A 110,896-nucleotide genomic window follows, 5' to 3' on the forward strand; every position below is an offset into this window, starting at 1 on the left:
GCATGGAGGAGGAAGGATGCTTGACCAAGCGCAACCACCACGTTGGAGCGTCTACTCCGGGCCAGGCGCTGTGCCGTCACTGGATTCGGTCCTGACAGGACACTGGGAGGCAGGTGCCATTCACAGCGTCCCCTGACCGGTGAGGGACGTGAGGCTGAATGCCCGTGTTCCTGTTGCCTCCTGTGAGCGACTGGCCCCGGAAAACCCGAAGCTGACATTGGTACGTGCAGCTAGGGTCCTCGAGGACCGCGGGACGGAGCGCACGGCCAGAGTGGAGAAGGGGGTGTGGCCTGTGGGGGCGGAGCGCTGGGCTCCACCCCTCCCCCACCCCCAGCACCCAGCTCAGCTACTGAACAGATGGCCCGTGAGCCCTGCGCTCCTAGTGGTGGGAGACACAAACCAGTAAGTTCTTAAGACAACAAAGAACAAGTCAGGCCGGACTCCATTCTTTTCTGTGGCTTCGCCCTTTGGAGGGTTTGGGGGAGGGGCGGGGATCTCGGGGTGAACCGGAGGGGCTCAGTGACCACAGAGGACGTCACCATGACGTGCTGCGGGGAAAACAAGCAGCCTCCCATCCCGGATCTCGGGGAGGAAGCCAATAGCCCGGGGCTGGCTGAGTTCAGTGACGAGGCCCACGGCTGACACATTCCTGGACGTCCACGCCAGGCCGGGCCCAGCCCGTCTACACGGACTCACTCAATACCTCCAGAACCAGGCCTGACGTTCTCCAGACTCTACAGCTGCGGGGACTCTAGCAGAGGACGGGGTCCCGTTTGGTGCCGGGAGTCCCCCTGCCGTGGGGAAAGGCAGCTGCTGGTGTGTGCGTGCAGGAGACGACCCCCCTGTGCCCGCAGGCGCCCATCTGTCCGCCACGCTCGGGACACGGAGTCTGTCAGACCCCAAATGGGATGTTGAGAGAGCCCGTGGGATGTTCCATCCCGGCTGGGTTCGGGTGGCCGGGGAGGCGATCCTGGTCACAGCCTCGCTGGCCTCCCGCGTTCTCCAGCCCCAAGAGGCAAGAAGTGCGTGAAGTCTTTTCAAGTTTCTAGTTGTGCACGTGGGTCGCTCTCTTGTCCCGTGGAAGCACAGACTTTCGTGCTTGCTGCTGAGTGAAAGGCCACATCCCGTGTGACTCCAGCCAGGTGACTGTCCCAGAAGCAAAGCCACGGGACAGTAAAAGGTCAGTGGCAGCCACGGGTTGGAGGGGACGAGGGACGAGCAGGCGAGCACTCTGTGTGATGCCGTCACCTCACCGTACCGTTGTCCACACCCGGGGAATGCGCGTCTCCAACGGTAAGCCCGGCACTCCAGGTAATAATCCGGGAACCCCCGCTTTCCGGAAGCTCACGCTCTGCATTAGCACCAACCGCTTTTTTCATAAAAGCAAAACCCCCTCTGGATCCCCTTCAGTTAGTGAAACGGCGGGAGCAGGTCCTTCGTGAAAGCCAAGCGGCCGAACGCGAACTTTTGGAAAGCAGGGGACACTCTTCGACTGTTGCCGCTTCGGCTCAAAAAAGTTTCAGATGGGGGGCGGGGACCTGCAACGCGTCAACGTGGGCTCGTCCGTTGTCACAAGCAAACTCCGGGTGGAAATAACGGGAGGAGGGGTGTGGGGTGTGGGGCTCTGTACTTTCCGCTCGATTCTCCCGTAACTCAAGCTCTTCTGAAGAATACGGTCTGTTGAGAAGCTAGAAAGGTCCGTGCACACGAGCCTAACCAGGGACAGGGCTGCCGTGCGCCTGACACCGCGGCTTCCTCCCAGTGTGGAGACGGTGCCCTGCTGGCCACAGCTGTTAAACACTGCTGTGCCGATGCCGCTCATTCTAAGTCAAGTTTTATGATTTCAAGGCCACTGTGCCCGGGACCCACCCTCCCCGACAACCGACCGCTCTCTCCAGGGCCCTGTTCTGTCTGCCAGACCAGGCCTCTTTATTGTGGGGTCTCTCCCCTTTATCACCCGGGAACGTACGGGCATTAACTTTTATGCTTTCAATCCAAGACAGGCTATAAAATTAGGGAAGCAGGGCTGCTGTGTAGCTGATCTGGGCCCTTCAGAGTCCCCGGGAGACTCCTGAGGGCGTCCTGCCCTCCGTGAGCAGAAGCTTCTGGAACGTTCAGAGGATGGGACACGTTCCTCTGCACAGAGAGCTCAGGGAGGGGAGAGGCCAGGGGAATGGGCCTCACGCTCCCGCCCGTCTGCTGGGGGCGGCAGGGGCCCAAGGCAGGTGGAAGGTGCCCGGAAATCATCCACATGACCCCTCGCACACGCTCGGCCACAGGGGAGAACAGCCACCGTTTGTCAACGCCTACTGGGCGCTGCGTGTGTGTCTGCGTTTGCTATCCTGCCCACCACAGGCCAGCGAGGAAGGCCGAGGGGGCCGGCTCTCATTTCCCCATGAGGAGACGGACGCTCCAGGCGCAACCCCTCGTCCAAACACACAGCCCGCTGGTGGCGGAGGCAGGATCTGAGGCCAGGTGGTGGCTGCGGCAAAGCCGTGCTCTCCCGTGTCACTGCGCGGTCCCCGCAGGGACACCAGGCACCAGGCCCTGGGGCACGGAGAGGGGAGGCACGGGGACAGGAGGTGCATCCGGACCCAGCAGAAGCCTATGGCCTGAGAGCCTCGGACTCCTCCTGGGCCCGCGGTCTCGTGCGGCTACCGGGACTGGGGCAGGGAGGTGGAGAGGGCTCTGAAGCGCCTCAGGGCACCGACCTGACTGCCGACCACTGCCCAGGGCAGCACCAGGACCCAGAGGGGCTGCCGGGACCTTCGAACAGAGAGAGAACAGGATTGAGATGTGCTGGGGCCATCACGAGCATCCTTTTCTGCCACACAGGCTCACTATAGAAACAATCACGGGGAAGAGCATTTGTGGGTGAGACGCTGACGTGACCAGAAACCAGAGGGACCGAGGGGGTCCAGGGGACTCATTTAGACTCTAATGCGGAGAAGCAGCACCTCCTTCCAAGAGGCCGCGATGCTGAGAACACTGCTGCCGCTAACACCTGGGTGTCCGTGGCACCTGCGGGACCGGCCTCCCAGGTGCAGGGCTGGAGCGGCACCCCTGCACGTGGCTCACCGGTGAGAGGGCTGCTCTCTACTTTGGGAGGGAGAACACTTTCCGGGGCCCTTCCCAGCCGTCCCGCAGGAAAGGAGGCACTTAGCCAGAGGTCTCTAACATGCTCTCCGCTTGGGGCCTGGGAGGGAGGACAGGTTCAGGCCTGGGGAACACCTGGGGAGCACCTGGCCTGACCGGGCTCCCGGGATGGCTGCCTGGAGGAGGCGGCCCACGCTGGATCCTCAGCGGCCCCTCAGCCGCCCCTGCCCCCTGCCTCTTGGCAGGCCAGGTGGCATTTAAGCAGAAACACTGATGAAAATTCAGCTCCTTCCCTGCGGCTCGTGATACAAAGTTGTGCCAAACGAGGTCTAGCGAGTCAACACCGCTCCCCACACGCCCGGCGCTCGCTGTCCCGGGGGTTCTCGGGCCCCTCCCAGCCGCCGCCCTCAGCCCCGTCCCTGAGGTCACTGATCCTCCCCTGTCCGCCCGGCCCCACCCCGATATTAAAGTCACACTTCAAACTGTCACTTTGTTTTTAATTTTTACTCAGTCTGCGTCCGGATAAACCAGGATTTGACCAAGCTCCCAGCTCTCTCCGCTCCAACCACGTAGCAATTTTATGGATCAGAGTTTTGTTTCTATTTGTCTAAAGCCCAGAGGAAGAAAGAAATCAAGTCCACAGATGAACATGTATTTGAAGAGACATTTCAGGACTTGGGAGACTTCTTCATCCATCAGTTTCTTAGGAACAGCACCCAACGGGCCCGGGGGAGGCCTGCACAGCAGGTGCACAGGTAGGTGGGCGGCCGCAGGCCCCTGGAGGGAGGGGACAGCCGTCTGGGCTGGGCGGCCCGTCTGCTTTGCAGACAAAATAGAAAGAAAAACTCCAACTTCATTCATACTTTATTTGGAGGAAGAACACGTGTACAGAAAATCTCTGTTTTGGAAAATAAACTGTATGGCTGTTGGGGGCGACGCTGTAACGGGTAATGAGGGGGCTCGCGGCTCTTGAGACATGTGGTCACGCGAGTCCTTAAACCGCTGAACGAAACGTTACCTTGTAACTTTCCCTGCCAGGCCCCGTGTCTGAGCACATCCGACCATCCCCAAAGTCACCAGACTCACCCAACGCGCCGTCTGCGCGCCAGTCCGTGGACAGACGCTCATCACGCTTCACCAAAGGACGGCCTGGAGGGCAGAAACTCCGCTTCTGGACAGGCTTCCAGAAAGCAGAGTCCGCCCTCGTCTTTTCCTTCCTCCCTCGCTGGGATTGCTGCGCCCGCTCTGAGTACAGTGTCGGGTCAAGGAGGTTGCCCCAACCCCCCCCCCCCGGGAGCCTTCCCCAGGGGCCTCCCGCGGGAAGCACAGCCCCCAGACGGAGCCTGCGTCGAGCACGGCAGACCTCGGGGCGAATCGGTGAGGGACATGCTGACAGAGGAGGCAGGCAGCGCCCACAGCACAAGTCACGGGATTGCTCCGCAGCAGGGACACGTTGGACACCTTCTCCAGGACCGCCCGGGCCCCCTGCTACCCTCCACTGTCGTGAAAACCGCCGCCAGCCTACCAGCCGCAGAGTCGAGTCCGCGATGGATGATGTGAGTCACGGCCCCCAAAGCTGGAACCCCCCAGCGCCCCGGAGCTCTGTCCCCCTGAGGCCTCACCCCAGGGCGCACAGTTCACATCCCCGAGGGGCAGGAAGATGGTCGGACCTCTGCTGGTCAGGCATCTTCTTCCATCAGAGGGATCTCTGTAAAAAGAGAGCCCGTTACCAGCTTAGCTGCAGGGATCTGGGAACAAAAACTTGATTGAAGTGTCTGTAATTCCCGGTGTCAGAAGAAAACGCCAAGTTCCGCGTAAACTGACCACATAAAGCACTCATTACGGCATCTTTGCTGGAAAATCTCACACCAGCTCACGCAAAATAAAGTGCTGAGACCTTAACCCCGTGTCCTAGCGGTCAGACCCGCCAGAGGGCGAGATGCTGTGCAGAGGCAGTGGGCGGGCAGGAAGGAGGCCCATCTCTGGGCCACCTCGGCCATCACGGCCACCACACGCCCGGACTGGGGCCCTCGCGTGCCCCGCGGTCCTCTGCGTCCCCCGGGAGACCCTGGTTGCCCCCACTTCTCTGAGAGCTACACTGGCCTTTCCTTGTGCTGGGCGCGTGTGCCCGTTTCTTCATCCCGGCGAGAGGCCTGTGTGCACACGGCTTCTCGGGGCCGCCCCACAGGCGCCCTGGTCTCCCGTGTGCGTGCGTGCATGCTGACCCCGGCACCAAGCTCTTCCAAGCCCTGCCTAGCGGACGGAGCGGGCAGAGAGCTCCCTGGCTCGCCCAGACGCCATGAAACCACCGCGGGCTTCCTGCTCTGACGGCTTGGGGCCTCCTGAAACCTGCACCCATCACGTGGGAGAGGACGGCCTCGCTCCAGGCCTCACGCAGGGAGAACAATGAGCGGCAGGAGAGGCCAGGGGCGGGCGCGGGGCGGACACTCACCGTCGGCGATGTCGATGCCTGGGCTGCTGGACGCCGTCTCCCGCGCCGAGCCGGCCCCCGTGTCAGCGCTGTCGGGGCGGGGGCCCCCCGGGCACGCGGAAGGTGAATACAGACTCTGGAGCGGCTCGGAGGAGCCTGAGACGCCGTCACAGGGCTCTGAGCCCCCTGGGCCCGTGTCCGTGTCCCCTGAGCCGGGGTATGCCGGGGGGCTCTGGTCGTCCACAGGCAAGGGGCAGCCTGGGCCCACGGGGCCCAGGTACCCAGGGCCTGAGGCCCTCAAGCTGCCGCTCACGGCCTCGTCATAGGACGGAAGCATGACGGGAACCCCGTCCACCACCACGAAGTCCGGGTCGCTGCTGGAGCTCCGGGGAGGCCCCCTGTGCCGAGGAGAGTGGCGCCGACAGGTCAGAGTGGCGTGCCCCCCAGGACGGAGGCCCCCAGCAACCCCCAGGATGGAGGCCCTCCCACCCTGTGCAGCGGAGGCCCCCCAAGACCGAGGCCCCCCACCCTGTGCAGCGAAGGCCCCCCCAAGACCGAGGACCCCCACCCTGTGCAGCGGAGGCCCCACAAGACTGAGGACCCCCACCCTGTGCAGCAGAGGCCCCCCAGGACTGAGTCCCCCCCCGTGCAGCGGAGGCCTCCCCAAGACCGAGGACCCCCACCCTGTGCAGCGGAGGCCCCCCCAAGACCGAGGACCCCCACCCTGTGCAGTGGAGGCCCAAGACTGAGGCCCCCCAAGACCGAGGACCCCCACCCTGTGCAGCAGAGGCCCCCCAGGACTGAGTCCCCCCTGTGCAGCGGAGGCCCCCCAAGACTGAGGCCCCCCACCCTGTGCAGCGGAGGCCCCCCCAAGACTGAGGACCCCTACCCTGTGCAGCAGAGGCCCCCCCAAGACCAAGGCCCCCCACCCTGTGCAGCGGAGGCTCCCCAACACTGAGGACCCCCACCCTGTGCAGCAGAGGCCCCCCAAGACCGAGGACCCCCACCCTGTGCAGTGGAGGCCCAAGACTGAGGCCCCCCAAGACCGAGGACCCCCACCCTGTGCAGCAGAGGCCCCCCAGGACTGAGTCCCCCCCGTGCAGTGGAGGCCTCCCCAAGACCGAGGACCCCCACCCTGTGCAGCAGAGGCCCCCCAGGACTGAGTCCCCCCCGTGCAGCGGAGGCCCCCCAAGACCGAGGCCCCCCACCCTGTGCAGCGGAGGCTCCCCAACACTGAGGACCCCCACCCTGTGCAGCGGAGGCCCCCCAAGACCAAGGACCCCCACCCTCTGCAGCGAAGGCCCCCCAAGACCGAGGACCCCCACCCTGTGCAGTGGAGGCCCAAGACTGAGGCCCCCCAAGACCGAGGACCCCCACCCTGTGCAGCAGAGGCCCCCCAAAACCGAGGACCCCCCAAGACCGAGCCCCCCCCAGGACTGAAGGCCCCCCAAGGCTTGTGATGGCAGCGGAGCCCATGTTGAGCCTCTTCCGGGGCTCTGTCTGGCAGATGGTGGCACTGAGGGCCACGGCCACACTGGGACAGCAGCGTCCCCCTTTGTCTGGGCCCCACTGGCCCCTCAGGCTTCCTCCTCCCCAACCTCCGGCCCTGAGCAGGGGACCACGTGGCCCATCCCGCTGTGCCTCCTCAGGGTCGCTCAGGAAGCCCTCTGAAAATAGAGGAGCTCCACGAGCCAACGGGAAACCAGGGGCCCTCAGCGCACGAGGAAACGTTAGACCCTGCGCTTCTTAGACTCCGTTTTTGTTTCCGCTCCAGCGTGAAAGTCACCGATTCCCATCAAGGTAGAAAAGGGAACACCCACGTCGCCACCCTAGTCATTACGCGGCCCCTCCACCCCCCACCCAGCAGCCGCCAAGGGTGGCCGCTGTCTCTGCGGGCCTCGCCCCTGTGCGGCCCGTCGCCCCGACGGCGGTCTGACCACCGCGCTGCGTCTGTCCCCCAGAGGGCCCGAGTGGCTGGTTGACTCGGCTTCCTAGTTCCCTGCTGGGCCCTGGCACTGAGTGACGCAGCCGGAGGATAAATGTCCAGAGGGGAGGACCCAGCCGGCGGGCAGACCTGAGCGCTGACTGCCACCGCCCGGCTCCAAAACCCCGGGAAATGCCACGTGTGGATGCGGGCGCTGGGTGGAGGGGCACAATCCTGGAGACGGAGGGAGGCGGGCAGGGAGGGAAGGCGAGCTGGCCAGGAACGCTCCCCGCTCCCCCCGCGAGAGGCTGCGTGTCCCCATCCCCAGCCTGTGCCCGTCCGTCCTCTGGTCTCACCCGCCGACACCGGGCCGCGGCTCGGCCCCCATGCGCTGCCATTGAGCCCCTCGCTCTCTGGTGTTCCCCGCCCCCGCGTGGCCCGAGAAAAGTCCACTGTGGGCTTGTCCCGAGAAAGCTGTCGTCTGTGTGGCTAACCGAGAATACCCGAGGGTAGAAAAACACCACATGAAAGAGTTCGGGGCACATTTTAAAAACTCCTCGTGCAGTGGATGTTCTGGAAGCTTCTCTCCCAAGCAGACGTGGGGAAATGGCCCCAAGCACCCAACGTGCCACAAATCACGTGTGGGTCAGCCCCCCTCTGCAACCTTAAGTCTTCTGTAGATGCTAGGACTGCTCATGATAGATCCCAGTCCCTTGATTAGTAAGTCAGATGTGAGGCCACAGAGCACAGAAGGTGCCGGCATCTCAGCAGGGGCGTGGCTGGGGCAGCTGCACGGCTCAGCGACACGGGGCCAGCCTGGGGGCCTGAGGGCCGACCAAGCAGCTCCACGGCCTCCCTCAGTCCTCACCTGGCCGGGAGCTTGAGAGACTGGACCTTCCTGGAGGCAAGAGGGGGAAGGGATTCATTCCAGGAGCCTCCCCCACTGTCAACCTGCCTTTCCAGGAAGGCGCGCACAACTCTGGGGGCCACACCGGCCCTGCGGGTGAAAACAAAGCTTCTTCTGGAAGCACGGGGTCCCAAAGGGACTGACACGGGCACGCAGGCCTGAGGACACTCGAGATCCCTCCGGGTGAGGTGGCTGGTGTCGGGGAGGCCTGGCCGGTGATCTGGCCTCTGTTTCCTGAAGGTCACAAACTCGTCCCCCGACAACATCAGCAACGCCTCCCTCCTGGAACGGTGGTCAGCCAGCAGCAGGGGTCAAGGGTCACGCCTAGGTTGTCGGAGAGGCCGGGGCACCGTGTTCCCAGCAAGCTCCTCTTCTGGGATGACCGCCGTGAGGGTGGGGGCACCAGTGTGAGCCCGTGTGTGCGCCAGCCAGGGGAGGGCCAGCGGGTCCTTCCCAACCCCCCACGTCCCGTCCAGAGCCCTGTCTGCTTCCGGAGGCTTCCCTGGCACGTTGGTTTGGAACCTCTGCTGGGTCTCACGCCTTTGCCCGCATCTCCTACTTAGTTCCGCCCTGGGGGTGATGGGAACGGGCCCCGGGGGCCCTGCACGGCCAGAGCCCCGACTCTGTGGGTCCATCTCCACACCCCCCGCGCCTGCCCGGAGCCGTCCACCAGGGGCGCACGAGGACACGGTGGGGAGGAAGGAGTTGAGCCCTGCCCAGCTCCGTGCTCCGAACGCAGACACCCCCTCCCCCCTCCTGCGCCCATCCAGAGCCGTCCACCAGGGGCGCAAGAGGACATAGTTGAGGGGGGGGGGCGGTGGGAAGAGTTGAGCCCTGCCCAGCTCGGTGCTCTGACCCCAGACACCCCCTAACCTGCGCGCCCATCTGCCAGGCCTGACCCAGTGCTCCCACCACCTTCTTTCTCCCGGCTGCTCGAAGGCCACGGCACTGACCTGACGGGGAAATGGGCCTTGAACTTGGTCTGGAACATCCTGGCCAGGATGACGAGCAGCAGCACCAGCAGCACGCTGGTCGCCGTGAACGCCACGACCTTCCACGTGGTCAGGAGGGTCTCGTGAGTGCTGGGCCACGTTTGCTCTGCGGGGAGAGAACAGAGCGGCGCCAGAGGCCGAGCGGGCACGAGTGTGTTTGCTGGATGGATCTGACCTGGGGGGGCTCCGCAGGCAGGCTGGTACTGCCCCAGGTCAGACCCCCCGCACCCCAAAGTCCGTCCCCAGTGTGGCCTCTGTGCGGCTGCCGGCAGGTACGGAGCGCGGACAGCCTGGTGCGCAGTGAGAAACGCACCTGCTTCTCTGGCAGAGAACAGGGGTCACTCTCCCTGGGCACCCGGGGCAGGGGGGTGGGCTGGGACTGTCGGCCGTGCTGGAGAAAGGGACGGGGGGTAAAGGGATGTGTCCTCGGCGGCCTCTCATCCACCTCTGACCGTCAACACGTCTGCCAGGAGGAGAAGGCAGGAGCGGCCCTTCCAGGGGAGTCCCCATCCCTGGGGCCCAGGCCCCCCGTGTGCGCCCACCATCCTCCCTTGGGGCCGCCCCCTCCCCGTGTAACGGGTTCCCATCCAAGGGTCACCAGACGTCCCAGGTTAATAAGCGCTTCCCCCACATACAGCGGCCAGGGGACAGGTGCTGTGGCAGAAAACCCCAGGGCGAGTGGGTGGGACCAGACGGGCGAGAGACCGAGATTGTGGTCACTACCCTGGGCTCCTGGGACCGGTGGTGGGTTTGCTGGCATCTCGCTAGTAACTAGGAGGCCCCCGGGTGTGCAAACGGCCTGCGGTTTTCCAAGTGGGCGCAGGTCTTACCTGCAATTAATTACACCTTCTGTGTTCTACGCGCATCAACTGGAAGAGAAAGGCCGGGCTGGCGCCCAAGGGCCGGGGGCCTCCTCGGAGGGAGGGACGGGGCTGGGGGAGACCCCGTGCGCAGAGGACCGCCCTGCCCCGGGGCGGGGAAGCATCTGGGGCCCCAGCGGGGAGTTTCGGCGACCTGGGTGTCCCTCACGCCGGGGTGGGGAGGGGGCTGTGACCTCACGCTGCTCACCTGACTTGATGCAGTGAACCTGGTAGGAGGGGAACCACTCCCCGTACTGGCAGGTGATGTACTTGTAGTCGCTGGTGAGGCTGTAGCCGGGGTCGCAGTAGAACTCTACCACGGTCCCGTGGTTGTAGCGCTCACAAGGCCGCGGGTGGCAGACGAAATCACCGTGACTCACGGTGGGAGGCAGCGGACACACTGGGGCAGCGGGGAGAAAAACAGCTTCAGGACTGGCTCGGGGATGGCGCCTGGGGCCCGCGGAGCCCCTGCCGCGCCCCGGGCACGTGCGGGCCGCAGGGGCCGTGAGAACCTCGTCAAAGACACGTTCATCCTACGCGGCAGCGCGGGTCTCTTTATCACACAGTACTGACCGCGAGTGTTATAACGCACCCGACAACCCAGTACCTGCAATTAAGAGACTTACAGAGAAACACTCTACCGACGGGAGCCGCCACCCCAAGCCCGTTTCTGCCCGGGGCAGGCGCCTGGCAGGGGAGCACGGCGGGCACAGGGGGGCCACCGAACGCTGTGACCTCGCGCACGCCACACGGCCTCTCCAGGCCCTGCTGTTCTCCCCTGCAAAATGGAAGCCTACCCCACCCACTGTGATTTGGTTTTTCTGACCCTAATACTCTTTGATTTCAGGGGAAGAAAAAAGGCATTTTCAGTTTCCTCTCTGGGCAGAACCGCTGGTGCCCCGTAACCCGTCCCTGCACACAGTCCAGGCACAAACTACCAAGGCAGCTCACGGCCACACGTGGGGGAGTCCCGCACCGCCGGCGCAGACCCCGCACACGCGGGCCGCACGACGGCAAGAGGGGCCACTGCGCACAGTGTCCCGAGGCGGGGGGAGGGGGGCAAGAGGCCCTCTACACTCACTCCTCCGGCCCTGCGAACACCACTGTGGGGTCCTGTGGGCTCCTCGTGGATGGGGAACGGGAGCTCAGAGCTCAGACTCCCTGGCAGCCGCCAGCCCCGGTCTGAGCTCGGGCCCGGCGCCTGGCCAGCCGAGCGACCCCGGCCGGCTGCTTCTCGCCTCTGGGCCTCAGTGTCCTCACCCGTGAAACGGGAGAGTCCGAGGGCTGTTCCGACAGAATGTAGGTGGACGGCCAGGAAGGCCAGGACCTGAGCGTCTGAAGCCAGAGACCCCAGTGACACTGGAGGACGTGGCGGGGTAGGGGCCGGTGGGACTCCAGCCTTCCCCAGGCTGAACGATGCTGTGTGCACCAGCGGGACGGCAGAGGCCAGTGGCGGGGGGCGGGGGGGTCTATGTCTGACAGTGACCTCTGCCCACTCAGGCAGCTGCCTGGGTCCCCCTCCACTACCCCGGAGCCCCCTCAGTCCTGCAGTGCAGAAGGCCCTTTCTGCGCTCAGGGGCACACAGGACAGAGAGGCTCGTCTAGCGCAGGCTCCGCATCAGTCCCAGAGCCACAGGGATCGGGAAACTACCGGAACGTTTCCAAGGCCCAGCGAACAAATGCGCCTCAGCAGCACCCCCTCACTTGCCCTGAAGGACTAAGGACCGGTCACACTGTGGCATTGACCCTGTGGCAAACGGTCCCATATTCTGCTGAGAATGACGAACTGGACGCTGGACAGATCAATCATCTAGGAGGGAATTGGGGGGGCCGCGCGGAACAGAGGGGCAGGGCTCGGATGCCCCCAGATCTGCACGCGACCCCCACTCTGTGCTGATGAGCCAGAGTGCGGGGCTGTTTCCCTTCTGGGGTTTCGCCATCCAAACACTGGGGGACATTGTCCCTAACTTCCGTGCCCTGGGGGACGTGCTACAGCCCCGACTATCCCTGCCACCCCGTGCAGCCAGGACCCCACACGCGCATGTCAAGGCCGCATCTTCTCGATGCCACACGCAAACCACCCACTGCAGAGACTTTGATCCCGTGGCTGCCGCTGCCGCTGGTGAGACACACGAGCCACGAAGTGGGGACGTTTATCTGCACATCTCATGGTGTTTCTACTGCCTGAGCCTGGCCCACCATCGGCTTTGCTGGGAGGGGACCGCCCACCTCGTGTCCTGCTGGCAGCCAGGGTGGGGTGGTCTTTCACTCGCAAGAGACGACGACGGAGACCATAACCATGATCCCGGCAAGCGGCTTTCCAGTAACAACGTGGGAGCCCTCGGGGCTCGGGGGGCGCCCACCCCCAGCCCCTCTCAGAGCCTGGACAGAGTCTGCGGCCCCCTCCCCTGCACCCCTCCCGGAGGGACAGACAGATCTACACAGACAGATGGCACCCCTCACCGGAGGCCCCACACAGGCGAAACTCCGCTCGTGGTTGTGACTCTGACACCGGCTGCTGCCGCGTCCACACAACACCAAACAAGCCCGGGAAAGCCCGCGGGCGGCGGGAACAGACCCCTGGACGCGGGTTTCCTCAACGTCTCTTACAACTCAGAAAATATTAGGTCCAGTCAGGGCTTCTGTGGGCCTTGGGGTCCCGAGGGTGTGCTGGGACTCAGCCAGGACCGGCCCGTAATCCCTGCCCCCTTGTCACTGCCCCGTGTCCTGTCACTGCTCTGTCCCCTGTATCACTTTGTCCCATGTCACCACTCTGTCCTGTGTCACCGCTCTGTGCCCTGTGTCAACACTCTGTCCCCTTGTCACCGCTCTGTCTCCTTGTCACCGCTCTGTGCCCTGCATCACTGATCTGTCCCCTTGTCATCGCTCCATCCTGTGTCAGCGCTCTGTGCCCTGCTGTATGACACAGGGTCACGGCTCCTTCCTGCTTAGCAGTAAGATCTCTACCAACCAAATGTCTGCAAGGCGCACTATTCACGAGAGCTCATCTCCTGTGGGCTGAGGAAGGGGAGTGGGAGACGGGTGCAAAGACACAGGAGCCCCACCCGCTCTCTGCTTCCCCTCTGTCCCCCTCCCCTCCCACGGCCCCGGGCTCCTCTCCCACGGCCCGCGGCACTGCTCGTGATGAGTGTCCACAGTCGGAGTGAAGGAACCTTGCAAACCTTCACAAGGAGCTGGAGGGCCCGTCCCCCTCCCAGGGGAAACCCTCAAGCGTTTCTGGTCCCATGGAAGAGGAAGTTCAGGCGTGATCGTAGTTTTATCGAAGCTTCTCCACCACGTCGACACTGACACCTGCGTGCATTTTAGGGGCCTCAGTGAAGGGGGCCCGGGCCAGCCGGTGCCGCCCTGGGAAACACAGAAACGCAGAGGCCACGTTCCCAATCCGCTTAAAGCAACGCCCTCTGCCCCTTCCCACCATGCACCTCCTGCCACACACTTCCCGCGTGTGCAGCTCCCAGGGCAACAGGGTGCCAGATACAAATGCAGGGTTCGGTGTGGACATGGCGTGTGGCCCGGGGCCGACATCTGCCACAGAGACGCAGCCGCACCCGCGCTGGGTGGGAGAGGCCGGAACTCAACTCCAGCAGCACAGCCGCTCCAAGCTGAGCTGTGACAACGGCCCCCTGCCGAGCGAGGCGGAGGACGAAAGCACACACAGACCCTACTTTTCTGGGTAGAAGAACCCCAAAAGGTTGCCAAGGGGCTGGTGCAGGGGGGCCCCTCCGTATGGGACACGGGTGGCTGCTGTCCAGTGTCGGATAGACGGGGGCCTCGAGGGGCCCGGACACACACCCTTCGGACGCGTCAGGGAAGAAGCCAGGAGAAATCAGGCCCCTTGCTGGGTCTCACACAGCCAGCTGCTCCGCGGGCTCTCACCTGCCCGAGAGACCTCTCCAGCCTCTGCCCGGGCCCACCAGCAGCATCGCCCAGGGTCTGGAAAAACCCCAAGTTCCCTGCGCTTCCAACGCCCCTAGAATCACCCCTTGGGTCTCCCCTTCCCTCACCTGCAGTCCTGGCCCAGGACCGGCCCCTTCCAGGCAGCTGGCAGGTGCCTGGGGGGGCTGGAGGCAGGTGGTCTGTCTGGGCCGAGCTCGGGGAAGCCTCCCTCACTGCAGGGTGGCCACGAGCCGCGGGCTAAAGGGCCCGAATCGGGCACGGGTGCTGCTCTGTTGGGTCTTCCAGGGCGCGGGGCGCTCTCAACCACAGTGTGGGGGGAGGAAAGCATTTGCCAGGGCCCGGGGTCCCCCAAATTCCTCACGGTCCACCCTGGGCCCTGGCGAGAAGCATCCTCCCACTGACCCCGCCTCGTGGGGGGTGAGCCCACAGCGGACTCTCTCCATTCCTCCTCCAGGGAGGAGCCCCCTGGACGCGGCGGTTGTCCTGCTCTGTGGGGTCTGCGACGCTCACATGCCTGATGGACCCTGGCTCGGCAATCCTGGCTGGCTTCTTGTGGGAGGCAGACCACACCAGCCTCTCCATAGACGGGGCTTCCCTACAACACAGCTGACCTGCCTCCCTCGGTCGTGACGGGGCCACGGAGCCTCACCCCGCACACCCGAGTCTGGGCTCCTAAGTCTCCAGCCTCTGAGCATCTCGTGGGGACCCCCGGCTGCTCCTGTGCAGGCTGCTCACTACGTGGGGGGGGGGGGGGAGGGGGCAGTGGGGCGGCCGGACGGGCCCCAGGGTCGGGCAGCAAATGCTGCTTGTGTTTGGGGTGCTAGAAGCGGACGCACATGCTGTCTCCTGCCGGCGTGTGGGACACTGTCATTTGCCAACGGGCAGGCACATCTCAGACGGCCTCTCCCCTGTCCTTCCGTGCGCCTAGGCCCCTTGCCCACCGTCTGGGCTCAGGGAGGCCCAGCTTGTCCTACTGCCCGAAGCAAAATGAAGCTGGAAAGAAAGGCTGATGCATATCTAAGTGGCAAAAGTGATTTCTCACCTGTCTTCCTGTTTTGCGTGCTCAGCACACGGCGCCTGCTCTGGCACAGAGACATGGGACTGATTACCCCGGACAGGCCACATCTCAGGCCTTCTGGAAGGGCCTTCCCACCTCTCGTCTTATGTACTGACTGTGTTCTTTCACCCTCTTTTTAGAGAGAGAAAGAGTGAGCAGAGCAGGGACAGAGAGAGAGAGAGAGAGAGGGAGGGAGAGGGGGAGAGAGAGGCTCACACAGTCAGCAAGGAGCCGGACGCGGGGCTCAATCCCATGAACCGTGAGATCATGAGCTGAGCTGAAATCAAGAGTCGGACGCTCAACCGACCGAGCTCCCCAGGCGCCCCATCTTTCACCCATTTCTTAATTCATTTAACAGACGTGTTTTGAATCGGCGCTGGAACCCGGCACTACGCTGGTCCCCGTCCTCCGGGCTGACTAAAGACGAGGACAAGTAAGTAGACGATGAATATTCACGTGGCTGGTAAGCCCTGTCCGCAGTCCACAGAAGGAAGCATCAGTGCCACCCTCGCACGCACACACGCACTCACACACACTCACACATGAGGTGGGTGAAGTACCAGGCACCCCGCCTCCCGAGGGGCGGAAGGTGCTGGAAACTCCGGGCACAGACGTTGTTTTATAAACAGTAAGATGTGTGCTGGCCCTTGTGGGGGATTCAGGAATGGGGGGTGGGGGGAGGCTTAAAACATGCAGGCCAGGCCAGCTGGCTTCCCCCCACGGGACGGGCCAGAGAACAGCCGCTGTGCACCCCATGATGGAGACACAGAAGACCCCCAGAGAGCAGGTGAGGTCATGGGCCGTGGGCTAGGACCATGGAAGAGGCAGGCTCCAGCGGGACGGCGTTAACCGGGTCAGTGCCAGTGGGGAGCCAGGGACAAGAAAGGAACGGGACAGGCTGTGTGTGGCCCGACCCCCTCAGGAGGGCAGGTCCACGTGGTCCCAGCCCCTGGTGTGGGTGACGCAGGGACCCTGTGATGGCGACACTTACGGGTCACCTTGACTGGGCTGCGGGCGCCCAGACCGCTGGTTAACCATCACTTCTGGCCTGTCCGTGAGGGTGTCTCTTGTCCAGCATTTGAGTCACAGACGGGGCAGATGGCACTTCCCCCTGTGGTGGGCACCATCCAGTCTGCTGAGGACCCGACACAACAGAAACGCAGAGGAGGGGCGAGACTCTCGCTTTGCACAAGCTGGGACTCTCCTCTCCTACCTCCTGGGACCCCAGCACTGGTGCTCGGCCCTCCTGACTCGGGCTGAGTCACACTGCTGGCTCTCCCGGACCTCCAGCTCAGAGAGCACTGCACATCCCGGGGCCTTCCAGCCTCCATGAGCACGCACGCGCACACACACAGGGTACCTGTATGTACACTGTGATTATGTACACACAGAGTATATGCCCTGTGATTATGTGTATATAGTATATACACACAGTGATTACATGTGTATACAGCACATGTAAACTGTGATGAAATATGTATATAGAGAATATTATATGCACTGTGATTGTGTGTATATGTATATATATAGTATGTATTTACACAGTGACTACATATATACACGGTGTACATATACACACATATATAAATATATATACACATATACATATAAGTATATATACACACACACTGTATATATTACATATACATATAGCATGGCATACGTACTGTGATTACATGTTTACATAGCATATATATATATATACACTGTAATGAAATATGTAGATACATTACGTATATATTCACTGTGATTGTGTATATGTGTGTATATATATATATATATACACATATGTGCGTGTGTGTGTGTGTATATACATATATAGTATGTATATATCACACCACTGGCATAGATATATGCAGTGACTATGTATATACAGAGTGTGTACATATATACTGATTATGTTTACACACACACACACGCGTGCGCGTGCGGTATAACATATACATTGTGATTATGTATATATACTTAGTATATACATATATACTGTGGTTATTATACACACACAGTGTGACGTATATACATTGTAATTATATATACGGTACGTGCACACGCACTGTGATCATGTTCATATATGATATGCTGTGAGTCTGTACACATACACACCATGACATATACACTGTGATTTTAAACATACAGAATTACCTGTCGTGTGATTATGTGTAGGACACATATAAACATGATCACGTGGACATACACACAGAAGAGCGTATACACATGCACACTCCTGGCTCTGGTTCTCTCTGGAACCCTGACTGCACGGCTCCCTCACCTGGGCCCTCAACCCCACCCCATCTACAGATTCAACTCACTACTGGAAACGGAGACTCGGGTGTTGTCTCCTGGCAGAGGGCAGAAACGAGGTGCTCCCTCTTGCTCCCGCAAATCACGGGCCGGCCCTGCAGCACCTCCAACAGGGCACACAGGCAGTCAGAGGGCGGGGACGAGTGCCCATCAGCTACAGAACAGACAGCTTCAAGGCGGGAGTCCCACACCACCACCACCGCTGTCTCTGGCACAGTGTTGGTGCCACGAAGGAGCCCAGAGGAGAGGTGCTGACAGTGCGGGGATGAGGGGCCTGGGTGAGGGCAGTGGCAGGCGAGCAGTTCAGGGACGGTCCCCACGGGGGCGGCGTGGCACTTAACCGAGCCCAGAGCCACCTGGCTCACAGCGGGTCCACGCTGATGCTGGCGCACGGGCCGTGTGGGGCGAGTCCCCCCGCCAAACAGAGAAATCCAGCGTAGCCAGTTAGAAACTTTTGTAGCAATCCGACCTTCAACTTGACCTTGCTGCAACATCCATGAGTGTTCTCCACTTCTATCTATTAAAGCGCAATTTTAGTACTGTTGTGTCTCATAATCTAAGGTGGGACTTCTAGGTCTTTGTCTTTTTGGTTTTTTTCTAGAATCCGGTTTTACCATTATACGATTATTGGTCTGTAACGTATTAGAAGACAAACACCAAACAAACCACCGTATCTTCCGGTGCAGGGCGGTGGGGCAGGGGGGCACAATCCGGGTACGCTGGACGCTGTGGGGGGCACAGCCCGGGTGTGCGGGACGCCGTCGGGGGGAAGACATGGATGCCGCTACATGAGACCATCTTTGGGGGGCAGGTGGCCTGGCCCAGTACAGGGGCAGTGACAGCAAGGAACAGATTATGGGACAGACTTGAGTCTGTTTCTCCAACAGGGCTGGTGAGGGTGGCGTTTGGGGGCGGAGAGTGTCTCCCAGATTCCGGATGCTGGCATCTGAGCAGACGGTGGGGTTCCTCCCAGGAAGGGTTCTTGTTGGTTTGCTGGTTCGGGTCGGGGCGGCACCGCTGAGCCTGGGGGCGTCTCCACGTTGGATGCAGTAGCCGTGGAGGGCGTCAGGGGCTTGCCTGGGACTCCAGAGTCATGAGCACAGAGAGAAAGTTCGGAACCACAGGGTGGGGGCAACTCACCTGTGGAGGGAAGGTAGACAGAAAAGAGGAGGGAACCAGTCCAGACACTGGGATCAGTCAGGGCACAAGAACGGCCGGGCAGATGGCTTTCAGGAGGAGGGGTGGTTCCTAGCAGGCGAGAAAGGCAGGAGCAGAGAAGGGACACTCGATTTGGCCGTAGAAAACCTCAGTGACTTGGGCAGAAGGGAGGCCAGTTAGGAGTGAGCTGAGGGGGGGGGTAGGGGCTGGGAGCACACGATGGTGATGGTCGGAGAGGTCTGCTGGAGCCGCGGAGATGCCTCGACCGGGGCTCCGACGCTGTCCCCTATGTGGCAGGAAGCCCAGCAAGGGACGAGGTGGGGGCAGGGCGGGAATGCACCAGAGCCGAGTCCAGGCTGGTGGCCGAGGCTGAGTCCCCGCAGCCGAGTGAGGGGGAGGCCACGTCGGGGACAGTGGCTGGGATGAGAATCTAACTGGCCTCTGTCCTCAGCCACTGACACGTTTGTCCACGTGCAACAGAGGAAAAGGAGTCCACCAACAGCCTGCGCCTCAAGAACGCTCCGAACTCTCTGTGGGGCACTGTGTCGGGAATCCCCGGGGCTGTGACAGGTCCTGTTTCAGTGCCTGTCCTTTGGGAGGGAAGAGCTGGCCCCCGTCTGTGCACCCGGACCACCTGTTGACTCTGTCCCAGGCTCAGAGCCGCCCTGCACCCGGGTCCCTCGTCCCTGAGTTCCAGTCAGCAGACCGTGAGCTGAAGTGACGGACGCCGCGTCCAGGCTGACGCCCAAAACGCTCCGGGTCTCAGGCTGACCACGACAGAGACGACCCCCGGGGGTCCCAGGAGCCGCACCCCGAGGACGGCAGAACCCCCACGGCCCCTGAGTGACAGGTGCAGAAGAACGCCGGCCGGCCCACGCACACAAACACCGCTGCACGGAGACGAGCTGCTATCCTGTTGAGCCATGATACGTTTCTGGGCACCAGTCACAGCAGCGCCCACCCGCCCCGGTGTCAGTGCCGCGTCTCGACAGTGTCTCGGGGACGTACATCAGCAGCTCCCCAACCCTGGCCGCCTGGCTGTTCCGGGTCGGTCCTGGGCACGGCGAGGTCTTCGGGGCCCGAGGTGAGTCTAACAGGGGGTCCAGTTGAGGGCACGGCCTCAGCGGCGGGGCAAAGGCCTCCCTGCCGGGTCGCCAGCTCACAACGTCCGGGGAGCCGGTGTGAGAACCCGGTGGTACCTTCCACCAGGCCCTTGCTTTCAACCCGCAGTCCCCGACCGTCAGCTTTGGGCTCAGCCGCGAGTCTCAGAAATGCACGTGTCAGCGCCAGCCCAGACCTCCTGAGTCGAGCCTTTGTTCGCGCAGAACTCCCGCGTGAGTCAGACAGTCCGGGAAGTGCCACCCCGGGCCGAGTGTGGTGACGCGAGGGAAGGCTGGCTCCTGGGCTGCAGGGGGCAGGGAGGACGGCCGGCGGCTCTGTGGATCGACGAGGGCCCCTCGTCTCCAGACGACCCGGCGTGTTGTCTGAGCGGCTCCCAGAGGAGCCGGGGGCACGGGCCTCGCTCCGCACAAGTACGCGGTCCCCAAGCCTCTGCCGTCAGCGGGCCTGCTGGCCGCTAATAATTAAAGTGGCCAGTGCGCCAGCTGTCCCCAGTCAGGTCCGCGCCTGAGTAATGATTCCAGGAAGCGGGACAAGGCCCCTCTAGGCCAAAGTCACAGCTGTTTCCAAGGTGACGCCTGAAACTTTGCTTTTAGCTCGGGGAAAATCAATCAACGTTACCCGGCACGTTAGATTTTCCACTTTTGCTCGTGGTAACAACACGGAAGGCCGATAAATGTGTCCAGTTCAGGAAGCAAAGGACGATGAGGCCGGAGGGAGCCTGGTGTCTCTGTGCTCAGAGATGTGTGGACAGATCAGCGTTAGGATCAACCCTGCCTGGCTCCCCAAGGGGGGCCCTGGTCTGCTCCGCACCTCGGAGCCGCCCGGTCGGGGTGTCCCTCAAGGGACACGGGATGCATGCAGATTCCGGGCACAGAAACACGGCTCCACAGCAGGAGTCAGGCGGGCCGGGCCTGCAGACACGGAGAAGCCACGGGATAGCACTAGAGCACAGCGCGCTCCCACAGCCCCCGCGGCAGGCCCGGCCCGGCAGGTGTCTCGGGCTCTGACGAGGCTGCTCGCCCCTCTTCGCAGCGACTGGGCGCGGACGGCCAAGTAGGGCGCGGCCTCCGTCACCGCGGGGCAGGAGCAAAGCGGGAGACGAGTGTGCGTCAGCGTCCTCGTGTCGGGGAGCCTCTTCCGAAGGAGAATTCACCGCCCTCCAGTCGGGGTTCCTGCTGGAATCGGCGCATCTTAATGTTTTGAGAGGGGAAGAAATCCGAGGCGCGAGACAAAAAAAGAGACGGCGTGTCACAGTGTTTGCGCAGGAAGCCCAGGGGTCTGGGAGCTCGGGAGCGGGTTCTCTCCACGTCTCTCTCCCGCCACCGGGTCCCGCCTGCGTCCGAGGCTCCGCGGCATCACCGCACGTCTTAATTCTGCTTCCACACTCTGGACACAGCGCTGCAGGGACAGAGCCCGTGTACCGAATTTCTGACTTCAAGGTTCTCTCCCATCAGTTTCGCCTTGGGTTTCTGGTGCTCTCCCACTCTCGTCTGTGAGCAAATGCCGGTGGCTAAGAAGTAGGTCCTGAATAGTCCGTTTGGGACAGCGGGAAGTAACGGTCGTGCTCCGTGCCAAGCTGTGCGCATGCCTGTGTGTGAGCGCGTGTGCAAGTGCGTGCGTGTGCCAAGTGTGCGGGCATGTGTGCAAGCGTGTGTGAGTGTGCATGTGTGTGAGCGTGTGTGTCCATGTGCTTGTGTGAGCGCACGTGTGAGGATGTGCATGTGTGTGAGCACATGTACGTGTGCACACACTGGGCATGGCTCTACGTCCCACACAGAAAATAAACAGCCACGTTTTCCGCCAACAAGACCGCTTCTAAGGTTTGCACAGTGTTTCCTAGAGTTCTGGAAAAACAAACTGCTGTTCCGTGAACCAATCTGAGAATGGGCTTAGAAGCTGCGGGTGTGAGGAAAGAAGAAAGGGGAGGCTGGGGGGAGGGCAGATGAGCAGAGCGCAAGCTGGGGGCTGAGAGGGCATGACCGCCGGGGGTCCCCGGGTGACCCCACAGCAGCTCTACAAAGTGCAAAGCACTCTCTCCTGGGTTCGAATCCCACTCAGCAGATGCACGGCATTTACGTGGCCTGGTTCTGAGCCTAGGTTCCCGTGGCTTGTGAAACAGAAGCCGTAACCCTGTGCAGGCTTCTCCAAATGAGGGATGAGGCCTCCAACCCTGATGAACAGTCAAGGTCATGCTCAGCTACGTGGCGGGCAGGGAAGTGATTACAGCCACAGCCCACGGGGCACCACCGTGGGGGCCACCCACACACTGCACACCTGACCCTAACAACCACTTTGCAAAGCAGGGGTCCCCGTGCAAGTAAGGGAATCCAGCTCAGAGGGGCAAAGTCACTCGCCCGAGGTCACCCAGCCAATAAACTGCCCGGCTGGGGTCTGACCTTAAGTGAGGCCACCCTGAAGCCACACTCCCTCCCGAGTTCTCAGTGGGATCTTGACTGAGTGGGGAAGTGGGGTGCAGACCACCCCAGGGCAGACGTACAAGCAGTGACTTATCTGTTGGGCTGTGTGCGGGCAGGTCGGAGGTCGAAAGAGGCAGAGGGACAGGAGGCGGGGAGCCCCCTGGGCTCAGGGGGCATGGTGGGTGCCGTGCGCTGGCCAGAGGGGACACTAGCCTGGGACAGGGCTATGGACAGAGTCTAGAGGAGGCCGGCCAGCCGGGGCCGGGACGCCTTAAGGAGAGTGAGCCCTTCCAAATCAGAAGCAGGTGGAGGGAAGGCCGAGGGCGTCTGCCTCTTCCTCAGCCAAGGGGAGAGCTTGGGGTGTGGGCCGGACTGTGACACTGGAGTCCTAATGCCGGCTACCCGTGAACGTGACCTCACTCGGAAACTGAGTGTGCGGCAGGTGAAATCAAGTTGAGACGAGGTCCTGCTGCTGGGGAGTCGGCCCTTAACCCACGGGGCTGGTGTCCCTGCAGGAGAGGCACAGAGGGCACACAGCCACGTGTGACAATGAGCAAGGGACGCGGCGGCCTCCCTGGGAGCCAGACCAGGCAAGGAAGGACCGCAGAAGGAAAATGGCCCTGTGGACCCTTGGGTCCTGGGCTTCCAGCCCCCAGAACGACGGGAAAATCTGATCCTGCTGTTGTAATTCACCCTGTATATGGTACCTTGTAGACAGCGGCTCCGGGCCAGGACACAAGCCTGGAGGCGAGGCTGAGCCCCTGGGTCCCCGGCGAAGCAGCCCACCGGACCCAGAGGGTTTCCTGGGTCAGCTGGACCCCGAGATTCCCTCACAGGGACAGTCAACCAGCCACGAGCATCCCTGTGGGCAGGCTGAGACAGGCCACGGCGGGCAGGGGGACAGTGACACAGACCTGAGGCCTGGGAGCCCTGGCGGACATCACCGTCATGCCTCTCCAGGCGGTGCCCACACAGCCAGGCTGGGGACGGTACAGGGTCGCCCGCGGTTAACCAAAGGGCCGGGGTCCCGAAATGTCAGGCGGAGGTGGAGTGAGATCCCACTCACGCTCCTCGCCCCGGCGGCCTACAGAACTCCACAGAATTCCCGGCGGCCGGGCTATCTACATGCACCTTTCTTCTCAGTTCCACTCCCGGTACGAAAACACAGACGGACAAAGGCGCGCTCGTGACCGCCTGCACGGGGGACTAGTTTAAGATCCACGTTCCGATTTAACCGCCTTCTCAGCTACAATTGGGGCGATGGTCCTACCTTCCTGACACCTGCACCTGTCACATCCCTTCCCGCGAGCGGAAGAGACGCTGGGAACCGCGTTCGGTTCCAGCCATCACAACGAGCTGGCCGGCACATGCCGAGTCCTGCGGTGTTTTCAGGGGCCACAGAAGGGGAGCTGTCACTCTGATGGAAATCCAGGCACAATTCATCTTTTTGTAAAAACAAAACCAAGAACAACAAAAACGCTTCCTCCTGCGCCGAGAGAGGAAATGGTTATGAACACAGGAATCACGGTTTCAGGTTCTCCAAAACGAACAATTCGAGACACCAAAACAGGCGTGGAAACGTGTGCAAGGCTTACCTGCCTGTCACGCAAATGTCTAGTTCCTGTGGGAAAGACGCAATTCTGGAGACCACCTGTGAAGACAGGCGGGGGTGGGGGCCGGAGCCGGGGAAGAGTGACCCCAAGCCACCCCGCTGAACGCTCCTGGTGACGTCCTGCCTGGAAGAGGCCGGGACTGACCCGAGGGACCTGTCCCTGTCTGTGGTGCACCTGACTGACCGCAAGAGGCTATGTGACCATGGAGTACAAGTTGCCTGACTTCCCAGAGAGGAAGGAAAGACAGAAATTCTGCCCGGAGCAGCGACGGAGAGGATACTGTGGAGTTTAGGGACAAACAGCGGGATTTTCCCACTTGTCCCGGCCACCTAGTTTCCGAGCACGACAAAGTTGCTCCCGAGGCACGAGCTTGTGGCTCAAACCACGGGCCACCACTGTGCTACCGCTCAGTTCCACGTCCCTTCAGTGACCAACACCTGAACACAAGATGAAAACCTCGGCCGGCTCATCCCTGAGCTTTTCAAAACCAAGAGGAGGCTGGAGGGCAGAGCAAGACGCCGTTGGTGGGAGCCACGGACGGCGAAAGAGAGAGACTGGTCCCCACTCACATCCTAACAACACACCGGGCCTGGGTCGCGAGACCTCCCGTGTCCTGGAAGTGGTGGGGGTCAGGCCAGCTCAGAAGAGCGAGCCCCGGGGGACGCTTGTGTGTGGGGTTCCCTGCCGTGGACACGTGGCCTTGCTGCAGAGAGCTGGCCTCCGGTCACAGCCTCACACGGGCTTCATCAGACCCACAGCGCCGGCTGACCCGGCACTCACCCCCGTCCTGGGCCCTGCATCTGACCACTTCCCATGCAGACGTGACAGCGTGAGGCCCCAGGGCCCCAGGCCCACCACACCCGGTGCCGCCGCCCTGGGGCCAGGATGCCTGCGGGTAGGGCCGAGGGGCGCAGGGCTGGAGTCTAGGGGCCCCCTCTCTGGAGAGGAGTCTGCAGGGGTGGGGGGGGTGTGGCCCTCATTCCCTGACTTGGTGGGAGAAACCAGTCCAGAGCTGACCAGCTCCCATCCTCTGCCAGTCCCTCTGCCTTTGGTGGAAATCCCTCCATTTGAAAGGGGTGGGGAACCAAGGGAGCCCGGGGGCTGATGGCCACGTGTGTCCACGGAGGGAACAGGCAGCAAGGCGCCCAGACAGGGCTGCGAGGGCTCCGGCCGCCAACAGGGACCTGGACAGGGCGAGGAAGCTCGGGGCCACCAGCCCGTGAAGTAGCAGCAGGGGGCCTGAGGGCCCGTTCTGCTCAAACAGGAGCAAGGCCTTTTGGTTTCTGGGGACAGAAAGATCAGGGTTTCTGGATTCCATACAGGAAAAAAGAGGATTAGAAGGATGAAGTTTCTCGATGCCAGAGCACAGCCAGCTCTTGAGCACACGAGATGGGGGTGGGGAGGGCTACGGTGGCAAAAATGCCGCCACAGGCAGACACGGGAGCGCAGCGAAGGCGGGAGATGCCAGTGTTCCTGCGATCGTGCCGCGGCGACGCGGAGCCCTGCGTGGGGACGGTGTGCGGTCGCCTTCCCTCGCGCGTGAACAACGCATTAGGAAGTCTGCACCGTCTAACACGAACCCTGCCGGGTCACGTATAGGCGGCGCCAGCAGAGCTCACAGCCAGGCGCGCGCCCGCGGGGGGGGGGGGGGGGGGGGGGCGGCGGCAGGGCGCGTTCTCGGCCCCAAGCCGCCTCTGCGCCGTTTCCCAGGGGCTCCTGGCCAACGTCACTAACACGGGAGTGGCCGGGGCCCAGGCCAGGACACATGCTTGTCCTCACAGAGCACTGACGACTGTCTTGCTTCTGAGAATAAGATCTAATCTTAGCTGGGCTCCTCACTAGGGCTCGAAATCAGCCGTTTCGCGCAGGCCAGAAGGCTGGGGGCCTGAGGAGGCAGGAGTTTGCATGTGACCCACAGGCCATTTCACTCCCCGGTCTCCAGGTCCTCAGAGGCAGAGCTACAGGAACGGTTTCATGCTTTACGCTGACACGCTCAACCTCCGGTGGAAACACAGGATGTAAACACGTAAAACAGAGTGCCGGTGGGAGTTCAGGAACAGCTAGCTCCAGCCTCCCTGCTCCTCGGGGAGCCCCGCCTCCGGGCCTCCGGGCCTCCGGGCCTCCGGGCCTCCGGGCCTCCGGGCCTCCGGGCCTCCGGGCCTCCGGGCAGGGGTTCAGGGCCCTCTGACCAGGTAGTCCTGGCCCCGGTAAACCTTTTACATTAGGGGGGGGGGGGTGCGGGCAGATAAACAGCTTCCCTCCGTCTTCCCTGAATAGGAGCCCCAGGGCTACACCGAGTTAGGAAGAGGGCATTCGTTGCTCTTCGTGTTCTGATTCAATCTCATACTGAACCCTGAGCGGCAGGGTCGGACGCGCGTCTGCAGGGGGCTTGAGAGCCCAGGCCCGGCCGAGGTGGGGGGTCCGGTGGGTGAGGGTGGCCAGCTGGTCACTGCTCTTCCCACCACCGCAGGCAGGCGCATGTCCGTCCCGGGAAGGAGGGGGGAGGAAGGAACGCCCACGTTGACCCCCTGCATTTGCAGCGCGGCTCGGGCCCAACAAAGAGCGCGTCCTCCCTCCTCGACAACGTTGTCCGATCACGGAGCGTGTCCTCCCTCCTCGATAAGAGAACGTCGTGCGGAGTACGTCGTACGTGACACGTGACGGCAAGCCCGGTGCCCCGAGCACCAGGGGGCGGAGAAGCCGGCACGAGGCCCAGAAGGGGCACCGCCAGGGGAGCTCCGGCCGCCCCGCAGGGCCTGCTCCTTCCGCAAAGGGCCAGCGGCAGGGCCCAGAGCCGTTCCGAGGCTACAGGAGGTGCCTGGTGCAGGACCACCCTGCGCAGCCACGGCTCCCTCCGCGGGGATGGGGCCCTGGGTCCTGCGAGCGGTTGCGGGGGCCTCTCCTCGTGCCCCCTCCCCTCTGCAGCCTCTCTGGGAGCAGAGCGTTCTGGGTAGGAGCAGAGTCGCGGATGTGGCTCCGGGAGGGGCGGGGGGCCCGCATCGAAAAGACGGACCCGCGGAGCCAGGCTTAGAACCCAGACCCTGGCTTCCAGCAGGTGCGCTGGGCCCCGGGAGCCGGGAAGAGCTGCTCCCCCCCACCCCCCCACCCCCCGGGAGCAGGCAACCTTGGGAGAGGGTACACGCCATCCGAGCCTCAGTTTCCTCATCTGCCGGATGGCAGCACATGTGTCGTGACACTCGTCAGGGTGAGGCGCCTCTGGGGGGGGGGGGGGGGGTGTGGGGCGGTGTCCAGGCCCGTGGAATGAATCAAAGGGAGGTCCCCCCGGTGGCCGTTCACCGTGTCATCCCCACGCTGCTTGTAGGAAGGCCAAGTGTGAGTTCTCCCTGTTGGAGAGCGTGGGTGAGGAGGGGGCACAGAGAGGCAGGGAGGGGGTGGGCGCGGGTGCAGACCCAGGGGCTGGCACGCCCTCCCAGGCGGGGACACACCCAGTCAACCTGTTGGTCGCTACTGCTTCATTTCTGCCAAGGAGGCGCAGGGGGGCGTGGGGAGGGGCAGAAAGGGAGGCGGTGTCTAAGGAATTCCAGACGGATGGTCCAAACTCAGCGCCAGGAAATCCCGCTGGGGCTCGGTCCCGCCAAGTTACTTAGAATCCGGTGCAGGAGAGTTTCCGGTTAACCCAGGGATCCGATTCTTCCGTGTCTTTCCGGGGACCCAGGGCAGGAAGGCCGTGGAGACGCCCCTCCCCCTGGCTGGCTGGTCTGCTGACACGGAGGGTCCCGCCTGGTTTGGGGCGGACCCAGCGACACGTGACCTCACAGCCAAGAGATCGCAAGGCACCTTCTTCACAAGGACTCCTGGGGTGCTCCAGCGCTCCTTTAAGACGGGACGGCGCTGGCACGGGGTGGGCGCCCTTGGGTGCATCCTGGACCCCGAGGGGCTCCGGCGGGTCGCATCGAGGAGCCCACACTCCCTGCTGCGTGTCTGCTGTTCCCGGCACAGGGTCGCCTCGCGGTGCCACTGCGCGAGGCCCAGGTTCCTGCAGGGAAATCGCACTGGGGGCTCTGGGACCCCCCAGGTCCTGACTCTGCTCCGCCGTAGCCAGACCTTCACATCCACACTGGCTCTCGGTTTTGATCCTAAACTGGAACCTTTCCAGTTATTTCCCATTTGGCCAAACAGGGTTTTTCAGGTTCTTATTTTTTGCTCTTTCTCTTGCAGAAGGACGTGGACCTGAACGGACCCCTGGGCGCTGGCAGGTTCTCAGGATATCGAGTGCTGCGTTCCTGTAATTTGAGGCTGAAACCGTGGGTTAAACCTGCATCCCTGAGCCTGTGCGCTCTCAAGTGAGCAGAAGGGAAAAATCACTTCCGGCAATTTGAGTGGTGGGACTGGTCGGATTTAGAAACAAACTTTCCCATGTTCAGCTGCTAATGGGGTCAGCTTTGCTTGTTCCGCGGGGGAAATGCCAGCCCGGCGCCTGTTGAAAAGTTCTGCACTGGCAAAGCCACGGCCCGAGTCACCGCAAATGGCACCTTCGTGCCCGCGGATCCTGGGGTGATTTAGTCCCTGTTTGGGAAAAACAAACACAGGCACGACCCCCAGGGCCAGGCTCCCCACCTTCCCGGATGCCCCTGCCCCCCGCCGCCTTCTTCTTCCTCACCGAGGTCCCAGTGACACACAGTATTACATTACTTGTGCAACACACTGATTTGACATTTGCAAACACAGAGAAATGGCCACCGCAGCAAGTCTGGTGACCCGTGTCACCACACACCGTTAATACAACATCGCTGGGTATGTTCCCCACGCTGTTTACAACTGGGAGTTTGTATTTCCTGACCCCTCCCCCCACTGCACCCACCCCACCCCTACCAGCCACCAAATATGTTCTCTCAATCTAGGAGTCTGGGTTTTGTTTTGTTTTTTAGATTCCACACGAGAGTGAAGCCATGCAATATTTGTCTGACATTTTAACATAAAACTCGTCCCTGCCATTGCAAATGGCAAGGTCTGATTGCTGATTTTATGGCTGAGTAATATTCCATTGTGTATAAAAACCACATCTTTCTTACCCATTCATCTACTGATGGACAATTAGGTTGTTTCTATTTCTTGGCTACTGTAAATAATGTTCCAGTAAACACTGGGGTGCACGTATCCCTCTGAATTCGTGTTCTTGTGTTCCTTGGGTAAATACCCAGAAGTGGAATTGCTGGGTCATAGGGTAGATCTATTTCTAATTTTTTTGAGGAAACTCCGTACTGTTCTCCATGGTGGCTGCACCAGTCTGCATTCCCACCAACAGTGCCACGAGGGTTCCCCTCTCTCCGCATCCTCGCCGACACCTGTTGTTTCTTGTGTTGTTGATTCTGGCCATCCTGACAGGTGTGAGGCGACATCTCATCATGGTTTTGATTTGTATTTCCCTGATGAGAAGTGACGTTGAGCATCTTTTCATGGGTCTGTTTGCCATCTGGATGTCTTCTTTGGGAAAATATCTGTCCAGATCTTTTACCCATTTTTAACTCAATGGTTTGGGGGTGTTTGTTGTTATTGAGTTGCATGAGTTCTTTATATATTTTGGATATTAACCTCTCATCGGTCATATGATTAGCAAACATCTTCTCCCATTCAGTAGGCTACCTCTTCATTTTCTCGGTGGTTTCCTTCATGGCAGCATTTTATTTTGATGTAATCCCGCCTGCTTAGTTTTGCTTTGGCTTCCTTTATCTTTGGAGTCAGGGCCAAGAAAACCTCACTGAGGCAGGTGTCAAGGAGCTTACCACCTCTGTTTTCTTCTAGGATTTTTATGGTTTCAGACCTCACACTCAGGTCTTTAATCCATGTTGAGTTTATTTTTGTATATGATGTAAGAAAGTGGTCCAGTTTCATTCTTTTGCATGTAGCTGTCAGGTTCTCCCAGCGCCATTTGTTGAAGAGATTTTCTTTTCCCCATCGTGTATTCTTGCCTTCTTTGTCGTAAGGTAATTGACCATATAATTGTGGGTTTATTTCTGGGATCTCTATTCTGTTCTGTCCATCTACATGTCTATTTTTGTGCCAGGACCACACTGCTCTAACTGCTATAGCTTTGTAATACAGTTTGAAATCAGGGAGTGGGATACCTTTGGCTTTACTCTTCTTTTTCAAGACTCTTTTGGCTATCTAGGGTCTTTTGTGGTTCCACAGAAATTTTAGGATGATTTGTTCTATTTCTGTGAAGAAACGCCATTGGAATTTTGACAGCTTTGAATCCGTAGATTGCCTTGGCTAGCATGGACACTGTAACAAATATGTTCTTCTAACCCATGAGTATGGAATGTCTTTCCATTTGTTTGTGTCACCTTCAGTTTCTTTCATCAAAGTCTTACAGTTTTCAGTGTACCAGTCTTTCACCTCCTTGGTTAGATTTATTCCTAGGTATTTTACTCTTCTTTCATTTCTAATTTTACAGAAAGGCAGACCGCCGCATGCAGCGCCTCACTTGAACGTGTTGACTCTTGGAAGCTTGACTGCCCTACATTCTCCCACAAATGGACTTTGAGAGCTTGTGTGGAGGTCCTAGGAGGTGAACACAGCCACTTGTATGCCTTTGACCGTCCTCCTCTATTGGGGAAGGTCGTCTGCTTCTACTAAGTGTGCAGCTTCGGGAGGGATGCATGTGGAGAGCTGAGGGAGGAAGGGGACACCTGCCCAGCCAGCCAGACCAGCCAAATCAACCTTGGTGATCAATGGGTGACAAATGTCATAGCCAGATCACCCTCTCATCCTATTTGGTTCTTTCTGATGTGATTGTAAATGACACTGTTTTCTTGATTTCTCTTGACGGTTTGCTACTCGTGTATAGAAAAGCAGCAGATATTTGTATATTAATGTTGTGTCCAGCAACTTCTACTAAGTTTATTTATTCTAACAGTTTTTTGGTGGAGTCTTCAGAGTTTTCTATATATAGTGTCATGTCATCTACACACAGTAGCAGTTTTACTTTTTATGTGCCTTTATTTTTTTTCCTTGCCTAATTGCTCTGACTAGCACTTCCAGTACTATGTTGAATGAAAGAGGGAGAAGGGGCATCCTTGTCTTGTCCCTGACGTTAGAGGAAAAGTTTTCAGCTTTTCATTGTTGAGTATATTAGCTCTGAGTTTGTCATATTACGACTTTCATTACCTTGAGGTACATTCCTTCTACACACACTTTGTGGAGAGTTTTTATCATAAAAGGATGTTGAATATTGACAAATGCTTTTCCTGCATCTATTGAAATGACCGCGCGATTTTTACCTTCTGTTTTGTTAATGTGGCATATCACGATGACTGGCTTACAAATGTTGACCACTCTTGCATCCCTGGAATAAATCCCACCTGATCATTGTATGTGATCTTCTAAATATATTGTTGAATTCATTTTGCTAATACCTTGTTGATGATTTTTACATGACTGTTCATCGGGGATACTGGCTTATGATTTTCTTGTGTTGTCATTATCTGGTTTTAGTATCAGGGTAATGCTGGCCTTGTAAAATGACTTTGGAAGCATTTTCTCCTCCTCAGTGTTTTGGAAGAGTTTGAGAAGGATTGCCATTAAATCTTTGAATGTCTGGTAGAATTCACCACTGACACTAACTGGTACTGGACTTTGGTTTCTTGGGAGGTTTTTGATCACTGACTCAATCTTCTTACTAGTGATCAGTCTATTCAGATTTTCTTCATGATTCAGTCTGGGAAGATCATAAGTTTCTAGGAATTTACCCATTTTTTTCTACGTTGTCCGATTTTGTTGGTATAGAATTGTTCCAGTAGCCCCTTTTATCCTCTGTATTTGTGTGCTGTTGGCTGTAATTCTCCTCTTTAATTTCTGATTTTATTTGAGGCCTTTCTCCTTTTTACTGGTGAATCCGGCTACAAGTTTGTCAATTTTGTTTATTTTTTCAAAAAGCTAGCTCTTAGTTTCATTGATCTTTCTATTATCATTTGAGTCTCTATTTCATTTATTTCCTTCCTGATCTTTATTATATCCTTCTTTCTGCTAACTTTGGGTTTTGCTGGTTCTTCTAGTTCCTTTAGGTGTAAATTGTTTATTTGAGATTTTTGTGGTGTCTTTGGGTAGGCTTGTATTGTTACGAACTTTTCCCTTAGAACCATTGTTGCTGTATCCTGTAGATTTCATTATGTCACATTTCTTTTTTTCATTTGTGTCTACGTATTTTTTTTTACTTCTCCTCTGATTTTTTTCTATGACCCAGCACTTGTTCAGTAACATGTTATTTAATCTCCACGTATTTGTTTTCCCAGTTTTTCTTCTTGTAATTGATTTCTAGCTTTATACCACTGTGGTCAGAAAAGATACTTGATAGGATGTCAGTCTTCTTGTGTTTATTACGACTTGCTTTGTGGCTTAACACGTGATGTGTCCTGGACACAGAGTTCCACGTATACTTGAGAAGAATGTGTATTCTGCTGGTTTGGGGTGGAGTACCGTGTATACGTCTGGTAAGCCCATCTGGTATAATGTGTCATTTGAGGTTGATGTTTCCTGATTGATTTTCTGTGTGATGATCTGTCCACTGATGTAAGCGGGTGTTAAAGTCCCTTGGTATCACTGTATTGCTATAAATCTCTTCTTGTAGGTCTGCTAATATTTGCTTTAACTACTTAGGGGCTCCTATGTTGGGTACATATGTATTTATAAATGCTGTACCTTCTTGGTGGATTGACACCTGTATCATCATATAGTGTCGTTCATTGTCCTTTATTACAACCTTTGTTTTAAAGCCTCGAGTCTATTTTTCAACGATGGAGCGACATTGTGGTTCAAGACTATGATTTCAGGTGCTTTGTCCCCTGCCCCCAGCACAGCTACAGGGAACGCGTGCTCCAGGACCTTCCGCTCTCAGTGCGGCAAGTGTCCTGACCTTGGACACATGACCTGGGCCTTCAGCGAAGCTGCTGGAGCTTCTCCTTCCGAAATGTGAGCCCCTCATGAGGCCAGGCATCCATCCTGGGGTCACGGACACCTTGGGGCGGCCATCGGAGCTGGAGAAGCCTGACCTCACCAGGTGCCCTCCAGCCGAGTGAGTCCAAGAGGCACCATGTGGCAGAAGAGCCAGGACCCAGGGGCGGAGGGTCTGGACAGGTCAGGTTGTCCTTCAAGGTGTCAGACCTGGTCTGTGACAGGAGACACTACCCTGGTGGGCTCTCCACCGTGACGGGGAGACGGCAGGTCCTGGGGACAATAGCGAGTGGCCTCCATCTGGCCTCACGTGCCCTGCAGCTAGGATTCCCACAGGACGAATAATGACATAGGAGTCCCTTCCTATGTGTTTTTTCAAAATTTTTTCACTCTTTACAAAATGGCTATAAAAACATCCCGTTATTTCCCTGTTGGACGTTGGAATTTAATTGGATAAAGTGCCCTGGTGATTAGGAACATGAGCTCTGAGGTGACAGAGACCCATGTCTGAGTCCCAGCTCGCCCACTTACTGGTGGTGTGAACTGGTGAGTTTCTGGAACTTTACAAGCCTGGGTCTGCCCATCGGTGAAGTGGGTTAAAACAGCACCTGTCTCACTAGGAAGACTGAGTTACTGTGTCCAACACTGTGACACATAGTAAGCTCTCAAAATTAATGCAAATTGCTGTGGTTCAGGGTTTCTGTCATCTGGGATTCGTCTTATCTGCAGACACCAGAGCAGCGAGAACAGTCACAACGTATGAGCAGAAAAGCTCGGTACTCTGTTCGCACCGCCATGTCCGGACCGGCCTACGTATCTAAATTCTGAGCACAGTGATAACGGCGGCCACTTGGAGGACCACTCACCAACTCCGAACTCGTTACCACGTGGAGCCTCGCAGTCTCGGGAGGAACATACCATCCGCCCCATTTGGCAGGTGCGGAAATGGGGACGGACGAGCCAAGTGACCCACCCTGGGGCAAGGCGATGAAGGGGGAGACCCAGGACGGGAGCCCGCCCGGCGGGTCTGATGGCGGTGCACTCCCTTGCTCAGTGTGCCACCTGCCTCTTGGCCCTCTGTGTGACCCCTTCTCCTGGCCCTTGGCAGGTTTGGAAAAGCTGGGGCTGGGGGAGCTGCAGGACAGGCACACGGACAGCCAACGGGCTGGGGGTCACGGTGAGCCCGGAAAGCGCCACGGCACAGCCGTCCAGACCCGGGCACTCGGGGGCCAGATCGCCCCATATTCAGAAGCCCCTGAGAGCTTCCTGCTTCCCCAGCACCGTGCACAGATTTCCACTGGGCCATCAAGAAAAATCCGATTGTGAGCTCGGAAAGATGGACACCGAGGGGGAAACAGTGGCACGCGCAAGGGGCAGAGCCCTTCAGGACGGTTCACCGACCACGCACGCCCAGTGACTATGCTGTACAAATAGGGCCCTGCCCCCCGCAAACGTGGCACACGATCCCGGCGGAGCTGAAGAAACAGCGACACCGGGGCGACACCGGGGCCCCGCTGGATAACCTGTCGCAAAGTCGCACTTGTTACTTTGACCCATCGTTTAATTCAGCCCCGTTTCTATCAAGTCTTGAGACCAAAAGCCTTCAGGCTGCACCGTGGCTCTGGGTCCAGGACCGTGGCTCTGGGGTCTCCAGCTGGTTAGCAGCGCAACGTCCCGCACCTGGGTCTGGCAGGTGTTGTACGGCACCGCGCGGGGGAATAAAGGTGATCTAAACGCACACGACAAAACTCCAGGAAGGACTCGGCATCTGCAACGCAGGCGGCCCCCTGGGCCACGGCCCTCGCTGGCGGGGGCCGCGGCCCACCTCCCCGTTCAGACCTCCAAGTTTGCCGTACCTGTTCACACCGTGTTCTCCAGGCTCCACAAAAACAAGCGTTCAAAGTTTCAAAACGGAGCTGATCAGAACGCGACCGACTTGAAGAGGTGTGAAAACCGGCATTTTGAACTGACGGGATCCCGCCAATGACTCCCTCCACCGAGTCTCTGTTTCTGGTTGTCTGCGCAGGGAGACGCTTCCGGACCTCAGAGCCCCCTCTCCTGGACCCAGGCTCACCTCAGCCTGCGGTCCAGATGGGGGGGAGGGACACAGGACGCCCCACCCTGAGGTTAGGGTCGCCGGTTTAACGAGTGAGAACACCGCACACTGGGTTATATCAACTTCAAATTTAACAAAGTAATTTTCCACCATGAGTTAAGTCCCATGCCAACGTTCAGGGCACGTTCACAGTAAGAAATAGTTTGCTGCTGGGGCGCCTGGGGGGCTCAGTCGGTTGAGCGTCCGACTTCAGCTCAGTCAGGATCTCACGGTGCGTGGGTTCGAGCCCCGGGTTGGGCTCTGTACTGACAGCTCAGAGCCTGAAGGCTGCTTCGGATTCTTGTCTCCCTCTCTCTCTGCTGCTCCCCTGCTCTGCTCTGTCTCTCTCTCTCTCAAAAATAAATACACATTAAAAACATTTTTTTAAGAAATCATTTGCTGTTTATCTAAAACTCAGATTTAACTGTGCACCCACATCTCTTCTGACATGTCCCCTGGAGGTTGACCCCGGGGGATTTGGGATGGGTGGGCAGTGGGGGCTGGGCTCTGAGGACACCCCTGCCGCTGGTGGTCTGGCAGCCCCTCTCCCCACCTCCCTGCTGACGCTCCACCACCCCCCCAACTCCAAGTCCAAATCCCTGGGGGAGGCGCTTCCCGGAACCCCCAGCCTCTTCCCGCGCCGCACGCACACCCTGGAGAGAACGCCATGTTGTCGTGTCTTGCTTCCCACGAGAGGCCACACAAGCTGTGGACGGGCTCCTGGTGGAGCTCTCGTTGTCTTCTCCCCACCGGGCTCAGACGCCCAGAAGAAAACCGCTGTTTGTTTGATCATAATTTTAAGACCCGCATTAAAGCCAGGGCCGAGCCAGCACGCCCGCCTTTCCTGGCGGAAGCCTGTACGGCTCTACCCCCCAGACATGGGCCTGATCCTGTCACTGGGCGCCCCGTCCCCTCACTGATCAGTGCCCCTTCGTGAACCACACTCTAGAATCATCACAGACATTTAGGGAGGCCACGGAGGAAGGAGCTCTTGGTTTCAGGCTTCCAAGTGTGTGTGCTCCCAGCAAAGCATTTACAGCTAAGCCGTAAAATGCTCGGAAATAGGAAGAAACATCGACACGACGATAAAATGAGGAGTGAGATTAACGATGCCATAATACAATCTGTTTTCATTTAGTGCAGAGAAAATTAATTTTTGAAGACATTTCATTTAACTCCGCAATATTTTGCAGTTTAACCTTTGATGCTTGAAACTTTTCTCTTTTATTCCCTTTAAGCCTAGGACGGGCAGGGGAGGGGAGCCGGTTTTACGATGGTTCTAAGTCCTGCTTCTCGGCCGATAGCCAGGCTCGCTGCCTCAGCTCGGGCCCCGTGTACTCAGGAAACAGAATACTGTGACCATAACGCTCAGCTCTCCTAACGACACGTCCGCTTCAATAACCCAAGATCCAGCTGCGAAACAGGGAGACACGTTACCTTCCAGAGCGAGGCACCGGGGCGGGCTGGACGACCAGATGAGGTTGTGCAAGCATTCAAGATACTCCGACCCCTCCAGCTTAAAGCCAGGAAAGCAGTGATAGGAGATGACGGTCCCCACGGGGAAGGAGGTCTGGAACTCGGAGATGTTCACGTAGCCGTTAGAGGAGGAGAGAGGTCTCAGGCAGCCTGTGAGGGGACAGAAGGGGACAGTCTGGCTTGATCGCCTCTGTGCACCTTCAGATCCTCCCCCGCCCCGGTGGATTCACTCGCTGGAAGCGTGACCTGGCCTCTGGGGACTGAGCGCCTGGGCCAGACCCCTTCATCTGCTCCACTATCCCATTCGTGACTCAGATGTTAGGTTTTACAGCTGCACACGGCAGGTGGGGGGGGGGGTGGAGAGGGGGGGTAGCTGCGGGGCCCTGGCCGGTGGTCGTAGCCCTGAGTGCACCTGAGAATCACCCGAGGAACTTTTGATAAACACCAACGCCTGGTCCCGTGCCCCGGGTCCACAGGCAGCCTGGACACTCTCCAAGTAAGCTGAATGTGCCGCTGGGCTGAGAACCACCGTGGAGGGACCAACACCCTGACTGTTTCAACGGTGTGGGGGTGGGGTTGGGGGGGGGTCTGGGGCGTTCGAGAAGGCTATCACGCAAACCCCCTGCTGCTGTGTGGATTACAGATTGGGTGCCCGCCTGACCCGGTGTGATTCCGCCCAAAGACCCAGCTGTGTTTTATGTGCAGTGGGTAAGGGACCCCGTGGCTCTCAGCCTTGAGAATGACCTGGACAGAGGGCGTCGCAGAGCAGACTGCTGGGTCCTCCCCTGAGCCTCTGGTTCGGGTCTGTGTGGAGCCCAAGGACGGACACTAAGGCTCCGGGTGCTGGTGCAGCTGCGGGGCCCTCTCGGAGGCCCAGTTCTGTGTGCTTTCCGAGTGCAAGTGGGGCTGGGTCCAGCACTGGCACAGGAGCCCATGCAGCCCAGGGGACACTTCCAGTGGGATCTGTGCAGCCCAGTGGGGCATTCCCAGCACACAGACCCACCCGGTGTGGCATCCACTGCAACCATGGGGTCTCTTACTGCCTTCAGTGGTTCCACTGGCGGGAATAATGGCCCTGCCGAGCCGTGCTCTTCCTGGGGAGAACTAACTGTGTGTGAAATAAATAACGTATAATGGAAATCCCTCCTTTCCCTTCCAATCACCGAGTGCAAATTACATCACACCCCCCGCAGCAGGTGACCGGGCCCTCCTTCTAGGCGGCTGTGTTACGTATCAGAAGCATCAGAGGGCTTTGTCTTCGGGAAACTGCTTTGGTCAGCAAACCGGCAGGTGATGTCCGTGTACGAGGGTGAGACCAGGGTGCGGCCAGAGAGGCCCCCCAGCAGGCAGAACTTCGGGAGACACTGACTCTGGGCGGACCCCACACGGCCGTGTGCTGGAGCCACAGAGATCTGCGGACCCAAGAGACCACCCCCCGCACCAGTCAACAACGGTCGGGGTGGACCGTATCTGAGACGCAGCCACATCATCTCTCCACGGCCTTCGATGATTTAACGACGGAGCTGAACGTGGACGGTGTTCGTAACAAAAGTGAAATGTGGGGGGCAGGGGGAGGCTGGGGGTCAGGAACGAACAGAATCAGTAACTGAGAAAACAGAACACGGGTATCGGCACGAACACGTGATGCATCAGAACCGAGCAAGTTCGGAGGCGCTGACACAGGGGACCCTCGCCTCCCGCCGGGGAAGAGTGCAGTTCTGAGCCGCCCACACAGGTAAGTTGGCTTCCGCCAAGGAACAACCAGCTGGCCCACGGCCCACAGCGGGCATCACGCGCTGCTCTCCAATACCCAAAGTTCCCCCGGAAAAGGGGCCTTGGGACAGGGCTCCCTGACCACCCAAAAGCAGACAGAAGGGGTTATGACTCAAGCAGTAAATCAAAGAAAGAGAGAGACGCTGTGTGCCTGGGGACAGCCCGTCCCATCCTAAACACAGCAGTAGAAACCAGACTTTGAGTCAGTAATGTGATTCCTACCTGCACCTCTAGATAATAGAGTGGCTCCTCCTTGGGCTTCAGCCCCCCGGTTCTACAGTGAAAGCCTCAGGGTTATGTCATTCTAAGGGCCAATTATATTCCTCCCAGGGCTCTGAGGAGTCAGGCTGCCTCAGGCAGGGCCCCAGTGGAGGGGAGGGGAGGGGAGGGCAGGGGCCCCATTGGGGGTGCACAGGCAGGGGCTCCAGTGGAGGGGAGGGGAGGGGAGGGGTCCCATGGGGGGGCACAGGTGGGGGCTCCAGTGGAGGGGAGGGGAGGGCAGGGGTGCCATGGCGGGGGGCACAGGCGGGGGCTACAGTGGAGGGGAGGGGAGGGGTCCCATGGGGGGGGCACAGGCGGGGGCTCCAGTGGAGAGGAGGGGAGGGCAGGGGTCCCATGGGGGGGGGCACAGGCGGGGGCTCCAGTGGAGGGGAGGGGAGGGGTCCCATGGGGGGGGCACAGACGGGGGCTCCAGTGGAGAGGAGGGGAGGGCAGGGGTCCCATGGGGGGGGCACAGGCGGGGGCTCCAGTGGAGGGGAGGGGAGGGGTCCCATGGGGGGGCACAGGTGGGGGCTCCAGTGGAGGGGAGGGGAGGGCAGGGGTGCCATGGCGGGGGGCACAGGCGGGGGCTCCAGTGGAGGGCCGGTGGGTGCAGACCAGGCCACTGGAGGAATGAGGCCGGCCTGCAGGGCTGACTGATGAAGCACCAGTCTCCAGCCCGGTGGGTCTGCTCCCTCCTGCCGCGCTGAGACCTGAGTGTGGGGCGGTGGACGGAGGGGCTGGGCGAGCATGGGGAGAGCCGCACCTGAGCCCCTGACAAGGATCCTGCCATTGGGCATTTAAAAAAAATAACTGTGACCGAAAGAGCTGGTGAAGGGGCACGTGGTCCTCACGTGGTGTGAAAGGGAACCTTTAGAAAGTGGGGGAGCAGCCGCGGGGTGAGGGGAGTTTCCGCGGAGAGCCCCGCCGTGTGGTGGGGTGCGTGTCCCCTGTCCTCCAGTCCTGCGCCCATGTTCTCCTGAGGGGCCCCGACTCCAGCCCCCACGGAAGGAAACCACTGATCTGCAACCACGGCTCGCAGAGCGTCAGAGCCTGCCAGCCGGACTCCCACACGCGGGGCCCACGTTGGTCGTCACAGGACCCGGCCCGCCCTCCCCCCAAATGATGAATTATACATGGGTCTCTTGGGCCCTCGGTCCAGGTCCCATGTCAAAAAATAAAATCAGAACTGATGTGAATGGGGGGACTTATTTTCACAAACAGGGTCGACGTCGGCCCAGGCAGATTTTAAAAGTGCAAGGAATACTCACTGTGCGGTTTGGATAAATCTGAATTTGATTATTTTTCTGATCCTTGTGCATTATAAAAAGGGATCGCATTATGAAGATCCTCTGTAATCTTACAGAGGCCTCTGTGAGATTAGCCATAAGTATGTTCTCACCACCACTGAAATGAGTGTAAATACTGTTTTCATTACAATAATTCATCACTGAGCTCACGCCCGGCCGCCAGCCTCCTATCTCCTGAACAATGAGGTATTTCCGCGAATGCTTTTGCAGGGAGGGTGCGGGGACTCCGATCCCAGTGCAGGGGGTGCGGGCCGAGCGCGGTCCCCGCGACCTGTTAGGGACACGTGCTCTGCACCCACCTTGACAGAGGGGCAGATTGTCCCAAGTCCCATCATCGCGACACAGCGAAACCATGTTGTGAAGGTCGGGGTAACGGATCTTGAACCCTTCGTGACAGGTGACGATCAGCTTATCTCCGTGTCTGTAGGTCTTGTTACGGATCTCAGCATCCTCCACCTGAGGGACGCGGCAATCTGCAATTGTGTGAACAGGACACGTTATCGACCTGACTCACACCGCTCGTGGCTCCCAGCTTCACTCCTCTTCCCAGACCCGGCCTCAGGCTCCACTCGGGGCTCAGCTGTGCCCACGGGCAACACAGCCTGCTTCTCAGGGACACAGGAGGGGCACGGGAGGGACACGGGGAGGGACATAGGAAGGGGGATCTGGCCACGAAAGCAACTTCATCTCCTGCCTGTGACACTCGATATCACACAGTGAGCTCTCGGTGATTGTGGCCAAGAGTTGGGGGTTCACGCCGCCACCCACGTGGTGGTCCCCCCACGGCCCACAGCCTCAGCCTGTGGGGCACAGAAGATACGCCTGGTGGAAAAGAGGGGCCGAGGCAGGACTGCACCTGCTAGGACTTCCCACCGACCTCCCCCCATGTGAGGCCACCAGCACTGCCTCCCAAGGGGGCAGCTGGAGCGGTGCGGAGGTCGGGAGGGGACGGGCCGCCCGAACGAGGGCCCGAGGAACAAGGAGTGCACACAGCAGATGATCAAGAGATAAAATAAAGCGAGTGACATCTAACCCTGGGCCTCCAGCGCGGTCTCCTCCCAGCTCAGCGCACAGCCGCCAGCCGGGCTGTGCCTCCGACTCACATGCGCCCGAGTGAGGGGTTTATCCCACTGTCAAGAGTCAGGAGGCCCTGCCTTACAGGGGGTTGCGCTCCAAGCTTCGGAATTTGTTATGACGGTTCTTATTAGACCCCCACACGGCTGGAACAGCGTCAACAGAAACCCGGACCTTCCAGGCCCGCGAAGCTCCGAACTGTCAGCTCTGAGGCCCGAGGCGGCGGAAGGCGGCCCAGAGCTTTGGTGTGGGGCTGGGTGCACAGGGAGCACCAGGAATCTGACCGCAGAAGGTCAGCGCTGGAGAGCCTTGGCCGAGAAGGGCCAGAGGCTCCGAGGGCCGGGGGCTCCCAGAGACGGGGGTTCGAGGGCCCGGGGTTCCGAGGGACGGCCGCCAAAGTCAAGGCTCACCAGCCGGCTCTGCCCTCCTCTCGAGAGCAGGGACTGCGCCACCGGCTTCCTCCCACGTCCACTCTTCTCTTCCAGACTCCCCACACGTCCGGCAGAGAAGAAACGCCCTGGGAAACAGGACCCTGAAGCCCCCGGGGTCCCGCCCACCAGGCCTTCCCTGGGCCTGGGGATCTCAGCAGAGGCCATCTGGCTGGAAACGCTGTCCTGCCTGCAATCTGACCTCTTGGCTTTGAGCTTTGGATGGTGGCAAGGGGTTTCAGCTGCTCACGTTTAAGCAACAGTCTCCCACCAGAACAGCCAAGTCCCCCGGAATCAGTGCCGGAAGAACCCTGAACGGCGTCACGCAGTCAGACCGCTGCTGCCTTCTTAATGGAAAACATGCATCAGTCTTCAGTGTCACGACGCAGGAATCATTCACAGCAGATACAAACACATTCATCGAGGCACCCGCCTATAAAACCTCGCCGTAAATCGACCCTGCGACAGGAATCTACGTGACGGAACAGCCATTTCCACGACTGACTTGGAACTTGTGCTCAGCAGGCAGCCAGCTGCAGGGAGTAAAGTCCACGGGCACCGAGGGCACGCGGACACTGGCCGACCAGGGACAGGAGCCTCACGGTTTCTTGGCGAGGTGGTCGGTAACACAGAGGGCTCTGAACTCCCGCCTACAGGCCCGTGTCCACAGGCAGGGGCCGGGGCACAGACAGGGCATGTGACACACAGGTCACAGGGAACCACAGCCTCCCAGCCTCTGCTCAGAGAGGGGTCACCATGGGGCACGGTAGAGGACCGACTGCTGGGGGACAGGGGCGCCCACCGACCGGAGGGCTGGAGGCTGCAGTCTGAGCTCCCGTAAGCAGGGCTGTGCTGGGACAAAGGACAGAAGTGAAACAGACAAGCTGTAATAAACCCTAAACCACACCTCGACAGGAGCGAATGGCACACAGAGCCATCCTGAATTTTTACCCACAGCGTCTGGCGCCCAGCGTCCCCGCTGAAGAAGTGTGTGTGCCCCAACCAGCCAACTGTACCCATAAATGGCTACGGACAGTATTTCTGTGGAAACAGATAAGCCAGGATCTTTAGTGTCTGAAAATAACGTAATCTTCATCAGTGCTGGTTTCAAATGGAAAAAGCACAGGTTTTCTATAGCACAAATGCATCCAGCAGGCAGCAAGGATTTTTAAAGGCCGCTATAAAAACACCACTGCCAAGGACTGCGAACACAGGTCCATCAGTATTGATTCTGTCGTGCAGAATGGGGTCAACGATCAAACCCTCTGTAGACAGCGCTCAAATGGACACTTCGGGGACGTAACCGAGAGATTATCAAAGGCTTCCCTCCCAGAAATCAACTTCACCCGCCTGCCGTCACCGAGAGTGAGTCCTGCTTTGGGGCAAAGGATTTAATACTGTAAGCAGACGAAGGAGGGGATATTAAGGCGGTGTTTCGCATTTATACCGAAGAACAGGTTAACTGGTCCTAAAGAAGTTAGCACACGGGGGTCCTAAAGCACAGAGCAGAAAAGGAAAAAAGAACGGAGCAGAAAAGGAAAAAAGTCTTAAGAATGCGCACCACACGCTAGACTTACTCCCTTTTTCAGTGTTGAAAACTGATTTGATTCCCTAAAACGCCAACTTCAGACACCAATGCTCGCCAAAAAGTGCTTCCGGGAACTGAGTTGGTAGCACGCCCTCGAGATCCCTAGTTCACGGCTACGCAGCACAGCCTCTGGGAGTCCTGCTGTGCAGGGCTCTGGGTTTGTTTACACCGGCATCTGTACCGTTTATTTACTCGCCCATCTGTCCCATTCGCTGGCTCGCTCACGCACTCAGCAGCGGGCTGCTGAGTCCCGCTCCGGGTGCCGGGCACAGAGAGACAGTCGGGAACAGCACCTCGTGGCAGCTGTGTGCAGAGCGACTGCTAACAAACGAGCAGATGTGTGAGCTAGAGCGTGATGGGCATGATGGTGGCTCTGACGAGCAGGTGCCAAGGTCACACAGACACTGACCAAGGGCCCCCCGGGTTTGGGAAGACAGGACGGGCGCCCTGACATGACATCTGTTAAGTACAGCCCAGCGGCAAGAAGGACTCAGTTGTGCGGATCTGGGAGACGGAGGTTTTGGGCACAGGAACAGCCGGGTGTCGGTGTGTCTGAAACACAGGCAGGCCAGACCACACGGCACCTTGCAGATCAGGGCAGGGATCTGGGGTTGGCTTCGTGCGACGTGCGGCACGGCTGTGGCCCGCACACCGAGGGATTACCCGACCCAAAGACAGGCTTGGTCTTTGCCCTCGGGTCCTGGGTCATGACCTCCCTAGTGCCCTCCCTGAGCCGAGCGTGTCCACCGGGAGCCTCTAGGCCACAGCAGACGCTCTGTGCTGACGGTGTGACTAAGGCTGGGGAGCCTGGGTCCCTGTGGATCCACTCGGCCTCTGGGGAGCTGGAGGCCGAGCCCCGTGAGTGGTCAACCAAGCCTGCGTGGCCGAGCCCCAGGGACAACACTGGGCACCAAGGCTCAGGTGAGCTTCCCTGGTGTTAGCATTCACGCATGTTGTCGCACGACACTGTGGGGAGAAACGGGCACCGTCCACACCACACCACCGCCACGGGACAGCCAGGGAACAGCCGCCAGAGGTGAGGTCAAGAGCATTCGCAGCAGCACGGCGGCGCTCCCCTTGGTGTCCACGTCGGCAAGCAGATGGTCCTCCGCCGGCCACACGCTGCGCCACCTGCCCGTGTCGCTCACGTCACGTGGTCTCCCCACGTGGGCATCTCATCGTCACTGTCCTCACAGAAGAAGGTGAAGGCAGGACAGTAAGACGTTTAGAGACAGAGACCACGTTCACATACGGTTATTATGGTGTGGTGTTATAATTATTCTATTTTTTTAAACGTTTATTTATTTTTGAGACAGAGAGAGACAGAGGGTGAGCAGGGGAGGGGCAGAGAGAGAGGGAGGCACAGAATCGGAATCAGGCTCCAGGCTCTAAGCCGTCAGCACAGAGCCCGACGTGGGGCTCAAACTCACGGACCGCGAGATCGTGACCTGAGCTGAAGTCGGATGCTCAACCGACTGAGCCACCCAGGCACCCCGCAAAATTATTCCATTTTATAATTAATTATTATGTTTATCTCCACCTGTGTCTAATTTATAAGTTACACTTTACCATAGGTGTGTATGTGTAGGAAAAAAACACAGTGACACAGCGTTTGGTACCATCCACAGTTTCAGGTGTCCACTGGGGTCTTGGAATACGTCCTCCACGGATAAGGGCGGACAACTTACTTGTAACAGACCCAGTGAGAAAAATCCCGAAGGCCCATCAACATCAGAATGTTCAAATTCTGGTCTATTTGTAACAGAACACCCTGCAAATGGACCAACCACAGCTGCACGGAAAATAGCGTAATTTCACAACCAAGTAGAAAAGTCTAATGTAAAATACCTAATGTGTAATTCCACGTACATGAATTCAAAAATAAGGCAAAAGTAAATCAAAGTGGTGCCGTGTCTGGGAATGCGCACGCCTGGGCTGAGTGATAACCAGGACACGAGCTCCTGACCCAGGAGAGGGGCAGCCTAGGGGGCCCGGGGGGCTGTCCACTGTGTGCTGATTCTGTGGGCTGTGGGGTTTCGTGTGCTTTCCTGTAAAGGTTATGTTCTATGAGTTTACACAAACAACTACGCAATCCAGAGAGAACAAGAAGTTCGCTGGGAATGAGTCCCCCCAGCTGAACCGGGGCCTCCGGCCGGGCAAGCAGGGAGTGCAGGCAGAACTTGGGGACAACTGACTCGGGTGGCATCTGGATTTCCAAACCCATGAACCCTCACCATCTCCCGAAGGCAGAGGTTGCCCCGCCCAGAACACAGACCTACTTTTCTCTCGATCAACAGTCTCAACCGTTTCATGGGTGAAGGAACTTGACGTCTCTTCCCACCTTCTGGAATGTCGCCTTCACTCTCAGCGACGACGAGGTGACAGGAAACACCTGTTTCCCAGAGCCGAGCTCGCAGGGACGTGAAAGCAGATGGTCCCCATACCCTCCACCCACCGGCTGCGCCTGGAGTGTCTCCTGAGAACCTGCTGAGTCCAGACGCCTGGGGCACCGCGCGGGGCAGAGGCGCTCCCCGCACGCCCCCAGGGCAGTGCCGTGAACCCCGGCGAAGGCGGCATCAGCACAGCCTCCCCGCGTGGGCTCCGCGCCGGAGGCCCAGGCGGGTCCCCAGCACACGTGGGCTCGGGTGGGACTATGGACGTGGCCCAGCCCTGGAGCCAGGAGAATCAGTCCCCCTGCGATGGGTGTGGAAGGGTGCGGGTGGGAAGCACTCCATTCTTCACAAGCAGCCAACCTAATCTGGGTAGTTTCACCTTCGAGCCCGTGAAAACCTGCTTTCTGGGGAATCCACGCCATCTGCCTGGTGCTGGGGGCTCCTGACAATCCTGGGCCCTTTGCACTCGGTCTGACCGGGGTACTCTGTGTGAGCAGAGGGACACTGACACTCCCACAAGCCCACCTCCACGGCCCTTGCTCAGACCGGGCAGGACCCCGGCGCCCCCAGGACACGGGGACAGGACCCCGGCGCCCCCGGGACACGGGGACGCTTCGGGCAGCTGGTAAGGGCTGTGCTGCTGAGCGAACCTGTCTGTGGTGTCCAGCCGTCACCCTGTAGGGATGATAACAGTCATTTAGGTCACTCATCCCCTCTGTGTCTCCCCACCGTGACCTTATTTGCTCTGGATTTGTTTTTGCTCTCACGTCATGACCACGTTAAGTTGAAATCTTTTTTTTTTTTTTTTTTTTAGGTTGAAATCTTTTTAAGAAAGTAAACCAAACTCACACTGAAGCCACAAGAGATGGGGGAGGGGAGGGGAGGGGGTGGGGACAGCACAAATGAGAAGGGACAGTGCTCCTGGGGACGGGGGTCCCGGGGGCGGGGACGGGCACCACTCTGCTTTCCCTCCTGAGGAAAAGGCAGTGAGGACGCAGCAACCTGGGGACAAGCAGGTGCCCGTCCCTGTGGACACGGCTGCTGTCGGATGCCCACACCCAAAGCAACGAGACATTTCCGGTGATGGAAGATACACACGTGGAGAAAAGGACTGTAAATAAACATTCTTGGAGCGTCTCTGTCTTGGTGAAGCCCCTGGAGCTGGGGGACATTCACCCTGACCCAGGGGTGACCGCAGAAGGTGACCCAGAAGGAGCGGGACACACTGCTGTTGAACAACGGCTGTGCCCCTGCGTTCAAGGGCACGGGGCTTACCCGCCACCCTAACTGGCCACGAGTGAGGCCGCATCTGCTCACTTAAAATTCCTAACGTGATGATACCATGTAAACGCACTCTGCACTTGCCCCTGGGAGGCTCGGGGAACCTTGTACCAAACTGTTCATCTTTTACAGGAGCCCCGGTCAGGTCTCCAGGAGTCAGAGCCCCTTAGCAAGAACTTACACATAATGCTTGCTGCAGGGATGGCCTGTCCCCCATTCGGTCTGTGGGGAGGGGACACGTGGAGACCCATGCTCCAGGCCACGTCGGCCACAACCAGAAGATGAGGACAGTGGAGGTGGAAGATGCTGGCGGCAAGTGGGATCCGGCCCTGTGAGCTCCCATCTTTGCCGCCCAGAACAACTGACAGCCTCCTGGAGGACGTTCCAGATCCCGCTCTTTCTCAGGCTCCCTGGGGGCAAGAGCACTGAACGAGGAGTCCGGACGCTGGTCCCAGCCCCAGTGTGTCTGCCACGTGACCCGTACTCCCGGGCTGTAGTGTCTCTGTCCACAAATGCCAGCACGAGCGCTCTCTGACCATACGAGTTCATCTCCCAGGATCTGCCTCACACCAGAGAACGCCGTGTCCTCCCCCCGGGAAAACACTCTGGCACGTCCCAGCGTGTGTGGGCCTCAAGCTGTTTTCAGGAGTTTAAAAAAATATGCAGAGAGCTGCTCTCACTCCTAACCTTCCAAGCCCGGAGGCCTGAAGATGTATTCTTAGCAAGTTCTTGAGACGAGGAGCCCACGGCACACACTTTGGGACCTAGGGGCCTGAACGAACAGACACGACGCCTCCCCCAAGGGGTGTGGGTCTGGGGTCAGGAGGACACATGTCACCCGCTCCCCCCTCCCCTGGAGGTCATCATCTCGGGGGCAATGCCTGGACCTGAATCCCGCTCTTGGACTCGCTTCCTGGGAGGCCCCTCTCACCTGCACTTTCTCGTCTGGAAAGTAAGGTCGTAACACCTGCTTCGTGGGGCTGGGTGGGAACCTCGGGAGGCAGTGCACGGTCCCTGGTACACACACCGACCCTCCTTAAAACACAGCGCTCTTGGTGGGGAAGGGACGCCCAGGTAACGAGCAGGCGCCCAGGTAACACGAAGATGCCCAGGTGAGGGGCAGACGCCCAGATGTACAGGTAACACGCAGACGCCCAGGTGTGCACCGGGGGTGGCCCGGTGTGTGCACCTGAGTGACGGGAGTGGGGCAGGTTCTGGCTGCTGATAAAAAGCTCACCAAGCCAATAGGAAAAACGGGAGGGTTTACACGTGCTTTCCAGGGGGTGAATGAGTCAGAATGGTTCAGCCAAACGCACCTAGAGCTGAAATGTCAGGAAAAGCCACAGAAAGACCCAGAAACCCGAAGTTGCTCAGCGTGAGTACTCTCAGCCAACGCCCACCTGAGGGATGCAAACCTTACCCAGATGGCCTAAGGCTGCGGGGGCCCCGCAGACGAGCAGACAAAGCGCATCGGGAGCCCGGCCAGCGTGCAGAGCGTGGGCCCCGGCCTCCCACCTACAAGGGCCACGAGGCTCCCCTCCCCCCTCCCCCCTGGCCATTCCAGGAGTCGTACTCATGGCCAGAAAGGCCCTGGGGGTCTCCGGACAGGGGCGGCACTTTCGGGGCACGTGCACGTGCAGCTCGAACAACCCTTGGTCCCCCACGCACCCCCCGCTCCTCCTGGGGCAGAAGGAACCACCCAGCCGGCCACAGGCAGGTTCCCCCCCACGGTCCGGGTCACAGTGCCTCTGCTGGCTGCACCCTTGTCAGGAAGGCGCCCCAGAGGTGCAGTCTGGGAACCTGCTCGGGACGAGCCCCGTGTGAACCTGTCTGAGACCTGTGACGCCCCATTTGCCGGACGCCCATCTGGTTTGCTCACTGTGCGTCTGCCTGAGACCGACGTCGGCGTGACCGTGACCATCCACGGAGCCGCTACGGGGACAAGAGAACCGTGTCCGGCCGCACACAGATCACAGCTCCTTTAGCATCTAAACCCCGCTGCGTAAACACGCACGGGTCCGTCTGCCTCCAAAGCCTCCAGCAGAGAAGCCGCAGGCGGAAAAGAGAAGGTTGTGGTTTTGCACGAGGACCAGCTTGTCTGAACACAGAGCTGCGTCCACCCGAAGCTACAAGCTGCCGTCTGACTCTCGTGAGCGTCCCGAACGCCCTCCGGATGAGGGTCCTAAGGGAGGGGGGGCCTGGGCAGAACGTGTAGATCGCGGCCTGGTAACCTGGGCTCCCCCAGCCGGGACCTGTGGGCCATTGTCCATCTGAAAACGCACAGCCAGTGTAACAATGCCAGGGCGCGGAGAGGACTCTGCCCGGCCGTCGTTTCCATGAATGCCGGTGGCACGTCCGTCTGGGCAAGACGCAGGCGGATCACCCCCGCCCCCCCCAGCCCCCATGTGCTATTTTCTCATAACCTAAGTAGATTCGAATGACTCTTATTGTAGTCTCATTTGCGTACTGATCTTCTAAACACACCCCTTCCTTACGTGTGCAAACCATCGTCTGAGTCACAACACTGACCCTGCCCCTGTCAGGGGAGGGACGGCCTCTCCGCGTCCTGGTTTGACACGAGTCCAGTAAGTGTTGGTCAGGTGGCTTCAGGCAAAGTCAGCCTTCACCCCCAGCGAGAACTGGGCGAGGGGTGTTTACCCGCGGGCAGGTGTCCCCCAGCAGACCTGAGCAGAGGCCCATCGGTGGCTCTCACCCTGTCCCCTGGGCTCTGGACTTGCCACATCACCGCCCCGGACCCGTGGGGTGTGTTTTCAGTCCCCTCCACCACACCGCCGCCTCCCCTGCTCCCTGAACAGCGACCGTCCTCAGCTCTGCTTCGGGCCGTGGGGGCTCCGGTCTCCCGGAACCAGCCTGGAGAGGACGTCTCTGCATCTGCAGGGTGGAAGGTCTCAGTGCCGTAAAACTCCACCGCCTACGTGATCAGGCCCATGAGTCCAAACCTGAAACTCGGTCGTTTTCTTGGAGGGAACGATTAAGACTGGAATCGGGGCTGAGGTGGAGCGTGGGGAAGAGTCAGCGGGCACCCGGGCGAGCCAGAGAGGTGCCACCTCGCTTCTGTAGGGTGCCTGTAGCAGGATAACAACACATTTTCCTGCATCTAAACCTACTTTTCAAAAACCCGCATCTCAGGCAGGACTGGCCGCCAGCGTGACAGCCCGGGAGGGGTCCAGGTGACAGCGACAAGACCAGGGGCTGGACCAGGTCTGTCCCTAAATCACCATTTAACTGTGGGAAGGCTCTTGGTTTCCCTTTGGGTCCGACAAAAACCAGATCAGAAGGGGGGTTTGGGCCCCACGTTCCTCTGAGTCCCTCCGCCCTGAGCACCAACACCGCCACCTGTAGTGACCACGCGTCCTTGGGAGTGGCCTATGTGACACGACCTCGCAGGGGAAAACCCGCGGCTCCAAGCCTGCTGCCTGCACGTCTGCTATGTGACCGGGACAAAGCCAGCGAACCTCTCTGAGCCTCACCTTCCTAACCGGGGAGGCTGCCCCCTCGAAAGTGCTTCTCAGCGTCGAGGGCTTATCTGAACGCGGTGACTGACCCCTGTTACTACTACCGCCCAAAATTCAGCACCTTGACGCCCGGACGGACGGAACCAAGGAATTCAGCAGCCCGGCATCCGCACGGCACAGTCCTGGCCGGGGCGGGAGGCCACGCACACCTCAGCGGAGAACGGTTCCGCGTTCTCGCCTCTGTGGGACACCCACGGCGCCCCCGCCCCCGCGGTCCACGAACAGCGACGCACGTCTCCACTGTCGCAGCAGCACAGGCCGCCCCTTCCCGCACGTCTTCCAAAGCCCACCAAGGGTACCGTTATTATTGAGAAACGGCTGCTACTTAGAAAGGTGGTTTCTGTTCTTCCGAACTCTCTGAACCGATCCTGAGAGCACAACACGATGTCTGGACCCTCTGTGGAAAGGGTGGTCTTATTTTCGGCTGTGGAAGGAAGGGCTGGCGGTCCCCGGGGCACCCCAGGAGCACGGCCCTCCCCGTACACCTGGGGCTGTCCACAGCAGACGCTCCTTCCCCTTCTGGAATTACTACAGACTACGTGCTTATGGAGGCCTGGAAAGGGGCCATCTTTTTTTTCCCCCAGGACGGAAATACGGAAAGGTCTCCCCACCTCCGGGCAATAACCACGAAGCCCACGTGTCCTCTTTGCCCTCAGATGTTCCTGAGCTTGTCCAGATTTTAAACACTGAGACCGTAGGGCACAGATCTTGGCAGGAAAGTCAGGATTTGCAAACCAAACACACTTTTAATCAGTAGAACCTCACGGAAACCATAGCCTGCACGGGCTGCACGGGAGCAGAAAATCTGAATGTACAGGGTGCCTGGGTGGCTCAAGGAGGCGTCCGACTCCTCGTTTCGGCTCAGCTCATGATCTCAGGGTTCAGAGCCTACTTGGGATTCTCTCTTTCGGGGGGGTCTGCTTCTCTTCTGTTCCGTTTATTCGTCAGCTTTGCTCTTTAGAATCCACACGGAGGTGAAATCACGCGGTGTTCGTCTTTCTCTGACTTATTTCACCCTAATTCTTTGCGCTAATTTTTTCTCTTTAAAAAAACAAAAACAAAAACAAAAAACCTTGAAATTCAAAGCCAGGGCAGGGCGAACTCTGGGGGCAGGCCGCAGTCCCCAGGAGGGCTGAGCCGGTGCCCCGTCAAGGCCTCCCCAAGTTGGCTACGGAGAGACGTTCACAAGAAGGATCTCGGCTCCTTCAGAGTAACAGCCCGCATGCCGCGGTGACAGCTCCGTGATAAACCAAATCAACGACGGACACTGAACCGAGAGACCCAGGCTCTGCCGGCCTCAGACACACAAACCGCATCACGCCTCCCCAACCAGCTGCACCCAGGGCTCCCTTCCAGACCCCACGCACCTACAAGCAAGGCCGTCTCGACCAGCAGGCGTGGGCTGGCGCGAACGGTAAGGTAAGTGACTGCCGCGTCTCAAGCAGGATACTTGTCGGAAACAAACGCCTGCCAGGTCGGCTGGCCCTGCGGTGCTCCCTCCTTATGCGGCTCATGTCCAAAACGTGCGTCTCCGTATGGACCGAGGCTGCGCACAGTGAGCGGCTCTAACATTCTCCCAGCCGCTCGCTCACACGGACGAAAACGGTGACGAGTGGGGTTGGAACTGGGGCGGAGGAGGAACACGGTCCCTCCTGCCACGGGGGCGAATTCATCCCGGGCCCCAGCCCTGGCCACACCGCCTTCCCATCCGCATGCAGGCTGGGCCGGATGGCGCGGCCCGGGGTATCTGTCTGCCCGGACGGGGCGGGCAGGGCGCGCACTTTACCTTCTCGCGCACAGACAGGCTTATCGCTGGGGATCCAGCCGAGGGTGCCGTTAGGGTGTCGCACACACAGTCTCTTTGTGGAGCCCTTCAGCTTGAACCCGTCTTCACAGTGAAACTGGGTGACAGAGCTCTCAGGGAACACCCCTCCGCTGGGCGTCCTGAAGCCATTCTCGGGGACGCCTGGGTCCGTGCACGCCTGAAGGCCATCGAACCCTACATTGACAGAGAGAAGAAAAGGTGCCTCTGAATGCATCCCCCGGACGCCGAGGGCCTGCCCACGTCAGGGACAGACACTGTCATTCCACACGCCGTGGCCACGCGGCCACACAGCACGAGAGACGAGAATAGAAGCCCTCTCTGTGACTCGGGCGGTGCTGGCGGGAGTCCTCCTGACCGACCCCACCCTTTGTGGAGGCTGGAGGAGCTGAAGCCACAGAACAAAGACGGGAAGGAGGTGGTGGAACCTGAGCCAGGCCCTGCAGGACATACTGACGACACTCCAGGGACAGAACAATGCTGTCAGGGAGGCCAGGATGGCGTCCTGGCAGGGTTGGCCTGAGCACTGAACGCCCCTTCCCCTCTCCTCCCCGCCCCTTGCCCTTTGCTGCTTCCCTTGTGCCAGGCCTCCTGGAGGCTCCCCGAGGTCCTGGTGGCTTCCTAACCCATGAGACCAGCCCTGCAGGGAACAGTGTGGGGAACAGCACGGTCCGTGCTGAGCTGTGAGCCCTTCATCTTTGCGGCCCACAGTCCATCCCGGTCCTGCACAGAAAGAGCTCCCCAGACGTTTGAGGAATGAGTGAACCGTGCTGGGGAAGGGAAGCTTACTGAGGTGACCCTGGAGGGCCGGGTCAAGCGAGGAGGCAGTGGGCGGGTGTCCGGGGGTCTGCAGACGTTATAGCTGGAGGGAGAGCCTGTGCAGGTGTCAGAGCAGAGGGGAAACCTGGCAGGTGCCCGCGGGGAGGGCAGCACAGTGTCCTTAAGTGATGGGGTCGTGTCTTCACTTGGAAGGAAAGACACAGTCGGGCGCCTCAAAGTATTGCTCAGGTCGACTGCCTGCAGTCCAACAGCCCCAGGCGGCCAGGGACGGGTGGCAAGGAGCAGGCGAGGGCCCGGTGAGCAGCTGCCCGCCAGCCAGGGGGGTGGGCCTCTGGGTCACTGTGGGGTGGGGGTGTCCTGTCCAGGGGGACCTTCGGCGCAAGAAGCATAGAGCAGGAGGCAGAGCGGGGGCCCGAGGGTGGGGCGGGAGGCGGAGCCACAGTGGGAGGTGGAGTTGGGGGAGGAGTCAGGAGCGGAGCAGGAGGCGGAATGGAAAGGCAGGCAGGCGGGAGAGGCAGAGTCGTGGGGCGGGGTGGGAGGTGGAGCTGGGAGGGGCGAGAGGAGGAGGAGCCAGAACAGGGGGCAGAGATGGAAGGAAGAGCTGGAGTGGGAGGCGGAGCCAGGGGCGGGCCAAGGGGGAGGAGCCAGAGCCGAGGTGCAGGGGGTGGGGCGGAGGGAAGGGAAGGCGGAGCCGGAGTGGGAGGCGGAGCCAGAGCTGGGTGGGGGGCGGGAGGAGGAGCTGGGGCAGGGGGCGTGGCGGGAGGTGGAGCCAGAAGGGGCGGGGCAGGAGGTGGGGCCAGGAGCGGGGCAGGAGGCAGAGAGGACAGCTGAGGGAGCCCAGGGCTTGGTTGCCGGGGGAGGGGGGGGGCGGGGGGCAGCGGGGTGTCACGGCAGGAACGGAATCCTGTGCTGTTAGCTGCAGCTGGCACACGACGTCACATTAGTGTTGGGTGCACAACACGGTGAGCCCGCAGTGTGCATGTGACGCTGTGGTCACATGAGCGGAGCTGCCGTCGTCACCACACATCTTCACCACACATCACTGTGACAGCACAGCTGACCGTACTCACAGTGCTGTGACTGTTCTCCCCGGACCCGCTCTCCCCGCGCTTCTCCCTGCACCCCTCTCCTCCGGCAACCACATGTGTACTCTGGACCGTTTGTGTTTTAGATTCCACGAAATCCTAGAGTATTTGTTGCTCTTTGTGATTTATTTCACTGAGCATAACACCCTCAAGGTCCATTTATGTTGTCACAAATGGCAAGATTTCATTCTTTTTGTGGCTGCGTAATATTCCGTTCTATGTATACCACTTCTTTGTCTATTCATCGGTCAGTGGACACTGGGGCTGTTCGTAGCTTGACGATCGTAAATAACCCTGCAATAAACACAAGGGTGGGAGCGTCCTTCTGAATTAGTGTTTTCATCTTCTATGGGTAAATCCTTGGTGGTAGAGTTACCGGATTACATGGCATTTCTATTTTTAATTTCTTGAGGCACCTCCATCCACACTGCTCTCAAGAGTGGCTGCACCAGTTTGCATTCCCACCACCAGTGCAGAGGGGTCCCCTTTCTCCACATCCTCGCCCACACCTGTTGTTTCTTGTGTTGATTTGAGCCATGCTGACAGGTGTGAGGCGGCAGCTCATTGCAGTTTGACTTGCATTTTCCTGATGATGAGTGATGTTGAGCATCTTTTCATCCATCTGTTGGTCATCTGGATGTCTTCTTTGGAGAAATGTCTGTTCATGTCCTCTGCTCATTTTTTAATTGGATTGTTTGGGTTTTGTTTTTTTTTTTGGTGTTATGTGAGTTCCTCATATACTTTGGATATTAACCCCAGGGACTGAGAGCTTGAACAAAGGGATAACGGGGACCAGACGTATGTCTCCGAATGACTTCTCCTCACCCAGGCAGAGGACAGACTTGCACAGACTAGGCAGGAGGCAGGAAGACCATCAGAAATAACTCCCAGGTACCAGGTTACGTCAGGATCCAGGGACAGTTTGTTTGTGAAAGGCAGACTCATGGATCCCGGTGCTCTCAGGGTGGGGCGCAAAGGGCTGTGTTTCTGGAAAGCTCTCCAAATGGCTCTGAGGCAGCCAGTCCAGCTCCTGGGAGGGCCAGCAATTGAGGCATGTGGAGTCTCAAGCTACTGCAGCAGTCGTGGCGAGAAATGACGGGCCAGAAGAGGCAGGAGTGGCGCAGAGAGGCCGCAGGAGATACTACGGACGCAGAAGCGCAAATTCAGGGACGGAAGGGATGGCAGCGGGGGTGAGGGGAATGAGTTAAGGGAGGCATCTAGGATGGTCCCAGGTCCTGGCGCTGAGCCTGCATGCAGGGGACGGGACGCGGTGAAAACCACCTGGGGCCAAAGGGGGGTGCGGGGAGTCTGGGTCTGGAGACACCCAGGCAAGGTGGGGGTGACCAGCCGGAGGAGCAAGTCTGAGCCGCATGTCTGCGCACAGACGGCAGCTGGAGGCACAGCTGGGTGGCCTCCTGGGAACAGACGGTGAGAGGAAGCCACGTGGCACATGGCTGAGACAGCGGCACCCACGAAGGCAGGCAGGCGGCTGGGCAAGGGCAAGAGACACACCGGGCACGGGGGCGCGGCCAGGTTGGAAGGGACTGCAGAAAGGAAGGGACTGCTGGAAGGGTGCAGACAGCCCGGGCTTGTCCTCCAAGGCACTCAGTGTACACGGAAGAACGTGGCTGAAGCCATCGGGGGTCATCCCGCGGCTGAAGCATTAGGGTCACGGGAGGGGCTTTCCGATTATTGTATTAAGATCTTAAAATTAAAGAGATCTGAGCCTGTCTCCACGCAGCAGGGAGAAAGAAAGTCCGCAGATGAGGGATGGGGAGATGCAGGGGAGGGGGTCCAGCCCCGTGGGGGGGAGGGGGGCTCACCTTCCACTGAGGCAGGAAGGGGGTCTCCCGGAAAACCCACTGAGGGAAGGATGGTCCCCAAAACGTGTCCACCCTCCAGGACTGGCTTCAGGGGTGCCTCCCCGGGAACCATCCTCCGCCTTCAGAGTCTGACCAGGAGCCTCTCTTCCCATCAGGGAACCTGTGCCCACCTCTCCTAGAGTCCTCCTCACCCTGGCAGCGTTGTGGTCTACCTCACATCCTCCCCCGCTGTGATGTGAACTTCTGGGTCGGGGGGGCGGGGAGGGGAGGCTGTGTCTTATTCTTCACCTCCTCAGCCCCCGGCATGTTGTGTAGTAAGGGGGCATTCCACAGGTGCTGCTAATGGAGGAGGGAGAGAGGAAGGGAGGGAGGGAGGGAGGGGAGATGGATGGGTGGGTGGATGGGTGATGGGTGGGTGGATGATGGATGGGTGGATGGATGGATGGATGGATGGATGATGGATGGCTGGCTGGCTGGAAGAGGTACTCGGCGGGTGAGGTGGGCGTGAAGGGCTCTCCCCCAGCACAGACCCGTTCTCTCCTAACACCCTCCCAGCCCCTCCTTTCTCCCAACCCGCGTGGACCGAATTCCTTACTTCCTGACGACCTTCCTCCCACCTGCACCTGCACACACCTCCCCCTTCGTGCCTCTGCAGCGTAGGGCCAGAGCGGGTGGGGATGTGGCTGAGCCACATGCTTCCCTCACACCCACTAACCAGGGAGCCACACCGACTGCCCGTCAAAGGCACCGACCCCTCGGCCCGGCACACCTCCCTGCCCCAGCCAGGAAGCCGCTGTCTCTGAGAAAAGGACAGACCCCCCAGAGGAGAGCTGAGCATCCGTGATCCGTCAGAAGGACTCCTGCTCTCGTAATTAACGAGAGAACCATGCTGCGAGGACGCAGTTTCCTCACGGGCCCGGTTCTGTGCTCTCCTTACTAATCCTTCCCTTCAAAAACCACCGCCCCAGGGACCAGCCGCTGCATCGCCCCGTTTCCAACGGTCTGAGGATCAGGACGCCACTGGCTGGGCCCAGCCGCCGACACAGAGGAGGGAGTGAGAACAGGTGAAGGGACCGACGTCGGAGGATGGGATGGCGTAAGAGGCCATTCTTCATCCGGACCACTGACCCCACCGAGCCAGACGGTCGCTTCTCACGGCCTGCCAGAGCTCGAGACGCCGCTTTCCAAAGTACCCCCGGCGGGTCGGTCCCCAGTCGGGGCTGCTTCTCCACAGAGCCATCCTCTGCAACGTGGGGGTCAGCACACCGGACGCACACCCACTGGGGACGGGGGGGCCTGCCCGGAGGGTCCTAGTAGCCTGCCGTCCGGGCTCCAAATCCTGCAGATGCTTTGGAAGTGAGCGGCCGCAGCTTAGGCAGGAGGAGAGAGTTCCCGGGTGATTTCTGATATGTTTCTTTTGGGGGAAACAGACAGAAAAGGGTACTTTCCTTTTTAACAAGCCCTGGGAGGTGGTACCTCCTGGCCATTCCTCCTAAATCCGATTCAGAACGCGGCGTGTACGCACAAGGGACAGTCCGTGTGACGGTCCACCTTACGGGTCAACGTGACCGGGCCACAGCGCCCAGACATCTGGTCACACGGTCCTCTGGATGCGATCACCACGTGAGTGGGTAGACTGAGTACAGCGGACGGCCCTCCCTGACGTGGGTGGGCCTCATCTAATCTATTGATGGCCTGAACAGAACAAAAGGTTGAGTAAGAGAGAACTCTCTCTGCCGGACATCGTCAGGCTGGCGCGTTGACCTCCTCCCGCTGTCAGACTCATCCTCAGACCAGAGCTGATGCCATCGGCCCCCACTGGGTGACCAGGTTGCCAGGTAGATCTTGGACCTCCCAGCCCGCACACCCACGTGAACCAGTTCCTTATAGAGTGTGTGCATGTGTGCGTGTGAGTGTGCGTGTGTGCGTGCACGCACATGTGTGAGAGAGCAGGGGAGAGTAGGGAGAGCCCTCTCCTCCAGGCCCTGTTCCCTCCCGGGGTCCCAGGCTCGTGCCATCTTCCTAAAGGACTCGGACACTTTAAGGACGTGAATGACAGGAGAGTCAGTCGACCCCTCGTCCCAGGGGACACTGTTTCTCTCCAGAGCCGTGTCCCAGGAAGCAGCCTGGTAGGCAGTCCCGGCCTGTGACAGCCCCGGGTCCGGCGTCCCCTCCGCCGGCACTCATGTCCCTGCCCAGCGCTGTGGCCCCAGGAAACGTCCAGAAAGCTCTGTACTTGGTGCTCTGGCCCTCGGGGGAACAGGAGGAAGGACCCTTCCCTTTTCTTCCAGCCGCAGGCCCCGAGGGTCCTTCACATACAAAGAAATGCATCAAAACCCCAGGCTCACGGGGGTCCTGACTTCCCACCTGGCTACTCTGGAGTCAACCCACCAGGCAGTTTAGCCGTGAGCACCCTAAGAAGTCCAGAAAGAACCCTAAAACCGAAAGTGGCGTGAAAAGCAATCTTTGGGCTTTATCATAACTGAAAAGTCATGTTGGAGGAAGGAGGGCTGTATCCAATGCGGCCAAATCAATTTAGAACCGGGGCCGGCTCTATCCCTCTGTAAACTGCTGTGTGAGTCTTTGCAGGAAGATACAGAATACAGACACAAAAATTGATTTTTTATGCATTCGCTTAGTGAGAGGGTCTGGGGCCAGCGAGGAAAGGGCGTCCCCGCCGAAGTTTAAACAGACGCGTCTGCACGTTTGCAGTTGAATCCAGAGCAGCACCGAGCCCAGCCCCCAGCACCCCAGTCAGTGTCACTGGCAGGCACGAGACCCCCCAGGGGTCGGGGTCAGAGCCCTGGTGTCTGGGGTGGGGGGGATGCCGGGCTGGGAGCAGAGGCTGGAACCACACCCGGACTCGGGATCCCGGCCCCCATGCGCCCCCCCCCACGCCCCCCCCATGCCAGCCACCCCCACGGCCACCCACGGGGCCTCTCCTGGCTCACGTCTTCACGACTCTGCAAAGTCTTTGAGGAAAAGGACGTTTGTGAACGTGTTTGGTCTCCATAGCTGTCCGGACAGGACGGAGCAAACAGCAGTGGTGAACTGTTAGTGCCTCCACGGGACACAACCCTCGTGGTCCCGCAGCACAGACACGTCCCGGTGCACGGTGTGGGCGAGATGCGTCACCCAGAACACCCGGAGCCCGGCGAGCCGGTCACCGAGCTCCCACTGACCACAGCGTGGCGGGTGCCACACTCGGGTGCCGAAGCCTTCTCCCGGGGAGGCCGCGGCTGGGGCCTAGCGAGCGGCTCCTGAGGCAGAACCGGCCCTAGACAGCACGGGACACTTGTCCTCAGAGACGAGAGTAAAGGCAGGAAGGTCGCGGGCCCCAGGAGTCCCTCTCCACACCACGAGGACGTTCCTCCGTCGGTCTGAACAGACCCGGCTTCGCCTGGGCCGAATGCGCTTTCTCTGCGGACAGGGTTTCTCTGAGAGCATCTCACAGGAGAACGAACGCCTCTTCACCAGAAGGGAAAACCTTCACCCCTGTCCTACTCTGAAGACCCTGGAGGTCGGGTGGCCCGGCCTGTGGAGCCAGAAGCCGGGTAGGCCCTGAGACCGCGGCGAGGCCCGTCTGACCGCCTGCTCACCGCACCTTACGCCCCCTGGAGCTCTGCCGCCTCCGAGATCCTTTGCCCTCAGAGTGACCTTCGCTTACCTTTTTATTTTATTTTTATTTACTTGAGAGGGAGAGGGAGGGAGAGAGAGAGAGAGCGAGTGGGAAGCAGCAGAGAGAGAGGGAGACGGAGTCCCAGGAAGGCTCCGCTGTCAGCGCCGAGCCTGTTGCCCGGCTCCACCTCACACCCGTGAGCTCACGACCTGAGCCGAGACCAGGAGTCAGGCGTTTCACGGACTGAGCCCCCTGGGCGCCCCTTAGCTCATCTCCTAAGCGAGCGCGTGGACCAACAGCCTGTCGGATCCCGGAAGCACAGGAACTGGTGGTGTGTGTGCAGCAACACAAGAGCAACACAGAAGAAATGACACGAAGCAAAACCGGCCAGCAGACGGACCAACCCTCCGACACCAGCGTCCGCGCACACGGCGCTCCAGGTTGATCACATGGAGCCGCCTGCCACGCCGGAAGCTTCCGGCCACCGCACAGCCACCAGGACATCGTCTTCACATCCCGGCGGCCCGTCCTGGGCAAGGTCAGGCTCGAACACGCACAGGATCCCGTCCCCGATGACAGACAGTCCGGGGGCCGCGGTACACGTGCCAGGAAAGGCTGGAAGGACCGGGCAAGGTGGCCCCCGGCTGCCACGGATGCCTCCACTCACCGGGAGGGAGGAGGCCGGCCCGTCCCAGGCCCGCCCTCCCCTGCAGAAGCCAGGGTGGGCCACGGAAGGCCCTCGCAGGACTTAGAGGAGGTCTCAGAGTCAGAACTTGGTAGAAATAGCAACCTAACACTGTTACAGTTACAATTAAAGTCTACGGGAAAACGTAATTTACTTTATAAAAGTTGATTCGTGACCCGCATTTCCCTCACAAGATCGTTATTAAGTGGTTCTTGACCCTCTCTGTTCCAGTCGAAATAATCTCCGTGTTTGACGGCATTTCAGCTCTTTGTTTTTAAAAAGAAAAGGGAAGAAGGAGAAAAGGGGATTGCTATAATCTATTTATATGCTGAACCATCGCACAGCGCTGGGCACTGGGAGAAATTCACTCCACAAACCACCGAGCCCAGGCCCCCTGAAGAGTGAGCTTACATCCAGGACTGTCAGAAGCGGTTGATCCGCATGTTGTGGCCTTACGGTATGACGAGACCTATTTGAAGGGTCACAACGGGCACTTTTTGGAAATGAAATAGAAAGGAAAATCAGAGTGGCTCTCACAGGGTAAAGGGGAGGACAGTTTCGTGTGGTTTCATTAGCTGTTAGTCTGCAATGTAAAATACATCTGTTTCAGCGGTTCACAAACAGGTTTAAAAAACACTGCTCTAAATACACCCTGCCCTGTCATTCTATTGAAAACATACAGTTGCTTCAAATAACGTAGTTGATGCCTAAGGGCACAGGTTGTGGGGTGAGACTGTGTGCTTTGAATCCTGACTTTGCCATTTTCTAGCTGTGTGATCTTGGCCAAGTTACCTAACCTCTCTGTGTTTCTTCATATGTAACGTGGCTATTATAAGTGCCTACTTCTAGGGCTATTGTGTAATTTAGATGAGGCATAAATAGACATAAAGCAATGACTAGCACACGGCAAGTGCATAATAAGTGAAGGTAAGCTGTTACATTAATATTCAACCAGTTCCCTAAAGAACAAAAACATAGAGCTTCATAAAATGGTAACCTCCTGATTTCCTAGAACCACCTTAATTTCCAAAAATATTCAAGATTGTTTCCTATGATGCTCTAGGATTAAGAGTCTTTGCAAATGACTGTTGGGCATGAGCACAACAGTCCTGCCCTTGGCCCAATGGGTGAGCCTTAAACAGGCAGACTCTGACTTCTGTAAATTAGGAGCCGAGCCTGGAGGGGAGAGCTGTGGCCGGCACTCTGGGCACTGACCTCTGTTCTGGAGCCAGCAGCCGGCTCCTGGGGAGGCCTGTCCAGTGCTGTCCCCTCTGCCCAGCGCTGTCCCCTCCCCCTGGCACAAGGACAGCCACATTCCTGGGGACCTGAGAGTCCAACCAAAACCACACAGAAAACACGGAGAAAGCACTCAGAGCAAACGAACAGGTTTAAGACAAATTTTCAGACACGACACACAACCAACAATTCAACAAAGCAAACCAAAGGCTTCTAAGTTAATTGTGTTTGTGAATGTGGGGCTGTGTCACTCCATAATTCAGCATATTATCACTTTACAGATTTAAGAGGTATCTGGAAAAAAACATTACTAATTAGGCTAAACAGATTTCTCACTGGACAGACAGGATCCCCACCCACCCCCACCGCACCCTAGGAAACACAGCGAAGACACCAGAAAGCAAGACCCGGCACGTTGCTGTGGCCCGGTGTCTGCGTCCCAATGGCCCACACGCTATTGTTACAGCGGAGTGACATCAAGCAGACCCCACCGACACCGACTTTCCTGGGGCCACGCGATGACGTCCACACAGCACCCACCCACATTGGGGCCACGGCCTGCACCCCATACCCGGTGGGAACCTAACGGCAGCTCCGAGCAGCTGGGTGGCCAGCACGTCAGGTGGCTCTTCCCTGGAAATCGTGGGAATGCGTCAATGTTTCCAGAATTATCCAGAGATGAATACAAAGTCTGCTGCGTCTGAGCAAGGAAATGCAGCAAAAATAAGTCTTAATAGCATAATTTAGACTTGATTAAAATGCATAAAGGCCACAGATGTGGAAGTGTAGCGCCTCCCCGTTTGATGCCAGACTGACATTTTCCCCCTCTTGATTTAATTCACTTTGATTACCCAATTATTCCTAAACTCATTCTCTCGGTTTCAGCTCCAATGAAACGGATAACGGTACTAACTCATAATGCGGTTTCCACCCCAGTCTCAATACCGTTCCACAAACGCTCGCCCAACAACATGACACAATTATCCCAGGCTGCGATATTACAACACGGCAAAACAGAATAAGGCTTTAAACGTTTGAAATAAAGCAGTACAGAAAACCACCCCCAGAAGACTCTGAGGGTCTCTCTCCGCAACAGGATACAGGGCACGGAAATTCTGTAGATGCCGTAAACCCAGGATTATTACTTGACAACGTCTGACAAAGACGTGGTAACATTGTGAAACTGATCAGTAAGTTACAAACGTGACTCTTTTCTAAAGCGAGTCCCGACCAACATAAGGAGGCTGTCTGTGTGACCAGCTGTGTCCCCGACAGGCAGCTCGGTCTTGTCACTGAGTGAGGTGCACGGACGGCCTCTCCCTCCACTTGTAAATTCCAGGATGTCTAGTCTCTTTCTCATAAAAACTGGTGACGATCCCCCGAAGCACAAGCCCTCGGATGGAAGCCCAAGAGATGAGTCAAGGTTTAGAAAAAGAAGAAATTTCTAGAACACATTCTCAAAGTGCCCGTGGCCCTTTTTGTTTCTGAAACTTCAAATGTCCTTTCGTTTCTGTGAGCGATGGCTGTAGGGCAACACTAGAGCCGTTTTCCACGTGCTCAGGACTTCAGTTTCCAAAGTGCACACACGACCTCATTTCATCCACGTCACCCCCCGTGAGATCAATACAACAGTTGGCGATATCGGCTGTCACAGTCACTTCATGAAAATCCAGCTGCTAATAAACAGCCCTAGCCTCACACGGTCCTTCTGGAAATACCATGTGTCGGCACCCCTTCCCCGCCAAAGGTTCATGGCAAGCTGGGGTCCAGGTCACCTGTGAGGCTCCTAATCTCTGTGTACATTCCCAAGGGCCACCCAGACTTTTCAGGGCTCAGGGACAGCGAGGAAGGGCAAGACACTGTGAAATAAGGCGGAAACACAGCGCTGGCTGACTTGGGGCCACGCTCTCCCCGACGGGTCTGCAGGTGAACCCCACCGCGTGCTTCGTCAAGCAGCAAAGAGCTCGGGGCTCCGTCTCGGTTTGCCCATCTCTCTGTGCTCAAGACGATTAGCTGGAGGGAAGTCTCGCCTGCCACCGCCTACCAGAGTCTCCACGGCAAAGCTGCCCACGTTTCCACTCCGTCCCCTGGAGTCAGCAGTCTCGTGGGTCAAAGCCACCACGCTGCTCACTGACCCTCCGTCTGACGGAGGGCAGGGCACGTGGCAGTAACGAGAGCTACATGCCACGTCTGTCGCACATCTCCTTCACAAGCTTATTTAAGTCAAACGGATCTTTACAAAAATACATTGAAAACTATAAAATACTATGCACGTATGTATCAGCTGAAACTGCTCAGCCATGCAGAAATTACAGAAGGTTCCTGCTGGAAGGAATCTTAGAAGTCACCCAAAATAGCTGGGAAATGTGAGACCCAAAAGTTTAACCGACTGCATAAACTGGGACAGCTCCGAATGAGGGGGTCCCAGAGCCCCCCCCCCCCCCCCGCCCAGGTCTCTGCCTGCTCGGGGAGGCCACGTCACGTGCCCCACGATGGGCACCCTGACCCGACCCACCCGTGCCTCAGACCGCTGCCAAGCTGACCTCCAGTGAAACACGTGGCGGGGGCGGGGGGGGCAGGTCATTAAATACGAAGGGTTTCCTCCAAGTCACGATGCCAACACGAATTTGTTCCAAGCGACTTAGGCAGAGCCTGTCATTCTCCTCTTCTTTCCTGACCATAAAACGTGGGCTCACCCTCCTCCGGATGCTCGACACCCTCTGCCAACCACCTGAGCCCGGCAGGCTGAGGCACCGAGCAGCTTCCTGCGCCAGGCCAGCAGGGCTTCAAAGCGAATCAGAATCACGAGGACGCACGGTGCACACGTGCTCCAACACCTCACAGATGACGGCACAGCCCGCGGGTGCACCGGCCTCCCCCCTCCACGCGCTCCTCACCGTGTATCTATGTGCCATCGGCTCCCTGTGTCCCTGGGGCTTCTCGCTGGGCAGCAGGGGGGCAGAGGCCACTGCAGGGCCAGGGAGGCGGGCCTGGCGTGCTCTGGGGGGGGCTGGGGGGCCCCTGAGCCGCCCGGAGGAGCAGGGCCCCAGACGCTGGCTGTAGAACCGACAGCTGGAGAGGCAGCCTGGCAGCTGCCAAGGCCTAATGACCCCAGCGCCCTCCCTGCCTGGCGCCCAGGACCGGATGACCCTGGAAGGACCGGGAGAAGGAGCGGCCCCGCCCCCCATGACAGACACACACACACACTCCTGAACTTCTGATCGAACTGCTCATCAGCCAGGCCGGTAGGGCTCCAAGGACATCACACTTAATTTAGAAGAATCCAGGGTGTGCCCCTTCCTGCCTCTCGGTCTCCTCCGCACGGAGCCTCATCCCTGCTGTGGGTCTGGCGTGAGCACGGAGAGGGGACCCTGGGAGCCACTACTCCAGAGCGAATGAGGCCCCAGGGGGAGGTGTCCCCACGGAGGAGACGCACTCTGCCCAAGGACCGGCCTTCTCCCACGACCAGACTCTAACGCCCATGAAGCACAGGCATCTGGTTTCCCTGCGCCAACTATGTTGCTCACGAAGTCGCATCCGCAGCGTCTCGCTGAGCGCCAGCACCGGTCCGTTCGGGAGCCGGGACGGACAGGCCGGCCTCACTGTGGCCTCGGGCGCAGGGACGAAGGAAGGTTCTCGAGCATAGGCATAAAAAGGCTGCGTGTTTTATTTCACGGAGGCCCGCGGGCCGGTGTCTCAGACCAGGCCGGGAGGGCTGAGCGCGGCAGCAAACTGGGACTGTCGTGCAGACACAGCACGGCTCCGGCCGGCGGCTGCGGCAAGCGCGTGCAACCCGACGCTCTCCTACCGGGGCCTCATGCACGACCTCAGAGACCCCTACCTGCAGACGGTGGGTCACGCGGCACTTTCTCAGGAGCACCTGTTCGTGTGCGATCCATTCCTATGATAAAACACTCTAAAACCATTAAAGTCAGGCTTTGAAGATTTTCCAATCATTAAGTGTTAATGGTTATGGGCCAACTCCGCACATATGCAGTTGATTAAGAAGACAAAACACAAAACAGCGTGCACGTCGTGGTCCTTGTCTTTAATACACAAAAGGGATGCACGTTTGTAGAAAAAAAGGGAGATGACCGAACGTTACCTGTGGTTACTTGGGATTGAGGGTTGACGTTTTGTTCTTTATACACATCTGTATTTTCCAAGTTCTCTGCAATGAATATTCATAATCGAGAAACACGTTATTTTTTTATGATCCCTGGTGGCAAGGGGGCGTTAAGCTGGGGTGGGTGAGAGAGAGCCCGCGGGGCTGTCCACAGACACGCAGCGTCAGAGACTGCAAACAGCACAACGGGAGGTTCCGCCAGGGGGACGCCGGGCTGAGGACAGCCGTGTGTCGCTGGGTATTAAATTCCACAGAGCCGCCCGCCAATCACATACCGTCCCTGTAGTGCTGTTCCTAAAACACCTCCCTGCCAGAGCGTCCCGCGGGCCTGGCTGCCGGCCCCGAGATGCCGCGGGTGAGGCTGGCGGCTCTCCCCCCGGGAGGGTCCCCTGCACGTGGAAAACAAACGTGTGCACTCGGGCCAGGCACGGTGCGACCAGGAGAGCAAAACGGATGGATGCCGGGGATAAAACCGCCATCTGGTCGGGATTGATAATGAACTGTTACATCCTAGCTGCAATTACCTAATTTCTGAAACTGTGTTATAAATACGCCGTCAGTGGAGTTCGCTGGCAAAGAAAGGACGTGGACCACAAACGGCTGGACGAAACACCACCAGTTCCCAAAACGAGCATGCTTCTCCCTCACCTTAGGTGAACGCTACATGGAGGATGAAGGGACACGTTCCCTGGGCAGCCTGGAGGAGCTAATGAGCAGCTCTGCTTCATAAACAAAATCACAGTCACCAAAGGGCATCGAAAGACGCCCCTCCCGTCACAGATTTCCACCCTCACTCACGTCACAGAATTGCAGCGGCGACGGAGGGGGGGCTTTGTGAGCGGTGCGTGTGGGAATAAGTTAATTTAAGATGAATGCGAAGGAAAAATGCAAGCAGGCATCTGTTCGTTCAGAAACAGGCTCCGGGGTTTTACTGTTACTATTTTTCTTGCAAAATTTTATAAAATCCCCAAAGCTCTGTAACATAGAAGCAAATGAGTCTTCCTCCCTCGAGTGCCAAGTGCAGCCTGGACCGGCGTGAACCGGCCAGAAAACAGGACGCGGGTAAACCCCAGGCTGGCACCGCACCTCTGTGCTAGTTGCTAACAGAGCAGCATTGGGGGCGGGGCTGAGCTGCCTGCTAGTTTTCTCCCAACTCGAATCATCTGCTGATGTCATCTCTGCACTTATTCTAGCCAGGAGCTGTGGTGGCGCCTTCCCCCGCCCCAGAAGGTATTACGAATTAGAGCCAACAGGGTGAGCAGGGATCTGTGCTTCGTTTGCACGGCTAATGGTTCGGTCCTGAATGGTGGTGCTCAAAATACCGCACACGAGCCAGCCCGAAAAAAACCGCACGATTCTGGCTGCATTTAAGGGCTCCTGGATCCCGAGGGCCCAGACAGCGTACCTGGAGCTGCCGTGCAGATGCGCCCGTCACAATTTCAAAGTCGGACAGGAAGAAAATGGAGCAGCTGCTGCTTAATCTTTCATGGAGCCCAGTTTGCCTCATTAGCTGGCAAATAGGACAGGCTGGGCCGGGAGCAGATCTGGCCTCCGCTCCGCACGAGAAAAAGGCATCTGTGTCAAATCGCTCACTCTGCTTGGGGGTGGGGGCACGGTGGCCGCTGGCCCGCTCTAGCGCCTCAGTGACACGTGGCCCTCGGCAAACTGCAGAAGCTTCCATAGAGCCTCGTGACCGTGCCTGAAAAAGAGGGACTGGGAATCACCTTGTCCATCTCAGACCTGCGGGGCGCCCAGAGAAGGAAGGACCCCGACGCTTTGAAAACACTGAAGGGCTAACCCAAATGCAATTTGAGAGGCCCTGAATTGGTAAACTGAGTCCCAAGGGCAGAGCATTGGACTGGAGGCACAGAGGTGCGGCTAGGACCCTCAGCCCTCACCCGAGACCCAAGGAAAATCCCTATCTTCCCGTCTGCTTGATGTCCCCTCCCCCTGCAGCCAGGCAGTTGGAAAGAGAGGTAGACCTGGTTTCCTGGGTCATTTCAACTCAGAAACGGGGTGGTGTTACCAGGAGGCAAGTGGTGGTGACCTGCTGAGGGGGGAGGTGGGGGGTGAAGGGAGGTAAGCCACTGGGGAGGGGGAAGGAGGGAGGGAGGGAAGCCGGGGGGGAGGAAGGGAAGCCGAGGGGGAGGAGAGAGCTGGGAAGTGTGGGGCAGCCAAGAGGGAGGGGGGGCTGGGAAGTGGGGGGGCCAGCCAAGGGGGAGGCCAGCTGAGGCAGTGGTGGGGGAAGGGGGGGAATCTGGCTGGCCCGGCCCCAGCTCCTAGGCACGCCTTCCAGCTGGGACTTCCCAAGTGATGTGTGTCCTTCTTATCCGTCCGTGGTCCCAGGAGAGCTGACAAGATGACCCAGGATGGAGCAGGCCAAGCCCAAACACCAACCGTGTGGTCAGAGGTGGGCTGTGAGGCACATGGCGTCAGCCTGCCCTGGGGGGGGTGGGGCACAGGGCGGTGAAGATGCAGTTTAATCACGTGGCTAGGCTGCTGGCAGGTGGGGGGGGTGGTCGGCTCCAGACGCGAGTGCAGGGTGTGCCATGCAGGCCGTGGCCCCACACCACCGCACGGGGGCCTTGAACCCTGGAACCTACTAGGGCTCCGAGGGCAAGGGGGAGCTGAGGCCAGAGGCCTGGGAGCCGGGAGGTGGCCTGGTGGGCAGCAGGTGAGCCCCTGGGCCGTGTCAGACCTCAGCCTGGTTCCAGAGAGATTGTACTCTGAAATCCACTCACTCCTTCTGGAAGCCTGGGGACAGGGACTCAGCCGATGGCACACTTTTCTCCCTCCCACCCAGGACGCTGCTCACTTAACTTCTCTAGAACTCGAGTCCAGTTTTCAAGAGACCAAGCAGCCCGTTCGCCCCCAGGGTCTGCTCGGCTGCGGCTGGCCTGGGGCTGCCCTGACCCCCGAGCACCTGATGCTCAGCCTCTGGGCCCGAAAGCAAGATTCCTAAACTGGCAGGCTCTGCCTTCACCAGATGAGGCAGCAACCTCCCCTGGGGGACATCGTCTTCGGCAAGCCCGGAACATGCACGCGGAGAGTTCACAAAGAGCCAGCGCATGAGGCAGCAGCGGCCGGGATGGTCCACCTGTCGCCGGCATTGGGAAAGCTGGCCTTTCCGCAGCATCAATGTCCTTCCCAGGGGCAAGCTTCCTCCCGCTGAATTTTAATCCCCAGTTCTTCACGGTTTTCAATAAAGTCAGGAGCTTGGCTGGCACATTTCCAACTAGCAAATAAAATAAGGTATAAATACGTTTAGTGCTGGGGGTAGACAGCGGGGCAGGCAGCGGGGTGGGTGGTCAGATGGGCAGGGGCTCCAGTCCCTGCATCGGGCGCGAGTCCTGCTCTGCCAGCCCCGGTGACGGCGGACAGGCCACTCCTGTGGGCGCTAGCATGGCCTCCAGGCACCGCCAGCCCGATGAGCTCCCTCCCGACTCCGTGTGAAACTTCTGGCAGGAGTTCAATTTTGTGCTTGAAAAATGCTGGTGGGATTCCGCAGGAGTCCCTTCTGTCTCCTCTCTGCGTCTGTCCCTTGTCAGCAGGTCTCGTGGCTCCGGAAGAGAGAGGTTCCCACGAGAGCCTGCCCAGCTCTCCCGTGTCAGGGGCAGGACGGGACAGGGCACGACCTTCTGATCCAGGAGCACCCCACACCTCACCTCTGCAGACTGAGCCAGCGGCTGCCCTCCCACTGAAAAGCAGGACCAAAGGGACGGCGATGACAGAGCCCCCCCCGCCCCTACCAGCTCCCCGGCCCAGCCTTCCTCCAGTGTCCTAGGGGCGGCGCACACACGGCCAAGGGAAGCAGAACCTGCCAGAACCCGCTGTCAACCCCGAATCAGCCCATCTCCAGCTGTTTGAGGCAGGGCAAGTCAATGAACCTCTCTGGGCCTCAGTTTCCTGCTTTGTCAAAGTGTGTGGGGGCACACGTGTGGGTGGCATGCATGCATGTGTGCATGAATGAGTGTGCACGTGTGTGGGTGGCGTGCAAGGCTGCAATGGCAGCTGTGCATCGATCACACGATTTGAATCCGTGGTTGTGAATCTGTCTCCTTGACTGAAGCAGTATTGTCATGGACACAGACCACGTTTTATTTGTTTGTGCAACACGAATGGTATCTTGAAAATACTCACCGGGCATATTTTCATTCCCTTATAGTCACGCTCCCGGCAGCCACCAGGCCCGTCCCCGTGGTGTGGAGCACGGCACCAAGAGAGGGAAGGAGACCTCGGGACAAAGGCTGGGGAGTGGACAGCCGTCCACACTGGGGAAGAGCAGGGGTGCCCAAGGCAGCACCAAGGTCCCGAGGGCTCGTATTTCCTGCATCCCCCGAGACTGTGGGGAAGGAGACCCCTGCAGGTGTCTCGACATCGCCAGATGTCCGCCACGGAAGGGAAACGCCGTGGTAGTGGCTAGGTTCTCGGCTCCCACGTGGCAGGAAGGGACCTGCTGGGGCCACGTAAGGTATGCGGGGGCTGCCGTGGAGAGAATACGAGCTGGGGACGGGACTCAGGACAGACCAGCAGCAGGTAGCTGTACCGAGGAACCTCCCGGTGTGAGATCCCCAGCCACAGACTCGGGTGTGGACACCAGCAGGACGCCCGGTGACCGCAGGACAAGGACCCCGGGAAGAACAGCTGGAAGCCAGCATCCCGCTCCCTCCAGCACAAGGACACCTGGGCTTCCCTTCCCTCCACCAGACGCCGGTCAGCACCGGGGACGCAGGGCTGAAGCGAGCGTGGCCTCACGTGACCAAGGAGGAGGCTCCCGGTCCTCGGCACAGCCCCACGGTCCGGGCTGCGCACACCGACCCCACACCACCCCAAGGTCGGCACAGCGTCCAGCCCGGGCTCTGCCTCGACGCGGCGGCGGGCCTGTGAATCCTCGGTCTTCGTTTTGCCACGGGGGAGGGAGCCACGGCAGCTGGAATTGGGAGTGCCACCGGATGGGGCTGGAAGCCGGCTCCCGTCACGTGGCGCCAGTGCCCCCCCCCCCCCCCGTCTTCCTCGGAAGTCAGGAGAAACCCTCCCACGGGCTGAGATCTTCATTTAAAAAAAAATCAACAAGCAAATGTAAACAGAAGAGAATTCCCAAACGATACTATCATTTCATCAAATTTAGCCGTAAGACAAAAATTCAAGAGAAGACAGGACTCTGACAGAAACATACTGAGAGGTGACGGGGAGATACGGTGGTTTTACGCAATTCTGAGGAAAACAACTCGAAACTCACACCAATCTTCATCAACGTGCACAATTTCCTGTAAACTCGACGCTGGGCTCGTCCTATGATTTCACCAAGAAAATGGCTTTGCTGGAACGTGGTTAACCCTGACGGTGTGACCCAGACCCACTCGGCCCACGATCCTGCCACTGCCGGGGGCGGGGAGGCCCCTGGCACGCAGGAGAGGGCCGAGGGGGTTCCAGACCAGAGTCCGGACACGATGGGGGCGCCTTCTCCTGGCCCGGCACCCGGGACGGGGGACCCGAACAGCCGTCCCCGGACGCCAGGGTTCAGTGAGACAGCAGGTTACACAGGGCCTCCGTGGCCAGACGTTCCAGGCACCAGAGAGCGGGTTCTCAGCGCTGCCTCCCGGCTCTCTGGCCTCAGCAGCCACCCTCCCCTCTGAACTGAAGACAGGATGGGGACGGGACACTGCAGGCCGAACGTCACCTGTTGTCAGTAATTAGAGTTCTCCCAAAATCTTTGACGAAATCTGCCATTCTCACCTGCTACTGGACGTGAGGATGTCCAAGTATGACCCTTACCGAACACCCGCGGCCGCTGGACCGTCCGGACTTCACGAAGGCTTCTCCGGCACCGCCTCGCATGCGGTCCTTCCTAGGGGCCCGGACACCCTCCGCTTCGGGGGTGAGGCTGCTGGGCCCTGAGATGCTCAGTGATCTGCTTGTGGTCTTGGGGTGGAGCCAGGACCAAGGTCACCACCGGCCCCTCCTGCCCACTAGCCACTCAGTCCTCAGTCCAGATGCCTCCAAGAGAATCCACCCGCTCGGCCTTAGAAAGTTCCAGGTCCCTCTGGTGGAATCTATCAGGACCTCCTCTCTGCCCAGCTCGTACCTCTGTGCCTGCTGTTGGCACCTACTGCCCACACCGCCCAGTCAGGGACAGGGGCCCGACGATGCTGCCTCTGCATCTGCCAGCCCCATCCTAGGTGAGCCCGACAGGCCAGCACCCGCGCCTCAGGGGCCTGCCCTGCCGCCCTGGCTGGTCCACCGGGGATCCCGCCATTCGGACAGATTCGGCAAGTCCTGCCCCTCCCACCCCTCCACGGACTCCTATGTTAGCCTGAAGTTTGGGGACACTGAGAACGATGCTTCGTGCCCCCGGGTTCCAAATCCCCACATCACCGGGCTGTGCCCAGAAAGCAGAAACCAGGGGCTGAGCTCAGCTCTGACCACCAGCTCCTGGCCTGGCACCCAGGGCCTCCCTGCACGTACGCCAGCTCTGTGCACTCAGCCCACTGTGCCCTCTGGGGCAGGTTTCGCTTCTGACAGCAGCTTCGTCTGTGGCTATGGGGTAGGGGGGTAGGTCCGGCTTTCCGCTCCTGATCAGGGAGCCTCACCCCCAGCTCTCCCAGTCTCGATCAAGAAACGCACAGGAATAACTGTGGGTTGTCTGCTCCGACTTCATGGTTTATGCAGCCTCATTCCCCAAACCTGGAAACACCTTTTCCCAGAGCAGTAACACCCAACCTCTCCCCTCCCGCATTCTCCGCCCTGCGGCCTTGTGTGCTGTGCTCCTGCCCAGACCCGAGTTCTCCCGTCAGGCCTTTCATGCCGGAGGGGCCAGCAGAAGCTGACTCAGTGATGGGCCAACAGATGTGGTAGATGGACGGATGGACAGATGGATGGTCAGTGGACAGGTGGAAAGATGGATGGATGGACAGATGGGTGGATGGATGGATGGGAGGACAGACAGATGGGCAGACAGGCATAGACAGGTGGACAGTTGATGGACAGGTGGATGGACAATCGGTGGATGGATGGATGGACAGATGGATGGACAGACAGGCATGGACGAACGGATGGATAGATGGATCGACAAGTGGGCACAGACGGGTGGACGGACGGACAGACAGATGGTCAGTAGATGCGTGGACGGATGGACGGAGGGAAGGCACAGAAGAGGGACTCCTCCTCCGTGGAGGCCACCATGTCTTTCTGAATTTCCTGGACAAGCAGTCCACACCCACCCTCATAATCATGCCCTCTGGATGCCAAGCACGTTCTCAGTCGGGAGGTTGTGCGGTTTGGCCGCCGCAACCCCTGGACGGCAGGTGCATCGGCAGCTCAGGGAAGGCGTGAAAGTCCCCAGACGGGAGTGGCTACATTTCTGACAGAAGCCCGACCCGCAGACGGCTGCTCTCACAGGCCTGCCCTCTCCCACCTGCTCCTATGCGTCCCAAGAGCCCCCGAAGCATCTTGATCCCTCCCTGAGACTCTCATTGCCGGTCTTCAGCAGACTTTACGTTTAAACGGAGAGATTCAGAGAGCAACAAAGGAGAAAAGAAAGTCCCCGCTACGAGAAACAAAACAGGTCAGCCGACAGCAAGGGGCGTGTCTGCCAGCATCTGTCGTGGTTACTGCTTCTGCTCTCCAGAAGCAGCACCAACAGAAGCGCACGTCCCCTGCCCGCACAGCCACCGCGCAGCCGGCACCCGGCACCAGGAGCCACAGAGCCGCACGCGGGGCACCGGCCCAGGTGGGCAGACTGCACGCACAATCGGGCGGGGCAGGCGGGTCTCACAGGCGACAGCCACGCGGCAGCCACGGCTCCCCGTCACGGATGTACTTGCCCGTCACGGATGTAGCAGTGCAGACGGGAAGGAGCCAGGGGCGCCGCCCACAGGGGGTGCTGGGGTCTCGTCCCAATAAACACGTCTGTGCCCGCACGCCGGTGTGTCCCACAGCACGGTCACCACGAGAGGCACCACAGGTCTCCACCCGTGGCTCACCCGCTGAGGGGAGGGCGTTCTCACAGGAATTCCACGGAGCCTCCGACGGCCCGGCCCACAGGCCACCTGCTAGGACATCAGCGGTCGCCCGCTCCCCTCCCACGGCACCCAAAACCACGGCCCCTCACAGGGGTGACCACTGCCCACCACCCGAAGGGTAACAGTAACGACTCCCATCCAGCTCTGACCCCTGGGGGCTTCCCAGAGCCACAGGGGAGATCTGCCCCTTCCCACGTACCCGTCACCCGGGGCCCCAAATGCAAGTTTCCCCCTTTTTCTTTAGTCTCGGCTTTCCAAGCCAACCTGTGTGCCCGCCAAGGTCTGCCGTTGCTGCAGACACACAGCTGGACCTGTGTCCCCAGGGGCTGGGACCCAGCACAAATGCACACAGGGCCTGGCAACCGCGGTCGTCCAAGCCGGCTGCCGGAAGCCCTCGCTGACCTCCGGGGCCCTTGTGCTGTCACTGGGCACGGGCGGAGATGAGGTTCTCCATGGAGACTCTCCGACACAACGCGCCCCACTCACTCCCACCGCGCGGGCCTCCACACACAGGACTCCATGCCTTCTTTTTTTTTTTTTTTTTTTTCAACGTTTATTTCTTTTTGGGACAGAGAGAGACAGAGCATGAACGGGCGAGGGGCAGAGAGAGAGGGAGACACAGAATCAGAAACAGGCTCCAGGCTCTGAGCCATCAGCCCAGAGCCCGAGGCGGGGCTCGAACTCACGGACCGCGAGATCGTGACCTGGCTGAAGTTAGACGCTTAACTGACTGTGCCACCCAGGCGCCCCTCCATGCCTTCTTTAGCCCGGCGCGGAAAACTCCATTTGCTCCCCTACCGGGCTCAGGACAGGATCCCGAGGACCCCCACCCCCACCCCGCATGTGCGTCCTCGTCTTCCCCAAAGGATCACCCCCGCTCACACGGAAGGGTGGTGACAACGTCCACACTGTACTGAAAACAACACTGAAGTCACAAGACAGCTACTAACGGACGGGGCAGCAGGGAGCCCCTGGTGACCCCAGCCTCCCCCACCCCGTGCCTCCCGCCCGCCTGCAACCTGCTCTGGGAAATCCCAGCCCGGCAGCTGTAGAGGCCTCCTGGAGCCCGCACACGGGGCCGAGCCGCGGGGACAGAGGCGCCCGCGTGGCCCCAGCTGCCAACCCGTCCTCAGCCCCGAGCACCCCTGCCCCTGGTCAGGTGCCCGTTACGAAGTGAAGCCGCAGGCAGGTGGGCACGTCGGGGACTCTGTACGAGCCATAGAACACGCAAATGCGGCTTATAAAACATTTGGAGGCTGCGTGGAGGCTGCGATTAGGAAGTGTAGCCAGGCTACCCCCAAGCCACTTGTGTCGTACGTGACCACACGTCTGCAGGCACCGTTACACGACGTGTAGAAACGACACGTCTATGTTCAGACACGGCACCTGAATTCCAGCAGGCACGGACGGGATTAAATTACCCGGGGGCTCTGGCAGACGCGGTGTTCACCGCTCCAGCATCCGTAACCACGTCCAGGCCCCCAGACACCTGACACAGCCTTCCCGGCTCATCACAGAGACCACACGGCTCCTGAGGGCCCGTCCCCTTCAACCACAGGTCGTTAGTCATTTTAAGGCTGTAATTTGGATCTGAGGTTTTAAAATACACATCCCGGGCGCCAAGTGACTTGCTCTGCGATCCTTGGTGAGGGGAGGTGGTGTGGGAGGGTGGGGCCTCCTGACAGGCCACGGGAAAACGGAGCCACGGCTACCACGTCCTCCCGCGGTGCAGTCTGAAGCTGGGTCCCTCGCCTCCTGCTCCCTGTAGCCCCTTCAGGTAGGCGGCCACTGGGGGGAGCCTCCCAACAGCACCCTCTGCCCCGTTCTCACCCCAAAGGTGGTCGCTGGCCACGTGCCGCGGGCGCCCCGGGCGAACACCGTCCCCCGCACGCCCAGCATCCCCGGGAGACCCGCCTCAGCACTACCGCGGGGCCGCTCACAGCTCTTGACCAGCTTGCTTTCCTCTCTCCTCCCGGGCCCGGCGTGGCCTTTCTTCCTCGTCCCTGTGACAGAAGCCCACCCCCCCCAGGTGCCGACTGCACCCTCACCGTGTGCCGTCCTGCTTTGCGCACCCACACGCCCTCCTCCCCAAGAACACACAGTGGGGGCCGCGGTTAACGCTCAGACCCCGCGTGCACTTCCCCCAGACCCGCCGCTCGCCACCCGGGCAGCTACCCAGCCTGGCTCTGCCTGCGTCTCCAACACCGCACGCAGGGTATCGGTACCTCCCTCCAGGGCAGGGGTGAGGCCTCAGCGGGATGACAACCACGAGCCACTCAGAACAGCATCTCATACCGTTACCCGTGCAAAAAAGGTGAAATTAGGGCTTCGTGAACATGTCAGACTTAACATGTGCATAATTTTTCTCTTTCCCAAGACTCCACTAAAACGACAACAAAGGATTCGGAAAGGGCATAAACCCCCAACAACACAGAAAACAGGGGAAGTGAAAATGCAAAAAGTGTCTCATTTTTAAAAAATGGAAGGTGGACCGAGGAGTCGGCAGAGTCGTGAAGAGTAACGTGAGGGCGCCCCGGGGCCAAGGAGCCCCGAAAGGTCCTGCAGACGGTGGGGCGGGCGCGGGGAGGCAATGCGTGTAGAAACAGTTCAACCCAGGTGCCCTCCTCCAGGGCAGGTGCGGAGGCTCGTTCTCAGGACGCCCCACTTCAGAGATGCGGGGGCACCAGCAGAGAGCAGGGAAAAGGCAGCGTTACCCAAAGCAGGCGCTTGAGGGAGGGAAAGCGTAAATCTGGACCAGCACCGCCGCCCGCTGCTCTCCTGCCTGTGCAAGAACAGCGGCTCCAGGCCGCTGGCTTCATCCCCACCCCGGAGAGAAGTCGGAGGCTCTGCCCGGAGAGGAGCAACAGACCTGCTCCATGTGTGTAGCCGGGGACCCCCTGCAGATGTGCACGGCTGGGGACCCCCCTGCCTCGAGGAGGTGGCTGAATTCCAGCCCAGCAGGTCCAGAAGGGACCAGTGGCACCTGTGCACACACGGCCCCTGTCGTCATCATGGACGGTCATAAGCCTCCACTTCGAGAAACACTAGGTCACACCACAGAGAAAAAACTACAACAGCATCATCCTCAAAGATACAACACAAGAAACAAGACCAGAGTGCCGTTAGATAAAAAGGAAGGGTTCCTAGTAATTAAAATATGGCAGCTAAAACACCTTGACAAAAAAACATGGGAAAAAGTTGTGGAAATCTCTCAGGAAAGGAGACAGATGGAAGGAGGAGCAGGAACATTCCGGGGGAGTCTGGGAGGGCCAGCGTCCTGCAGACAGGAGCCCGGAAAAAAAGGAAGGACAAGAAGTCATCACAGCAGCGATACCAGAAAAGGCCGCGTGAGGGCGCCGTGCCGGGACGCCAGGGGCTGGGCGGGCCCTTGCGCAAAGGGGCCACGGGGCCACGGGGCCACGGGAAGCACAGCGTGGAACCCACCAGCTGAGGTCCTTCCGCCACGGCCTCCCTCACGCGGGGCATGTCCCCCACACTGCCGTCCACAGCCCCCAGCCCTTCTGCGGGAGTCACGCTCCCTGGGGATGATCCGCGGCCCAGTCCTTGGGACAGCGTCTGGCAGTGAGTGGCACGGCGTCTGCTTGAGGCTAGTCCCAAGGACGAGCCCGAGCCCGAGCCCGCTGTCTGAGAGCCTGGGAGCCGTCGGCCCCGCCCTTCCCGCTGCAGCCCGGCCCCGCCCACCACCACTCTTCCCCGGCAGGACTTTAGGCTCCAGAAGCTTCCGGGTCCTTCTGAGCCTCAGCACACAGGCGAGGCCCCCCACGGGGTGCGGAACCGGGTGGGGTGCCGGCTGCCGTCCGGATTGAGAACCGCATCAATCCTGCGTAGGAGCAGAGGTGGGAAAGCCCCCGGGCGCAGAGTAGGCCTTCAGGAGTTAGCGGGAAGGGGCTGGGACGCTCGTTCATACCAAGGCCGTAAGGTCCGCCCTGCTTTGCCCTCCGAGGAGCCCTCCTAGGAGGCGAGCCCCACAGGGGTGAGCCGTGGGCCCGTCCGTCTGTCTGTCCAGGAGCTGCAGGAGCTCAGGGAGGGAGAGCCCGAGCGGGCAGGCCTGCGGCCGGACGGGTTCAACGCTGCCCAGCTCCCCCGGGAACCTGCCCCCTTCGGGACAGGAGCCCGTGCTGCGGAGCCCTGGGACGACCAGGCGAGCTCCGGCCCCCTCTCCTGACTTGGCGCGAACCAGCCGCCTGCTCTAAGGGAGGAATGACCGCGACTTTGGCTCCTGACATACACGTGTGACCTGCCAAGTCCTCCTCGTGAGGCCGCGGGCCGCCATCTCCTGCTGGGGAGGGGGGTGGGGGGTGGGGCGCCGCCGTCCTCGTAAAGGCAGGAGACCCTCCGGGCCTCCGAGAACCAGGGCAGCACGCGCCTGCTGGCACCCTGACTCGGGGGTCGTCTGCCCCCCACTACCTCACGGAACCCTGAACGCAGAGCCAGATGCCCATCGGGTGGCCGGCAGGCCACAGGCGCGGCCGCAGTGAGCAGGCGGGATCTGGATTCGGCACCAGGAGCGTCGGCCTCCACGGGCGAGGGGCACAACGCCCCGGATGCAGGGAGACCGGGCAGCTGACCCCGCGGATCCCACACTCCAGGGCCGCCCTGTGCGGGGGTGGGGGCTCCCCACAAGCCGCCCTCCGCAGATCACCCAGCGCACAGCTGCTCCGCCTCCCGGAGCCACGGACGCGGGTCTCAGGTTGAAGTATGAAACCAAATGGCAGGAACATGGAGAAAAGTTGATTAGGTTTTTCGTAAGTGCAAAAACAGTGCTTGTAATATACATGGACAGGCAGATACATGAAGTTTTCATAAATGAATGAGAAAAATATAAAAATCACCAACAGAAAAACTGAAGAACAACATGAACCAACAATCCGAGCCGTTCAATGCAAATGGCCCATAAAAATACCAGGGTGTCCTCGCTTCCAGGTTGTTGAAAACCCCGCGCCCCCTGGTGACAGTACTCCCGCGCAGGCTGCTCCTCCTCCAGGAAGCCCGCCGGTACCTGCACACAGATGAACCCTCCCCTCTGCTCAGCGCCAAGCTTCCCAGAAACACGTGCCTGACACGCTCCAACCCGAGCTCCCGAGTTCCCTGCCAATGAGCACATTCAACACCAACCGGATCCCCTCGGGCACTTTTTACAGCGAGTAATTACAGCTTCGTTTTCAGGATCATCAGGCCATTTGCCCCCCCCACCCCGAAAAACCGCCCCTGTTTTTCAAGCACCAGATATGCAGCACATCAGTTAAATAAATTCTGCGATATGTATAATGCAGAACACTACAAAGTGAGTTAAAATTATTTATAAAAGATTAATTTTTAAGAGACGACAAAAGACACCATGATTTACCGTTAAGCAACAAATGCAGGTCACAAAATCATGTATACAGTCCCGTTTGGGGGGAAAACGTGCACATGTAGAAAAGATGCCTGCATCTCACTTTCAGCAGAGTTCATGTGACAGTTACTTCCTTAGTTTTGTTCTCTAAATTACCTTTAAAGTCTCAACAACAAATACACACACACACAACCCCTTCGCTATGGGGGACAGATTAAAATCTCTAACCCAAGGGGTCCCGGGTGATCCCTGCACATTGTCTCCCGGACGCTCCTTGTCCACCTGCCAGCTTTGATCCCTCGGCAGAAAGAAAAAGCCCAGCCCCCGGGCTCTGTGCAGAACCCTCTCCATCCAGCCGCCTCCAGGCCCCAGATGACCCATCTTCAGAAAAAAAAACTAAATAAGGGCACACTGCACTTGAAGAAAACCTCAGATTTCCACTAAGCAGCCAGACCCCCGCTGTGCAGACCTCGGCAGTCCTGTGACCTGACAGATGCTGCTGGTGGTCCAGGAGGAGTCGCACGCGCCCTCAGAGGCAGGAGGATGGCTTCCTTGTGTCCGTCTGGCCAGTTTTCCTGAGTTTCCAACGTTTAGTGCCATTCGCTGTGTTCAAGGCTGGGCATCTGGAGTCAGAAGCAAAGCCAGTTCCACAGAAACGCCCACGAAGTCCCCCCTGGACCGCCCCCCCCTTTTATAAACTCCTCCCGGACTCACCTTCTCGTGCTCCCCCCGCGGCCGCTGCCTCCTACGCAAGGAGAAAGGACGAGGCTGCACCGGGAACCCGCTGTTCCCCCCACATGCTCGCAGCCCCCTCGGCCGCCGTCAGAGAAAGAGCCGCATGCTGAGGTCTCGCCAGGAACGCCAACCACGCAGAGGGGCGCTGGAACCCCCCATGACCACCAGCGAGCTAACACAGGCGCTGTGCCCTCGCCCGCACCGTTCCACCCCTGGGGAGTTCCACCAGCCCTCCCCCAGCACCCCTGCACCTCCCTGGCGCCTCACCGGCTTCTCCAAATGCCCCCGGGCACTGTGACCAGACTGAGGCACAGAGACGCTCAAGGACGTGCCCAAGGTCATGGGCTGTGCAGCTGGGATTCAAATGCAGGCCCCCGGCTCTCCCTGCGCCCCAGCCTCTGTCTGGGGAGCCCCTGGCGGACCCCCAGCCTGCAGGCTCCTCTCTGGACCACGAACGCTGATCTCAATGACTGCTTCCCAGAGGATGACTCTAAATCTGCTTCCAGAACCCCGACTGCACCTGCCATCCTGATGCCTGCGGGGCAACTCCACCTGCACATCAAACTCTAAGTGTTTTCAGACCAAAGTCACCTTCCCACAATGAGCTCTTCCCCCTGACGTCTCCCTGACGCTCACGGACTCCACACTCCTCCCCGGCGCCTGGACCAGAAACTCCACTGCCGTTCCTCTCCTTCCCCTCCGTTCTCTTGACCTCACCCTTCCCTACATGTCCCCAGCCTTCCTTCCCCCCCATTCCCGCCCCCTCCCCTGGACCTTACTGCCCCCACACGGAGCACCTGCCCGGTCTCGCCGCGGCTGGACCAGTCCCTGGAGCGGCGCTTCCCAGCCTCAGGCCTAGGGCCGAGCTGGGCCACGCGCGAACCCCTAAAGCGTGGCCCAGACACACTGCTCCTTTCTTGGCCCCCAGGGGCTCCCGAATGACCTCCTGATGAGTTCCTCGGAAGGAAACAGTTTGCAAGAGATTAGGAAATTATGCTTCCTGTTGGAAGAGGTTTTGTTCGAGGGGAAAGCGGGCAGGCCGCTGGGAGATCCATCCCAGTCTGACATCTGAGGCGCCAGGGCCGAGTGCCCCCAGCCTGCAGGCGGTGGGGCCGGGGGCTTGCATGGGACCCCAGCCCCGGTACTGCTGGTTTGCTTGTCTGAAAACAGGCATGAACACAGGACCTAAGCCATACGGCTGAACGAGTTCATACGTGGAAAGAAAACACTCGAAACGTGAGAGGCACGAAGCATGTGGGTGAGGAACACCGGCCATCGTTACTGCCGTCATAGTCGTGTTATCATGACCACACGTCCGGCTTCACTGACCGACTGTCCCCACAACACAGTCTCAGTTCAGGCCAGAGTGAGTCCTCACTGGGCAGCAAGCGAGCCACACACCGGCCCATGGGCGGCCCTGCCCGTGTCCCTACACGTCACCCGATACAGACGCCTCCCTCTTCAAACAAGTCTGAACCCGTGTCTCTGCGCCCAGACCCCATGGCGCTGCTTCTGCATCGGCTTTGCCGATCTCAGCACGGTGAGGCTCCGTGAAGCCCCACGGTTTGTGCTCATGAGCGTGAAGTTCTCGGCGTGACAAGTCCTGGGCGACGCCCGCTCCCGGCTCAGGAACCAGCGCACACGGCACGGCGTTCACGGGAGCCAGGGCTTCCGCAGCACTTGGGGCCTCTGTTCCCAAGGGACACATCGCCCCGTGTGCTCGGGAAAGACAGCAGCCCGGCCAGCCGTATTACTCAGAGAGGGACCTGTCACACCAACCTCGGGCGGTGCATGCACCGGGCAGCTGACCGCCAGTGCCGCCTGTCCAAGCCGCAGGGGGCTGGGCCCCCAGGTCCCAGGAGAGGGGATGCATCACATGAGGAGACAGAGACACAGACAGACATCTCCCAGGAGGCAAAGTCTAGCAGCCGCATAGCGAAGTCTGTAGACCGTCCCCCGTGGCTGTAAATGTGTTTCAGGGAAATACAGAGAAGGATGTGATAGCTCTTGAGCATGTGACATTTATCACCCAGGACACGGGGGGGCAGGGCGGGAAGCACCTGTTCAAGAAGGCCTGAAGCGGGTTTGTGGAGGAGGCTCACAAGGACTAATGGAGGCAAGGACCCCTTGTGTTCACCGGGCCATGATCTGGGCCAGACCTTGCTGTGTGTGTGTTTCCTCCTATTATCACATTTAACCCAAAAGACGCCTGAAAGGCGGGCACTGCTGTTACAACCCCAACTGTCTGCAGGGGTGCGAGTGACATCAGAGAGAGGAAACTGGGGTCCTTGGCCGGCTCTGCTGCTCACCAGCTGTGAGAGCCCCGGGCCCGTTTCTGCACGAGTAATGACCGCCACCTCCAAGTTCCCTCCAGCACGGACGCGGGCCGACCACAGATGTGCACGACGGGGACATTGATCATGTTTCCAGTATTCATCATGGAAAACAGTTTCTCATATGCAACGAAAGCATCGGTTTGTAACACAGGAAACGGTACCATAATCACAGTTACGAAGCCTGTAATGCCTCGGTTTGTCGTAACGACGGGCTGAATTACAGAGACAACTAAGAGGCATCGCTTTTGCAGGTTTATTGGAGTATTTCTCATTCTGTCTGCATTTTCAGGGGAAAAAATAAAGATGGATATTTTTTCCACACATAATTTTCCACAACGGCAGAGCTTCTGGGTCCCGCCCGTCATTCGTGTGAGCGGCACACACGCGAGTCTTCACGCACGCGTGGGGGCGGGTGGGGCACTCACAGACCGTGGGAAGCTGGTCCTCGGGCTGGAGGCTGAGGGCTCCCAGGAGGCAGTGAGCAGACAGGGTGACCGTGGGGAGCCCGGCCACCGCCTGCCTGGATGAGGCCGCCGAGGACCCGGGGCCCCACAGCCACACCAGGCACGCAGACGAGTCGGACACTTAGAACGTCGGAAGGACAGGAAAAAGGAACAGAGCAAATGTTTGGGGGAGAAGAAACCCAGAAAAGATAAGTGCGAATGATTAAACCTGCGATCAGAGCTACCCTCCCGTTACTGCAGACATCAGCCGCCACGTCTCCGCAGGCCGGCTCCAGGCGGTAATTCAGTATTTACCTGACCTAACCCAGACGCGGCCCACGGGGCGGCCTGGGAGCCACGAGCGATTGATTTTGTAGTGGCCAGCGGCTGTAATCGAGTCACAGGAGCGTCTAGCAGCCGGCTGATTAGGTTAGAGCAAACACCGTGGCCTATGATTCGGGGAACTCCGCACATTTGAACTTTCAGATGATCCCGGGGCCCCGGTGTCTGCACGTTAGTCTGCATAGCTTGACCTCAGCCAACGCCTGGTGACTGACTCCGACTGGAGAGAACACACGAGTAGGAAAGCAATGGTTTGCTGACCCCCATCTCTCTCTCTCTCTCTCTCTCTCACACACACACACACACACACACAAGCGCATACACACACAGGCACAAACGTGTACACACTCAAGCGTGTGTGCACACGGGCAAGGCCACGTGGCCACACCAGTGTTCGTGCTGCTGCTGCGTCCGTCTCGCTGCCACCCTTCCTCAGAACTCGGCCCTGGTATCACCTCCTCCTGGAAGCCTGCCTGGTCTCCCCCGGCTGGGATGAGAACTCTGCGTCCTCACGGTATCTTTTTGTCAGAATTCACATTGGTCTTCCTTGGGTATCCACTGAGGACTGACCGGTGTCCCCTCCCAATTCACATGCTGAAGCCGAAGCCCCAGTGTGAGTGGGGAGGTCGCGAGGGTGGGGCCCTGAGCCCGTATGACTGGTGTCCCAATGAGAAGAGACACCGAGGGCCCCTCTCTCTGCCTCCCCTTCCACGCCCGTGCACACCAGGGAAAGGCCTCGCGAGGCCCTGGCAAGCAGGCACCGGGGAGCCCAACGCACAGCCCCCAGAACTTGCCGTGGCCGCCCGGGGTGGCCTGTGACAGAGCCCACACGTGGGTGCCACGTCCTCGGTCCCATTTCCGGTCTGAGCTCCTGGAGCAGGGCTCGCACACAGCAAGCGCTTAAGAAGTTCCTACTGAGTAAACGTGACGGGGGGCAGCGGGGGGGGGGGGGGGAGGACAGAGGCTGGAGCTCAAAGCCCTGCTTGAACCCGTCAGGCCAGAGTGAGGGAACCTCGGGCCCTCGCGGCCGTCGCTCTCCGAGGGCAGGACAGGGTTCAGGGTGTCCTTCCGGCCAGTGATCCAGGCGTCAAAAGCAAAAGGGAAGAGAGTCAGAAGTAACAAGATGCTCAATTCAATAACACCCCGGCTGCAGAGCCCACCGGCCTGCCGGCCAAGCAGAGGGGCCAGGCCGGGCTGGCTACGTCCATCTGTGCTTCCGGAGATCTGGATGGAGCGCAAGCCTGGAGCCCAGCCTGGAGGAGGAGCCAGCCGTCCACCATGGAGGCCCGACTGCTCAGGAGACCGGTTATGAAGCATCTGGATGGCGGTCAGGTAAAGAGTCGGCGGGGCCCCTGTCTTCTGACAGTGAAGACAAGGAACGATGGAGGCCCCGCCAGACATGCCCCTGTGACGGCTGTTCGAGCCTCATGGCACCCCACCCCCATCACACAGACGTGGACGCCGAGGCACAGACACGTCAAGTCGTTCCCCCGACATCTGAAGACAGCAGCAGGTCCGGGATTCGCTTTGTTCTCTCAGTGACGACGGCACAAGCCACACGGGAGTCTTGACCTCGTCTCCCTCGTCTGCAGGCAGGGGCCCCAGCTGCGGGGAGGGCGTGAGCGAGCCCAGCACATAAAGCAGGTGCAGTCAAGTAGAGCGGGTGAGGCCCGGGCGACTTGCCCAGGGGGCCCCGAGGCCGCACACCATCCAGCAGACCCCGCGGGGGAGCCAGGGGCTCCGTGTAATGTCCCGGACCAGGCGGCCTCCGTGGCGCCCGGCTCAGACCAGGATTCTGGTGCTCCCAGGGCTCTGAGGACACGGCGACTTCTTGGACGGGGGCGGGGGTGGGGGGTGGGGAGGGGAAGGGCTGGGGCCGTCCAAGAGGTCACGGGAGGGGTGGGGCGAGGGGTGAGCCGTCTCTGAAGGGACAGGAAGACTGTGCCCAGGTAGGAAAGGGACGGAGGGCCGTCCAGGCCCGAGGGGTTGCTGGCAGCTCAGGGCGGCGTGAACAAGTAGATCCCTCAGGCCTCATCCGGGTCTTGCTCCTTGCCTTCCCGGGCCAAGGGGGCACCCCTGGTGCAACATCTTCCGGAAAGACGGGTATCAAGGAACACGCGGCCACTTGCTCTGTACCTGGGGGCGGCAACTTTACGTGTGGGCCTGAATCCAGGAAGAGCAGTGCAAAGACAGGCTCTCGGTGTAAACCGAAGGCCCGAGGAGACTCAGGCTTGCTGCAATCTGCCGCTTTTCCGCTACGTCACTGAGAACATGACCCAGTTAGCGGCAACATCCACCCAGCAGGTACGAGAGAAGAGCCAAGTGCTAGAGGCCGAGGTGCGTAGGAGAGAACGGCCAAGCGAGGGGAGGCCAGGCGGCCGCTACGCTTCTGATGAGGGCCCGGCAGCCACTCCACACAGAGCCACACAGCGAGGCGAGGCGGGGGGAAGAGTTTCAGCCGCCACCCCAGCTGGCGGGGACCCGCCCGCGAGCGTGGTGGCCACGGACACAGGGCAGGCTCACCCCCACTCCCAGCCCCCAGAGAGCGGGGTCTCCCTGCATCCGGAGGGGACACGGGCCCAGTGGTCTGTGTGCTCACTTCCACGGAAATGAAAACCTCGTGCAGACTTCCCACAAAGCCACTCTCCAGGGACACGTGCCCGCGACCCTACAAAGCCACACAAGGCCCTCTCCCACTGATGCAAGGCACACTGAGCAGGCTGCACGTAAGGACCCTTCCCCAGGTAAGACCCTGGCACCGCACAGCCCTGAGGACAGGCCGGGCCCACAGGCGGCACCGAGACTGGAGGGCAGACAGAGGACCCCAGGCCTCTGGCCCACAGACGCCCGAAAGCAGCTGCAAAGGGGTCTCAGGAAAGACCACACGCAGCTGGCACTCAACACAACAAAGCGTTTGGTGATTCCCTGGATCCAAACGCAGCTCCCGATTCTGGGGTCCAGCGCTCCCAGCACCGAGGTAGTGTGCAGGATGGGGGGGGGGGGCAAAGAGAGGGACACGAGGACCCCCAGCCACCGTGGGCCCTGGGCACGAGGGTGAATCATGTCCAGTTTCTCCTCCCCAAGGCTTCCGTGAGCCCAGAAAAGGCCGCCGGGCCTTCCTCTGGCCACACAGGACCTTCTCTGCCTGCAGACGTGGCTCCCCCTGAGCACACTCACAGCTGCCCCCCGAGCTCTCACGTTCGCCCCCGTGGGGGAGGCGTTTCCGTGGAGCCGTGGAAGGAGGTCTCCTTCCAAGCTGCGATCCTGACTCCGGTCCTGCCGCCTCCACGCACACAGCCCGCCCCCGTGAACCCCGTCAAGTGCAGGGGACGCCCCTCTGCCCCGATCGCAGACGAGGAAAACAAAGTGGGGTGAGGTCAAGTGACCCGCCCAGAGAGGACAGCGCTGGCCACAGGGGTGGGCGTGACAGGGGGCGCTCCTCTGAAGGTTAAGTGGCAGCAGAAGGGCGAAGGGCGCAGGCAGCCCCCGGAGCGCGGAGAAGCCCCGCCCATCACCGCGCACACACGGCCCCCTGACCAGTGACCCCGGGAGGGAGGACCTTCCGGCCTCGGGCTCTGCCCTCCCAGCCCCCACACCTGTGCACAGGTGCACGGCCAGGTGCGGACGTGCAGAGTCCCAGGTGCTTGAACAGCATCCGAGAACGGCGTGGGAACAAATCTCGGGCCCACGTCTGGAGGAGCAACCAACCCAGGGCCGCGTCCCGCCGTGGCTTTACTGTTACTGTGGCCGATACCGTGGGCATGACCGCCTTCTCCTCTTGACGCCTGAGTGTGGGTGTTTCCCAGGCTTCGCCCTCCAGCCCTCCTCATGGCTCCCCCCGCATGCCCCTCCCCAGAGGGCCCCTCCCCCCCGTGCAGCTCCGCTCTGCTCCCCCTCCCCAGAACCCGACCCGGTCTCAGCTGTACAGATCGCGACCGAGTGGACGTCCTGAAGGCGACACGAGCCGGCTGGTCACGGGAGCCCCGCCCGCCAGCTGTCGGCCCCATTCCCGACTCCTACAGGCACCTGCTCCTCTCCGCTCAAAGCCCTCGTGGGATCGGCCTCGGCCGGGGGAGAGCTTTCGACCGGCGGCCCTGGAGTTCGGGCCGAGGGCAGCGCCCCGTTCTGTCCCGACTGTGCCCTCTGCAGAGCCACCGGCAGAAACACAATAAAGACGGTGAACAGCTGGGGTGCCTGGTGGCTGAGTTGGGTCGCGATCCCAGCCAGCATCGTGGGATCGAGCCCCGTGTCGGGCTCCGTGCCGACATCGTGGAGCCTGCTTGGGATTCTCTCTCTGCCCCTCCCCTGCTTGTGCACATGCACCCCCCCCCCGAAGAATAAATAAATAAAGGCTTATACCTTAAAAATAACCAAAGACAGCGAGCAGAGATGGCTCTCCCTCTCCCCCATCTCCACGTTGCTAAAAACTCCCTTCCTAAAATGAAGATCCAGGCACATCACGTCCCTGAAGACACAGGTTGTCGGCTCTGACTGCCTCCAGTGGTGGTTCAAGTTCCCGATCCCTGCGGTTAGCGCGACCGTGGGTCCAGCCTGCCTGCCCTCTGCTAAGGCTGCCCTCTGGACAACGGTCTCTGGTTAGCCTTCCCCGTGGACCCGCCACACCACGTCCCGACCACGGGGGCCACGGACCAGCACCACCGGGTGTGCTTGTTACCTACTCAGGTACTTGTTAGGCGACAGCTTTTCAGGACAAAGGAGGCTCCCAGTAACTGCGCCACCCACGGTGAACGGAACAAGCACTCACTGCTGGTCCGTCAGTGAGGGTTCTGACCCCTCGAACACTCATCGTCCCTCTGTTGGCGCATCCGGCCCTCACGACAACCACGGCAGGCAGACGGTGTGCCCTTCCCATTTCACAGGTAGTCACAAGGAGGCTAAGGCAGCAACTAGGTTAGCAGCCCTTAGCCAGCCAGTGACCGCACCAAGGAACCCCGGCATGTGAACTTTGTCTCAAGACGCCAAGTCGTACCCCCCACGCCGTCACGACAGGCGGACGAGGACCTCTTGTCTACAAACACTGGTGTCAGTGGAAGGGAGGCAGGAAAACAGGGAGTCCCCCAGGTACCATCCAAAGAGAAAGAGCTGGCAAGGCTTTGAAGTCGACACAGCAGGGGCGCCCGGCGGTTCAGTCGGACGAGCGGCCGACTCTTGATCTCAGCTCGGGTCACGAGCCCAGGGTCACAGGATGGAGCCCCACATCGCGCTCTGTGCTGACATCGTGGAGCCTGCTTGGGATTCTCTCTCTCTCTGTCCCTCCCCCACGCTCTCCCCCCCCCTCTCTCAAAATACATAAATAAACATTAAAGTAAAATTTAAAAGTCCACACAGCAGTTCACAGCCAGGTTGTTTCACAGCAGAGGAAGCGCAAACATGACTTAAACAGAGGTGGCCCCAGCCAGCCGTGGGGCGCATTCTGTCACACCGTCCTTAACGTGCACGTGTCCCCGAAGGAAACGATTACAAGGCACTGCTGGCTGGGGTTCTGACACTGAGACTCTGAAGGGTCTGGTTCCAAGAGCCCCTCTCGGGATGAGCCCCCTAAACCCATCACACTCTGCAAAGCAAGACTACTTCTCGCCGGGACAGAATCAGCTTCTTGTGAGTTTGCAGGATGAGGGGGCCCAGGGTTCCTCCGCGTACTGAGAATCTGAACGCGGGAGGCCAGATCCAGAATGCTGCCTTACATGCACAGACCTGAGGAGAACGTGTCTCAGGAGAACGTCCTTCTGCCGGGCTCACCGCTCGATCACACACATCTTTCACAAACGCAACCAGACCGAAAAAACGAGATCTGTTTGTGTTCGGTTACTCTGAGGAAAAGGAACAGAGCCCACGAACGACCTTCCTGGTCACTCCGTTCCCACGCTGCAGCTCCGCGAGACAAGCCACCACTTTCGAACAGAAACCTCGGATAACCAGGTCGAGTCTCCATTTCCGAAAACCCTTACTCATCCTCCCTCTTGAAAAGTTCAATTTACTGGGATGATGACAAATGATCACTGGTCAAGCTTATCAGGCTCCCCAACTCCCCTCCCTTCTCAGAATAAAATTCCATTCCCGGGGCCCGGGCCTGCCTGTTGCAGGTACATACCTGTGTCTGCCCCCACCCCCACCCCCCGGGGCCCTCAGGACCTTCGCTCTGGAGTGGAGTCATGGCGGCTCATCCGCTAGGATGCTCCCAGGTGCCCTGTCATTTCCAAGTAACTTCCAGAATTATTTTGTTTTCCTTCTCTGACGTTCCGAGCTTACCTCGTTTAAGATTAATAAAGCAATTACGATACTCTCAATTAAGAAGCCATCTAAAAATGCACTCTTAATTTGTGTGCAACTCCCATGATTTGTTTGTTTTTCCTCTTGAGTGGATAATTCCTTCTGTCTGAGAGTAGTACAGCAGTCTCTTCCTCAAAGAAGAAGAAATATCGGACCAAATCCTTCCCTAAAACTCAGCACCTTAAGCTCAGTCCGTGAAACGCACCTTCCTGGACAGCAGACTGAGCAATTTCGGATTTCGCCAACTACCAAACCCTATTCTTACCTCAAAGTTAACCTTCCAGAAGGAGCAGTTACTCACGCTCATGACCCTCAGATACAACTGTCTTCTTCCGCTTGGAAATGCACTAACTACGCTGTCCTGTACCTCACACGACTCGAAGACAGGTGTACCAGTCGGGTCCGCGGGACGTGGAGGGGAGCCTTGACCCACCCGCCTGGTTCCCAACCTGCTTTGTCTATTTTGAGACACTAGGAGATCCACCTCGCTGAAAATATTTCTTCAAATTAAAAAAAAAAAAAAAAAAAAGGATGGGGGAGGGAAAAAATCAAAACCTTCTCCTCATCCTCCTGGGTTGCCAAGAAAATCAAAGGCAGTGATAAAGTCCATGTGAAAACAGCCGGCAAACAGCACGTAAGCACATACTAAGTAAAATTAATCGCAGGAGAAAGGGCCTCGCAGATGAAGGCCATCACGCCGAGGCCACAGGCAGAAGGTGGGGACGGTGTCCCAGACCCCGTGTGCCCACCCTGTGCCCCTCAGCACGGGGGAGGGGTTCCTGGCCTCGTGGATTCCTCACGGGTTCCTGGCCGCTTCCTCCCTCCCTTCAGGGCTCAAGGCACCGGCACTCAGGCCTTCACTTTCTCCTGAGTTGTGGGGTTTCATATTGTTGATTTGCTTGTGTGTTTTCCCCTTTACGGTCATAACACAAGACTTCACTTATATCAGTTCCTAAATATTTGGTAACTGTGGCTTAAAAAGCGATGCTCGCCTTGAAATACAATTTAAAGAAAGACAAAAAACGCCTGTAGTGATTGGGATTTCCACACCTACAGAAAAAACTCGTGATAAAAAAGATAATCTGGGTCGCCGTGCCTCACTTACCAGCTGGGCGACCCTGAGCAAGTTGCTGAATCTTCCGTGCCTCGGTTTCCTCGTCTGCAAAATAAGAACCAGGAACGGCGCCAGCCCCAGACCGGTGTGGTGGGGATCCCGTGAGCTAACAGGTGCAATCGCTGAGCGCAGCCCCGACACGCAGTAAACGGTCTCTAAAGGTTCACAATCGGTAGCACTGTTACTAGTGACTTGCAGACCGGTCACTCACTCAGACGGTGGCCAGCCGGAAACCCTGTTTCTCCTTTCCCAATCGTCCATGTTGGCAACAGGTGCACAGCTCATTCTTGTGAGAACGGACCAATACGTCGATAAAATGGCGAATCTGACCCACGAGAATATGTATCTGGTCCTAAAAGTTGTGCTAGGTTTTGGTGAAAGGTGACTGAAAACACATTAGCAAAAACTATGTTTCTGCCCCTTCTTTCCCTCGGTTCAGAGCCAAGGATCCCAACGGTCTCTTCAGACACACTGCTGCTGTGTGTGGTTATTTCACCGTCAGACACAAAGCAAACTTGCAAAGAAGGCAAGGGTCAGGAAAAGTAGCCTGGGGAAACCAACCTTCTCGTCCGGATCAGTGAACAAGACTCAGTTCTAAACTGAATAAAAACATACACGAGGGGCGCGTGGGGAGCTCAGTCGGTTGGGCTACCGGCTCTTGATTTTGGCTCACGGTTCGTGAGTTCAAGCCCCACGTGGGGCTCTGTGCTGACAGAGCCTGCCTGGGATCCTCTCTCCTGCTCTCTCTGCCCCTCCCCTGCTGGCTCACACACTCTCTGTCTCTTGTTCAAAATAGAAATAAACTTTTTAAAACAGCGTATGTGAAAAAAATAATTGTACGCAAGCATTTCACACCTAAGCTTCTGAGAAGAAACCGGCCCGGACTCGGGTGTTTCCCTGGGAGCAGGACTGCGCCCCTCGCTGTGGGTGCCCGGGGCACAGAGCGGACACTCGGAAAAGACCAACATGGGGGTGCAAGACAGAGAATCAGCTTTACAGAGAGGTCGGCACCCATCAAATGCCTGTCATCACGGAAGCAGAGAACATCAGCGACATGGAAAGAACTGAGCCCGGGAGAAGCCGCACCCCTGCCCGAAGCCACGTAGCTATTCAACGGCAAAGACGGAACGTGATCTGTCAGCCCGGGAAGATGCCAGGCTCTCGCGCTGCCGCAGGGCTCCCCGCGGAGGGCAAGTCTCCTGGCCTCTGGGAGCTTTTGAAATATACGTCGGACGCCAGGAGAGATATTGTGGGTGCTTCTCTCCACCCACAATTCTGGTGTCCAACCAGTATTTACTGCAGGGAGATCGTCACCTCCCCCTTCATTACCGCAGGAATTACGGAACCACGGACTCTCTCCACCTCGCCACTCAGGCCTCAGAGACGACGGATCTGCTGGCAGCCGCGGGAAACCCTTCCCGTGTCTGCGACAGCCCTCAGATTCCACCTCGCGGGTACATCGACAGAGCTTCCAGGCTGCTCACGTGTATTAAGGCCTCTTGTTGAAGAAACGCACTTTGTAGTTTTGAGGAGTTGGGACCTCGGTTTAGAGGCTGAGGTAAATGCAGTTTGAAATCGTGACTTTTAGACACAGCGTTGCATGAAAAGCTCCCAGTCCACCAGGTAACAAAACCTTCTCGATAAGATGCCAAGGGCCCGGCACCTCCAAAGGAGTGAGCCAGTCAGGGCATTTGTGTCTCAGCGCGGGCATAGGCCCGGATGCCATGGCCACATGGCCTCAACGAGACCCCAAGGAGCTTGATTCAACCCCACTGGCGTCACAACTCTGACGCACAGAGAGGGCAGTCAAGTGGGGGGTCCCAGGTCAGCAATTCGCAAGCAGAGAGAGGAAACCCAGCACAGCTCGGATGGTATCGTGCACCTGCCCCAAACCCCTCAGCAGGTCCCCACAGCCTGCGGTGAGACATTCAGAATCCTCACCAGGCCTCCCAAGACCCTTACAACAGGGTTCCAACCTGTCTGCCCTCCTTACTCTCTGGCTCCCTGCAGATACTCTGTTCTAGACCATCCCTACTCTCTGGCTCCCTCCGGATGTGCTGTTCTAGATTAACCGGACTGTTTGCTCTCCCTGAATAAGACAACCCCTGACCGCCTCCACACTTCTGCACAAGGTGTCTCTCCCCCTCCCTCGGTGCTCCAACCACCCCTCCCACAGACACCAGCCGAAGGGCCACCTCTGCTCTAGAGCCTTTGAGGATTGCCCCTCCAGCCTCCGAGACCACCTCCAAATGGAAGTGGCCTCAACTACCCTGAGACCCTTGCACTGTGGTGAGCACCCGCGGTAATTATTTTCTAAACAGTGGGGCAGGGATCTGGGACCCCTTTCCTGCTGTCGGTCGACATCGGCAGAGCCTCTCCTGTATGTCAGATGCTGTCCTGAGTGCCTGAGACACAGAAGTGAATGAAGTCCAGGTTCTTGCCTACAGGGGGCTGACGGTCCAGTGGATGAGACAGCGCTAGCAGGGAGGGTCATACGTGGCGCAGTGGCAGCCCACGTCAGGGCCCAGTGGCCAGGGAAATACGAATGACAGCGCTTTGAGTTTGGAAGCGAAATTTGTTCACTGGGCAGAAAACCAGAGAGTAAGAGAGGGTCCTTCTAGGCAGAGGAACATTATAGACAGCAGTGCCTAGCACAGGGTGTGGACGGGCACACGGTATCTATTGAACGAATAAAGCAAAGGCCTGGAAGGTTCTGGCACTGTCCCAGCCCCCACCTCATTACCACCTGCACTGACTCAGTGCCTACGCGGCTTCCATCCCGCACACCAAGCCCTGACGTCAGGTCCTCGGCTTACCCAAGACACTGAGGCTTCCAAGGCCCCAGGCGCCGAAGCTGTGCAGTGTAGAGCCCCTCCTGCGATTCGGACGGGACGTGCTAACGAATCTGGCCTCAGGGACTGACTTACAGGGCAAACTCTTAGCCCTCTTCCTGTGCGGTGCGGACCCTGCAGGCAAACCCCCAGCAAGCGCACCGGGAGGGAGACTCTGGGGACAGTGGGGCTCATGTCCCTCTATAAACCTGGTGTTAGTCCCCTCGGGGATTTGGTCTTAGTGGCCCCAAATGAGGGCCCTTTGTCCTCATTTCCAAAAAACAGCCTAGAAAGAGCCACGGAGAAGTCACTTCGGGCCAACTCGGGCCCACGGATGCTCTCCAAGGTCTTAAAGAATTGAAGCGAGCTTGCCTTTCCAGGACGAAGGGTTTCTCTTCTGACAAAGTTCTTTTCCCCCTTCGTCTGGTCGTCTTCTCAGTTCCTCCCCTTTCTAGCTCAGGCTTTTTCTGTAATACTTGCATCGGATGCATGCTTTTTTCCTCCTAGCTGAGACTACAAAATCTTGCTATTGTTCTGTTTCTTTTCCCCTTGGAAACAATCAAAAATGAAAATCCACATTTCAGAACAGTGTCTATTAAAATACACATCTCGGGGCGCCTGGGTGGCTCAGTCGGTTGAGCGTCTGACTTTGGCTCAGGTCATGATCTCACGGTCCATGGGTTCGAGCCCCGCGTCGGGCTCTGTGCTGACAGCTCAGAGCCTGGAGCCTGTTTCAGATTCTGTGTCTCCCTCTCTCTCTGACCCTCCCCCGATCATGCTCTGTCTCTCTCTGTCTCAAAAATAAATAAACATTAAAAAAAATAAAATAAAATAAAATAAAATAAAAATAAAATACACATCTTTTTTGTGGACAAAAGCAAAAACAAAAAAGAAAGCCCTCTCTCTGTGAGGGCTGGTTTTCAGCTCTGTGGATCACAGGAACGTCGGGAGACCTCTCCTCCCGCCCCCTCCCCACCCCCGGCCCTTGCACTTGGTGACTGGGAGTGAGTCTGGGGTCAGAAGCAACTTGTTGAAGGAATGCCTTCGTCTAAAGCACTGCTAATCAGTGTGGCCCTCCAACCGTTAGCAAGGCATCAGCTGGGAGCGTGTTGGAAACGTGGAATCTTCCGGACCGACCCCCCAGACCGACCAGAATCTGCCTTTCGGTAAGATCCCAGGGAATGGGTCTGCCTGTCAAATCTCAGAAGCACGGGTGCGGAATCAAGCGATTTGCTTCTGTGACCACCCTGGAGCCTGCGGGTGGGTCTCTGCCCCGAGAAAGAAGTCTCTGTATGGCGTCCTTCGTAGGACAGCCCCACCACCCTTTGCACCTGAACTGTTTACTCGTGGAGGAACTAGGAAAAGATGATCCTCTCCCAGAAGCCACACGGGCAGCCCGAGGGAGTTCAAGATGAAACCGAGGTGGGGGCTGGCCCTTCCGCGGTGCATGAGTGCCTGAAAAGGCCCAGCTCTGAACTCAGACGGGACAGGCGACGCTCACCCCGTCCTCCCTCAAGGCTCTGGACGCCGAGCGTGACGGCTTCTCCCTCCGAAGACGCGGTAACGGACGTGTGGTGTGACCGGACGGTCACTAACGTGAGCCTGAGGGGCCGTGCTGAGCACTGAGCTGAGATTCTTGAGGAGAATCTCTGTGAGCACGAACAGTAGCATCGGGGGCACAGCCGCCACGCTGCAACCAGGCCGCCCTCCGAGCTCACGCTTCCAACGACAGCGGTCGGGCGCTACGCAGATAAACCCAGATATCCCTCGCTCCGAGAGAGAAATGGGCCCAGGGGATGGAAAGAGCTCATGGACCTGGTTTGAGAGATCAAAGCTTGAATGGAGGGGGGAGGGGGGAAACAACAGGGAAGGAAAAGGCCCAGCCCCACGCGTGCCCTCCTGGCCCCCAGAAGCTATGGCCGCAGCCCCGGCAGGCGGCACAGCTCCTGGCCAGCGGCCCCTTTGCCCACGTCCTCTCTGAAGAGAAAACCTGCCTGGGAGACTTTTCTATAAATACAAGAGCACCAAAAACGTCCCCCCTTGTTAGAAAATCAAACAGCCCAAACCCCGTCCCCAGGGTAAGGCGAGCGTCTCGTCACTAATTCTGAGACCAGCACGTCCCAGAAAGCTCCTTGATGCTCCAGAAGTCTTTCCCACGGCTCAGCAACATGCCCCAGCTAGGGAGGACTCTGCCAAAGAGCCCCACCCGTTACCCCTCCCCCACTTTTGCTAATTTGTTACCCACGCCTTCCCTCTCCGCCTTCATTCTCTGAAACAGCAATATTTGAAAACAGGAAATGGCTTGCGTATATCAATCAATACCTGCTTTTCCACCAATTATCGTTTATTTATATACGAACAGCAGTTCAGCTCCGGAAACACGAGCCTGCCAATCTCACAGGTGCGCAAGCGCTCCCAGAAATGCGGAGCGGGCAGCGATGACCCATAGCGACGAGGTCGCAAATGCAGACGAGGGTCCCCATCTGTCCTCCTCCTCCCCTCCCCCATGAACCCCAACAGCTGGAGATGCGCCACTGAATCGGAGGCTACGATTTTACTTCGGCCAGCTTCCGCTGCACACGGCGCCCTAGACCTCACTCCCCGTGACAGACCCCCGAGGAGCAGAGCGCGCCCCAGCGACACACCTCCGGGAAGCCCTGCACCCCACCCCGCCCCTACTTCATGCAAACGGAACCCCCCCCCCCCAGGAGAGAGAAAGTTAACTTTCCCACAACCCCGTCCCTCCGCCGGCCTGGCCCCTCCACAGGCCCCACACGCTCACAAAGGGGGTGCCCCCAACTCTCGCCTAAACCCAGGGGCTGAAACCTGGGGCACAGACAAGGGGCAAAGGGCCACAAACACGCGCTAAGCACAAGGCACCCCACTCCCCTCTCTCGCTCTCTCCTGGCCGAGGGGGGAATAATGGGCCAGGTTTATGGTCGTCGTCCCCCCCCACCCCCAGAACCAGGGGCCAGGCCCGTGGTGGGGGAAGCCCCACACAGACCGCGGGGGCGCCTCCAGTCGAGATGGGGAGCTCCGGGGGTCGCGATCTGAGGGTGGTCTCAGGCCGGCGGCGGGCCCTGGCGCGCGCCCCGCAAGTCCCGCCCGTCCGGCACCCCCCCAACCCCCCCACCCCCGGGCCCTGCGGTCACTCACCGCCCGTGAGCTGCGCGGGGCCGAAGCACAGCGCCAGCTGGAACCACAGGACGGCGGCCAGGAGCCGGCGGGGGGGCGGCGGCTGCGGCGGCGGCGGCTGCTGCCGCTCCAGGCATCCGTCTCCGGGGCTCGGCTTCATTCCATGATGCATCGTTCCTGCACCGCGGGCATCCGGCGGGCGGGCGCCTGCAGCCGGGAGCGGACGCGGCGGTGCCCGGGCCGCGGGGCCGCCCCCTCCTCCGCCGGGACCCCCACCCCGCCCCCCTCCGCCTGGACCCGAGCCCCCCACCCCGCTATCCCCACGGGACCCCCCCCACCCCGTCTTCCCTCAGCCGGCACCCCCTCCCCCTGGACCCGAGCCTCCCCCCACCCCGGCTACCTCCCACGGGACCCCCCCCACTCCATCTTCCCTCTGCCGGGACCCCCCTACCCCGCCCCTTGTGTCCGGACCCGAGGCCCCCACCATGATTCCCCACCCCGCCCCCCTTCATTGGGATCCGAGCCCCCCCCCGCACGCCCCTGCCACAGGACCCCCTACCCCACCCCCTCCGCGACCCCCCACAGGACCCCCTACCCCGGCCCCTCCGCGGGGATTCGAGCGCCCCCCCTACAACGTCCCATTGGACCCCCCCACCCTGCCCCCCTCCACCGGGACCCGAACACCCCCACGACCCCCCACGGGACCCCCTACCCTGCCACCCTCATCCGCCGGGACCCCCCCACTCCGCCCCCCTCCGCCGGGACCCGAGCCCCCACCCCACGACCCCCTTACGGGACCCCCTACCCCGCCGTCCTCCGCCGGGACGAGCCCCCGCCCCACGCACGACTCTCCACGGGACCCCCCCACCCCGTCTCCCCTCCGCCGGGACACCCCTACCCCGCCCCCTTCTGCCGGGACAGAAGCCCCCCCCCCACGACCCCCTCACAAGACCCCCTATCCCGCCCCCCTCCTCCGGGACCCGAGCCCCCCCAACCACTCCGCACGGCACCCCCAGACCCCGTCTCCCGCCCCCCCCCGCCAGGACCCCCATACACCGCCCCCTTCTGCCGGGACCGAGCCCTCCCCCCACGACCCCCTACGGGACCCCCCACCCGGTCCCCAGGCGCGCGCAGCTGGAGGCAGCGCCACGGGGCGCCGCGCGTGCGGACCGCGGGGGAGGGGTGGCCAGGCGGGGGTCGCGCCGGGACCGCGGCCGCCAAGTCCGCAGCCTCTCCGCGTCCCCAGGCTACAGGAGCACTTTTCCCGGGCCTATGCGTGTCTCTGTCGGGCATCTCGCGGCGCTGCAGCGGGTCCCCGCAGCGACCCGCCACCCCCCACTCCTGCGTCCGGCCCGGGGTCGCGGGGGTCCTCGCGCGCCGCCCCCTCCCCGGCCACGGGCTCCCGCGCTCACCTGCGGGGCTCCTCGGGCAGCCGCCTTCCCGCCTCCGCCTCCGCCCCGCGCCGCTCCGACCCGCATCTGTGCGCGACCTCTGCCGCCGCCGCCGCCGCCGCCGCCGCCGCGCGAGCCAGACGGAAGCCTCGGCGGCGCCCGCCCCCCGCCCGCGCCCCCCCTCCGGCTCCCGGGGCGCTCGGGCGCGGGGGGTGGGGACGCCGGCCCGGCCGCGCGCCCGCCACCTGAGCTCGCGAGAGCGGCGGCGCGGCCGGGGGCGAGCGGCCGGGGCGGGGGCGCGCACGGGCACGCGCACTCGGGGCGGGGCCGCCGCGGCGCCGCGACCAATTGGAAGCCCGCGCGCCTGCACCTGCCAGCCCCGCGGCCTGCGCGCCCCGCCCCCCTTCCGGGCCCTGGGAGTAGGAGGCCAGTCCCCGGGAGGGACGCGCGGGCCCCGGGCCCCTGGCCCCCGCCGAGGCTCTGCGTGGGGACCCAGGTGGCTGAGACACTCTCCTCCCCGCACCGTGGCGTCTGCCCTTCGTGCAGGGCAGGGGGCGCTGTCCCGCGAGGAAAGTGGGGGGTGGTCCGTGCAGCTGCAGAAGGCTGGGTACCCGGAGAGGGGAAGCTTCTCGAGTGGTGGGTCGCAACCCAAGGGGGTCAGGTTGTTTGCTCCCGGCGCTTCAGGGTGCGCCCCCGTGCAGATCTTGGCACACAGCCCCCCACCCGCGATGGTGCGGCCCACCCCCCCAAACCCCACCCCACCCCCCACACTCCCCCCTTTCCCCCATCCCCGTCCCCACTTACCCGCCTCCCCCCACTCCCCACTCTCCCCCCATCCCCGTCCCCACTCTCTCCCACACACTCCCCCCCCACTATCCCCCCCATCCCTGTCCCCACTGCCCCGCCCCCACACTCCCCCTCCCCCACCCCCACCCCAGTGTCCCCGAAGACCCCCGCAGATCCCTCCCCCCTCCAGAGGCCTGGCCTCCCTCTAGTTGGGTGGAAGAAGAAGGAGGTGGTGCCAGCAGGGGTCACATCAGAACCCGTGACAGACGCCCCGTTATTCTCATGCAATTCGCCAACCAAAAACTGTATTTCTTATACTGCCACCAAATCGTCCCTTGCTTCTATCAGCCTTGCCAAAACTCACGTACTGATGGTCCTCAGGAAATTACAGTTTTTACTGTGTCGTCTTTCACTGGGAGTAATTTTAACAAATTCTTCCAGGATAGTTTAACTTTTAGTAGATAAATCAAGCTCGGTGTCTGTATTTGTTGATTTGTTTATGCTTTGTCAAACAGATGACAGTTTTTGGGGTTTTGACTGGTGCACGCTGATTCCTGCGACCCTGTTCTCGGGGGTCTGGAGCCTTAGCTGGGCACCCTTCCCCATTTCTGAGGTCCTATGACTGACCTCCATGATTTGAATACTGATTTCACTTTTCCCCTCGGTTAATTTCGAAAGCTCTTCTAACAGCCATGGAATCAACAAAGCTGGGGAATATTTGTTGACGGTCGTAGGAGATGTACCTGAGCACAACTGAACTGGGTCCTTCAGCCAGAGAACAACCCTTTTGCACAGAGAGTATCAGGGCTGAAAGGAACATCCAAGTTTATCTGGTGGGAACAGGGGGTCTAGCTGGGGTCCCCTCTCTAACTTTTCCAACAAGCGGCCAGCCAGCCAGCCCAGGGGATGCTTCCCGAGGAAGCCAGCAGCTCGTTTAGAAAAGCCTCCTGTGTCCTGAACTGAAACCCACCCACAGTTTCTGGTGCTGCCCTCCCGGCCCAGACAGCTAGATCGAATCCGCCTTCCTGAAGACCGCTGTCGCTGCAGATGGCTTTGTGTGCCCCTGGGCCTCCGTCTCTGGGTGAAACGCCGCCACAGCCCACAAGACCATCGCTGGACTCCTCGCCGGCCGCGTGGCCTCTCTCTGGATGCGACCCAGGTTCTGACCAGCCCATGGCAGGGCTGACAAGTCATTTTGAGTAATTTGCTTAGGATGCTTTAGTGCATCCTAAGACGACAAACATTTGGGCGGCAGCTGCAGCGGACCGTTTGTAAGTTTTCTACCGTGTCTCGTGTCTGCTGGGGCAGCCGTGACCAAATCCCACCCACAGACGTCCGGTTTCTCACAGTCCTGGCGTCAGGGTTTGGTTTCTTCAGAGGCCTCTCTCCTCAACGAGTAGATGGCCACCTTCCCCCGGGGTCCTTGAGCTGTCCCTCTGTGTCTCTCCCTCCACATCCTCTGCTTGTAAGGACACCCCCCCCCCAACGACCCGATTTGAACCCTCTCCGAATGTAATCACGTCCTGAGGCGCTGGGGCTGGGGCTTTGAGGGGACACGATCTGCCCGAGACGTGTCGCGGCAAAATTAGTGCGTGGTACACTGATTTTCCAGGTGAGCATGAGGAGGATGAAGGTCAGTCCACTGACTCAGGAGCACCCGGGCACAGACCGGGGCCAACTCCACGCACACCTTCCACCAAGCATCCGCCCTGGACACATCACGATCTGGACTCCTCCCGAGAAGAGGAGCAGCATGAGGCCAGCCGGCGTGCGGACCCCGGCCAAGTGGGAAAAGACCCCTCTAACCCTCTTCCTCCCTCACAGAGGCGTCGGCCGCAGAACCCGGGCTCCCCTCCCAAACACAACCGTATTTCATTCCAGGTAGATGAACTGGGCACCGACTGTGAACGGAGCACTGGCTGGGCGCTGGGGATGTGATGGTGAACAAGGTCGCAGATCGGCCTCCGAGAACTCGCCGTCTAGTTAAGGACGACGTGCTAAGGGAAAGCGCGTACGTTCCGTGGTGTTAGGTGCCGGGCGGAATGATAAACACGTAACGATAAATATTACACAGGTAACATGACGTGCATGGGACAAGTACACGTCCTTAGGGAGGGAAGAGGGGGGTAGGTCCCCGGACAGGAGGGGTCCTCGTAGCAAAGCATCCAATACCCTCGATGACTCACTATTCCAGGTGGGCGCGTCCCTGCTCCACCTTCAGGGACCCTGATTCCCCGAGTCACTGCCCTGCCGCCCCCTGAGATAACGTCTTTGTGTGTAGAGTTGAGGCCGGTCACGGGCCTGTCCCGGGTCCCGCCTGAGGGAAAGGGGGAGAGACAGCAAACCCAGGGCAACCGTCTCCTTTGGGGCAAGCGGCAAGTCACACAAGTTTGTTCTCTCGCAAATCTCGCGTGGGCACCGAGTCACGTGGCCGCACCGGGCCACAAGGGGAGCCGGGAAATGTAGTCTTTGTGGGGAGACTAGGTGACCAGAACGAAGAAGAGAGTGGACTGGCGCGGTCAGGGGGAGCCACCAGCCCTCACGTGGTCTGTGCGAGGAAACAAGTGGGGATTTCTTAATAAGGTAAGCAGGGGAGCCCTCCTTGGGGGTGACTTCCAAGAAAAGACCTGGCCAAGGTGAAGGAGTGAGCCATACAGTTTTCTGGGGGGAAAGCATTTCCAGGCATCAGAGACACAGAGTCCCTGTCACCTGCAGGAAACAGGAGGGACATCTGGGGGGCTGGAGTCGGTGGATGGTAGGGAGACTGGGGGACTGAGGTTGCAGCGGTGGCCTGGCCGAGGTGGCCTTAGAGTCCTTGCCCGTGACCCGGCCTTTCCTCTGAGTGGGCACAGGCCACGGGAGGCTTGTGAGCAGGGAAGGGACGTGATGGGTCTCGCACTGTGCCAACCCTGTGTCCTGCATGTGGTCCCCCCTGCTCCCTCCCGAGCCCTCTCGGGGCCCCCAGGCACCTGCACGGCCCTCACCCCCTAGACATCACCTCCCCCCCAGAACCTTCCATCCACCCTGCAAGACTGCACGGTGTTGGGGGGCGGGGGGGTTGCCTGCCAGGCGTCGGGGCAAGAACAGGCCTGCCTGCATGGTCCACCTGTGGCTGAGCACACAGTCTGGAGCACAGAGGAGCAATCAGGATGTTTCTCTGAATTAATTAATTAGTATTAGAAGGAGATTCCTCCCCGAGACTGACAACCCGAGACGAGCCAACTGACCTCCTGTCTTCTCTGTGGGTCTCCAGAATCCTGCACGTCCAGGAAAACACACAACCGACCACAGCCTAGGAGCTCAGAACTTGCTAGAACACTGCACGGATGTTGTGTGTGAACGCCGATCTAGAATTCTCAAAGCGTCTGATGCGCCTGCCAGCACCCTCAGGGAGGAGACGAGCTGTGGCCTGGGTGGGGACAGTCACCTCGCACACATCCTGCCGCCCGTGCGAAGCGTCTGGTGGGTACTGCTCGGAACGGAGGCTTCGGGAACGGAGAAGATGCATCCTCGTCTTCAACGAGTCTATAGTCTGCGGAGACAGCTGACAAATAAGTCTGCGATTAACGTCACCGGGCAGGTATGGGAAAGCACAGAGGAGGGGGTGTCCTGGCAACGGACCCTGGAGGTGACCCCGTATGTCATATGAACGTGTGCGTGAGGGGAAGGAGGGAAGAGGGGTTCAGGGGTCGTCCCAGGCGCAGGGAGCAGCCCTTGTGAAGACCGGGGGGCCGGTGGGGGTCGGGGTGGGGCAGAGACCAAGGAGAGAACTTAGAAGGCAGGCCGAGAAGCAGCACGGAAAGTTCCGTAGTGAGAGGGCTCAGTGAGGTGTGCAGGGGAGCTGGTGTGTAAGACAGAGATGGGTGTGTGTGCGGAAGCGGGAGTGACCTGGGAGGGGCTGCAGAGACGTGGAGACCCCAGCAGCACCATCCATCGCAGCACGGCGACGACCACGGGCGCCGTTTTCACCCGTCAGACCGACTACGGATGCACGTCTGACAACATCAGGTGTTTGGTGACGACGCAGGGAGGGTGGTCCCGGATCCCGCAGGGAGGACCGAGAATCGCTGTGTATTAACCGTGTCTTTGTCTTCCGTGCTGATACATGGACACTGGGCCCTTGCCGGCCCCAAACATTAGGAAGGAGACGATGTCAGTGCCCGCCCCGCAGGACGCAGGCCGGACAGATCACACCTGGGAAGTGTCCAGACAGGCAGATCCGGGCACGTTCGCCGCAGGCGCTTTTGCGACGGCGGAAAATCGGGAACAGCCTGGCGAACGGCATGACTGCGGTGTGGGCACCGGGAGGGTCGCTGCAGCCCCGAGGGGGGGGTTCGTCTCCACGTGGGAGCCCGGGGTTGAGTAAGAGGGGCAACTCGTGGAACCAGGTGTGCGGCGAGATGTGATTTACGGGGAAACAGTACCGTACATTTTCTGTGGAAAAACGTGAGCACCGAAGAAGAGACAGACGTGATGGACGGCAGACGGGGTCGAGTCCAGGTCAGCGAGAGCAGGTGGAGTCAGCGGGGAGAGGTGGTCCGAGGTACTACCGTTGTATTTCTATGACTTTTATTTTGTTTTCATTATTTAATTTAATGTATTTGGATTTTTTTTTTTTTGGTTATTATGGATTGCTTAGGTGATTAAAAATTTATCTGAGATGCAGAAGGTGGGGCGCCTGGGGGGCTCAGGGTGTTAAGCCTCCGACTCTCCGTTTCAGCTCAAGTCATGATCTCGTGGTTCGTGGGATCGAGCCCCGTGTCGGGCTCTGCATCGAGCGTGGAGCCTGCTTGGGATTCTCTCCCTTTTTCTCTCAACCAAATTAAATTGAAATGAAAATGCTAACCCGGTTTGCCACTTGGCAAAAAGTCAACCTCTTCGTCGGGCTGTTGGGGTGGCGGCTCCCATCTCTCCAGAAGTTTCCCACCCCGACCACATCCCCAGCAGCTGGTGGTTGTTCTCTCCTGGTAACTAGAGTAGGGTCGCCCGCCCACCGTGGCAGACGGGCTGACCCCGTACTGGGCCAGCATCACTCCCGTAGCTCTACCCCCGCCCCCAATGCGGGGCAGGCGCTGACGCGGAGGGAGGTACGGGGACGGCGGGGTGGACCGTCTGCTCCCGGTGGCCATTCCGGAGCTCGGGCAGAAGGCGACTTTGTTGTCCGCAGCACATGGCTTTCCAGAGCCTCTCGTAAGACTCACAGATGGCAGGACCCAACACCAGTGACGCTCAGGTGAAGGGCAGGATTCTTTGTTACTTAGAGCCACAAACGGGAGGCTGTCGGGCAGGGCCACGGGGGGCTGTGCCCAGGGCAGAGTAACAGCAAACAGGGCTCTCGGGCGCAGCTAAGGTGCGTCAGGTGGGACATGCTTAGCTAGGTCCCGTGAGCTCCCGGAGGACTGGATAATTTGCATAATTTTGGAGGGCTCTGGGGTGCAGGAGTTATCCCTGGGACAATTAGGGGGCATGCACAGTGACGCAGAGCGTGAAGGAAGGGGTTGGGGTGTGGACCAAATCCACTGCTCAGGAGAACCGGCCAGCCCTGGGCCAGGGTCTCAAGACTGGGTCAAAACAGCACAATCAGAACAAATGTTTTCACATCCTCCCACAGGGGAGGGAGGACGAGGCTCCGGGGCTGTGCTTAGTGTGACCTCCTCTCTTCTGCCTACTTTCCACTGAGGTCGTGTGGCCAGCGAGTCACAGGGTCCCACATCGATGCAGAGGGGCCGGGAGGAATTTGCGGAAGAGAAGGAAAACTTGGGTTTCAGTGGGCGAAGAGCCTGCTAGGCTGAAAGGCTGTGAATTAACCTGAACTCACTCATCTCTTTGCTTCTCTCCCCCCCCCCACCGCTTCCTCTCTGCTTCTCCCCACCCCCACCGCCCCCTTCCTCATCGCTGTCTCAGCTGCTCACACTCCAGCCCCTTCCGAGTGAGGCCCATCACACTCTCTTCCTCACGGCTCTTTCATCGCAGTATGAAAGATAGCGGCCACTCCAGAGCCCATGAGCGCTCGTAAATATCTGATACGTCGAGTGTCATTTCAGTTACATTTAGATCACGGGGTGGGGCGGGGTGGGGAACAGCAGCAGAAAAGCTCTCTGGGCTTTTAGCCTTTCTCTTAACGCTGAATTGGACACATTCACAGCAACTCCAAGCTTTGACCTGTATCTGCCGAGATTTGGTTCTTGGATTAAATGGAGCGGGTGTTGTTAATGAGGTGGTTTAACAACGTCGCGCCCGGTGGTCAACCCGTCCACTCTAGCTGACTACCGGCTAAAGGTACACACGCTTTCAGACACGCTTTCAGCAGGGAATTATATTAAAAATGCTGTTGGGGCGCTGGGGGGGCTCAGTCGGTTGAGCGTCCGACTTCGGCTCAGGTCACGATCTCACGGTCCGTGAGTTCGAGCCCCGCGTTGGAATCTGTGCTGACAGCTCAGAGCCTGGAGCCTGTTTCGGATTCTGTGTCTCCCTCTCTCTGACCCTCCCCTGTTCATGCTCTGTCTCTCTCTGTCTCAAAAATAAATACACATTAAAAAAAATTTTTTTTTTTTAAATGCTGTTTTCCGACCTTCCCCTTGTGTCCCATCTCCTACCACCCGGCCTTTCTTCCTTGGTTTCGCGAAGGCCCTTGCCTTTGAAAGCGCTGTCGGCTCGGCACCCGCGTCTCCTTCAGGAAGCAAACACCTAACGTTCCGTGCAATCGCCACCTCGACGCTCAGCCAGCACGCGCTGAGCTCGCAGCCGAGAGCCGAACCCCACGGTCTCTCCCCGGCAGACACGCGCTCAGTCCCACTACGTGCGAGACGCCGCGGTAGGCACTGGACGCGCGGCACGGAACGGGACCGCGATGCCATCCTCCGGGGCTTACGGTCGGTCATCGCCCGACCCAGCCCTCCGGCCCAGAAGGGTTTCCTTCACCTGAAAGTCCCCTGGGATTTTAGGATCTTTCTTCTGGCCACTGCCACCGTCCACCAGGTACGTCTAAGTTGACAAAGAGCAGGGACCAGGTCTTGATCTCTACATCCACTGTATGCCAAGGACAGGGTTAATAATGCTCTGTGGCTCGGGTGCCCGGTGAGCTGTCGGTCACACGTCCGACTTCGGCTCAGGTCACGATCTCCCGGTTCAGGGGTTCGAGCCCCGCGTCGGGCTCTGGGCTGACAGCATGGAGCCTGCTTCAGATTCTGTGTCTCCCTCTCTCTCTTTTCCTCTCCCCTGCTGGTGCTCACACTCTGTCTGTCTCTCTCTCTCTCTAAAATAAATAATAGAACATTAAAAAGGTTAAAAAGTGTGTCTTTTCACGGAAGCACAACGCGCGCGGCCAAAGCAGGTGCTGGAGATACTCTGGGGACAGAAGCAAGCGGGTCCGTCCGTTCTCTCTGGGAGCTTCCTGGCAGAGGACTTTGTTGATCAAATACTCACGGGGCCACGCGCGTAGCCCTGCGGTGGACCCGAGCCAGCAAGGAGCGCCCGGACGGGGCCACAAGAGATCACGAGAGGTGCCCACTGGACGCCCAGACCCCGCTGCGCAGCTGCCCTCCCTCTCGCAGAGCTTCTGAAGAACACATTTCCTTTGAAGTTAAAAACTCCAGGCTCCGTTTTAACAAGCCAGGGGGAAGGGCAGACTTTAAAAAACCCACGCTTTTAAGTTTTGACAAAGCACGCTCTTTCCAGAAAACGTTCGGCAGAATGTCTGTTACGTTGAGGATGAAGAAGTGACCCCAAGTCGGGTAAGTCATGACGTGCAGCCTCCCCCCTCCCCCGGTTTCTACTGCAAAAGCCTCTTCCTGTGTCTAGCATTACGAACTCCTTGTCATAAGGTTTCAAAATGAGTAACGGAATTGTGCCATCGTGTGCGTCTGTCACTGTTGGTGGGTCCCCCTGACCCACCGTGGGGGTGAGCTCACCGCCTGCCCTGAAAGTACGCGTGACCCCTCCTGTCCTCACGAGAACTGGCTGATTGCCATCTGCCTCTGATTGCACTCAGGTTCATCAGATCCCAACACGCCGAAAACCGCGACTCTCTAGAACCCTCTCCTCCCCCTCGTCCACACGTGACTTTCTCCGGCCGAGGCCGCGGGGCCGCCACGCGGAGGCTAGGCTGGCGGCCAGGCCGGGGACACCCTCTCTGTGCCCCAGGAGAGGCCGGGCTGCGCCCCTCGCCGCTGCCGGGAAAGGGTCTGCGCCCGCAGCACGCGGAGCGACGATGCCCTTACACAGGGCAGCACACGTGTGGAAAGCGTGCATCGTGGGTAAACGGTGGTTTCCACGGAAACGTAACTGCCAGTTCCAGGCTCTTAGCCCACTTTTTTCTTTTTCTGAAGAAGTTTACAGGCTACAATTTTCATCCCTGGTTCTGCATTAGCGTAAGTTTTCCGTTACTGCCCTGGGTGTTCACGCAAGACTTTTCTTTCTCTACCGCTCTGTGGGCCTGGCGTCTTTCCTGCGTCCGCGTCTCCCACACGCACGTCCAGAGTGGCCCCTGCTGTATCTGCTGACCCTACTACTTTGGGGCGTCTGTTTTCCTGGGTGAGGTGAGGAAAAAGTGGGGTGGGCAGGAAGGACCGAGTTCCTGTGAGATTGGACTCCACAGCTGGAGTTTGAAAATTAATACTTGACCCTGTCATCCGGCCACGGAGAAGAAACTTTCGCCCCAACTGTCGCCTCCTTAGAAAAGCTGATTTCAAAGTAATCCACAGAAATCTGCCACAGTTGACATTACATATACATGTAACTTTAAATTTACTAGGAGATCAAAACAAGCCACGTGTGAAATTAACTTTGATATTTCCTTTAGTCCGTTGTGTTCGAAATACCATCCCAAGTAGCCAAGATACAGGTGTTGAGATATTACGCTCTCCCACGCGTGTTTTTGCGATCCACACGTGTTCTACACTCAGAAGACGAGCCACCCACGACCCAGCTCCGGGACACGCAGCAAGAAGTCTCCAGAACCTTCTGCCAAGGGCACAGGGCACACCCCGTCTCACAGACGGATTTGAACGAGGGGGTCAGTCTGCCATAGTTGCCAAGATTCCGACAAATGAAACAAAGGAGGCCCAGGTCTTTGGCAGAAGGCCCAAATCCTGGGGCCTCCAGGGAAATGCTTTGAGGATTTTTCTGCCAACTGAAAAGGAGGCCGATTGTTTGCAGTTTATCAAGAGAATGATTGCCTGGCCACTCAGCACTTGCCAAACGTCCCTTCCATCCGCGCGGAGGAGCCGGCCTCTGCCCAGGCTCAGGGGGACCCGCCCACCGCCGGTCCGGAGCCCTCGGAGGGAAGGACTCTCTGCCCGGCTCCGTGCAGTCTCTTCCAGGCACTCTGCTGGCTGTTCCATGCTGTGGGGCCGCCATGCTATCACAGATCCTGCGACTCATTTCCACGACTGCTGTTCCCAAGGTCACCTCCGTCCACACCCGCCCAGGCTTCTGCAGGCGGAACCCACCCTCAGGTCCCGGTCTCGACCTCTGACCTGCCCCTCCCGTGCCCTGGCCACCCTGGGGTTACCGTCCTGCTGGCTCACCTGGATTCCTGACCAGCCAGCCCCCTATGGCCCGTCTCCAAGGGTGAGCTTTAAAATACAGACCCATCAGATCCCCTCTGTTTCAAGACGTGAATGGACTCACTATTGTCTACACAGTGGATTTCAACCCTTTTTAACAAGCAGAACCCCAATTCTCTTCGGCGAGGTGTTACCAAGAGCCCCAGGATATAAAACAGGTTAAGCATGAGCCGTACTGGGGACAGAGGGGCAGGGACCTCAGAGCTGCCCGAAGCCCTCCAGCCCCACGCCTGCCAGGGCCCTGGGGAATCCTGGGGCCTGGTGGGAGACCTCTGGAACGCGGGCCCAGCCTGCACCGCTGGGGGACCCACCCATCAGGCCCCCCCACCGCACAACATATACGCACACGACCCCTGTGTGCCGGTGTCTCTGCGGCTCCCCCCCGGCCACGTGGCTTCTGCCCGGTGGGAACTCCCACCACACCCATCCCAGTCCGCAGGGATCCTGGTTGCCCCCACGCGGGGGTAGTGCCGACGTCACCCTGCACGAAGCCCTCCTTACAACAACCCAGATGGCCTTCCTCGTCCTGGCCTAGACCGTCCGTGGATATTTGTGTCACGGTAAAGTGGGGACCGTGTCCCGCGTTCAGTCATCAGCGGAGGTGAGTGAACTACTCTCAACTCCACAAGGAATTCTGGGGGCCCTGGGGGAGGCAAGAGCCCCGGGTGGGAGTTGGAGTCCCTGGGTTCTTTGCGTGGCTCTGTTCCAAACCCGGTCTTTCAATCCAGCCCCACGCAGCTCTGCTTCCACTGCTCTTGGCCTGATGGTCATGATGAGTCTAGTGGCCGATGCTTACGAGGCTGCGAGCACAGGCCGGGCACCACGGTAGGCGCCTTTCATGGGTTAACCGTGTTTGCTCTACAGAATGAAGGCTGCAGTGGTGGCCAAGCTTGAACTCCCTCTTTCCGGTTACATCTGGGGCCGAAAGAAATCCACAGATTATCTCCTGCAGGGCCGAAGAAACGGAAAACTCGGGGGGGGGGGGGGAACGTGACCACTTGAGGGGACTCCACGGGCTGCAGCGCTGGCTGGTGGCAGGTCTCCTGGCCCTTGGGTGGCTGTGTCGTGCCCCACGGCACCGCTCTGCCGTGACCGGAAGCGGCCTGGCACCGGCCCGAGCCATGTTCAGGCACACAGGATGTGTGACAAAGAAGTTAGAGACGTGGGACACTCGGGTATCAGCACCGCTCAGTCCATGCCTAAAAACTTCCTAACTTAAATTATTCCATTTCAAATCTAACTTAATTTTTTTAAGAAGTCACCTCTTAGTAAAAATTAGTCACAATGTGATCTCTAATGACGGTATCAGTAGCACCAAAAATCTTATCCTCAGCTGCAGATGTGCTAAAGTGACAGCACGCGAGCCCCCAGCCCGGCAGGAGGCCCCGGGGGAGGGCAGGTCACTCTGGTCAAGACTGCCACCACACGGCCTCAAGGACATGGCCACCATGACCCTCTGGGGGACGTGCCGTCCTCATTTTCTTAAAAGCATCTCACCTTGGGCGGCTCAGGCTGCTACACCCAAACACCACGGGCCAGGAAGCCTGAGGACTATTCCAGTCACAGGTGTGGAGGCCAGGAAGCCAAGATCAAGGCGCCAGCCAGTTCAGTTCTGGTGAGGACCCGCCTCCCGCCTTACAGACGGCCGCCTCCTGCTGCGTCCTCACAGGGCACAGAGGAAACTGCTGTCTCTTCCTCTGCCTACAGGGACACCGATGCCATCATGGGGCCCCCGTGACCCCCTCTACCCCTAATTCCCTCCCAAGGCCCACCTCCAAATACCAACACAGTGGGTGTTGGTGGGGGACAGCACAGGCCTCAACTGAAAATGCATTTCCTGGAGGCAGCATGGCATCATGGGAAAAAAGTGGATCTGAACACCCTGCCATTGACCACGTGACCTGTGGGGAAATGAGTTCACAGGGCCAGGCTGCAGCCTCGTCTCAAGGAAGTGCTACCAGCGTCACTGGCCCTCCCTGTGCCATTCAGAGATGTGGGTGCAGCAGCTGGGGTGGGGGGTGGGGCGGGAATCCTCGTCTCTCTTCTTTAAGGAGAGACCGTATTTGAGAATATTGCCCAGAGCTGTGTCCTCACTGCACCTGGAGAAAGGAGAGGATGTCTCAGATGCAGAGCACAGGACAAACATGACGGGGCCTGCTTCAGAATGGTACTAACTCCGTTATTCCGTTCTCTTCTTAAACTAGGAATCTGCCGAAACTTTCCGTAAACCCACAGATGAAGTCTTACAACTTTTAACGGAGGCCTAGCAGGATGTCAAGATAACATTTATTACATGCTAAGCCCTTGACCCTCAGGGGTCCTGCCGCCCTGATGATGTCAGGCCCCTCCTCCACGTTTCCAAAACTTCCGGAGACCACACGGTGGGGGGGGGGGGGGGGGAGGATTCAGACTCAGTTCTGCAGGACCAGATCCAGTGACTCCCCCCGCAGCCCCAGGTGCCTCCACAAGGAGAAAACGACCTGATGCTGTTTCAGAAGTGTGCGCACAACATTCACGTTTTGACAAAAGTAGTAATTGCTGTACTAGGGAAAAAATAGACTAGTCTTTTTCTGTTCTAAAGTGAAAAAAAAAATAAACAAAACACACTCGGGTTTGCTAACTTAACCGGCAGAGCGTGGGGAGGGGCGTGAGCGCACACGGGCAACCCCGCCAGCCCTCCGCGTTCCATGCTGGGGTGACGCCCTCTCCCGGTTCCGTTAAAATCCCACCACGTGAAGGTGTACACACGCGAGTTCAGTCCTCGCCTGAGACCCCCGGGGCTCCCCGTGCACCCTCAGCTTCTGGGGCTCCTGATACCTGCGGCCCCAGGAGGTGGGGCTGTCCGAAGGCCCGGCCGGGGAGCATTGTGAAGTAGCCGGGGCGTCACAGGCGCTGAGCCGGGGCAGGGCCCCCCGCCCCCAGGGGCCCCCCGCAGCGTCGCGGAGCTGGACACGGGCGCGAGTATGGAGGGCTTAGACCGCTTTTGCCCGAGCTCCCTCCTGGACCTGGGCTCGGGGGCCACCACCCCGGGCTCGGGGAGCCAAGCCGGGACACCCTCGCCACATGCGCGCTGCGCGCCCACCGCGCGGCCTCGAAGGCGCAGGTGCCCGGACTCGCCCCGAGAGAGCCGCAGCCTGACCGACGTGGCCACTGGGCCCCCGGACGGCGCCAGGAGGCCCCGGCCCCACGGACGGCGCCTGGAGGACGCCTGGGGCGAGCCGGGGGCCGGCGCGCAAGGCCCGGCCTGGCGACGGCAGCCTCCAGGGCCCTGGCACTGCCCTCCAGCCCGGGGAGGCTCGCCCCCACCTTGCCCCGAGGGAGCGTCCAGCCCCCCGGGCGGGACCTTCGGGGCGCAGAGGGCGCAGAGCGGAGACCAGTGGGCAGTGCCGCCGTGCGGAGGAACGGGTCGCCGGTCCCTGTCCTCGGCTCTGTCCCAGAGGTCTTCGGGGCGGTCC

General features: G+C 59.4%; 3 protein-coding genes and 1 long non-coding RNA gene across 7 annotated transcripts in view; 3 read left to right on the top strand and 1 right to left on the bottom strand.

Annotated features, from left to right (window-relative positions):
- The first annotated feature begins 496 nt into the window (after positions 1 to 496).
- On the top strand, positions 497 to 4,995 carry LOC122476284 (leucine zipper putative tumor suppressor 2-like). 2 transcript variants are annotated; one of them, XM_043568784.1, is made up of 4 exons: positions 497 to 1,180; positions 2,836 to 3,080; positions 3,608 to 3,851; positions 4,135 to 4,995. In XM_043568784.1, the coding sequence occupies exons 3-4, from the start codon at positions 3,677 to 3,679 to the stop codon at positions 4,860 to 4,862; spliced, it is 903 nt and encodes a 300-aa protein (XP_043424719.1). In that variant the 5' UTR covers positions 497 to 1,180; positions 2,836 to 3,080; positions 3,608 to 3,676; the 3' UTR covers positions 4,863 to 4,995. The 2 variants fall into 2 exon arrangements, with proteins under 2 accessions (XP_043424719.1, XP_043424718.1); XM_043568783.1 differs by lacking the exon at positions 497 to 1,180 and having other exon boundaries at positions 2,210 to 3,080.
- Positions 3,943 to 97,226, bottom strand: SUSD4 (sushi domain containing 4). 3 transcript variants are annotated; one of them, XM_043568782.1, is made up of 10 exons: positions 97,111 to 97,226; positions 95,720 to 95,905; positions 51,705 to 51,917; positions 39,918 to 40,091; positions 36,239 to 36,427; positions 10,419 to 10,610; positions 9,312 to 9,456; positions 8,320 to 8,349; positions 5,549 to 5,925; positions 3,943 to 4,804 (listed from the first exon to the last, which is right to left on the bottom strand). In XM_043568782.1, the coding sequence occupies exons 2-10, from the start codon at positions 95,868 to 95,870 to the stop codon at positions 4,776 to 4,778; spliced, it is 1,500 nt and encodes a 499-aa protein (XP_043424717.1). In that variant the 5' UTR covers positions 95,871 to 95,905; positions 97,111 to 97,226; the 3' UTR covers positions 3,943 to 4,775. The 3 variants fall into 3 exon arrangements, with proteins under 3 accessions (XP_043424717.1, XP_043424715.1, XP_043424716.1); XM_043568780.1 differs by lacking the exon at positions 8,320 to 8,349; XM_043568781.1 differs by lacking the exons at positions 8,320 to 8,349; positions 51,705 to 51,917.
- A 3,394-nt stretch (positions 97,227 to 100,620) lies between these two features.
- Positions 100,621 to 102,540, top strand: LOC122475868. Its single transcript, XR_006295334.1, has 2 exons — positions 100,621 to 101,455; positions 101,815 to 102,540. It is a non-coding gene; the product is annotated as an uncharacterized LOC122475868 (long non-coding RNA).
- A 7,797-nt stretch (positions 102,541 to 110,337) lies between these two features.
- The window catches only part of CCDC185 (coiled-coil domain containing 185), a 1,660-nt gene continuing 1,101 nt past the window's right edge, over positions 110,338 to 110,896 (top strand). The window contains exon 1 of the mRNA XM_043567865.1: positions 110,338 to 110,896. This exon is cut by the window's right edge and continues 1,101 nt beyond it. Coding sequence (XP_043423800.1) covers positions 110,405 to 110,896 — 492 coding nt within the window. The 5' untranslated portion in view covers positions 110,338 to 110,404.

The sequence above is a fragment of the Prionailurus bengalensis genome, chromosome E4 (genome assembly GCF_016509475.1).
Source record: "Prionailurus bengalensis isolate Pbe53 chromosome E4, Fcat_Pben_1.1_paternal_pri, whole genome shotgun sequence".
NCBI lineage: Eukaryota > Metazoa > Chordata > Mammalia > Carnivora > Felidae > Prionailurus > Prionailurus bengalensis.

Excerpts from the sequence above, each read along its gene's own strand:
- SUSD4 (XM_043568782.1), bottom strand. The coding sequence starts at position 95,870 with ATGCATCATGGAATGAAGCCGAGCCCCGGAGACGGATGCCTGGAGCGG. Across the intron at positions 36,428-39,917 it reads CAATCTGCCCCTCTGTCAAG|GCTGCCTGAGACCTCTCTCC; the intron begins GTGGGTGCAGAG and ends GTCCCCTCACAG. Across the intron at positions 4,805-5,548 it reads AGGCATCGACATCGCCGACG|AGATCCCTCTGATGGAAGAA; the intron begins GTGAGTGTCCGC and ends CTCTTTTTACAG.
- LOC122476284 (XM_043568784.1), top strand. The coding sequence starts at position 3,677 with ATGGATCAGAGTTTTGTTTCTATTTGTCTAAAGCCCAGAGGAAGAAAG. Across the intron at positions 3,852-4,134 it reads CCTGCACAGCAGGTGCACAG|GCCCCGTGTCTGAGCACATC; the intron begins GTAGGTGGGCGG and ends TTTCCCTGCCAG.